This window comes from Sander lucioperca, chromosome 7 (assembly GCF_008315115.2).
Source record: "Sander lucioperca isolate FBNREF2018 chromosome 7, SLUC_FBN_1.2, whole genome shotgun sequence".
Lineage (NCBI taxonomy): Eukaryota > Metazoa > Chordata > Actinopteri > Perciformes > Percidae > Sander > Sander lucioperca.
Genome location: NC_050179.1, coordinates 7,274,576 through 7,418,754, shown reverse-complemented (window position 1 = coordinate 7,418,754; position 144,179 = coordinate 7,274,576). Strand labels below are relative to the sequence as shown.

The 144,179-nt window shown below is 40.8% G+C and overlaps 5 protein-coding genes and 1 long non-coding RNA gene across 18 annotated transcripts in view; 3 read left to right on the top strand and 3 right to left on the bottom strand.

Annotated features, from left to right (window-relative positions):
* Positions 1–1,973, top strand: part of LOC116038720 (PDZ domain-containing RING finger protein 4-like) — a 136,245-nt gene extending 134,272 nt beyond the window's left edge. For all 3 annotated transcript variants that reach the window (XM_036003456.1, XM_031283312.2, XM_031283313.2), the window contains one exon: positions 1–1,973. This exon is cut by the window's left edge and continues 893 nt beyond it. In XM_036003456.1, coding sequence (XP_035859349.1) covers positions 1–580 — 580 coding nt within the window. In that variant the 3' untranslated portion in view covers positions 581–1,973.
* A 36,434-nt stretch (positions 1,974–38,407) lies between these two features.
* On the top strand, positions 38,408–44,370 carry LOC116038667. The gene is made up of 3 exons (XR_004102149.1): positions 38,408–38,419; positions 41,961–41,962; positions 44,241–44,370. It is a non-coding gene; the product is annotated as an uncharacterized LOC116038667 (long non-coding RNA).
* A 27,879-nt stretch (positions 44,371–72,249) lies between these two features.
* LOC116038674 (glucoside xylosyltransferase 1-like) lies at positions 72,250–79,920 on the bottom strand. 3 transcript variants are annotated; one of them, XM_031283239.2, is made up of 8 exons: positions 79,511–79,920; positions 78,857–78,949; positions 77,923–78,106; positions 77,390–77,521; positions 77,045–77,236; positions 76,498–76,621; positions 76,125–76,297; positions 72,250–73,665 (listed from the first exon to the last, which is right to left on the bottom strand). In XM_031283239.2, exons 1-8 carry the CDS (start codon positions 79,726–79,728, stop codon positions 73,504–73,506), a joined length of 1,278 nt encoding a protein of 425 aa, XP_031139099.1. In that variant the 5' UTR covers positions 79,729–79,920; the 3' UTR covers positions 72,250–73,503. The 3 variants fall into 3 exon arrangements, with proteins under 3 accessions (XP_031139099.1, XP_031139098.1, XP_031139101.1); XM_031283238.2 differs by having other exon boundaries at positions 77,045–77,296; positions 79,511–79,912; XM_031283241.2 differs by lacking the exon at positions 78,857–78,949 and having other exon boundaries at positions 77,045–77,296; positions 79,511–79,908.
* Positions 79,921–80,804: 884 nt separating this feature from the next.
* On the bottom strand, positions 80,805–85,232 carry LOC116038477 (YY1-associated factor 2). Its single transcript, XM_031282924.2, has 4 exons — positions 85,002–85,232; positions 84,569–84,694; positions 81,904–82,056; positions 80,805–81,760 (listed from the first exon to the last, which is right to left on the bottom strand). The coding sequence occupies exons 1-4, from the start codon at positions 85,025–85,027 to the stop codon at positions 81,520–81,522; spliced, it is 546 nt and encodes a 181-aa protein (XP_031138784.1). The 5' UTR covers positions 85,028–85,232; the 3' UTR covers positions 80,805–81,519.
* Positions 85,216–106,180, top strand: LOC116038476 (periphilin-1-like). 7 transcript variants are annotated; one of them, XM_031282922.2, is made up of 12 exons: positions 86,229–86,394; positions 86,622–86,668; positions 86,968–87,016; positions 87,900–87,964; positions 89,359–89,432; positions 90,426–90,641; positions 91,377–91,438; positions 93,544–93,606; positions 94,130–94,302; positions 97,496–97,572; positions 98,427–98,564; positions 105,276–106,180. In XM_031282922.2, coding segments are annotated over exons 4-12 (999 nt in total). In that variant the 5' UTR covers positions 86,229–86,394; positions 86,622–86,668; positions 86,968–87,016; positions 87,900–87,963; the 3' UTR covers positions 105,471–106,180. The 7 variants fall into 7 exon arrangements, with proteins under 7 accessions (XP_035859063.1, XP_035859064.1, XP_031138782.1 ...); XM_036003170.1 differs by lacking the exons at positions 86,229–86,394; positions 86,622–86,668; positions 86,968–87,016 and adding an exon at positions 85,216–85,234 and having other exon boundaries at positions 87,904–87,964; XM_036003171.1 differs by lacking the exons at positions 86,229–86,394; positions 86,622–86,668; positions 86,968–87,016 and adding an exon at positions 85,383–85,402 and having other exon boundaries at positions 87,904–87,964.
* A 62-nt stretch (positions 106,181–106,242) lies between these two features.
* prickle1a (prickle homolog 1a) lies at positions 106,243–133,839 on the bottom strand. Of its 3 annotated transcripts, XM_036003348.1 has the most exons (9): positions 133,474–133,839; positions 132,871–133,093; positions 113,185–113,388; positions 111,223–111,336; positions 110,217–110,354; positions 109,247–109,450; positions 108,840–109,026; positions 107,873–108,739; positions 106,891–107,741 (listed from the first exon to the last, which is right to left on the bottom strand). In XM_036003348.1, exons 3-9 carry the CDS (start codon positions 113,371–113,373, stop codon positions 106,891–106,893), a joined length of 2,550 nt encoding a protein of 849 aa, XP_035859241.1. In that variant the 5' UTR covers positions 113,374–113,388; positions 132,871–133,093; positions 133,474–133,839. The 3 variants fall into 3 exon arrangements, with proteins under 3 accessions (XP_031139113.1, XP_035859241.1, XP_031139114.1); XM_031283253.2 differs by lacking the exon at positions 132,871–133,093 and having other exon boundaries at positions 106,243–107,741; positions 133,474–133,838; XM_031283254.2 differs by lacking the exons at positions 132,871–133,093; positions 133,474–133,839 and adding an exon at positions 119,944–120,196.
* Between the last annotated feature and the right edge of the window lie 10,340 nt (positions 133,840–144,179).

Here is a 144,179-nt window from a genome sequence, read left to right as displayed (position 1 = left end):
TGCCCGCCACTACCAGAGCTACATGCAGCTGATCCAGCAGCGCTCAGCTGTGGAGTATGCTCAGAGCCAGCTCAGCCTGCTCAGTGTCTGCAAAGAGCCTCAGAGGCCCAATAATGAGCCCAAGATGGAGTGGAAGGTCAAGATCCGCAGCGACGGCACGCGCTACATCACCAAGAGGCCTGTGAGAGACAAGATCCTGAGGGAGCGAGCCCTAAAGATTAAAGAGGAGCGTAGTGGGGGAATGACCACTGATGATGATGCAATGAGTGAAATGAAGATGGGGAGGTACTGGAGTAAAGAGGAAAGAAAGCAGCACTTGGTCAGAGCAAAAGAACAGAGGAAAAGACGAGAGTTCATGCAGCGTAGTCGGCTGGAAAGCTTGAAGGAGAACCCTCAGAGCAGCAGCGAGGGTCGCAAGGAAGTCAGCATTATAGAGCTCAGCCAGAAGAAGATGATGAAGAAACGCAACAAGAAGATCCTGGACAACTGGATGACCATCCAGGAGCTGATGACTCATGGTACTAAGGCCCCTGAGGGAGCCAAGGTGCACAACGCCTTCCTATCAGTCACTACTGTATAAAAGAAAAAACACACACATTCTACCCGATGCGGTATAATATACTTGCCTCGTTAAATGTGGCATTTTTATGAGGACAATAGGAATATTTTTCACACTTTGTAACCCAAAAAGCATTTTGTAAGAAATTTATCAGTGGTGTCATGGGATTATCTTCATGCTTTTCAGTATTGTTTTTCACATCACTCTGCAGGACAAACATTTTTCTATGAAATTATGACTATATAATTATTTTATTACTTCGCTCTAAACATTTTTATCTTTTCAATTCTATTTTCATATTTATGTTGTAACCATACAACTCAAAATGGTTGTATGAGCATCTTAAGACAAGTTAAGTGTTTTCTGTTGTGTAATTTCTATACAATTGCAACACACAATGAATCAGTGGGTTTCCAGCCTTTCACTTCCTTTTTAAATGCATCTTTCATAAACGTATCTACTTATCCTTTAAAGCTGAAATCAATAACTCACTCAATGTTGTTGTGAGGTAGTTGAAATTATGTTTTAGACTATTGGTGCTTAGACATGGACAAGAAGTCCAACTAGTCACAAAGTCTACCACACATCAGGAAATTATGATAGCTTAAAAATAAAGTTAAAGTAAGGTACAAATTTCAGCTTTAAAAGATGATGGCTTGAAAAAAGAGTTGAGATAAAATAAATTCTTCGCTTTAAATAGGAAATGATCTTACATTACAATCATAGTACTGTATAACTTGCTCCTAATAAAAGGTTGAGCGTAACTATGGCAAGAATGTGTTTCACTGCAAACTGCCATATCTCTGACGTTTTAGATCTCTAAAACATTAATTGTTAATATGAGCAAAAGTTTCAAGTCAACAACTCAAATAACTTTTGCTAATATCATTTTTATTATCAGCAATTTTATAAAAGCATCTTTTAAAAGTTCCAATACCTCATGTTACAGTGAAATACTTAAGAAGCTGCTACACTGACTGGTCAATTGAAAAACACCTTTGTGGACACAGGATTTATGTACTATATTGTACTTATGAGATTTTTTTGACATTAAGGACACAAACATCCCAAGAGTCAAGAATATTCTGACTCATTGCCAGTGCTGCAGCTTTGTTTGTATGTTTTTCAGCTTTTGATAAAATTTATTTTCTATTCAGTTTTATTTTTCCTTAATATTTTGAGGTTTTTATTCTACATATTCAACAACAGATGGACCTGCTCATAGCTTTTACATACTAGTATTTTTACGTCATCAACATACACCTTTACTCAGCATAGCCTTAACAGCAAAAATGGAATCAATGATACAAACCTCAATTCCAATGAAGTTGGGACATTGTGTAAAACGTAAATAAAAACAGAATACAATGATATGCAAATCCTTCTCAACCTATATTCAATTGAATCCACTACAAAGACAAGATATTTAATGTTCAAACAGATAAACTATAGGTTTTTTTTGCAAATATTCACTCATTTTGAATTTGATGCCTGCAACACGTTCCAAAAAAGCTGGGACAGGGGCATGTTTACTACTGTGTTACATCACCATTTCTTTTAACAACACTCAATACGCGTTTAGGAACTGAGGACGCTAATTGTTGAAGCTTTGTAGGTGGAATTCTTTCCCATTCTTGCTTGATGTACGACTTAAGTTGCTTAACAGTCTGGGGTCTCTGTATTTTGCACTTCATAATGCGCCACACATTTTCAATGGGAGACAGGTCTGGACTACAGGCAGGCCAGTCTGGTACCTGCACTCTTTTACCACAAAGCCACGCTGTTGTAACACGTACAGAATGTGGCTTAGCATTGTCTTGCTAAAATTAGCATGTACGTCCCTGAAAAAGACTTTGCTTGGATAGCAGCATATTTTGCTCCAAAACCTGTACCTTTCAGCATTAATGGTGCCTTCACAGATGTGCAAGTTACCCATGCAATGGGCACTAACACACCATATCATCACAGATGCTGGCTTTTGAACTTTGCGCTGATAACAATCTGGATGGCCCGGAGGACATGACGTCCATGATTTCCAAAAACAATTTAAAATGTGGACTCGTCAGATCACAGCACACGTTTCCACTTTGCAGTCAGTCCATCTCAGATGAGCTCGGGCCCAGAGAAGCCGTTGGCGTTTCTGGGTGTTGTTGATAATATGGCTTCCGCTTGGATATGGTAGATGGATATGGTAGAGTTTTAACTTGAATTTGTAGATGTAGCGAACAAACTGTTTTAACTGACAGTGGTTTTCCAAAGTGTTCCTGAGCCCACATGGTAATACCCTTTACATAATAATGTCAGTTTTTAATGCAGTGCTGCCTGAGGGATCGAAGGTCACGGGCATACAGAGCAGAGATTTCTCCAGATTCTCTAAATCTTTTGATGATATGATGGACTGTAGATTATGAAATCCCTAAATTCCTTGCAATTGTAAGTTGAGAAACATTTTTAAACTCTTGGACTATTTGCTCACGCAGTTGTTCACAAAGTGGTGAACCTCGCCCCATCCTTGCTTGTGAACGACTGAGCCTTTTGGGGATGCTCCTTTTATAACTAATCATGACCTGTTCACCTGTGGAATGTTCCAAACAGGTGTTTTTTGAGCATTCCTCAACTTTCCTAGTCTTTTCTTGCCCCTGTCTCAGCTTTTTTGGAACGTGTTATAGGCATCAAATTCAAAATTAGTGAATATTTGCAAATAAACAATAAAGTTTATCAGTTTGAACATTAAATATCTTGACTTTGTAGTGTATTCAATTGAATATAGGTTGAAAAGGATTTGCAAATCATTGTATTCTGTTTTTATTTACGTTTTACACAAAGTCCCAACTTCACTGGAATTGGGTTTTTTTGTACAGTACATTTGTGTGGCCAAACTGCAACAGAGAGGTATTATTCAGCCTTATTTATGCATAGTATAATTTGAGTTTATTGTAACTGGAAAATGTTTTGCGGCTAAATTAAACGTGTTAGGATGAGTGCCACTGAGCAGGACTCAGAACACAACATATTAGATCATTGAAACCCTAAGCTGGTGAAATGAATGGGTTGCCATTTATCAACAGACTTTATAATCCAGTTACATGTACAGTATACTCATTCCAAATGCCTCATTTTTAACTGAAATATTGTAAATTGGAAATTTTAAACCAATCCCTGTATTTGTTTTGAGTCAATGTCAATGGTCTAATTTCAAGTAATGCGTAGTTGGCACATTTGTAGCCAGGTAAAATGTGTGATAATGGTGATCTTTGCAAAATAAATGATAATAAATTATTGTTTTTTTGGTATCATATCACACTGGATCATGTTTTTTTTATTCAAACATTTATGGAAGAAGCTAAATCGCTGCTACTCTGCAGTGCTTACCGGGCGCTTCAACTGTATAGTAAAACATTCAGCTGGTAAATGATGAACCTTGACCATAAAAATGATACTAAACTCAGCAAGGTTCCAGCACACTACCTTTGTTATTTTTCTTAGTTGTTTCTTAGTCAGATGTTTGAAATTTGAACGTCCTTAAGTGGTTGATGTTAACACCGTAAAAGTGAGCAACAGCAACAAACTGTGCTGTTCTTTTAGTCTTTGGTGAAGATGCTGAGGCAGAGGGACAATGTATAAAGAAGAGATGTGGAGGGTGTCAGGGAATAGGGTCATATCAGGAAAGTTAACAGTGCAAACAGCAACAAAAACTCAAAAAAGTCAAAAAAAAAGTCACTCCGGGGTAAAGACCAGTCTGATGAAGTGAAACCGAATTTCTTGTTCACTGAACACACGTTCACCTCGGATATCTCCTTAGGAGTGGCTTTTTATCTCCCTTCTGTGAATATGTTAAGTGATTAAACAGAAGGAGATTTCAATTAAAATTACCTTTCACTCGGATGGCTTTCTGTTCATTAAAATGTACCAACTACTTAATCATTGCTATGGCCTTGTCATATGCAGGGGAGAGCTACTGGGACACTCTGGTCTTTGTATTATCTTAAATTGTCAGTGCGCTATAGCTGAAATCGGAGTGTCGCGGATACACTACTGCCTGAAGACTGTGCTGTACTTCTGTGTTTCCATTTAACTGAAAACTTGTTCCATTTTAAGAAACTGATAAAATATTAGTCTTCCTGATATCATACTTGTTTTCTTTTGAGTAGAAAATGTTCTTGGTTACATATAGGCAACTATGTTTTTGTTGCCAAGTATTCATTTTCACTGTTTGGTTTTCTTTTGTTATACTTTTAATATTTTCATATTTCCAAACACTTACTGTGTTCAAACTGGCCTGTAAATCCAACTCCTTACATTACAAAGCTGTTGTTAAGCTTCTGTATCACTATGAAAGCACTTCCTACTGACATACTCTACTTTATTTACATGCAATACTGTTCCAAAATGCCAGGGTATCACATTTAGGGTGAATCTCAGCTTGTACTCCATGCCAAAACCTTCTTTTTCCAAAATAGTCTGTGGTACTTAAAAGCGTCTCCATTTATACAGCGAAACCTAATATCCAAGTTGGTATTAAAATGTAGACTCCTGCCATCCCCCGAGCCTATTTGCTCTCCCCTCATTCGTTAATTCTCTCACTCTGTATAGACGGAGACCATTTAAATGCCAATCAAAAGCCACAGAAGAAAAAACGGTGCAAGATGAGTTTTAACAACCAATGCCAGAACCAGCCCAAGTGCTCGCTAGCTAATTAAGTTCATCCCTGCGCCCCTGAAAGACCCAGTCAGGTGTAATTAAAATCGAGCCTGTGACAGCCATGGCATTTGTCAGAGCTACCCAGCAGTTCAAATACCAGTAATGACAGAAATGTCAAACAGATAGCAGTGGCTCGTCTCCTTTTCAGCGCTCCACTCATAAACACACACAGAGCCAATGCCTCTGTTATGAATGTTTGCTGATAACCTTTAGGATTCCCTGAACAGCAAAAACTACAAATTCTCTACCATTATTTACCCAGGGAGGCCCATATTTATTGACATACAGATCCACTTGACACGTGATGGGGCAATCTACTTTATAGTGCCTTCTCTCCCATTTAATCTCAGAGGCTTGTAACAAACTAGTAATTGCCTCGGATCATGCGTCTTTCGATGTCACTTTAGAAATTGAAGGCAGCTTTGATCTTTGATATCATAACTGCTGTGTTGTGATAATTGGCCCTATCATGCCAGATGTAGCAGTGTGTATGCGAGTGATATGGACAGCTACTGCTGAGCCAGCTGTTCTGAATTTAAATGCCTTAATCAAGCAGAAGACAATAGCGAGTCTGTTGATAGAGGATTATGGGGCATGGAATCACCTAACACCTCTTCCCAAAGTCACTAGGCGTCATCCTCAAAGGAATGGGGGATTTCTCTACAAAATTTGATGGCAATCCATCCAATAGGTGAGATATATCAATCTGGACCAAAGTGAGGGACCAACCAACTAGGGCTCCGTTTTGAAGTGGTAGTAAAAACCGATCTGAGCGATCGGATCACAAGTGGACAGCTCTTAAGTACAGATGAAAACACTTTCAGGACACATTGAGAACACATTGAGATCCGATCACTCAGACCACATTCGGAGGTGGTCTAGCCACGTGTCCACATGTCCACATTCTTATAGCAATGAGAACGAGAATGTGTCCTGGGCCACATTAAGGACCGCCTACTCAACTGTGAGCGGAACTATGTACTCATTCAAAGTATTTATCATGTCACAGAAACCACTGAGAGTGAATCGTGTTTGGATGTTATTATCATACTGTGATGTGTTGCTGTTTTTGTTCCGGTGCTGCCTGCTTATTATGAAGCAGCAAACTCAGGAAATATTGGGTCTTCATCAGAGCATGTGAGCGGAGTGGAGCGGCAGCGAGCGGGGAGCGGGAGCGGGCGGGTCTTAGACAGAGCGCAGAGCGGCATTTTTAAAAGGACGGAGCGTCGCTCTATTTCCCGCTCCAATTTCGCTCCGCTCACACCACGAGTCTGAAGCATGCTCAGTCAAGCCTGACCCAGAATCCATCTGTCTTGCACTGTCATCAACAGACTATTTTCATTCAAAACTCGGCTCAATAATGGAGTAGATTTTTTCCTTTTTTGGAACGAGCGGGGGGCGATTTGAGTGGAGCGCGAAGCAAACTGCGTTGAGCGCTGAGCTATAATGAGCGGAGCGGCCTGATGTAGCTTTGAGCAGAGGGGTGAACAGTTCCGTGAGCGATGAGCTGAGATTCTCACCGCTCCACTCCGCTCATATGCTCTGGTCTTCATCAGCAGTAACTTAACTCGACTCAATGTAAAATAAAGCAGATATAATATGGAAACTAAACTTTGAACCACAGATTTAGTTAGAAGCTACTGTCTACGAATGTACTGAGAGCTGAACTCACAGAGACTTTTAAAAACGTCTCTCTCCTACACAGGTCCCTCCAGTCAGGAGACATCCTTAAACACAGTAAAAAAGCACAGCGGTGACATTTTTCTAAGATAGTCTCTTTAAATGTACTATGAACTTTGGAGATTCTGGGCTGCCGAAACATGGAAAGCCATGATGTGTGTTAATCACTTCAGACTACAGTAAGTTACCTCATTTGCAGTTTAAAAAAACATTCACTTATGCCTACCATGGTTGGTAGTCCAGAAAAACTCAAACACTTTGGGGGCCTCTGCACTTTCAGTTATGCTGAAAGTAAGACATTCTTTCAGATTCAATTCACTTTTCATTTCCAGCATCACAACGTGCAGAAAACCTTGTTTAAAGCCAAATGTTTACAGGCAGCTATGAATATAATATGAAAGTTACACAAAATAATAATTTTAAGAATTCATTTAAAATCCTCATCCTCATCTTCTGTTGTCTCACTATTTGCTTCATCACAGCTCTGTGTATTTAAACTCTCTGCTGGATATGTTTGTGTCCTTATTGGCAGAGATCTTTTATTGCTTCTGTGAACCATTTTGACTTTTTTTTCTTTCACACCCCTTGTTTTATGTGCTATTTGTTCTTTCATTTTCACCCCAACCAAATGCATTAGGGAACCTATTAAGCAAAAACGTGAATATTTCAGAGCATAATTAGAGCTCTTATTACAATTAATTATTCATAAAATGGGTGAACCAAACTGCAATACATACCGCAAAGGTCTCAAACATGTACTATTTGGATCACAATTAGAATATGGATAATACTCACTAAAACATATTGTATTACCGTTACCCATTAACACAGATATGCGAGTATATTATTCATAGACGCATATAGCAGATTTTAAGAGCTGGGTAATACCCGCTGGTGGAAACATAATCTCTGCAACATTCAACTCACACTATCTATCTATAAATTGCAGAACGTCTGTCTGTGTGTGTGTGTGTGTGTGTGTGTCTGTGTGTGTCTGTGTGTGTCTGTGTGTGTGTGTTATGCGCATATCTCTAGAACCGTTAGTCCGATGGATTTCAAACTTGACAGGTGTCTTGCTACGGTGCCAAGTTTGACATTGTTTGGATTAGAAATGCAAAAGATATCGTTAAATATATATCGGTAAGAGAAGCACACATTGGCTTTTGACGCTCTAGCCGCTGGCCACTCCCCATCTCACACTGCACAGCACGGCACCTCAGACGCACAAAAATTTGCAAAGTAGCACTACTTTGGACTGTCTTTGACTTTGAATAAACAAACGACAACTCCCGAATTTAAGGACGTTTCAGAATCCCACACATGCAAAGCACAACCAGCTACAGACAACAAGTGGCAGACAGAGCGTGATGCCACTTATAGGCAGGCTACCAGACGCTGTTTTTGAGTCACATCGTTGTCCGTGTTTGGGGGCATGTTTGGTGGGAAGGTAACCTGCACGTCACATGCAGACGCCACATGCAGAACGCTTTACAACAGCGGGGGGGTGTTACCGCCTTTGACTCTTTTCCTGCTTCCAACGTTAGCTACATGATTGCTGGATATACCAATCTTACTTTTCTTCACTTTCCTGGAGCACGGGCGGATAGCTGAAAGGAACATCACGACTGTTGTGTGGAATAAGGTTGGCGAAAAAAGGCGGTACGCTTTTCCGTGTCTATTTTTTCGCTAAGAGGAAACCCAATAAAAAGCCATTTGCCAACACTAAATATCAAACAAAAGCCAGACACTATATAGTATTAAGTTGCTGTGAGCTGTAGCCTACATTCACCACTTCTAACCAGAGGCAGAATATAAAGTAATCTCTGAGATTATTCCTTCACAGCGCTGTGCAAAAGAGCTGAACCGGGCAGACACAGCACTTTTCATCAGACTCACCCCGGGTTAATTAAGTATACTGCTAACTAATAACATTACCGTCGCCAAAATGCTCCTGCGAATCAAATCCCCTACTTCACCGGTAACTGTCAAGCCACTAAACCTGTATGGAAATGAACACCTCTGCTGAAATGTTAAATTCGTTAACAATCCGACACAAGACAACACCGTCTCTTTCTCTCTCTCTCTCTCGCTCTCGCTCTCGCTCTGCCTCTGCGCGTGCGCGCGCACACACACACACACACACACACACACACACACACACACACACACACACAGTCTGGTTCTGGTGGTTGATTAACGCAGATATGTGCTGATTAGCTCTCATAACGGGCCGGGTGGGTAGCGCACTGCCATGAATCCATGAGGCTAATGTCTGATTACTCCACACTGTCATTGTGATATTTTGTGTTTACATTCTGAATCTGCAACGTTCTCTGTCAGGTAAATCAGTATGTTAGTAGTAGTGTATACAGGGGAGTTGCATATGAAGTTGTTTGGGGTCCTTCTGTAAGTAATTTCGGGGTACAATTTGGTTTTGATGAATTCTACAAGCAGCAATACCACAGGCTAAGCAACTAGCTTAGCTAAGCTAAGCACATTTTCAACGGGCACTGCACTAATTACTCAAATTATACAACAGGTTTACTGCAGTGTATTCAAACAACCAAACAGCTTTAAACTACTTCACTAACTCATCTATTCAGTGATTTAAATCCTGTTAGGCTTTTACTTGGGATCAATGCAAGTCCTCAGGTCTTAAACAAAATTGATATATTTACTGCCCACTCAGTCCTACATAAAGTGGTGGTCATAAGTGTATGAACCCATGCTAAAGTTGACTAAAAAGAGGAATCTTTTGGAAATTGATCTTAATGTCTTAATTTAAAAAAAATGAGGAAACATCCAACCTTTAATTACACCAATTTTCTTTGTGAATGATTAATGTATCGTAAATAAATAAATGTTCTTCCTTAAAATACAGGGGGCATAAGTCAGTACACCCCTATGTTAAATTCCCATAGAGGCAGGCAGATTTCTATTTTTAAAGGCCAGTTATTTCATGGATCCAGAATACTATGCATCCTGATAAAGTTCCCTTGGCCTTTGGAATTAAAATAGGTCCACATCATCACATACCCTTCACCATACCTAGAGATTGGCATGGTTTTATTTCAGTTAGCCTAATAGCTGGTTTGATTTGCATTGAGAGATGATCTTATGGAAAGTACCCCATGCCAATCTCTAGGTATGGTGAAGGGTATGTGATGATGTGGACCTATTTTAATTCCAAAGGCCAAGGGAACTTTATCAGGATGCATAGTATCCTGGATCCATGAAATAACTGGCCTTTAAAAATAGAAATCTGCCTGCCTCTATGGGAATTTAACATAGGGGTGTACTGACTTATGCCCCCTGTATTTTAAGGAAGAACATTTATTTATTTACGATACATTATTCATTCACAAAGAAAATTGGCGCTAGCTTGTTTCAAGCTACAAACACATTTGATTAGCATGAAAACATGTCCCAGAGAACGATCGAGTGGGTACACATCTGTTATTAACCCCTAGGTTTAATTGTTCTTTAAAGGTTGCATTTTTCCTCATTTTTTTAATTAAGGCATTAAGATCATTTTTTTTATTCCTCTTTTTAGTCAACTTTAGCATGGGTTCATAAACTTATGAGCACCACTGTACAAAGTACCTATCCCAGTCCTTCAGACACTAGTATTTAGTCAGAACCCAAATTTAGATCCTCAAAATATTTCTTCAAAAATGATACATACAATTCTGCATGAATTACACCTCCCCAGTCTAAAGTGGTAAACTGACTCTCACCCTGGTGTTTTCTCTAACCTCCAAGTTGGAGGTTGATTGACCAGTGTGAGCAACGTTGCAAATGCTATGCTGTATACAAATGTAACATTTGCCCCTTTGCACATTCATCGTCTCTACGAATTCCATTAACATTCCTGTAAAGTTTCTGTTTTTCTTATTCATGAGCTGTGGGTCAGAGTCCGTCTCCAATAGAAATTACTAATGTGATTCTGAGTCTGTGATTGCATTGATGAGCTTGAGAATTAATAAATAATGTCTGGCAGTCACTTTTATTACACAATGTAAACATTGATCCCCCTCCCCCTTCCCATGATATTTCAGTGTCAGCACAGTTGCTGAAAAGAGGGTCCTTTCATTAGTCATGGTGAGCTCATCAGTTCCTGTTTCATATGCATGTGTATTTCACTATGTAGTCCTGTCATGAAGGAATTAACTGGACCTGTCTTCACATTGATTTAATTGGCTCCTAGTGTGCTTTCTAATGAAATTGTAGCTTGTAGAGTGTGAAGCGAACTGATGTCTGCACTTCTGCTATTATAAGAGTTCGCGGCAGGGTATTTTGCTTATTCAGTCACCTTCTGGGTAGCAGGACACCTACACTGTGAGTAATGAGATTTTTACCAGGAAGCCTTGCTGGTCAGAGCTCAGCTCTTCACCGCTTTCAGGCTTTGCCACAGGCAAGTCAAGCTGGGAATGATCCACAGTGCATCTGCAGAGAGCGAGCCAGTGAGTAATGACCTCACTATAATGTAGACAGCGCTTCTTTTGGATCATTGACATGTTGCAAATAAGTCAACTTACTTATAGTTGCATTGACTATCTTTGCAGTGAGAGGAAACTGTTTATAGATTTAAACCTCAATATCCCCCATTCACATAACATGACATCAGTAAACTGCATACTGCAGCATTTTTAACAACCCAACTGGTGGGTAATCATTTTTTAAAACAAAGGACAGGGCAATTTCACATCTACAGGGAGTGGTAGCTCTTCTCTACTGTAGCCCCACTTTGTGATTAAGGCTAAGATAGTTTTTACAGAGAAAATAAGTCATAACCAGTACAGCTTGATTTGAATGTTTTTGGGATTAAGAAAACATTTTATCTTTAGGAATGGCAAATATTGTCCAACATTACCTGCTACCTTTACAAATGTGTGTGTGAGTATAATTGTGCTACCTTTGAGTGAGTAAGTGATAAATAGCCTCATGATTTTCTAATGTGGAAATGGTAATGGCCCCATCTCATCTGGTGCTTTGTATGGAGATTGACTGGGAAAATTGCACACATTAAAGCATTAACAGAGCCTTTTCTCAATTAACCATCACAATTCTGCAACTTAAAACATTCCCTCTATTTTAGTACCTTACCTTTATCTTCCATGATTATGTGCATTTCCTAGTTTACCATTTTAAATCCTTTGAAGTATCATTGATGACTACTTGTGAAAAACCTGGTGTCGACTCCTGTAGGTGATAATCTGCATTGCCTTTGAAGGAAGCTGAACAAGGTGTGCTGCTGCCCAAAGGAGCAGGGGCGGATCTAGAAAAATATTTATGGGGTGGCGAGAGGGGGGCAGGGATTTTTGAGGGGTGGCAACATATGTCAAATGTATATATACTGAATTTAATCACAGTTATCACAGTTTGATGAACAATAGTATGTACACACTACAAAAGGGAACAGGCTGCCTTTTACGAACTCAGACAGACAAACTTAATCTCATGCAATCAATGTCCTGCATTTGAGGTTTCATGTGGAACAGCTCATATTAGGAATAAGTGACCATACAATGTGATCTCACTTAATAGGAGATAGAAGTATGATAGAAGTATTATCACAGGAAAGGCATTAAGGTAAGACACAGGTGATGAGTGGCAGATGTGTGAGAAGGGAAGCAAACAGTTTTGGACTGTGTCAGAGAGGCAGCATTGCAGTACAAGAAGAAACTATACAAAGAAAAACTTCCCCATGAAGATCTATGGACTGAGCTGTACTAAAGTGAGCAGAAATACACTGTGGAAAGAAATGGGTCACGGCACTCAAACAAGGTACTGGACATTGCTTTTATTGTTTACTCAGAACACACATCTCCCTATTTGTCCCTCAGTAACTTGAACAATTTTTTGTTTAAGTGATGAGAAATACAGTACAGTATACACAATATTCACAGCAGTTAAGGCAACATGAAAGGGACATTTCATGCATGTAAATATGAGCTGCTGTATCAAAAAAAAAATCAACAAAAAGGCAAAGGGTATGTTACATCAAAATCTCCACAAACCTGAAAAGAAGTCACATAAAAATACATTTTGCTCCCAGTCTGAAAAAGTACAAAACATTTTGTGAGTAGGTTCATACACGCCGTTTCTGGACAGTTTTATACTGTATATACAAAAGAAGAAACATTAAAAAAAACAATATTAACACTGCTTCATGTTCAGCAGGATTTACACCATTTACACCAGTGTCACATTTTAAACTTTGTTCCTCACAGTTAGATTTTAGTAAAGGTTCTCAGTTGCCAAAACAAAGATATAAACACAGAAATTTAAAGTACAGATTCTGTTGAGGTCATCATTTTAACAGCTTTGTAAAGGCTCATCAGTGAGCATAACATGAAGTTGTCATGCCTATAACAGCTGAATGCAGCGATTTCCATGTTGCTCAGCAAAACGCTTCACAAATTTATCTAGATCTAATGCCCTTGTGCGTTTTGATTCAATGCTGAGTACAGCCAAACTCGATAGTCTCTTTTCTGTCATAGTTGACCGCAAATAAGTCTTTATGAGCCTGAGAGATGAAAAACTTTGTTCACAGGATGCACTGCTCACAGGTAAAACAACTGCTATTTTACACAACCTGAACAACTCATAAAACACATCCTGGTATGGGTCCAAAAACTGAGTGAACTCCATTAGAGTGGTAGGACTCTCCTTTTTCCCCTTTTGTCTGTCTAATACTCTCCTTGTCTGATGTAACTCGTTTTTGAGATCCTGAATATTTGAATCATAAGCTTCAGCCAATAACAGAACAGCCTCCTCTCTCAAAAAAGTTGGACTTGACGGATTTAGTGCCTGGACACCCTGCATAATGTTACAATTTGTGTTAGAAAATCTTCTTCCTATTTCTCCAATCATGTTAGCCAGAACTGGATAGTACACAGAGACACAATAAGTGTGTTTGCTATCTGGAACTACATGCTGTCCCAAGGTGGAGTGGATGACAGTATCCTGAAGCACCTTAGCTGTCTGTCTTGGCCGCCCTGGTTTTCGCTGAGTTGTATCAATGTTACTTCGTTGACATAAATCAAGTGTTTCACTCCACATTTCCTCAAAAGAGGCTTGACTACGGTACTGGACCAGTGTCTCTTTAAGTGCTTCAATAAGTTCAACAGCCTTAGCATAGTCCACTGTTTTAGACTGGAACATGTCTGATAAAAAATGTGAGTCACTCAGGACCTTTCTGAACAGAACAAGAGATCCAGCAAAATTCAGATCAATTTGAGCCGATATCCCTCTTGCTTCTACAGCTCTTTGGGGATTGTTCTCAGATGCAATCTCTTCAAGCACCTGTACTATTGCAGGCAACCTGTCCATAACATTGCGACATGCTATGTGCCTACAGGCCCAACGTGTATCACTTAGCTGTTGCCGTTCCCTTGGTGCACCATCAAACATCTCCCGCTGCACTTCCAGCCATTTGTTATGTACATAAGACCCAGACATGAATACATACAGCCGTTCCAATAATGAGAAGAAGTTTCCTGCATCTGCCACACTTTTTACAGTGTCTACTATAACTAAGTTCAAGCAGTGTGCACTACAGTGAACATAGAAGGCATGTTTGTGTAACAGAGTTATTTAGTGATTCCACTTTCCAGGGTTTAATCGTCCAATACCAAGAGGTTGCATTGACATTCTGTATTGTGGTTGGTCAGTGGGCGTCCCCTCTGTAGATATATAGCCCTTGTATGTGATTTAGCGGTGCCAGTGCACGAGGAGTGTGCCCGTGGTAGGTTGGATCGCACCCAGTCATAAGCACATTTGAATTGTTTCTTTTAATAATATTTAATTTACATGCCATGCTGATATGATGATGTATAAATACTTCGGTAGAATGTAGCGACGGCTATGTATACTGTTTGAAATGCTTATCTCGTGCAATGTACAGAAAGTGCTCAGGTCATGCTAGTTAGCTTAGCCGGCTAGTTAGCGTAGCATGCTAGGTCGCTAATTGGCTTTTGTCCTTCTGTAATTAGAATGACGTGTGTATGCTGTATCCTACGTGGCTGACCAGGATATAATTCTTTGTTTACCAGGTACATATTGTATTTTTTTGTCTACATATTTGTTCAATTTAATGTCATGTTGTGATATTATATATGCCATTGTACGTGATTTAGCGGGGCCAGTGCACGAGGAGTGTGCCCGTGAATGACGTGTGTACGCTGTATCCTACGTGGCTGACCAGGATATAATTCTTTGTTTACCAGAATAAACCCGACAAGATTGAGAATCCAGTGTGAAGTCTTCAATTATTACACAACGCAGAGAACACATGGGTTATAATGGTGCCGTGACCGTGCTTCTGGAATCATCGCATCGCGGGAGGATTCGCCTGTTCCAGAAGTCGGCTGGTGTTGCGTAGTAGGGAGTGAGTGAGTCGGCTCACCAGAGCGCATTTATCTGCCTGTAGCGCAGTGCCACTTTTTGCCACATGGGGGCAATATTGTTTTATTTACCACTGGTTTAATGAGTGTTTTCTTACCTTGGTTGTTAAAATTGAGCTGTGCTAGAGCTCTTTTGGTAATCTCTTGCTTTTCTTGGAGAATTTTGAGGTTTCTAATATAAGAAAATACAAATATATATATATATATATATATATATACACACACAATACAAAGAAATAAAATAAAGGGCTAATGAGAAGAGACATTACCGTTTTCTTTTACATTTAATTTAACTTTTACATTTACATGTAATTTGGGTATCAAAAGTATGATGTGATCATATACATTTTTTTTTTGCAAAGACTGATGTCTTCTATTGGAAGAGTATAGTGTTTTTATACAAAAGGAAGTTATTGAAAGGGTGTTTTGTTTTATTCTGTTTTTGACTTGCAAATAATATAAAATTTTTCTTTGTGCCATATTATGGCAGGTTTAAATGGTTTTGGAAGGGGAAGAGGGACATTTTTGTGCACTCCAATACCGTCCACTGTTAAGGGTACAGCCAGATTTCTGTCTGATCCTATCACATCTACACCCATGCCGGATCTTGAGAATATGTCAGTTGGCAATGATACTTACTATGTCCCTCCACGTTCAGTGGGAGTTAGAGCGCCCAGCGCTGAGAATGAGGGGGCTTCTGTGAATCTGATAGCGGGCATAGCACAGCAGATTGGGATCGCCATTGGTGAGAGCATTACCTCTCATATAGGGTCCAAGTTGCACAGCGGAGTGGGGCCCGATGTTGCAGGGCATACAAACAGCTTAGGTGGGGCAGGCCCTTCTCTGGTGAACTTAGTGGTGAAGTCTGACATTAAAGAGCCAGTGTGCTTTAAGGGTGATGATTCAGATATGTGCACAGTTCATGAATGGGAGACGGTTCTCACAACATACTTTCGGAAAACGGGGACTCCAGTTACTGAGCAAGCTGAGGAAGTGATGAGCAGGCTCAGGGGGAGGGCACGGGAAGTAGTGAGGGTAGTGATTCGTAGTAACCCTTCACTCGATCTTTCTAATGGTCCAGCCCAGATACTTTACCAGCCCCTAGCGAATGCCCTTTTGAGTATTGGTTAAGACTGAACAGGGCAATGGAGATTGCAGAAGACTGTTTAAAGAGACAAAACAAGATGATTGATAATCCGTCTTGTGAGCTCACTGCCATGTTCATTAGACATTGCCCCGACCCCGAACTGTCTCTCATATTCAGGTGTAAAGCTTCACAGCTTTGGACAGCAGCTGAGGTTCATGAAAAGCTGGTTGAACATAAGAGGGTTCAGAGGTACTCACCTCATTCAAAGACAGCCCCTGCCATCACCTCGCTACGACAAGAGGTCAGTTCAACGGCTCATCCCACAGTGCCTGCTGGTATGCTTCACAATGAGGCCAGCCTAACCTCCAGTTCAAATCAGGCGACTCAGGGGTCCGCTGGGCAACTAGAGCACATCATCGCTAGGTTGGAGCGTCTTCTTGAGCAGAGACCGCAGCAGGCCCAGTTTCAGGGCAGGTCAAACCCTCTTTTCCAGAGAGGCCAAAGGAACAGGGCCAGGCCTTCATTGGTCTGTGAGGTGTGTGGGGATGTTGGCCATAATACCCGATTTCACTGTAGGGCTGACCATCTCTGCTTTCTGTGTTTTGCGCCTGATCACACAAGTGCAGTATGCCCTAAGTCAACAGCCGTAAAGCCAGCTGGCATGGTGCCCACAGAACCAGCCACCCCAAGTCAGGGAAACTAGAAGGCCAGCATTTGGAGGGGGTGAGTGTTGAGCCTTTTATTGATCCCCCAGTAATGAAGGACGATATTGAATCGGTTTACGAGAGTGTGTGTGAAGAGTTAAAATTAACGAGTCAAGTAATAATACAGAACACACAAAAACTGCACCCTCACGATGATCTCTTCTATGAAAAAGTATTACTTGGTGGCAAAGTTGAAGTGAAGGCTATGCTGGACAGCGGTTCTATGGCTTGTTCTTTAAGCTCCAAGATGTGGAACAGACTGTTGGAGGAGAGAGTGTTAAAAAGCCCTTCATTGACACCTTCAGATGTAATTTTGATTGGGTGCGGTGGGTCAAGGACGAAGCCTCTAGGAGTGTGTGAGCTGGAGATGGAGGTGTACGGCTGTCGTGTGGCCGTCCCCACACTCATCGTTGAAAACCAGGGGGATGACCTCATTGCTGGCAGTAACCTCTTGAGACATTTGATTCGCCAGTTGAAGATGTCTAATAACTTGTGCGATGAGATGTCCGCCTCTGAACCCAGTGAAGCTGAGAAGCACCAGCTTTTGAGTCTGATCGCTAACGTGGAGACGTGGGCTGGCAGTGATGTCCCTGACAAAGTTGGGACTGTAAGAATAAAAAGAGCTGTGACGCTGGAGCCTCAAAGTGAGCACTTGGTCTGGGGCAGGCTGCAGAGTGTGGGAAATCTCTCAGTTGGCAGTGCTGTCATTGTAGAGCCCACCACCGCAAGGTCAAGACACAGGTCAGTTCTGGTTGGAAAGACAGTGGCCCTGCTGCGCAGTGATGGATGGCTTCCCCTGAAGGTGATAAACCCCTTAGAGAAACATGTGATACTAAGACGTAATGCCAAGATAGCAGACGTATATCCCTGCATGGCATTGGAGGACTTTGACTGCTTTGATGTGAGTGACACCTCACAGCATTGTGTGCAGCAGCAGACACAGGAAGCAGCTGACATATTGACTGAAAGGCAGGTTGTGTCGAGCCTGACATCTGATGCTTCCACCATAGCTAACGGCTGTCCCAGAAATGGCGGATCCAACGGACCTGGAAGCAGTCCCAGCTCTGTCTTACGTGACTTAGGATTGGCAGACATAGATGTAGATTCATGTGATGTGTCTGCCTCCTGTAGAGAGAAACTTGTTCACCTGTTGACCCAGTACCAATCCATCTTCTCAAAGGATAAGTTGGACTGTGGAAAGGCTACAGGCTGCCTTCATAGAATTCGACTCAGTGACGAAAAGCCTTTTCGAATGCCATACCGACGCATTCCACCGAACCAGTATGAAAAGCTCAGGCTGGCTTTGGATGAAATGGAGGAACGGGAGATCATATGGAAGTCCAGCAGTGACTATGCTTCACCCTTAGTCCTTGTCTGGAAGAAGTCTGGCGACCTAAGACTCTGTAATGACTTCCGTTGGATAAACGCTCGCACCATCAAAGACGCGCATCCCCTTCCTCACCAGGCTGATGCTTTGGCAGCACTGGGTGGCAACGCCTACTTTTCTACCATGGACCTCACCTCCGGCTACTATAATGTCGAGGTTCACGAGGATGACAAAAAGTTTACAGCCTTTTCATCGCCGTTTGGACTGTACGAGTATAACCGCCTGCCACAGGGGCTCTGCAACAGTCCGGCGACATTTATGCGGATGATGCTCAATATCTTTGGGGATCAGAACTTCCTCAGCCTACTGTGCTACCTCGATGATGTCCTGGTGTTTGCACCCACTGAAGAACTGGCAATGGAACGCTTGCAGATGGTCTTTGAGCGCCTCAAGGTTCACAACCTAAAGCTCGCGCCGAAGAAATGCAAATTCCTGCAGCGATCGGTGAAGTTCCTTGGGCATGTTATTAGCGCTGATGGCATTGCTACGGACCCTGAGAAGGTGAGGACCATTACTGCTCTATCAGAAGAGGATCTCATGGAAGATGGTACAGCTACCCCATCGCAGCGGAAAATACGGTCTTTTCTGGGAATGGTGGTCTTTTATCAGCAATTCATCGAGGGCTGTTCCTCTATAGCCAAATCGCTGTTTGGGCTGACGACTGGGAACAAGTCCCCTCGTACGAAGAGGACAAAGCGCCGACCACTTCAGCGAACACTGACAGCTGCAGACTGGACTGGAGAGTGCAGCCAGGCTTTCCATCAGCTGAAGCAAGCCTTACTGGATCAGGTTGTTTTGGCTCATCCGAATTTCAGTGAACCCTTCCTGCTCTCAGTGGATGCGTCCTGTAATGGGCTTGGTGCAGTGTTATCTCAGGTGCCTACAGGGGGCTCTACAGCAAGGCCAATTGCTTTCGCCAGCAAGTCACTCACCTATGCACAGTCCAAATATCCGGCACATCGATTGGAGTTTTTTGCAATGAAATGGGCTGTCTGCGACAAGTTTCATCATTGGCTGAGAGGACACCAGTTCACAGTGTGGACTGACAATAACCCGCTGACCTACATTCTGTCCAAAGCAAAACTAGACGCGTGCGAACAAAGATGGGTCGCCAAACTTGCACCGTTTCAGTTTGATATTAACTATATTCCGGGTACCAAGAACATTGTCGCAGATGCCCTGAGCCGAGAACCCTTTGTCCGACCAAGTGCACTCCATCGTCTGACGAGGGTTGCATACAAAGAACTGCTGGGTGAAGCTGATGCTGTGCACACAGACAAGGTGCAAGATGTGTTCCGCTGGTCTAATCATCCATTTGACACAGCCTCTGATGTTGAGCCTGTTGTTGTTTGCCAGTGTGCATTTGTTTCCCAATCTGGTGCTCTGTCTGAACAGGAAGTGGCCGCCGTTCTTCAGTCACGCAAGCTGCTGGACACTGATGTGGGTTCCCATGCGATGCTGCTGCCACAACTCCCGCAGGAGGTGATGCCATCAGAACCAATTGGCGGGGAGGTGCTGTCTCATGATCAGCTGATGGATAAGCAGAGGAATGACCATGTATTGAGCAGAGTGATCTTCTATGTGGAGAGGGGAAGGAGACCCTCAAGGAGGGAGCGTGCTAAGGAGTCGGTTGAAATCCTCCGGTCGCTGAGATGTTGGGAGAAGCTGGTGATGAAGAGAGGTGTGCTGTATCGCATATCAAAGAACGCCATTACTAAGAAGAAGACTTACCTGTATGTGGTTCCTGCTTCGCTGCAAGCAAAGGTCTTGGATGGAGTCCATGATGGGGCAGGTCATCAGGGCCAACAGCGGACTTTGTACCTGACCAGGCAACGTTTTTTCTGGCATGGCCTGGAAAAAGATGTTAAGGAATATGTGAAATGTTGCAGGCGATGTGTGCTGAGCAAGACTCCTGAGCCAGTGGCCAGAGCACCGTTAGAGAACATCATCACGACTGAGCCACTTGAGCTTGTTAGTATAGACTTCTGGTCTGCTGAAGATTCTGCAAACAAGTCATTGGATGTGCTTGTCGTCACCGATCACTTCACTAAAATGGCACATGCCTTTTTGTGTTCAAACCAGTCTGCCAAGTCTGTGGCTCATCAATTGTGGAATAACTATTTCTGTGTTTATGGCTTTCCAAGACGCATTCACTCAGATAGGGGGGGCACATTTTGAGAGTACTCTGATAGCTGAACTCTTGAGTCTTGCTGGTGTCGATAAGTCCCATACTACGCCCTACCATCCTATGGGCAATGGATGCTGTGAGAGAATGAATAGAACCTTGGGCAACATGATTCGGGCTCTACCCCCGAAAGCCAAACACAGATGGCCACAGGCGCTTAAGTCCCTTACCTTTGCATATAACTGCACCATCCACGAGACCACAGGTTATGCACCGTTTCTACTGATGTTTGGGAGAATACCAAGACTGCCCATCGACATGGTCTTCAGCACGGTTCTGGATAACCCTGAGGTCATGAACTATGACCAGTACGTCCAACACTTAAGGAGAGATTTAAAAGAGGCCATGGCAATAGCACAGACTGCAGCTATCAAGCAGTTAAAGAGACATGCTGACTTGTATGATCGTAAAGTTCGAGGAGCACCTGTGGAAGTTGGTGACCGTGTCTTGCTGGCCAACAAAGGAGAGCGGGGTAAGCGAAAAGTTGCTGACCGCTGGGAGAATGCTGTTTACCTGGTGGTTGGGATGAATGCTGACAGCCACACATACAAGATTCAGCATAGCAACACTGGCCAACAGAAAACAGTACACAGGAACTTGATAACGCCAGTCAACTTCCTACCCCTTCATGATGCTGCCTCTGAAGACAGGATGTCTGACATATCTGAATCTGATGATTTGAGTGATGGCCGTGATGCTCAAGTAAAAACAGATACTTCATCAAGAGGAGCTGAGTACAGGACGAGGGTCTGGGTCTCAGCATTGCTGTCTGAGGGGACCAGCGACATGGGTCTGGATGATGATGGACAGTCCTCCAATGCACAGGATGTGGAGCATGAGGGGCCAGTTGAAATGCCACCCCTCCCCAATGACCCAACACCGCCTGATAATCAGGATGAGGAGTTGCCTGCTCCTACTCTTGGGGCATCGCCATCCCGAGAGTCAACTCAGTCGGAGGTTCTCCAGATCATGGGTGTTGACAATGTAGTGCCCGAGAATAATAACAGACCTGTCATTAACCGCGCACGCACGCCCATCCTCACAAGGCGACGTGCGACTGTTTCACTCTCAGTTGGAGGCTCATTGAGTCGTGTCAGGTCAAGAGCAGGCCGGTTATTTAAGCCTGTATCGAGACTAGTTGAGATGATGAATCAAATGGTAGTTTAGACCAGGTATTGCTTAATTAAGAGTAGGGGTCTATCTGTAAGTTTCCTTTTTCTTATGGGCTAATATAATTCCTTTTTTTTTCTTGTCTTCTTTATGGTACTATGATGATACCTAGTATGGAGGAATGTCCCTCTGAAAGTTTTATTTGCTACACCAAGTGTGACGGTTTTGAGTCACAGGGTGTTGATGAGAGACTGGCAAGAAATGGGTCTCCATGTGTTTTTGTTTGTAATTTGAGGTGATTGGCAGCCACAATGTGTACTTAACATGTAACAGGCATGTTTTACCTATGAAGGGTGAGGGGTTTGGCCGGCCTCTTTCTCTTTTAATTCTTGTGAGGAATAGTCTTTTGACTGGATTGCTTGTGGTTGCTCTATGGCAGGGTCTGCACCCTCAGAACTGTTTTCTTTTTTTTTACTCATTGTAGCCCACATGTGCCTCAGAGTTTTGGGTACCTGGTGTGTGTTCAACTTACTGGTCAGTTTGTTTTAGGGATGTTGTACTTTTTTTTTTTTTTTTTTCTCTCCATTTATTTAGTGTGGACAAGTGGAATTCAGCAGGGGGGAATGTAACAGAGTTATTTAGTGATTCCACTTTCCAGGGTTTAATCGTCGCAAGAGGTTGCATTGACATTCTGTATTGTGGTTGGTCAGTGGGCGTCCCCTCTGTAGATATATAGCCCTTGTATGTGATTTAGCGGTGCCAGTGCACGAGGAGTGTGCCCGTGGTAGGTTGGATCGCACCCAGTCATAAGCACATTTGAATTGTTTCTTTTAATAATATTTAATTTACATGCCATGCTGATATGATGATGTATAAATACTTCGGTAGAATGTAGCGACGGCTATGTATACTGTTTGAAATGCTTATCTCGTGCAATGTACAGAAAGTGCTCAGGTCATGCTAGTTAGCTTAGCCGGCTAGTTAGCGTAGCATGCTAGGTCGCTAATTGGCTTTTGTCCTTCTGTAATTAGAATGACGTGTGTACGCTGTATCCTACGTGGCTGACCAGGATATAATTCTTTGTTTACCAGGTACATATTGTATTTTTTTGTCTACATATTTGTTCAATTTAATGTCATGTTGTGATATTATATATGCCATTGTACGTGATTTAGCGGGGCCAGTGCACGAGGAGTGTGCCCGTGAATGACGTGTGTACGCTGTATCCTACGTGGCTGACCAGGATATAATTCTTGGTTTACCAGAATAAACCCGACAAGATTGAGAATCCAGTGTGAAGTCTTCAATTATTACACAACGCAGAGAACACATGGGTTACATTTGGCTACTTCTTTTATTTTAGCTTGAACACCTGCATGTGCCCCGCGCATCACTGCTGCGCCATCGTAGCCCTGGCCTACAAGGTTGTTCTTGTACTCCAGCCCATGCTTCTCAAGGAAGAATATAATCTTGTCACTTAAGGCGGCAGCATCCAGGTGTTCTGCCACTTCAAACTCCAGAAAGCTTTCATGAACCACACCGTTGTAAAAATATCTCAGAACAAATTACATTTGCTCTTTTTTCTTAACATCTTTAGTTTCATCAACAATAACTGAAAACTGCTTGCTCGTTTTAACTTCCTGGATGATTTCTTCTTTGACCATTGCAGCCAAGCACTCAAGTATTTCATTCTGTATTGTTTTACTCGTGTATTTTGCATTTTTAGCTTGTTGTTCAAGTCTTTTTTTAATGATGGGATTATGGTTACCCAGCAGGTCTAACAGACACCTTTTTTTTCTGAGTCGAGAGACTCCCTGTGACCCCGCTGTGCTATGTTTTCTATGGCTGTTAGAACTAAAATTTCAGCTAATGTTTTAATGTAGTATTGATTTTCAGCCACCTGCTTCTTTTTTTGCTCATCCATTAGTCCAAACATTGAGGTATTTTTATCCATAATTTTCTTGTTCTCTGTCCATGCGAACATTGCATTTACATGGCCTTCAGATCTGGCATGAGAACAGAAACCACTGTCTTTCATTGTAGCCTTTTTCCAGTTACGATAACCCTCGAATGAGGTGAAAACAGTCCTTGGAGCATCGGGGAGGGAAAAATGCCTACAAGCAAAACAGTAAGCTGCATTTTTGAATTGGGAGTATTCTAACCAGGGATGAGATTTGTACCAGTCGCCGCGGAAGCTTCTCCTGGCTCCTCCCTGGAGGGTCTTAGGGAAACTCTCGCGCATTGGCTGCACTGGCACCTCACACCTGGACTTGGATACGTCTAGAAGATGGAGGTGATGAAAGATTCATACTGAATTCGGCAGTCGGCGGGGACGAGGCAGCCGGCAGCTGCCTTCAACCTCCTACCTAACAGTCGGCTCTATCGCCTAGTTTTTATTATACTAATAAAGTGTTTTTAAAACCAAAGATATATTTTTACGTGTAAGTAAGTATTAGCCTCACGCTAATTTATCAAGACTAGGCCTACCGGCTAAACTAACGCTAGCTTCATGGCAACCTCTACACCTGGCGAGTCCCCACTCCCCCTCAGGATTTCCTCGTTGTTTAATAATACAAACAAAGAAATTGCTGACCTCAGGGAAGATGTTCGTCGGCTTTCCGAGGACTTAAAAACCAAAGATGCTTTGCTAACCGCCTGCTTGGACGTGGCTCATAATCAGTCGCTCCGGATCTCATCTCTCTCGGCGGCCTTCCAGGATACCGCGCCATGGGACCCAGCTGCCTGCCCACGCCCATCGTCCTGCTCGACACCGGTTATCAAGCCACCCTGGACTGAGGTGATTTGCGGCCGAAAGAGAGCCTCGGGTAGGGCTCCATCGCCTCCTGCCCTCAGCCTCTCCAACCGCTTCAATGCCTTGTCGGAGTCGGAGCCGGTGGCGGCCAATGCGGCTCACCGGGCTCGCCCCGCTTCAAAGCAGACTGACCAGCCGTCGTCACGGAAGACGATTGCTACCGCGCGGCGAAAGCTTCTAAGGGATGCGGTAGTCAGACGGTCTGGTGGCCTACACTGCCTGGATCGGCCAAATGACAACGTTCCTCAAAAACAACCCCCACAACCGAACGGTAAGCAATCTTCCTCTTCTTTTCCCTGTCCATCTGAAACCGACACTGACTGTTTTGCTCCCGTCACCGGCTATCCACACCCCCCCACTCCTCGTCCGCTCTTCCCCCTAACCACAGTAATTATTGGGGACTCCATCACTAGAGACCTACGGTTTCATAATGCTGTCACACACTGTTTTCCCGGAGCCAAAGTTGCAGACATCCTGGCTAAAGTTATGGACCTGATACCTTCATTTCCGACCTCTATCAAACGCATCGTGGTCCATTGTGGACATAACGACATGTCCACTCGGATTCAGGAGTGTGAGCGCACAAGGCGAGACTTTACCACTCTCATTGAGGCTTTAAAAAGCACTGGGAAGTCGGTTTTTATTTCGGGCCCACTTCCATCTCTAGGTCGCGGATCATGCCTCTTTAGTAGACTACTCTCCCTTAACACCTGGCTCCAGCTCACATGCAGCATTCACAAGATAGGTTTTATTGACAACTTCAATCTGTTTTGGGAACGTGGCTCCCTGTTCAGCAGGGATGGGATTCATCCCAATACACGCGGAAGCCAGATGCTACGTGGAAATTTGCACCACGCCCTGCATACCCAGACCTCTGATTGACTGTTTACATCCCATAAACACTCCCACAAGCACACTGACCAGAAACACTCTCCCAAAGTCAATAATCAGAGATACAGCGCTACACGCCCCTCTGTGCTCCCTTCAGAGCAATCACCCATTCATAATCCCATAACCACCGTGTCTGTCCCCCGACTGAGACCGTTTAAACCAAACACTAACAAAAGAGGTGCTATACTAAACAACCTAATTGGAATTAAAACAACCACTGCAACGATAGAACAGAATAGGAAAATCAAATGTGGACTATTAAATATTAGATCTCTGTCATCGAAAGCATTATTGGTAAACGAATTGATATCAGATAACCACATTGATTTATTCTGCCTCACCGAAACCTGGCTGGGCCATGACGAATATGTTAGTTTAAACGAAGCCACTCCTCCCAGTCATAATAATACCCAAATTCCACGAGGCTCAGGCCGAGGAGGGGGAGTTGCAGCCATATTTGACTCGAGCCTGTTAATTAATCCTAAACCTAAACTAAATTATAACTCGTTTGAAAGCCTTGTTCTTAATCTTCAACACCCAACATGGAAAACAGTACAGCCAATTATATTCGTTGTTGTTTACCGAGCACCAGGTCCATAGTTTTTATCTGAATTCTCAGAGTTTTTATCATGCGTAGTCCTTCAATCAGACAAAGTACTTATTGTAGGTGATTTTAATATCCATGTGGACGTTGACAGCAATAGCCTTAGTACTGCTTTCAATTCACTGCTAGATTCTTTTGGTTTCAGTCAGAGGGTGCATAAGGCCACGCACTGTTTTAACCACACCCTCGACCTTGTGCTAGAATATGGCATCAAAATTGACGATTTAATAGTATTTCCGCAGAATCCTTTATTATCAGACCATTTTTTAATAACTTTCGAATTCCTACTACCAGACTATACGAAATTAAATAAAAGTTTCTACACCAGATGCTTATCCGACAGTGCTATAGCTAAATTTAAGGAAGATATTCCAACAGCACTTAACTCAATGTCATGCCTTAATATAACAGAGGACCGTTATGTTAACTTTAGTCCCTCCCAACTTGATAACTTTGTAGACGCTGCTACGGACTGCCTACGGACTACTTTAGACTTGGTTGCTCCTATCAAAAAGAAGATGATGAAGGAAAGGAAACTAGCACCTTGGTATAACTCCCAAACTCGCAAATTAAAACAAATCTCACGAAAACTTGAAAGTAAATGGCGTTCCACCAAACTGGAAGAATCTCGTGTGGATTGGCAAGATAGTCTAAAAAATTATAGGAGGGCCCTCAGACATGCCAGATCAGACTATTACTCAATACTAATAGAAGAAAATAAGAACAACCCAAGGTTTCTTTTCAGCACTGTAGCCAGGCTGACAAAGAGTCATAGCTCTGTTGAGCCATCTATTCCTATAGCTCTGAGCAGTGATGACTTCATGACCTTTTTTAATGATAAAATTATAACAATTAGAGAAAAAATTCAACACCTTCTGCCCACAGCTTCTAACGGCTCACCATTGGGCGCAGGAGGGCTAGAGAGAACGATAAGACCTGATACTTTAGACGGCTTTTATCCTTTAGACCTCCAACAATTAATGTTAAGGGTCTCTTCAGCTAAGCCAACTACCTGTCTCTTAGACCCCATTCCAACGAGGCTACTTAAAGAAGCACTACCCGTGGTCAATACCACATTACTAGATACAATCAATATGTCCTTATTAACGGGTCACGTACCGCAGTCTTTTAAAGTAGCTGTGATAAAACCTATTCTGAAAAAACCCACCCTCGACCCTGAGGTCTTAGCCAACTATAGACCTATATCTAACCTCCCGTTTCTCTCCAAAATCCTTGAGAAGGTAGTCGCTAATCAATTGTGTGACTTTCTGCATAGAAATAGTCTATTTGAAGACTTTCAGTCAGGATTTAGAAAGCATCATAGCACAGAGACGGCACTGGTGAAAATCACTAACGACCTTCTAACTGCTGCTGACAAAGGACTTGTCTCCATACTTGTCTTATTAGATCTTAGTGCTGCATTCGATACTATTGACCATACCATCCTCTTACAGAGACTGGAACATTTAGTTGGCATTAAAGGAATCGCACTAAGCTGGTTTAAGTCCTATTTTTCTGACCGATCCCAATTTGTTAATATTAACGATAAACCATCCAAATACGCTAAAGTTAGCCATGGCGTTCCTCAAGGCTCAGTGCTTGGACCAATTCTATTCTCTTTATATATGCTTCCTCTAGGCAATATTATTAGGAAACACTCAATTAACTTTCACTGTTACGCAGACGACACCCAATTATATCTGTCAATCAAGCCAGACGAAAGCGGTCAGTTAGCTAAACTTCAAGCGTGCATTAAAGATGTATAGTTAATATATAAGTTATTGTGCTGGGACCCAAGCACCACCGAACTTCATTATCTAAAGATATAGCTACCCTAGATGGTATTGCCCTGGCCTCCAGCACTACTGTCAGAAATCTAGGAATCATTTTTGACCAGGATCTATCCTTTAACGCCCACTTAAAACAAACCTCAAGAACAGCCTTTTTCCATCTTCGTAACATTGCCAAAATCAGGAACATCCTCTCGCAAAACGATGCTGAAAAACTAGTCCATGCATTCGTTACTTCCCAGCTGGACTACTGTAATTCTTTACTATCAGGCTGCTCAAATAAGTCCCTCAAGACCCTCCAGCTGATCCAGAATGCTGCAGCACGTGTTCTGACAAGAACTAACAAAAGAGATCATATTTCTCCTGTATTAGCTTCTCTGCATTGGCTTCCTGTAAAATCCAGGATTGAATTTAAAGTCCTTCTCCTGACCTACAAAGCACTAAATGGTCAAGCACCATCATACATAGAAGAGCTCTTAGTACCTTATTGTCCCACTAGAACACTGCGCTCCCAGAACTCAGAGCTACTTGTGGTTCCTAGAGTCTCTAAAAGTAGAATCGGAGCCAGAGCCTTCAGCTACCAGGCTCCTCTCCTGTGGAACCAGCTCCCAACTTGGGTTCGGGGGGCTGACACCATCGCCACATTTAAGAATAAACTGAAAACCATCATCTTTGATAAAGCTTATAGTTAGGGAGTGAGGAGTTGCAGCATAGTAGAGTAGAGTAGAGGGAGGCAGGAAGTACAAGCCCGTTCCGGCAGGGGAGAGTACGAGCCCGGTCCAGGGCCCCTCTCTTTAGCCTGCCTCTCTTAGTTATGCTATTATAACTCTAGACTGCTGTGGGAAGCTCCTTCCAAGGACACAATGAGCCGCTCCCTCTTCTCTCTTTTCACTTGTCTCCTTTTGTGTGCATCGTAGTCCCAGAAATGCCTGTTACTAACCTAGCTCTGGGGAGTTTTCTCCCCGGAGTCCCTTTGCTTCTTCTTCACCCAGAACATCGCCTTGGAATTGGGTGGCACCTACACCGGGGTCCTGGGTGCTGCTGACGCTATGGACTTACTACACCCTGCTACGCTCTGCGATTCCCCGCAGTGTCCGACTGCGTCCTGCCGCGTCCACCCAGGCTGCTGTGCCACACCACACCCCGTAACGCCCTGCCGTGCCCTACTATGACATGAACTACTACGACTACCATTGTGATCACTGTTTCACTATCTTCACTATGACTATTATTGCCACCCATTCATCACTCCCCCAACTGGTGCCGTCAGACACCGCCTACCAAGAGTCTGGGTCTGTCCGAGGTTTCTTCCTAACAAAAAAAGGGAGTTTTTCCTTGCCACTGTCGCAATAGCTACTGCTAAAGCTTGCTCTTGAGGCAACCACTGTAATAGTTGGGGCTTCGTACACTACAGAGTTTGGTCTAGACCTACTCTATCTGTAAAGTGTCTCAAGATAACTCTTGTTATGATTTGATACTATAAATAAAATTGAATTTATTATACAACAATATTACAACTAGTACAAATATAATCAATTAGGAACTGTCATTGATTAGTTATAACCATCATACTGTGTTAACACACACTAACATTTTAGCCTGGGAGAGTATTTTTAGGTTCATTTGTTTATTTATTTTTTTACAACAATAGCACTAAAATACATTCTACACAAAATATAATAACTCATCTCCCCATCTCATCACACTTTAACACTGACAACTTCCCCTAATTATTCATATTTAAGCAAACATGATTTTTTATATTTATTTGAAATCTAAGCAATGTCTCTAAAATATTATAGCAAAATGTCCGTCTTTGTCATTTGTTGTTCTTATTCATATGTAACTTAGTATATATATGCAGCAACAATTTCCATACCATGTGGACCAGCTCGACTGGAGCTCGTTGGTGATGGCCCAGGCACTCTTTCACTCTTTTCCCTTTCACTGTCTGAGCCCTGCACGCTATCTCCCTCCTCATCTTGGTGGTGTTCTCCCACCTCCTCCTGTCCCTGGTCGCCTTGGCCTTGTATTCTCTCTCTGTCACCTTTCTGTTGCCCTTTTCTCTCCACCTCGTCTCCGTCTTCTCTCTCTCCTTCCACCTCTTTTCTCTCTCCTTCCACCTCATCTTCGTCTTCTCTCTCTCCTTCCACCTCTTCTCTCTCTCCTTCCACCTCTTTTCTCTCTCCTTCCACCTCATCTTCTCCGTTTTTTCTCTTTGGTGAGAAAAAACTATCTATGCTACCTTTCCTCTTCATTTCTGTAAGATTCAAAGTAATTTTACAATGTTTTCCTTGACAGACGTTGAATCAATATTAGCTTTTGTAGCCTACTTTACACAGAACAAACGTCAGACCTAAGTAACATTATATGTATAGTTAGCGAAATAACGTTCTTCAACCTGATTTTTATCATCTCAAAATCAGCATCGCAACTATGCTAGCACTGTGCTTTCGTTATAATTTAATTTCTTGATAGATAGTGAATCCGTTTTTACCTCTTTCCTCCTGTGTCTCCTCGCGACTCCTGGCTCCCTCGCTTCGCGCCACTCAGTTTTCCAAACAAAACAGGCTCTTGCCGCTCTGGCGTCATCTCGTGCTGCAGTCGGACATTGGAGCTTCGCGCTCGTAAATTGTCAAATTGGCCATAACTTTTAATTCGTTGCTGCCAACTGGGGTGGCAGCAGGGGTGGCAAGGCTTTCTTTTAGGGAGGCATTTGCCACCCTATGCCACCCCGGTAGATCCGCCCCTGCAAAGGAGGTTGGTGAACAACAGAGGGATTAAGTGAAGGCAAAAGGGAGGCTGATGCAGTTGACTGCACAACAGTGAGTCTTTCTCACAGTGACTGACCTTGAGGCTGGAGTGCACCATTATACTTTATTACAGTAGGTTATAGAAGTCTGTGCAGGCTTAATGATTCATGGCTACTGATTTCACAGTGCTTTGCAGACCATTTGACAGTGCTGATAATGTAAAAAAAAAAAAAAAAAAAAACTACAACGGAGGAGCCACTGAGGATAACTGCTTTTGTTTCAAATGGCCTTTGGTGTCAAAAAGTAAAGTTAGATGTAACTTGAGCTAGTCAGCTGAGTAACACCACCACCGTACACACACACACACACACACACACACACACACACACACACACACACATACACATACACGAATACACACACACACACACACACACACACACACACACACGGTCAGAATCCAACATCACAGCATGCTAATACCTGTATCGCTACCTTCTCTTGTCTTTACTTTCTCCTCTCCATTTGTGGGGAAAAGGTTGCTACTATTAAAAGACCCCCCAGACACATTTAAGAGGTCACATTTTGAGGGAATTTGGAGCTACACATACATCACAGGTTGGCTTTTGCTAAAATACTGCTATAAGTTTTAATATCAACCCTTGCAGTCTCACTAATAATAGTGCAGATTCAAAAAGTGGAGCAATACTCATTGGGAGCAACACACACCACAAAATGTACCAATGCTCCCAATGGCAAATAGGCTATACATCACTGTCACCTAGATGCTCTGTTTTTTGAATATCATATCTGCATGGCACACTGGTTGTTAGGATTTGTCTCCTGTGGATTGCTTTATTGTTGCAGGGTGGCTACAGTATGGACTCCAAGATGTGAGCTAGATGTGTGATAATTCTGTTTATCTGTTAAACTAGGTTAAGGAGACACGAGCCATACATAGTTATATGATGTTGCAAAGAAAAATTTGTCACTATCGGTGAGAGACTCCAAGTGTTGTTTGCGCATGAACAACATGCTTTTGGGGATTTCAATTTGGATTTTTTTTTTTTTTTTTTATGCAAAATGTAAAACTCACATATTCTGCTGCAGTGGTTCTGCTTTTACATAGAATTATCTAGGATACCCTTGAGCTCAAAACTCCTCAGGTGTGCCCTCTGCTCTTTGGGCACCTGGGGATATGAGCACAGAGAGAACAAAGACATCCATCGTATGTAAAGATATGAGCATCACTGTTGTGTTGCAGGGCAATCAATTAAAATAGCTTGTGGAGGGCTGCATTAGTCATGTTTAATAGCCTGGTTGACACCAGACCCTTCTCAGTTGTAACTGAGAGTGGGTCTGGGAAAGGTTCATTGACAGTTCATTTCCAAAGGGGCGTCACCAACAGACGCCGCTCAAATGCCTCTGGGCGCATTGGATAGTCCAACCAATCAGACCAACGATCCGGGTGACGCTGCGCTTCGCTAGCAGTCATGTTGAATGTAAACAAAAAGCTGCTCGCCGTCGCTGCGCTATCGTCGTCGCGTAAAGCCCGCCTCAACGGTTGTGATTGGTGTAAAGCCCGCCTCAGCGGTTATGATTGGTGCCTCGATTTTGGGGACATTGGAAAGGGTTTGAATGGGCTCTTCGCCAGACTGACTTGCAGAGCAAATCTCAAATTTGCTGGAAGTTCGTCAGGGTTTACCCAGGCTACATGTTTAAAGGAGATCGGTGTACACTAGAGGTGTGACAAGATCTTGTCCCACAAGATCTCACGATATTAAAATGTGACAATATAGCCTCGTTCGAGATGAACTGTGCCTCACCTGTAAAGTGGACTAGAGCAGGCGGCAGCAGCCGGGGGCGGTGACTTTATAAATCTTTCTCCCTCCCCTTTGTAGAATTTTTTTTTTTTAACTTCAAATATAGGCTAGCTAAGTAATAATTATAATTTAATATAAATTCCCATAGTGACACAACCACTAAGCTTTATGCAAATTATTGCGTAATGACTGACACAAATATGCAAAAAACAAATCATCATCTTCCATGGTGGTGTTCGGCTTAAATATTACATGTTCTATCAAGGGTTGCCTTTTTATTTGGTTTGAACGTGTGGTCAGATAACACACACATTTTAGGCAGTCGAGCTGTTAGTGACATCATTTCAAAAATGCTTATCGAACATTTAATAAAATGAACACAAGATTGGGCAAAAAAACAGCTACACTTTCTCTTCCTGATCAGTTGGAGATGTTTCCTATCCTGCTTTTATAAATGTACTCATATATATGAGGGCTAGAGTTCAAACCTACTGCAAGGGTTATCTACGGAAGCATATTACATTCACCATATAAAAAAAATGTAGACACCTTATCTCGTAATATTGAGAAAATAACTCATAATTTTGAGAAAAGATCTCGTAATTATGAGATCATTTTAAACACCTGGAAGGCGGCATATCTAGTTGTCAGTAGGCCACGGCTCAGTGATCAACTGTACCACCGAGAGGTAACATTAAATTCGTCGACAAACTGATAACAATCCTATCTATAGTACTTAAAGACAGTGGTTAAATTGGGCCGGGGCTCTCCGGGGCTTAGCCCCGGCACATGAGTGTCTACGTCAGTAGGATTAACAAATAAAATGCCTTCTCCTAAAGCTAAAAACCTAGTTCGCAGCAATAAAAGCCCGGTGCTCGGAAGCTCCAATGGCCGCCACGAGTTCATGTCGTTGACCAAGCCGTTGAACCGGTCCTCGACGTCGCCTCTCCTCCAGCAGCAGGGCTCCGAGCCGGCCATGGCTCGCCTCCGAGCATTGGAGAGCCCCACTCAGCGCCGGGGGTGTGTGTGTGTGTGTGTGTGTGTGTGTGTGTGTGTGTGTGTGTGTGTGTGTGTGTGTATATGTGTGTGTGTGTGTGTGTGTGTGTGTGTGTGTGTGTGTGTGTGTGTGCTGTTACTACTGTCATATACTGCACTGTCTCTTCATGTGGCACATTATGTTTGGCACATTGTATGGGTCACTTCTTATATCATAACAAGGTAATACAATGTGTAATCAAGTGATGACTGAGTAACAGTAATGTAAATGCTAAATGCCCTAATACCTGTTGATACTACAACAATGCAAAGTATAGGCTCTTAACCTTGCAGTTTTGCACATATCAGGTAAGACTCGATTTCTCCATTTCTTTGCACAAAACTCTCCAGAAGGTGCCATTTAATGGTTTAATTTTGAAATTTTTTTCCCAGGGAGGCATACCCCCGGACCCCCCTAGGGAGAGCCCAGCCCACATAACAAATCCCAATTTAACCCCTGCTTAAATACATTAGCATCTCCCGATGTCTCAAACCTAAACCAAAATAGAAACGGATTAAACTAAACAAGTGAGACGTAGGCCTATTTGCTTCCATGGTATCAGCTAGCCTGAAAGCTTCACACAAGAGAGCTGTTTTCTGTTGTTGTGAAAATGCATTCATCTCATAATTATGAGATCTTTTCTCGAAATTACGAGATAGGAACTCATAATTACGAGATCTGTGGAACTCATAATTACGAGATCTCTTCTCAAAATTACGAGATAGGATCTCATAATTACGAGATCTTTTCTCAAAATGATGAGTTATTTTCTCAAGATTACGAACGTACTGGATACTAATAACTGTTGTTTTAAGCAAAATACAACAATTTTGTTATTTTATTTTTTCATTCAACATTGGCATAACATGCTGCTGCTCAGACAAAAGACAAGTGGGTGTGCCATCGCAGGCTTTATGGTACAGATTGGCTTTGCTCGCTGTTCAACATCCTATTATTTGATAAAATAGGCATAATGTATTGTAGCGTGCAAATGAATAGTAGCCCTCTCTAATATTCTCTCCTTTTCTATTGCAAAGTCCTCTCCCTCTCACATGCTCATCTCATATTATTATAAAAAAAGGTTTTGTAGGCATGTTGTAAATTAGATTACATTCAACAGTGGAAGCTGAATAGCTTGGCTAATATTTCTTTTGATGATCAGAAACACACAGTGACCTGACAGTCATTCATGTATGGTCATATTGTTGGACTAATGCATTGCATTAATTCAACCAATGATCCACGGGGCTCAACATTTCTTTCAAATATGAACATCCTGTTTAATTTCCTATCCTTGGAGGTTTTTCATGAGAATCAGAAAACTGCACACAAAGAATATAGATCTACAATTAAAAGAATGTAGGTTATGCAGGGTGTCTTAAAAAGGTGCTACACTGGTTTTCCATATTTTATGTTATAAATACAGGTTCACGTTTTTATAAATGTTAATTTCCAAAGATGTACCATAACAGGTGCATAATTGGCCATCATCAGAGCAGAAGCATCATTTTGATCCATCATAGTAATCAGATAATATAGTAATATGAGAGTTTAGGGTGTAAACAGAGGTTAAATTGGGATTTGTTATGTGGGGTGGGGTTCAGGGTTGCTAGCTACCAAAGGCAACCTGCAACCGCAAACTATCTTGCGATAAAGGATGGTATCATTTTGTAAAAGCGAAAAATTGTTTAAGCAGAATATCAGAGCAATTTCCATTCTGTTATTAAACCTGTCTGTTTCAGAGGTTGCTTCTTTTTTCTACTTTTTTCTTTGCTGTGCTATGTTTGAGTTGTCTTGTTAAAATGTATATTACACTATTTGTAATACCATTCATTTTCTTATAATATCCAACAAGTTTGTTTCCAAATGTTCCATTATTTTTAATGGATGATGCAGGGGCCACCCTGTGCGCTGTCCATCCAATGCCATATTTACAACCAAATTAAAAATATTTGTTGTTCATCTACACATAACTAATTTTTATCTCACTTTTTAGGTTTAAACATTAAAAAATATAGGTCCCAAGTCTCAAAACTCCTGCTATTGGTCTTGCTAAGTAACATCTTCAGGAAGGGATTCACAAGGCTGAGCAAAGAATTTAGAAAATCCTCACAAGTTTTGAAACCGGTAGAGAAAGAGACATTTTACTGATAGTTCTCAATGCTTGCTGTATTCTGCTACATGATTTTAAAACCAGCAGAGATAACGTTGCAAAGTGTGCTTGCCCTTTCTCTCTCCCTCATACGGCTGTCTCTCTTTCCCCCGCCCTCTGTCACAGACACACAGACAGGTTGTGTTCTCACTGTCAGTCTGTCTGGCTTTGGTCACATTTCCTCTCCAGTCCTCTGTCCTTTCCCCTGCAGCTGTCCCTAAGACGCAGGGTACCAGCTTCACCATGGCTAAGGTTCTCTAATCTCTCAAATTTTGTTATTCTATAATGATATTACCGTTACTACTTATGATGTAATTTATTTGTTTTTGCCTCTCAAGCACAATGTTTTTCTTAAAATTGTTACTTATTCCTTAATCTCTTGTCTTCTTCCTTTGTACCAACCTTTCTGTACTGTAGGTGCTATTACACATGTAATGGTACCCCTTATCTATGACACAATGTTACAAAAAAATCACAATGTAAGTAATGGGCTGTAAACATAAATATCTCAAATACACACTAGAATTTACCGACAGCCATTACAGTGAAACCTTGTAATGTGAAAATCTGAAGTAAAACTACGTAGATAAGCACATATCAGGCAATTCCCAAAGTGGGGAGTGAATGTAATGAGAGCGATATGGTGATAAACAGGTGTGATAAGGCCTATTAAACATACATAAAGTAAGGCATTATTCAGCTTCTACAGCCTCTACAGACGTACACTGGTGGACAACTGACATCCACCTGTGTCTTTTAAAAGAATGATGGACATTATTACATCTCATGCCCCATCCATCTAATGTTCGCTATTAATCTCCTTCAGGCCTTGAAACTATAGTGACCTGGCATACACTAGAAAGGTCAAATTGGAAATGTGTACACTTAATGCAAATTTTGTGATTATGAGGTTATGAGATTCTTAATCTCAGACAGAAAGGTTAACCAATGTTAAGAAGCTGGATTTTCCCTATTGTTGATTGTGAAGTCAGTGGTGATGGTGAGGATTTAAGCTATCAAACAACACGTCATTGGAGCTTCTTGTATGGTGCAATAATACTTCAAACTCTGCCATGAATTCTATCTCTGTGCGGATGAAACAATTCTTGCAAAGCTGTATGACCTTCGACTACACCAAGATGGAACCTGACATAACAACCCGTTACCAGCTATTTACATTTGGCCTCACGCTCAAATACCAGGGATGCTATGCAACCATAATGGCTTACATTCCACAATGCCCTGTCATAGGGAATTGCCACATCTGAAAAAGAGGCAATTATTTTTCTGTGGTGACAGTTCAGCCATTTATGCAGTACAATATGTCAAACGCACATCCTGCCCCCTAAGGTGGGGAAAACAAACATGTTACCCTGCACTAGCATGACACCTTTGGGGCATTGCTTAAACAAATGCATTGTCTGTTTCAGAGAAAAGATAAAACCGGTCTATGAGATGTCTATCAGCAGAGACTTCCCCACCTTTGTGGGTGAAGTAGCAAAGGCAGTGGAAGCTGATTTGTCAGTCAGAAATCAAAATCAACACTCAGAGCTAAATGAGGGGGGACAAAACATGCAAATTATATTCACCTGTCAATCCGTATCTGTTTGATCCTGTTTCACTGTCAGTCTACATCAACATCCCTTACCACATTATTTAAAGACTACAAAAAGGGCATTCCAACTCTTTTCAGATGTGTTAGTCTGCCTACAGCCAGCTGTAATTGGTAAGGAAAGATTTGCTTCTCTTTTTTGAAAGGATGCAACAAAATGTGCAATTAATTGCCTTCAAACCATTTTCTGAATTGTGATAGCTTATTATAAACTTAGTAATATAATGTATCTTTGTCAGCATACAAATCATTCCTGACCTCCAGTTGCCCCCTCCCATGTCTTCCTGGCTCATCTTTTGGCAAACCTGGTGATGTGATTCACAAAACCATAGGTTTAGGCAGTGAGGTTTACAAAAACTCTTTTCAACGATACTCTTTGTATCCTACATGAATTATTTAAGTACAGTCACAATCTCCCTCACTATATAGTGAAAATGGCAACTGGCACATACTTTTAACACACAGGTACCCCAGTTTTGCCAGTCAACCACGTTGTGAGTAGCGAGATCCCTTCTTGCTTTCTTTGATGGAAGGCCATAAAATATTAAATTCACAAGAGCTGTCTGGGGCGTGTCGTTATTTGACGTGGGCTGTCAGCCTTCTAATAATCTACCTGGGTTTTGTCTCATTTGTGTGTGCCCATCGAGGTGCCTGTAATCTCCTTCATTATTAATCTCACAGAGCAGAAATGTCACGCCGGCAGCCTTGGTGCACACTCGGCATCATTTAGTTCTTGTTTACCAGCCTTCCTCTTTTGCCCCAGTGAAGCCGCCCGCAACCGCCACAGCAGCATGCTTTCCCCTAAAGAATAGGCTTTTCATTCTGTCAGGAGACAGAGAATTTGCATTGAGATCTATAGTCTTCTCCCTGCCGCACGCCCCTCTTATCATTCCCCTAATGAATCACAACAGCTATTGTGCCTTGCATCTGTGTGTTTGTGTGTGTGAGCGTGTATGTGTGACGATATCTTCAGAGCCCCTTGAGGAAATTTTCTAAGCTGATTTTACCCTCTTGTTGCATGTTCTACTTCCTGATTAATGTGACATCACAGGGTTGTGTACCTGGGCGGGACCCCCAGTTGGAGTGAATACAGATGGAGCTTGGCTGTTTGTCTGTGGTTTTTGTGTGATTTATCTGGGTACTACAGATATAGGCTGAGAAAAACTGAAGCAGAAGTTTACTGAAAGAGATATAAGGTTTAAAGTGCCCATATTATGAAAAAATAATATCTGGTGCTTCCACACACATACAAACTTGGAAAAAAAACATCGATGCTGTTGTGAGTGAGATACGGGTTTCTGAATGTGTCCTGCCTTCAGTCTCCAGGTGAGCTGTTCAAAATCTGCACGGCTTTCTACTTAACTAGCCGAGACGAGGGGCCTAGGGGGCTAACCGTTAGCTCGTTCTCAATGGCAAAACACTGCTATAACACACACAAATTCACCCTAATCTACAAAATAAATTGTATAGAACTACTTACATGTCCCTGTTCTGCAGGTATTCCACACAAGGTTGGAAGTGCGCCCTCATTTAGAAGAAGTCTCCCGGCTAATCCTGCCTTGTACAGGCTGAAGTTGCAGAAACCCGTAGCTAGCTCATGTAATCCTTACCTAGCTACTGCGCATGTGCGACTGACAACAAAGATGTTACAGAAGTTGCGAGGTCTAACTCTGTAGCTAAAACAGAGACCTGACACAGGGTGAAAAGAGGAGCTGCAGCAATGTGCAGTACAACAAAAATATGGTGTTTTTTGAAAATTAAACCATGTAAACCTATTCTGATACAATCTCAAATTACAATTATGAACCTGAAAATGGCCACTTTAAACAATAAATGTCATGTGGGCTGCTGGAATTGAGCTTTAAATTGATAGTGAATTCAATCAAGAATCAAGCTCCTTCACCTTGCCCTCCATTAAAAATAAAATATTATTTTATTTCCACAAATGTTGATGATAAACAAGTTTTCTCCCGTGTCAGTCCCGTCTATTGTCGGTCGTATTTTACGCTGGACTAATCAATATTAAAGTACAATATGTAACTTTCTGCCGCTAGGAGTCTCTCAACCAAAACAATGGATGGTAAACACGGACTTTTGATGATGTTGGGAAGTTGCGTGGAATTATGGGAGTTTCACCACCTTCGCTGGTTAGAATGCATCTATTCACGGACATGCATCTATTCACGGACAAGTTTACCCATTCAAGTTTATTCACGCTACACTAACATTAGCCAGCAGCTAAAACACAAAATATTTCACATATCTGTCAGCTTTTGGATGGTTTCAACACCGGGGCGGACGGGGTTTGTTGTGCTACTCAACGAGGCTGAGAGACGGGTGTGGGTGGGGATTGCCGGGGGGATCTCCGCGACGGCGAGGACGTTCGATGCCTGTTGTGCAGCAGCAGAACATCTCCCAGCTGTCCGGAATGATCTCCCCTTCACTTTTCTGTAATCTTATCGTTTTGGTGCTTGACCCACCTTTTGTCGGGTTGATTTAGCTTACCGTAAAGACAGCTAAACGTGAAGGGGGGAGAAATTCGGCAGGGAGGAGATTTTCGGCACGGACACTGGTAGCGCTAACAGAGACGTAGCTAGCTAGCTAACGTTTGAATGAACTAGCTAGTTATATGTCCTGGGGCAGTTGTCAGCTCTCATCCCGACTGAGTCTCTCTGCGCCTGGGGAGTGAGGCAGACAGACTGGGGTGTGCTAGCTAGCTGGCTAAATTAGCAATAGATTAATCGTCTATCTATACAGCTAACGTTAACGTTACTAGTGAACTCATTCGTGGGTTAGCCCAGTGCTGTTAACCACGGTCAAAACAATCATACTAAAAATAATTTTATGAGCATGTTGAACAATGTTGTAAGTAACCCTATAATGTTATCCACCAAGCATGAGCATTACGTTAGCTACTTGTCAACCAGCACATACATTGTAGTAACGTTAAGCTGGATTGATATTGATATGTATCAATAAATAAGATCTCTGCTGTATTACTGTGTTGCAAAGTGGCATGTAATCAAGCACAAAATGATGCTGCGTGGCAAAAAAAGCAGTATTACGGTTATGAGTATTTTTTCTGTGACATTGTATGATTTACAATTACTCCTGAACATATCATCTGGTTACCGTGTTTTGACGGAAGTTACGAGTAGCTAGATGGTGAAAGGTTATATGACGCTACTGACAGGCGACTAAATGGAACGTGACGTGTCTGAGAATAAAATAACAGATTTCTCTGAGTTTGACATTTGGTGGAAACATTTGGGATAGTGTAAGAACTAATAAAAATATATAACATAGGTATGGTCGTTTTTAGACATGTTAATGCAGAAAAGTTACATATTGTATCTTTAACAATGGCTCAAATGACTATATTTATGCCAAAGGGGTGAAGAAGCCAAAAAATTGTCACGCGACCCTGAAGTGCTCCTAAACGCTCACAAAGTTTAGGCATATTTCAGCTCCTTGTTTTGGTTTATCTGCCCGTAACTGTACTGTTTTGATTCACTCACAACACACAACTATTTTCAATGGCATCTTTTTTTAGTGAAAAAGCACTAACCCCCCACAGTGCGCTACCTGACCAGCCTGATATTTTTCTCAGGAGATGGTGGAGACGAAACCAGAGCTACAAGGAGAGCATTGATATGAATATTGGACTTACATTTTGTCAGGATGTGTAAATAGGTAATTGTTTGCTAACACGTTTGGCACATTAACTTTATAAGGTGACAATAGTTCAATGTTTTGTTCACAGCTACATCCCACAAGTGGTTGAGAATTATAAAACAGTGAATACACTATGATAATGAACCATTTCAGTAGGCTAACTGAACTTTGTATTAGTTAACCAAAACCAAATATCTAAAATAAAGCTGCAGCTATCGATTATTTTAGTAATCGAGTATTCTACCGATTATTCCATTGATTAATCGGTTAAGAAATACTTTTGCTTTATAGTAAATATACAAAAGAGAGGTTTCCTTTTCACAAAAAGCAACATTTTGTATTGCTTAAATTGTACACAATTACAGGGATAGACGCTAATATTTTTAAGCACTGGCCACATGGGCCAACAAGCCCCTGGCCCATATGTAAATCTTTTTCGCCCCCCTTCCCCTTCATGCCTCTGGCTCTTTACACGGGATATGCAAATGAGCTGTTCACTAAGTCCAGATAAATGTGACTGTACAAAGCTTACAGCAGGGCTATTAAACTATACTGTTCAGGGGGACATATTTTCTAATACTGAGTGAAGTTTAGAAAGACTGAAGAATGCAGATATCATCAGCATCATCTGCATGGTCCGATGATGGCATTGACGTGCATAATAATTAGTCATGTGCAGGTGCCGCTGGTAGAGAGAGGGGCTGGTTTGTCTCCGCCAGCAGCTACATTTACAATTTGTCCAAATTTCAAGATTCGTGGCAAACTAACATAAACAGTTAGACTACAAACCGAAAGGCTTCTGTTTTAGCTTGTTTGTAAGTTTTTGTTTTTTTGCAGCTTGAAATGATCTCAGACTTCCTGTCGTTTTTTCCTCCTGTCTCTTATCTAAGCCCTTCACTATTTTCGCTCTCTTTCTTCATTTGTAATCCGCACCTTCAATCAGGTGTCCACAGCCCGATAGTAATAATCATCCTTGCGGAAACACAGTGAGCGGTAGGCCTACAACGTTAAACGAAGCTTTGAGGCAAAGAATTTGGCATCAATGATTTTTTATAATCAAATTACTCGTGGAATTGTTTCAGCCCTAATCTAAAACCACATTATTTTTATTTCTTTGCTCAGTGGAAGTGTATAAGAGCAATAGCCCCTGCAAACTGCAATGTATTAATGTATGTAGCTCATCAAGACTTTTTCTCACAGCCTATATATTTTCAGGATACCAGCAACAGTTTCAAAGACATATCTATTTATTTATCATTTCTATGTGCAAAAACCATCAACAACAGAAACGATTCACTCTTAACATGCTTCTCAACAGCCAGAACCAGAAACATTAGCTCTTATTGACTACAGTTACCTCATTACATCATTTGTCAACATTTGGCTGCTGAAGAAATGCCTCATGCTGCCCATCAACATCCAATTACATGCTAGCTGTAGCTGTATGTTTTGCCTATATCGGCCATTGGATTAAAGTACGGCAACACAGCTGGTGGAGGTATGAACCCAGATTCAGGATTAAGACAGCAAGGCTGTCTGGAGGTCCTGGAGGGGCTGAAATCAGAGGTTGAGCATGTCTCTGAGAGTGTACATATGTGTACCACAGAGGCCTTGGCAGTTCAGTGGGCCTGTATATTAGCACTTACCAGCTGTTCTTTCTTATGCCAACTCCTCTTTTGTTTGCTGAAAGGCTCATTGGCAGCTGCATGTGGGATGGGGAACTGCACCTGTCTGAATTATACATGGGGCCTCAGCAGCTCCACAAACATCACAACAGATGGAGAATGCTGAAGAGGGTGGCCCATGTGGACCACCTCTTTTTATATTTTATTTATTTTGCTGATATTCAATAATCTCACCCAGATTATGTTGTTTTAATAGAATGACTACAGTACTGGAGCTCAAAAATGTGATGTCACTCTTGCTCCAAAAAGTACGCTCTTCTCATCCCGTAACCCTGGAACATTATGATATGAACACAAAAAGTGAGGAGAAAAAAAAGTTTTCCCAACAAATTTGTATGATAATAAAATAGCAGGGTTCAAAGTACAGTGAAAAGAGGGCAAAAGGAGGTTTTTTTCCTGTATCATATCAAGATGAGCCTAAGTATAGCTGGTATCTTTTAGCTCATTTTTTGTCATAATGTGTCATAATAAGAAGTCAGAAACATATTCTTCTTGTGTCTACACAGCTACATGCTGTCGCTTACTGCCTGTACTGTACATCCACACACTGTGGTTCCTGTTTATGCTGCTTACTTCCATATATAGCTGTTTGTAGCTGTGTTCATTTCTCTCTCTACCACCAGACTTCTCCTGTCTCTTTTTTTATTAACCATACTATCGCAGCATCTCTTCTGCACAATGTATATTCCATATCTCAATGATGTGTGACTGCAGGCTCTGCTCTGAAAATCTTTGGGGAATTCAGTCACAGTCTTCACTGAATCTTTGAATGCTGCTTGGCTTAATATTGGGAGCAATACAGAGAACATAACCTGTACCACCAAATGAAACTGGATTAGTATTCATACTTAATGATTTCATTTTGTGTGTTCCTGACTGACAGTTTCTTTTAATTTGGTTTAGCATTGTAAATTCAGAAAAATATGCTGATCAGAATTGAAATTTAAGCCACCAAAATTGGTAATTTGTTGAAACAAATTAGCACATGCCCACAATTTAATAAAATGTTTTTGAAGCATAGTCTTGATTTACACAGCATGTTTCAAAATGATTTCAACCACTTGCCAATAGTTGATTTTTCCTCATTGCATTAATTCATTGTGTTTATAATTAGACTACTAGTTTGTTGAATAAATGCATAATTAATAATACTTTTTAAAAGGTATAATGGCTCAGGGTTTGTTAATCAAGCGTTACTAAGGTTAAAAGCTCAGGGGAGGAGTTATTAAGACATTGCCTGCTGACAAGGCTTGTGGTGTAAAGTGCTACTGTCAGTACAAAATAGTACACAAGGATAATCAGCACTCCCATCAATATGCAGATTTGAGTGATGTTACAGACTTTGAACACACCTCTCCAACACCACAACTCAGAGAGATTATACTGTCTTATTTTCACACGGAATACACGCAACTTGCAAGTTTTATCTGTGGGTGTGCAAATTGATGCTTAGTTTGCACAAAATGGTTCATAAAGTGTGTAAACCTTAATGAGAATTACCAGAGGAGCTTTTATGTAATTCATTTGTGATTTGTAACCTGCAGTTGCAATAATAGTAAATGCTCGCTCCACTCTGTTGTCATTAGTCAACCAAATTCAAACAAGCCACTGGGCGGGCTGTGCTTGCTCAGGCAGCACCCATGGGCAGCACATATGACAAACTGGGCTGGCATTCTCAATCAGTGACTAATGACTAATTGAGGAAGTTCAAACAGTAATTTGAGCAAGGCATTTCAGGCAGTTGAGTTTCTAGTTATCTATTACTACATCACAGGCATGTTTTCACAAAATAACAGGCAAACGTATATCTATGTCTCTATTACTGAATTCCTTTTCAGATGTTGAAAGGAGTATTCTTTTAAGTCTATTTACAGCATATTTTGCTGCTCTTCCACGTGCACCCCATAGCTCAATAAGAACATCTATACAAATTTGAGCTTCTTTTATTTTCTTCTTTCTTTTACAGATACATATGCCTTGCATGGATAATTGACGATAAACTTCTCGTAGATACTTTACTTCTCATGTTATTCAATCTCAGTGAGAATGATACAGAGAAACTATGGTGTGGATACGTCTAATTACAACACTATTATCCCATTAGAAGCCTCTGAACTGGGTTTGTTGACTGGATGAAAGAGAAATATTACGGCCCTTGTGAGTAGGTCTGCCACTATTTTAACTGACTGCAAGACAGCCGAACAATACCCCTTACACAAGGAATAAGCGAGGGAATGATGAAATGCTGCAAATAATGAATGTACTGAAATTGTCTGGAATAATGAGCCTTTTGATGGGGGGATGCGCGATCATTTGTTGTCAGCCGAGGCCCTCAGACGGAGGTACTATTCGAAGATATCATCATTTCATTCAACCTGTCTATTCCTATTCATATTCAAAAGACCCCGGCGGCGGGAGCGAAGGGAACACGTGTATGAAGTAGAATATGCAGGAGCGCCATTGTCTGTAAGAAGCAAATCTTTTTGAAATGCATTATCTGTCAAATTACTCCGATATCAGAATGTAATGAGACAGACAGGCAGTGCAATAAAAATCAGACAATAACCTAGTCACATCTGACATCTAGGTAGGTGTGCTTAAATAATGGTAATATAAAGGATTTGATAATCTGAGACCTGCACAACAACAAAGTCTCTCTGCTTCGATATCAGTGTGCATCAGAAGAGCCATGCATCAGATAAAATGAGCAGAGCCTATTAACTGAGTGGTAATCTTTTGAAAGGTAGCACTGATGATTCCTCTGTGACTCTCACAGATGGTCTGCTCCTCTCCATCCCTGGGAAGCCTACAGAAATACGAGCAGTTAATGAAAATGAATGGCCAGGTCTATGCTACTTGATTGCCAAAGCTGCTTTCATCAATACATCTAATAAAGGAGTCACACCTCCTAGTGGAACAGAATGGACCTGTGATGTAGAACAAATGAAATAGTTTTTATCTCATCTGCAGCGCTATAGTCTACTTCTGTTTTCAGTGAAGCAGTTTATCTAGACCAGAGAAGCATGATGGGTCACATGGGACTGAAGTAATGCAGCTCAATAGGGATTACAGAGTGGGTTGAATCATATAGTTTGAAAATTTCACAATTTCAATATTTGACATTTTCTGCCTCACCACATTTCATCTCTTAACTGCAGTAAAACCATGGCAATTGTGTATAAATTGTGGTTTTAATTAATATACAGTAGCAGACATTAATAAATATATTATTACGTTATGTTAATTCAATTTAATCTATGTGTCTAATTACCCCACAGGCAAAACATTTCAATCAAGTCATTGGATCTGCTGAACATTTGCGTGAGTGTTCACAACTGGAGGCTCTGCCAGCAGAGAAGCCTGCTTCCATGGCCTTCTACAGAGATCTTACTTAGGGTGAAACATAGAGGTTGGATTAGCTCTTTCCATGGTAAGCTCATTCACATACTTTAGTATGGAAGCACAATCTAAATGCAAATTGCTAGCTGATTTAGTTGTACCTCTGTCCTTGGGCATTATGAGGTGAACTTAATAGGTTAAAGGTTGTTTTATTGCTGAGAACAGTAATTGGAGTCCTATCTGTTGTTCTGATATGTCAGCCATGTCAGAAGCGAGCATCTCAAGGACCATGGACTCCTTCTTATGTGGTCTAAGTGATCATTGAGTGAGTTCCATGTTTTGCACAATGCTTGCCGATAGCCCTTAGTATTTTTGGGCAGAATATATTAGGACTTTTTCACCATAACAAAATCAGAATCAGCTTTATTGGCCAGGTTTGCGTAAACAAACAAGGAATTTGACTCCGGTAATCTTTGTTTCCAAAGTACAACACTCACTTAACATATTAAGAATAAAAACAGAAATGACGGTAAGAATATAAAAAATACTGTTAGTGTACAGTATAACAATACAATAGAATTTACAATTTTACAAAAAATATACTAAAGAGAAGGAAGGAATAGTGCAATATCAGTCAATAGTCTGAGATTTTAGGATTTAAATATGAGTACAGTGCAAGGCAGATTAGTACAATAGTAATATATTAATAACAATATTGTAATTGTAGGAATTGAAATAGACATGAGGTAGATGAGCAGAACAGTGGTGATTGACTTTGTTCAGTGTAAGGCTGGGGACTATTTCTGAGTGTTCAACAGAGTGACTGCTTGGGGAAAGAAACTGTCTTTGTATCGGCTGGTTTTGGCGAACAGTGCCCTGTATCTATACCAGAGGGAAGGAGGGTGAACAGTTTGTGACCAGGATGTGAGGGGTCTGCAGAGATTTTTGCTGCCCTTTTCCAGGTCCTGGATGGAAAAGTCATTAAATGCCCACACTATGGACAGCCTTGTCAGTGTATGCCATTTAGTGGGCATTGTTTGGATATATGACATATACTGTTAGGGACATATAATTGTAGTGTGACTGGCCTCAAATGGACACAAATCCTTAACTCCAGCTGTACTAATGCCATGCTCTGCCCATAAGGATATACAGTGCCTTATTACGTTAAACACACAATTGTCAAACTGTCTGAAAACAGGAATTTCCAGGATTCAGTAATCAGATATAATAGGTAATAGTAGTGACCAAGATACCATAATTATTCCTGCATTCAGTAAAAATATGAATTACTGAAAATTTGTCCATCTTGTTTTTTAAATTCCGATGCCTCATAATAGTGAAATCAAAAATGACATTTTTGTTTAAGAACATGGAATGGTGTACAATGATTAAAAGGTAGGTTGATTTAAAAAAATAAAAAAAATAATGTTTGTTTATGAATTAGAAATAATTATTAATCATCAGTTCACTGAAACTCAAAAATTGCCCATGGTTTATCCATTAAGTTGATTATATCTCGAACAATTTTTTTATTATTGTTCTAAACAGGAGACTTACATATTGGGCACAGGTCCACTCAGTTGCCAGTTTATTAGGTACACCTTGCAAAAATGAATGCAGTGAAATACAACAGTTCTGCTGATTCAACTCCATGGTCAGTTTAAAGGATTTAATTTGTGGTGCTGTTGAACGGTTATACAGGAAGGTATTTCTGTTGTTTAGCAAATCCTCTTTATGTAGTGGACAAAATAATGGAAACACCTTGCATACCACAATACAATTCAGCAGCTTCACAAACTACACCCTCCAAAATGACCATATAGTTAAATCAACACCTTTTTAAAATAGTTTCAGCAAAACCTGAACATTATAACCTTCATGAAGGTAGGACTTATTGCAGGACTGTTGTATTAGACTGCATTAGTTTTAGCTAGGTGTACTTAATAAACTGGCACAGAGTGCACATGTGTATATCTGTCTAACATCTCTATATGCCGCCTTTGAAATCCGAAACTAATTAAATCAGTAATGTCTGAGATCTCACCACAAACCAACAAAAATCCAGAATCAGCAACAAGTCTTTGGTGATCAGAGGACAAAAGGATTTGTCAGTGACAAAAAAAAAAATCACCTGTCGCTTTCTGCACGTGCTTCACTCTAAATTGTATTTATTTAGGGGACTTGGAAATGCTGCTTTTGGGAGTTGCTGAGGACAGAAAATATTATGTTACACCTGGATGAAAGACACCGACGACTTACTGTTGAGATGAATTGCTATGTGAAGTGGGTTAAGCCTGCTCATTTGTTTAAAGGACTTAGCGTCAAAGGGAAACACCCACAATCTGTTTGTTAATACTGGATATTCATGTTTGCCCATCTGTCTGTCCATAATCCACAGCTTTGTTTCATTTTCTGGTAAAATGGCTCTATAAAATCAGATTCCATGTCTCATCTGAGCATGTCTGCTCTTGGTTAAGGTACTTGTCATGACTCATTCAAGTTAATTACCTTTCTAATCAATATGAGGCTTTAACCTTTTGTGACCTCTATGTTGTTGTGATTCCATTTAAGTTCAACTCTGGGGAATATAAACCTATCTAAGGAAGAGGGTAATTACTGTTCTCAATATGGAGAAAATTGATTTCCTCTACCACTGTAGTAACCAAGTGTTTTGTCTAATTAATTCACAACAGGCAAAAGGCTAAAAATCAACAATTGTATGAAGTCCATCTGCTGAAGAAAAATGTATCAAATAAAACGTTTTTCACATTCTCATTTGTCACCATGTGAGAAACAGACACAATGACACAAAAAGCTCAGCTATGTTCACAATCTTCATAGTTTAATCTAAATTATGTCAGTTAATCTTAAAAAAAGGAAGAGCTTGATTGCTTGTCTTCTGAGTTTTGCAATTTTTAATCATGACAAAAACCCATGGGTAAATTAATACTAATCCTACAGATCAAATAAAGTTAATTTAAATGGCTCAGGTATTCAAAACATCAGTTCAACAGCATCTCAACTCAAGCTCTCTGGCTGAGTTTAGAAAGCTTGGTGATTGGTTCTCTGATTAATTCCTCTTCCCCAATTGCCCCATTCCTCAGAATATTTTTTGTCCTGTCACCATGACAAATTGTGGCTCATGTAAACCACAGGGGACAGACCTAGAGCCAGTTAAATTAACTCAAACTAAAGTGCTCAGTGGACTGGGTCACAAGCCAGTCAAGTTAGAGGTCACCTATCATAGAAACATGACTTACACAGATTTTCTCTAAGCTTATAAAAATATATATCCCATGTTACCACAAAGCTTATATTCTGATACAGGTAAAGATCAGTACGGAATACTGAACACTAACAACATTCACATATCTAAAAGTTTATGTTCACATCATAAATTTATATTTGATACATGCATAGTGCATGTATCAAATACATGACTTCACACACTCTTGTCTATGTTTGACATACAAAGGATAGCATCCAGCAGACCTTCTGCACAGGCAATTTCACAAATACTACACAGTCAACAGGTGACTGAATAACCAATAATGAAAAATTAGAACACATTTAAAATTATTCAGGGCAGGCTCTGTCTCTGCAACTGTGACTGTCTGTGTAGACAGTAACTTATGCCAGCTGTGGAGGTCTGGTAATGCGAGACTACTTATGCCACAACACAATAGGTTCAGTGGCTTGGTTTCAATTCACAAGACAACATCAACAAGAGTGCAGCAAGAACAGCACACAGACAACCAGCCAGCAAAGAGGGTGTATCTGACACCGGGGTGAAGTCAGTTTAATGTTTGACATTCATCGGTTTTCGCGGATGTTACCTTAAAAAGGTCCCTGTCAATGCCTCGATTTCCCCCAGTTTCAGGGTATGTTGGAGAGCTTATTTAGGCAGACATTTCACAGTTTTAGTTAACTCCAAATCACATAAAAGATGATGCAGTTCAGAGTGCAAATAACTGAATATCTGTCTAATGTGCCCGTCACTATAGACGTAGTTACATAAGTAAAATTGCAGCACCACTTATTTTAATCTTCAATAACTTTTTTGTTTTTCAAAATAGAAATCTCAAACAACTTTCATTACAGAGAGTTGCAGCCATTAAACATTTCACACTTGTGAGTTAGTAGAAAGAAACTTTTAAAAATAGAAAAATACAGCAAATAATGGTTTATGCACATTTCAAGATTGTAATTTTAATAGGTTTCTCATTTCTCAATATATTGACATCAAATCATCTCTAATATGTGTCAGACATCCTCTCACAACTTTCACAGCTATTAGTTTGTAAAAAAAAAAAAAAAAAAAAAAACGTATCATTTTCATCATCAGTGAGCTATTGTGTAAAAAAAATGCATTTTTAAAGCATGTCCATGGCCAGCTATAAGGTTACTGATGTCCAGACATCAGTAATTATTTCCTTAAAGGGGTGATAGAATGCAAAACCGATTTTACCTTGTCATAGTTGAATAACGACAGTTCGGTGAGTAAATAGGACATACATAGAAGCTCAAAATCCCATTGATACCCCTATCCTCAGCAAATCTCACATTTTGAAACTGCCGCTGAAAACGGGCGAATCTCAACAAAGCTGGATGCTGAAGTCAGGATCCCAAAACCTAGTCTTTGTCACACCCCAACATTTGCATAGGCTACACCACTGACCTGAGGTCAGCTTAGTCTTCTGAATCTAGCTAGGTCATGCAGATCTCCAGAGGTCCGCTATTTAATTACTAAATTCACTTCGGAGACTTTTTAATGCGAGAAATCAACTATGTAGAGGTCAAATATGGGCCGTTTTACGGAAATTGATGGCTAATTGCAAATTTTGTTCGACTGTGTGTCGCAGTTCAGCAGGAGCTCAGCAGGCTACGTGACAGCGGCCGGTGCTGCCTCGCCGCTCGGCGTGTCCTACTTCAGTGGATCCCAACCTGGGGTCCGGGGACCCCTAAGGGGGGCGGCAAAGATCACAGGGGGGGCGCAAGTCTTTATCTGGTTTGAGGTTGAGGTAAAAAAAAAAATATTTGCACGTTAAACAAATTATGATAATACACTAGAATGACTAGAAAACGTTTTTCCTGCCGCCACGGCATCACTATTTTATGAACGAAACATGGTGGAGAAACGTAAAAGTGCTGATAACTCCTCTGTATCAAAAAAGAAAGTAAGGGAAAGTTACCTCAACTTTGGTTTCGGAGGGGGGGCTCAGTTTTCTTAGACACAAGTAGGGGGGGCGCCAAGGAAAAAAGGTTGGGAACCACTGTCCTACTTCATAGACTCGCTGTGAGCTAGCTGGATCTCCGTCACGAAGGGAAGCCCGCGGAGCTCCACGGAGCTCCAGTAGTCGAGAAACGGTGACTTTCACTGGGTGAGGTTGCCGTTTTCTCGTAAAACTGTGTGGAGCTCCTAAAGTCCGACACGTCTTACCAAATTTGCAATTAGCCATCAATTTTCATAAAACGGCCCATATTTGAGCTTTATATAGTTGATTTATCGCATAAAAATGTATCAGAAGTGAATTTAATAACAAAATAGCCCGACAAACAACATATAACTTTGCAGTGTCTGAAATAGGAGACCTGCTGTCTCGTCTCCAATGTGTTTCTATGGGGTTCGCTCAAACCAATCAGCGCACAGCTCATCTAAATATTCATGAGCATACCATATTTGGAGGAAAAGCTCTTGTTCCAAATAGAGCCATATTCACAGGGTAGTTAAGGGCCTAATAAAATAGTATTTGGGCAATTTTCAGCCCAACCAATGTTACATACCCTATTGAGAGACCTTAAAGAACAGTGTGAAAAACCCTATATAATCATTCTATCATCCCTTTAAAAGCCCACTGTTTCTGCATCTGAATGATGTGAAACCTCTTGGAACTGATAGTTTTGTGTGGCAGGGAATATTAGGACCCAAACGCAGAGAGCAGGCAGGCAGGCAGAAGGTTTGAACTCGAGGATTTATTGAAACAAAAACACAAAAATAAACCAAGGGAGTCCTGAGGCCTGTACTACGAATCAAGATCAACATGTCCTGGATTTCTTTCAGTTCCCCGGCTTCACCTAACCTAACAACCGCGGTCCCGCATAACCTGTATCACGACGCTGGTTATCAACTAGTTCAGTCAACCCAGGGTTTTCCAATCTAGAGACGCGCGCGTTCACATAAAAGAGGCGGTGTTTGCGCACCACGACCAATCGCAAACATCTACCAGAGCTGCATATTTTACATAACAAGAGCAAACTATAATTCTACATAAATATGAAAAACACAGACACGGTTTTACAGGCAAAACGCAGGAAGGAAAGCTGGCAAAAAAGCCGACGCTGTTATGCGTAAATCATAACGTTTAGCTTATCAATATCAGTTCCAGTGGTGTAGTCTACGTGATAGTAAGCTCCAGGATTTCCATATACTCACTTAAAAATGCCCAATGACACGTAACAACATACTTTCCATTATATGTTTGATATAGTTTGAATTGTCATCTGTGCTTTATTCTTCACACAGCCTCAATGGAGGTATTTCACCATAAATTGGTGCATAAAAGTGTATCGGAATGCAGGAAAAGAAGTCGATGCGTAAAACTTCCCTGGGGGAAGGACACCCAGACCCCCCACTATGATATGCCCCCCTCCTCCCCCAAAGGCAGATTCTAGCCAATATACAGTACACCCACTACAATACATTAGACTAAACTGGTCACTTCCCCATCAGTCAGGCACAAGATCTGACCATAATTACACTTTTGCTTTCCATAAACTGTCGTTGCTTTAGGCTTTTGTGGTACGCGATCGTGAGAGAAAATTTAAAAAAAAAAAAACATAAAAACATAATTTAAACCGATGTGCGTATTGGCAACACACGGCTGAAGAAGCCGACAAATAGCCTATATGTAATTCCCTCCGCTTCAAATCTATATCTTTCGTAAAGATACCCATCAGGGAATGTTAACGGGGTTGTCGGTCTCTAAATGTTTTAACTTTTATGAGCGCACCTCTCTCACCGAGCTCCAGCTGATCTTCGAACGGTGACGCCGTTATCAGTGGAGTATTGATTGGTCAGTAGGCGGTGCTTTAACACCGGTTGATCTCTAATCTCCAACTTAACCTGCTCCCGACCAGGTTAGGCGTTCAGCACAAGTTACCACAGCGATTGAACCTGTTAACAACTAATCCACCTTCGTAGTACAGAAAACCCTGGGTTGAACCTGAAGTTAGCTCGTTAATGCCAAATCTCGCTTCGTAGTACAGGTCTCTGAGGCTTCAGCAGGAAAAAAACAATTGCAGAAAGGAGTAAAAGGGAATCAAAAAAAGAGAAGTACAAAAAACCAGGAACTACAGAATAGACACGGGGAAAGCACACGAACACACACAATCTAACTGGGCAAGGACACAAAACGATCTGACACAAGACAAAGGGAACACAGGGACTAAATACAAGAGGTAATGAGCAAATAAGGGACAGGTGATACAACAGGTGAAACACATTAGGGCGGGGCAGGACAATCAGACAAGGCGGGAAAACACAGGAAGTAAAACTAAACACGACAAGACAGAAAACAGACTATCAAAATAAAACAGGAAACAGAAATATACACAATGCACAGAATTCTGCAGTCAAAACAGGATAAACCGAAACATAAACAATCCTCAGAATAATACAAACTCAATCAACAGGGAAATACAGAAAACATAAACATAATAATCATCAAAAATAGGGAAACAGAAACACTCAACACCACAACAGATAGTTATGAATGAGCTATTTGTGGTATAGTTTCAATGTGTTTATCTGTAGAATAGCCTATTGACTTATAATTGATATATGGAAGACCCTGGGTGTGATTCTGTTCTTTGTTTTATTTGCTATTATTGTACTACCTTTGCTATATTTTCATAATAATTGCATGATGATTATGATTTTTAATGCAAACCCTACATTTAAAATGATCTTCAAGTATAGATATGTCAAAAAAGTGGTAAAGAGTCATATTAAAGCATGTCGAAAAAAGTGGTAAAGAGTCATATTAAAGCATGTCGAAAAAAGTGATGGAAAAAGTCATAGTATAGTTTATTGAAAAAGTGGATAAAAAAGTAATATGGATAAAGCTGAATGGATCACCTAAAGAAGCAAAAGCCATCATGGTAAGGGAGTTGAAAGACAAGACAAAGATTTATATGGGCAAAAGGAGTCAACGTGGAATCTTTTAGATGAGGAAATTAAAATGTGTAACACGCTACAAAGATTTATAAAAAAAAAAATCTAAAAAAAGAAGATGCTTATCAACTAGAAAATGCATTTCCTGCAGAAAAGGCTTGTGAATGCTAAAAAGCTGATTGCTGGCATAATTGCGTAAGAAGAAGGTGAAAATGGGGAATGGTTTTAATTAGTATGAATTACATTGAAATGTTGAATAATACCAATAATGTATTAAACAAAAGCGGAATATTTTAAGGTAAGAAAATTCATAGTATAGGTGTGTCAAAAAAAACTGATAAAAAAGTCATAGTATCCAACAGTCCAAACGAGAGAACACAGAATACATAAAGAATAAGTGGGAAAAAGATGCAAATGTAACGATTCCTGTGGAAAGTTGGGAGAAAACATGCCAGCTACAGTGGATCTCAACAGGGTCAAATACGTGGCGAGAGTTTGGTTGGAAGAATGTTGTGAGATTTTTTGTCATGCCAACACAAAAACGACATCAGGGTTTAGGGGACGCCTGTTGGAGATCCTGCGGTTCTACAGAAGCCAACCACTTCCACTTTTTCTGGAATTGTAAGGTCATACACACCTACTGGAAATAGATACATACACATATAAACAATATATTTGGCACCAAGATCCCTTTTCAGTGGGAAACGGTATATCTGGCTGATATAGATTTTGGCAATTGGAAAACTAATGACAAAAAATTACTTTGTATACTACTGACAGCAAGCAAAAAAACAATAACAAAAAAATGGTTAAGGGCAGAACCACCCACCATCGAGGAATGGATTGATATTATTTATGGGATATACATTATGGAAAAATTGTCATTTTCTCTTAAAGTGCAAACAGAAAAGTTCTATCGGATCTGGACTAAATGGACGGAGTATGCAAAACCTGTCCGACAGGACTTCATATAACTGCATCTGTATTGAAGGATAACATAATCCCTTTATTTAACTCAGCCTTTAAGGTCACTTATTTCTAGAGCACAAACCTATCCACCAAAGTGTCAAGTTATCCCCAGCTTTCATCTTCTTTGCGTATATTTGTTGTGTATATAATGAGTCTGTCACTAAGATAGTCTGTAAGCTCCCTAGTTCAGCTTTGTTCTGTGTACTCAAAAAATGGAAAATGGGAAAAGCAAAAGAAGTGATGTTGTTGTTGTATGCAACTGTACTTGTATTGTTTTGCTTTTTCAAATAAAGAAAGAATTAAAAAAAAAAAAAAAAAAGTCATAGTATAGTTTATTGAAAAAGGGGATAAAAAAGTCATAGTGTAGTATGTCGAAAAAATTCATAGTATAGTATGTCGTAAAAAGTCATAAAAGTCATAGTATATTGAAAAAATGTGATAAAGTCATAGCACAGTTTGTTGAAAAAAGTCATATGGGTTAGATATGGGATATATCGACCTGGGTCAGAGTGTGCAGTGACTACTGGCTGGTTGTCTGTTGGCAGCTGTGCTAACCACTAAGCCAGCGTGCCACCAAATAATTCATAGCAGAAGTAGCAGTGCTTCGCCTTTCTGAGAATATAGTTCCCAGTTTGTATACGGTTAGAAGACGGCTGTGTCTCATATGACCCTGTGACTATACAAATCACAACATGTAAATAGGAACATGTTGGCGTTATTTTGTCACTTATTCGGAGCAGTAGGCTAGTTGGAACTGGTAACCTCCAGGATCTGTGCTAGGCTAAGATAGCGCTGGGGGCGTCAGACAGTGTTACAACACGCATGGAGATGAGAAGGCTATGTATCGACTTGTCTAACTCTGGGGGTTACGGTGAATAAGCTAAAGTCCCAATAAGTCGCCGTGTTCCTTTAAAGGTCAAGTGAAGTATGTCGAAAAAAAACATCATGAAAAGAGCCAGCCTGGACTGGGTTTCAAACCTGGGTCAAAGCCTGCAGTGATTACTGGCTGGTTGCCTGTTGGCAGCTGTGCCAACCACTAAGCCAGTGTGCCCCAAATATTTCATTTATTAAACAGTAATAGCATGGTATGCCTAAAAAAGCCATTGACTCCCGTTTGACTGCCGTCTGACTCCCGCTTGACTCCTGTCTGACTCCAAAACAATGTAAATAATGTATAAAGTAAAAAATAGGATGGTTCCAGACTGTATCAAGAAGCTGTTCTGGATTAGAGAGAGCAAGTATGAGCTAAGAGGAATGTGCATGTTCATGTGTGAATGGGAATATATTTTGTTTTGTTCAGCAGCCCACCTGACTCCCGCTTGACTCCCGCCTGACTCCCGTCTGACTCCCGCCTGACAGCTGTTGCTTGAAAAAACATAACCAAAGAATCATAAGATTGATACGATTCTGAGGGAACTAAGAACAAAATATGAATAAAATAGAATGTAAAAAGGGTAGGTGTAATAAGCAAATGCTTCAACCTACACCTTTTCAGTCAGTATTGATTAGAAACGAGTTAAGATGACACTTTTTTTTTTTTTTTTTTTTTTTTTTTTTACCATTTATGTATGTGATTTGTATCTATGTAATCGAAATAAACTAAAGTTAACTAAAGGAGGAAAAAAAACACTCCTGCTTGACTCCTGCCTGACTCCCGCCTGACTCCCGCTTGACTACTGTCTGACTCCAACTTGACTCCCGCTTGACTACTGCTTGACTCCCGCCTGACATCTTCTGTATCCAGAAGTTTCGGATTAGAGAGAGCAAGTATGAACTAAGAAGAATGTGCACGTTCCTAAAGATAAATATTAGAACAAATGTAAAACAAAGATGTAAATCAGCAAAAGAAGTAAACGTGGAATATTTTAGATGAGGAAATGAAAATGTGTAACACGCTACAAAGATTTAAAAAAAAATACTAAAAAGAGAAGATGCTAAACAAATGTAAAAGTGAGTATGTGAATGGGAATGTATTTTGTTTTGTTTATTTTGTTTTGTTTCATATCTTCTGCACGTAATATGGCAGGAGTAGTGTAGGAAATATGAGGACAGTAGCTGTCCAAAAAGGGCCTGTTTCTGTTCTCCTCCTGACATTTCTGGTAGGAGAGGCAGTGCGACCGTTACTGGACAAGTAATTAAAGATTGAAAGTGATGGTATTAACTCTTAACGGCATCGTCATTTTTGGTGATTTTGAATAAATGAAAACTGTGAAACGTCTGTCTAAATTAGCTCTCCAACATACCCTCAAACTGGGGGGAAATCGAGACACTGACACAGAGCTATTGAAGGTAACCTCCGTGCGACCTCCGCTGCTCAGAGCTCCGTGCACTGGCGCCACAGAGGGAAGCCAAACACCATTCATCTAAACACACACTGCCCACACAACGATGACACAGAGCTGGTTTAAAATCGGTATTCATGTGTTTGTCTGCCAATTTGTGTTAGCCCTTTGATGGATGTGTGGCCTGTCCAAGGTTTTTCTCCACCCAATGCATATGGGGATATGGGTAATTTAAAATATACATATGGTCTATTTCTCTTATTGCCACAGACCCCATGAAAAGAGCAAAACCAGCAATGGATTGGTCCTTTCAACAAGTATTGTCTGTGTAGCCAAAACCTGATATAGCCCATTCTTTTGTGCAGTAGAGCTGTACAAAAACTATTAAAAACAGATCAACGAGCCACACTGTTACACTGGATGCTATTGTCTTTTATTACCAGGATCATGGGTGCTGTAGTTTATTTTGAGTCAATCCGACATACACCATCCTGATGCTGCACTTTATTATTGCCTTAGTTACAATTGTATTTGCATATTTGAATGTGCATGTAAATGTGGCCAATGATTTTACACAGTTATTAAACAACTATCTTTACTGCATTCTACATCTGATGACTTGCACTGTGACCCCATTGACGCACCAAAAAAGATTTGCTGTGCTACCAAAGCTACTGCTGTTCCACAATAATAGAGAATTTCTATTCAACCGCTATGCATGTTGTTGTCATAGACTGCAAGAGTGGCCAGAAGGAAAACAGAGAGAGATAGTGTTTATTTGTATTCACTGTATAATGGAGGAGTATGTGGGAAAAACAGGAGATGCAGCCTCCGATGGGAGGATGTCTTCTGGGACTCCAACACCTGAATAATAATGACACAGACTGACAATTGAGAAGAGAGGAGTGGTTTCTGTAAACCAAGCCTATCACAACAGAGCCAAAACAATGGTATTTTAAGTAAAAGGGATTATAGCTTTTGGTCATTGTGGGAAGATTGGTAAATTCCCAGAAGGCAACATGGGTAGAATAGAGGACTTATAATTTGTGGATCTTCTTTTCCTCCACACAAAATTGCACAAAGTGACAGGACAGAGGGGCACAGCTGAAGGTATATAGTCAAGTCAATGCAGATATGCTAAAGCGTGATTTATACTTCTGCGTAAAATCTACGTTGTGGCTACGTACGTAAGTACGTGGAGACACAGACCTACGCCGGACCCTACGCCGTTGCCTGACATGCACCTCTCGAAAAATGTAACTACACGTCGCGGCGCACGTCGGGGCTTGGTAGCGTTGCATTTCCCCCTATTCATTTCCTGGTTCTCCTTCTCCATAAACAACATGAAATCAAGGAGAGGGATAACTTTTCCTGCTACAGATTTTCCACCGTGGTCAGAAAACACAGGGGAGACACTTTGTTTCTCTCACTATGAATTTAGAGTCGCTACTCGCTCCGAAGATAATCACTGTCACTCTCTCACTTCTCCGTCTCTCTACCACACACTCCCCACACACACACATGCCGGGCCGACGCACACACCAACGCACAAGTATAAACAACAGGCCACTTACGTAGGCTACGGCGAAAGCCCCGTGTGGAGCCTCCGCAGGACCATAAATCACACTTAAGAGTTTCAGTTCACATTTTCAGTAATTCTAACCATGAAATCTATATTAAACTCAATTTGCTCACGATTTTATCTCCTCTCTTTATGTAAAAATGTGTTCTCAAGCAAGTCATTCGCAATTTCATGAATAATGCAAGTGCAAGAAATCAAATTGCAACGAAAACCAGAAATATGTTACACAAGGTTTAACATAATAATAAAGCCTCCACTGTTGATTATCATCCAACTCTGTCTATTGCTGGCTTCACCTCAGCTGTGTTTTTCTCTGCATTTCACACCTTAGTCTTAGCTGATGGAAAGAACAATCATATTATGTCAGTTGAATGATTGCTCTTAACTTGTAAAGAGTAGCATTACTGCTATCACTTGGAGTCAGGGAAATATTACGAAGTGCTGTGGAAGATTAAATGGGACAACACTCTTTGTGAACAAGCCATATAAATGCCATACCATATAATTATGAACAGGATAAGACATCTCACCAAAATATTAATTGAATTAGGAATTTCAATAGAACCCTGAATAGCTTGTGATGAATGTGTGAGGATTTAGACCTGTATCTGTTGCTGAACAGGGCACATGCTGAGTTTAATTGGATCGAAAGCATGATTATGTTAAGTAGCTAGTCCTGCTGAGTTGTACTATTTCCTATCTTCTTGCATTTACACATTTTTCTAATGAAATTAAAGGAAAGTGCAGTGGCATGAAAGGTTGTTTAAAGTGTTAGCATGAAGCCAAATGATGCTTTTATGGCTTCTTTTTTTATGATTTTATGACTGCTCTGGTACTCAAAAGTGATGTTCATTAGAAAGCAGAGCAGGAAAGACTAGCAGAAAGCATTAGAGAAAACGCTGCTATATTATAATGCAATCAGAGAGAGTGCCATCATTTCATAATGCAAGACAAGCCCGTCAAGCCTGACACCTGGAAGGTGATGTGTATCTTTAATCTGAATTTAAATTAATTTGCATTTCATTTATAAAGGCCCAGTCAGGTTTCCTCTTCTAATTAGAACCAGAGATTGAGAACTATTTTTCACCTGCATGCTTGATCATATCCATTAATGGCTTGTTATGCGAATGATCATGTTGCCAAACAAGGATCTTTTGCAGGTTCTCAAACAATATTTACAAGCCAAGTTGATCAGTTGTTTCCTCCTCTTCCCAATGCTAACAGCACCTCATGCTCATAACACTGAATGTAGCTAAATGTTTGTGTGCCCTCTAATCAGCTTTACACAAACAAACCACCACATAATGGTATCACTACAACAGCTGTAACAAACACACTGAAAACATGCCTTGCTAAATCTCCTACTGTGCAAAAGAAATAAAAAGCTGTGAAGCACATTCCACCTGTTTAAGCAGTTTTGTTTTTTTGTCTTTTGTTTTTTAGAAATTATTAAAAGGATGTCTATTTTCTTATTTTTCTATTATCTTATGGGCTGCTCTTTCACTTTCCCAAACCTTTATTTATGATCTACAGAAAATATTTAAAACATGTATTGAACATTTCTAATAATGATAGATTTTTGTTTGTATTTATTGATTTGTTTGCTAGGGTGCTGGCTTGGTGGAATAACCACTCAACTTTAGAATAAAGTTAGATTATGTGCTGAGTGAATGAAGCTGCTTTTTGGTCCTGTGGCTCTTTAGCCATTTAGCCTGGCGCGTATGAGTTATTCTAACAGTATATGAGTTGGTATTTAAACACCTTAATATATATTGTCAGTCACAATAATGGTGAGAAGGATTATTATATTAGCATTTGTGTGTTGGTGAGATAATCATTTGAGATGCCTAGTGGATTATCCTCCGATGTCACACGGAAGACCCCGGTGATCTGCAAACAGGATTAGAACTTAATCTTATTAAATTGTCATTAACCTGGTAATAAAGTTGCAACCCTTCTGCCAAATAAATCCAATCTTTATTAGAAATGTCAAATATTACCTGCATTCTGCATACATTTCTTCATGGACTATGTATTGCTTCATCCCATATGTCTAGAATCCCCTGCTCCTTCCACCACCACACCTGCCTCCCCACCTCCACCCTCTCAGTCACTCTCTTATTTCTCTCTCCTGTCCCCTGTGGAGCTTTCACATTTCACCACAGGTATGAACAGCTCCACCTGCAGCCTTGATTCCATCCCATTAGCTTTCATTAAGACATACCATCCATCGCTCTGCTCATCACTACAATCATCAATTCCTCTCTCAGTTCCGGATCAGTCCCCACAACACTCAAGCTTGCATCAGTCACCCCCATCCTCAAGAAACCTGGTCTAAACCCGGACACCATGTCCAACTTACGACCCATATCCAACCTCCCCTTCCTATCAAAAATCCTGGAACGTGTTGTCGCTGCTCAAATTAAAACCCACCTCTCCTCCAATAACCTGTTTGAACCATTTCAATCTGGATTCCGCTCACAGCACTGAAACAGCCCTCCGCAAAGTCACCAATGACCTCCTCCTCTCCTCTGACTCTGGCCACCTCACCATTCTTATCATGCTCGACTTTACTGCAGCCTTCAACACCATCAACCACTCCATCCTCCTGTCCCGACTGGAAACCTACTGCAACATCAGTGGCACCGCATTCTCCTGGCTCCGTTCCTATCTCACCAACAGACTGTTCATACACATCAACAACTGCACCTCCTCCGTTGCTCAAGGCGTCCCCCAAGGTTCGGTGCTTGGTCCTCTCCTTTTCATCGTTTACATTCTTCCACTCGGAAATATCATACGCAAACATGGTCTTCACTTCGACTGCTACGCCGATGATGTCCAGATCTACATTCCTACCAAATCCATCACCACAGCAACATCCTCCACCCTGACCAACTGCCTCACCGATATTCAAACCTGGATGCAAACCAACTTCCTCCAACTCAACTAGAATAAATCCGACTTGATGCTCATCAGCACGAAATCCCTCACAAAGAACACCCATAACTTCGGTCTCACTGTCAACAACCCCACCCTGTCTCCATCCCCACACATCCGTAACCTGGGAGTCATCTTCAACAGCAACCTCACTTTTGAAAACCACATCAACCAAATTACCAGAACTGTCTTTTTTCAAGTCAAAAACATTGCCCGTCTCCGCCCAGCACTCACCTTCTCTGCTGCCGAAACTTTGATTCACGCCTTCATCACTTCTAGAATTGACTACTGCAACAGCACCCTCTATGGTTCACCTGCAAAAGCCTTAAATAAACTCCAATACATCCAAAACTCTGCTGCCCGTCTCCTCACCCACACCCGTTCCCATGATCACATCACTCCCGTCCTTCAGATCCTCCACTGGCTCCCTGTTTCCCAACGCATCCAGTTTAAAGTCCTCTTCCTCACCCACAAAGCCCCCCATAACCAGACTCCTTCCTACCTCACAGACCTGCTCCACCGCCACAATCCCCTCCGCAAACCTCCTCTCCCCACCACTCAGGACCAAGCACTGTACCTGGGCTGACAGAGCTTTCACCATTGCAGCCCCCTCCCTATGGAACTCCCTACCCATACACATCTGTGACTGTACTGACCTGGACACATTCAAAACACTAATCAAAGCACACCTCTTTAGATTAGCTTTCCATATACAACAGTCTTACATTTCTCACCGGTTTTATTGTTTTTAATTGCTTTTAATATGCTTGTTTTATGTGTTGGTTTTATTGCTTATCTGTTTTTAATGCGCTATATGTGCTGGTTATATTGTAAAGTGTCTTTGAGTACCATGTAAAGCACTACATAAATACAATTTATTATTATTATTATTATTATTATTATTATTATTATTATTATTATATTCAATTGTAAAGGGTGTTACGGTAATCAAATTATAAAAACTCAGAGCACCAAGTGTAAATGTTTCACTCAATGTAACAATTTAGAAATGACTCCACATCACAGCCCTTCAATTGATTTCTCTTGAATAGGTAGAATATTGAGTGAACGGAACATTAAATGGCTGTAGGGTAAAGGTAAAAGGGAATCTGTGCATGCAGAAGGGAGATAATGAAATAGAGTGAAGTCAGACCCTTAAGGTTGATTCCGGTGACTCGCTCTAGGTTCCCCTTTAATTGAAATCTGGTTATTCTCTAGTCATGATGGAGTAAGTAAAATACATTTTCCTGACACAGTAATGACTGCTCCATTTTTAAAGCTCCATTTTTCTGTAATGGCTGCTTTTCTGTAAAACTAATGTTTTACTTTAAACAATATTGTTGATGTGATGTTTTATGGACATAAAGCAGTTTATTATTAAATGGCAATTTACTGAGGGAGCCAGTTGAATTCAGTTACTCTGGCTATAATAATACTGGTGGCTTTGGGAGAAAATATGTTGCGCAGAACAAGATGGTGGACTAACAAATTCATATATCATACTCATGAGTCCTTTTGGTGAAGCAAGTTGGCACTGAGTTGTAACAGACAACACAGGATCAGAACACAACAGCAGCTGCTGTAAAAACTCACGATCCAAGTGAAAAGTCTTCTTGGAAGAGGTTAGGAATTGTCTTTCAATTCGAGATAGTTCACTTTACAAAATAACATCAGAAATAGGTTTTCTTTTTTTCTGATTTATTTATTTTTTGGCATTTCAGGCCTTTATTTTTGACAGGGCAGCTTAGACATGAAAGGGGAGAAAGAGGGGGAACGACATGCAGCAAAGTGGCCGCTGTGTCGAGGACCAAGCATCCGTACATGGGCGCACGCTCCACCAGGCGAGCCACCCAGGCGCCCAGAAAGAGGTTTTCTTGAGAAATATTCCATTACATTCTCTTCATGTAACCTACACTCACCTACTATCAGTCATATCACTAGAATTAGGCTTTCCATTGCCCCAAGCATGCATAAATAATGATAATGACTTACAGGAGCTTTGATGAGGAACCATCTCTGGGTTTTGGTGGTCAAAGTGCCCTTCAAAAATAATAACGGGGTCTGAAAAATGGCTTTCTTGTAGCAATTTGTACTATATTCCTTATTTGAAACCATACAGCTCATTATGCAGTTTGCAGCTTGGTAACCCTAAATTGCATCGTTGCTGTAATGTGTCTGGTTAATCTATTTCAATGTTACAAATGCCTTAGAGTGCAAGAAATAGAATGCTAAATTAGTTTGGGATTAGGTATTTATAATAGGTTTCACATGAGGGGCATGTCTATGTTTTTTTTTTTTTCAGAAAACCCAGCTCATTTAACACTTTCATCACAGCCAACAGTTCATGAGGTGGAGAGAGATTTGTGGTAAATTGTGTAGTTTGTGGGACCGCCCATTTAGCCCTTGGGATTTACTTTGAATGTACTTTCAACTCCAAATGAGAGATACTTCTCCGGTCTAAAACCAAGCTTGGAAATTCACCCATTAAAAAGTCTGTTTGCACTGACTCATTTGACCATGAATGTTTTTCAAGGTATACAAGGATTGTCCTTTTCCGTGTTAGAGATAAATGTTGTGGCAAATCCATCATGTGTCGACGGCTGTCAGACTCTGGGAAAAACAATTAAAGTTTCCAAGCATGGGTCAAGCTGCTCCAATAGTCAATGAAGCAACCTCTGTGTGTGGGCCCAGGGACGGTACATTCATTAGGAAATGCCAGCGAAGGAGGGATGCATGTGGAAGACAATTAAATGACCCACAGTATACAAGATTGAAGACTCAGGGGACTAAAAAGATGAAGGGAAAGACAACTGATGTGAAAAACAAGAGAACAGAACAAAGTTTGCTAAGTTCACTGTAATTATTTAACAATAGAAACAACTTGGGTCAAAACAGGAAATGACAGATGCCTAAATTGAAGTCACTGTAGTAAGAGAAAGTCACATAGGCTACAAGAGGTCCAGGAGAACTTCAGCAAACAAACCAAAAATGTGAGCCAAAGCTAGCCCCAGATCTTTGGCATGCCTCCTAAAAGTCAACAGTCACACACACACACACACACACACACACACACACACACACACACACACACACACACACAGACATAACCATATATTCATTTGCATGCAAACAGACAACACACACATTCCTGGCATTTGGCCAAGTCACAGACACTTTATTGCCACTGATGCTGCTGTCATGCCGGTGCATGAAAGTGGATGCCCGTAATAGTCCGTGCAATCAATCAGTTACCATGAATCACATGCTTGGCCCATTAATGCTGCTTGTCAGTGGTGTCTACAATGCAATCAAGAAAGTGCGGAGTATTGAATCATGGGGCATATTGTTCACTAACAATACTTGGCATGGCATTGATTTTAACCAATAGTCCTTTAGCCATCAGGCACCGGGATGTGGCTCATTGATGAGACACTATATCAGGGGAAAAAAGGTCAGTGGAAGTGATTGATACCCTCTTTTATGAATGGCAATACAGATGGTATTACTTGTGCATTTTAAATGCTCAATCTCAATGACATTTGCTGCAACTGGGCCGTAAAAAGCCAATATAAGTGTGAGACTGAGTAATAACATCCTTATTTTTTCATGTTTGAATGTTATGCATCTATAAAACATGCCATGCTATCTTGTATGTGATAGCAGCGGAGGCAAGAGCCCTTGGGGTCAATGTGGATGATCTTTGAGCTGTTGTTTATGGTTGTTGAGTGAGAGAAGAGCTGCCACCCATGGGTAGACAGAGAGTATAGATTATTTGTTGAAACATTGATCCACACAATGTAGCTGTAAGGCAGTGTGTCATTAATCTAGTTTACCTTCCTAATCTTTGACGAATAGATTCAAATAATTTGCTAAAATGTTGTTTGCAAATTTAGAAAAGTAGATCCAGGAATAACTTCTTTTTTTTATTTACACATTTTATATTACATTTACATTTACAATTACATTTTATTAGCTTATTTTTTAGCAAACTTTGACACAGATTTGCACTGTTGACAAACAGCAAGCCGTCCTGACTGTGCTGGGGGAGAGCCGAAAAGCTAGAAATTGGAGTACAAATGGCAAAAATACATGTTTTGAATAAACAGTGTGAACTAAACGACCCTGCTAACTTATGCAGTCATTAGCTATCCAACTACATTAGTTCACCAAATATACCTACACCACCAAGCCTCTAGTTTCTAAGATAGATCAACTTTAAAAAAAAATTTTTTTTATTAATTTTTCATTGCAATTACAATGTTTGTGTTTTTTTGTCACACACTCAGACACACTGCATACATGTTCATTTAGCTTCATTGCATTTAAAACAAAGGTCAGGTATATTACTGTTGTATTTATTCAATTTAACAGGAGTTGTGTATGTCGGCATCAGCCAATTATATTGGAGTAGCTGTAAATTAGAGTTAGCCGTTTTTTTCTGAGATGCGTCACAAGTTTTATTCTAGTCGTTTTCTGAAATGTCCTCTTTTAAGTCTGCCCTCCATGTCTCAAGTCTGGCTATCAATGTTTCTTTAGAGCCAGATGCAAGCCAGTTATATATTGATGAAATCAATCCCCTCTTATTGCACTTGTTTGTTATAATGTCTTCTAAGGATGTGCAGGAATCCAAAGAGAGTCCAATATGTTCATATGTCCTTTTACCTCATATTATACATTAACCATATTAAGAACTACTGGATGAGCAGTATGTGTTCTTAAGTACTTAAGTACTGGCTGAATACAGGTACAAATGCAATGGTATCTTTTTCATCTCCAGGAGAAAAATAGAACATTATAGTTCTCAATTGTGTTACTAAATAGTACCAATAAAGATTGGAACATTTCAGCCCCCCAGTATCAAATGGAAGATATAGCAGAGATAAATGGATGCGAGGACATTTCTTATTCCGTTTAAATTTCCTGAGGACTGCTGTGAGTTTCTTAAACATTCCTGCAGGTGAGCCGAGAGGGATATTTTGAAATAAATACATGAATTTGGCAATATGTTCATTTTTAATATATTTAATATCATGGATATCGGTAAGGGCATCCACCTTTCTAGATTTATGTACTGAGTTCATTATTACTTCATAGTTTGTTGGTGCTATAGTTTCTAAATGTAGTGTGATTTTGATGCCCAAATATGTAAAATTAGATAAGAGCTTGAAAGTAAATAAGTATTGGTTTATATACACTCACCTTGAAGATTATTAGGAACACCTGTTCAATTTTTCATTAATGCAATTATCTAATCAACCAATCACTTGGAAGCTGCTTCAATGCATTTAGGGGGGTGGTCCAGGTCTAGACAATCTCCTGAACTCCAAACTGAATGTCAGAATGGGAAAGAAAGGTGATCTAAGCAACTTTGAGCGTGGCATGGTTGTTGGTGCCAGACGGGCTGGTTTGAGTATTTCACAATCTGCTCAGTTACTGGGATTTTCATGCACAACCATTTCTAGGGTTTACAAAGAATGGTCTGAAAAAGGAAAAACTTCCAGTATGTGGCAGTCCGGTGGGCGAAAACGCCTTGTTGATGCTAGAGGTCAGAGGAGAATGGGCCGACTAATTCCAGCTGATAGAAGATCAACTTTGACTCAAATAACCACTCGTTACAACCGAGGTATGCAGCCAAGCATTTGGGAAGCCACAACACACACAATCTTAAGGCAGATGGGCTACACCAGCGGAAGACCCCACCGGGTACCACTCATCTCCACTAAAAATAGGAAAATGAGGCTACAATTTGCACAAGCTCACCAAAATTGGACCTTTCAAGACTGGAAAAATGTTGCCTGGTCTGATGAGTCTCGATTTCTGTTGAGACATTCAGATGGTAGAGTCAGAATTTGGCATAAACAGAATGAGAACATGGGTCCGTCATGCCTTGTTACCACTGGGCAGGCTGGTGGTGGTGTAATGGTGTGGGGGATGTTTTCTTGGCACACTTTAGGCCCCTTAGTACCAATTGGGCATCGTTTAAATGCCACAGCCTACCTGAGCATTGTTTCTGACCATGTCCATCCCTTTATGACCACCATGTACCCATCCTCTGATGGCTACTTCCAGCAGGATAATGCAAAGCTCAAATCATTTCATATTGGTTTCTTGAACATGACAATGAGTTCACCGTACTAAAATGGCCCCCACAGTCACCAGATATCAACCCAATAGAACATCTTTGGGATGTGGTGGAACGGGAGCTTCGTGCCCTGGATGTGCATCCCACAAGTCTCCATCAACTGCAAGATGCTATCCTATCAATATGGGCCAACATTTCTAGAGAATGCTTCCAACACCTTGTTGAATCAATGCCACGAAGAATTAAGGCAGTTCTGAAGGCGAAAGTGGGTCAAACACGCCATTAGTAGGGTGTTCCTTATCTTCAAGGTGAGTGTATTTATACATTATGAAATCCTTGCCTTACCTTTCTTTATAAATCCATTTTGGTCATCCCCCACAATTCTTGGAAGCACACCCTCTAGCCTCAGCAGTGCTGGCAAATGTATTATTGATCAAAATATGTACTAGTCAAATGATATCCTTTGTAGCAGGAAAGGTAGAGAACAGAGAGATAGATGCACAAGGGGAAAACGGAAAACAGCAAGGGATTTTCTACCTGGTCCATTGAACTGTGTTAAACGTCTTACTTTTCTATCATCCCTGTCCTGGTTTGACACTTTGTTCAGTTTATCAAACTGACAAGACACATGACTTACTATCTTGACTAACTGGAGTCTCACCCTAACTCAGGACTTTTGTCTTGCAAAATGATTCTTTAAAAGTACACTTGATGATTAAAACTACTGTGTTGTCACGTATTGAATAATATGAAAGCCTCAAGAGCCCTTTTATGTAATCATCATGTCTTCCTTGCAGCCCTTAAAATATATCAAGCTGTACAGTATGCATGAAGCCTTCCTTAAACTCTGAAACACAGTGTCATGGGTGAGTCATGACCCAACACAGGCTTTCAAGCCTCTTTTAGCTCAATGTTTTGCTTTTAATGCATGCACAGTGAAGCTTTGGCGAAAGCTCAAATAACACATATCTTTTCTCTCATGTTTTGCCTTTATTACTAAATTTCTGCTTTTTCTTCCCACTCTAATCTTCTCTGTCACGTCTGCTTTCCCACACTGCCAAATTCTGACATCACCTTATCTGACCAATAATATCTTTGCCTACTTTGCCAATCAGTCCTTGGATGCTATCCTATAGCTATCCTCAAATTCTGTCTTTCAGACTTACTTTTGCACAATCCAACACCCCCAACTCACCAAAATGAGCTCCAGGATGTTCCACAAGATTCAAATGAGATGTTCACACTTCTTATATGTGGTTTCACTTCTCCACCACCACAAGCCTGAAGACTCGTGTTCTATCTTCGACCTTCATGGGCCTGCTCTTCATTAAGATGCTCCAAAAGGAGGCTAATAGTCAAAGTCGTTCTCAGTTGCTTATCCATCCATCCATCCATCTTCGTCCGCTTATCCGGGGTTGGGTCGCGGGGGGAGCAGCTCCAGCAGTGGACCCCAAACTTCCCTTTCCCGAGCCACATTAACCAGCTCCGACTGGGGGATCCCGAGGCGTTCCCAGGCCAGGTTGGAGATATAATCCCTCCACCTAGTCCTGGGTCTTCCCCGAGGCCTCCTCCCAGCTGGACGTGCCTGGAACTCCTCTCTAGGGAGGCGCCCAAGGGGCATCCTTACCAGATACCCAAACCTCCTCAACTGGCTACTTTCGACGCAAAGGAGCAGCGGCTCTACTCGGAGCTCCTCACGCCCATTTCGGCCGCTTGTACCCTGGATCTCGTTCTTTCGGTCATGACCATAGGTGAGGGTAGAAACAAAAAACATCGGTTTCCTTCCATTGCTTATATCAATAAATATTGTTATATGCTTCAAATTTATTTCACCTTATTAAACTGTATGGGGGCTTTTGAGCAACTTTTATCAATCCCAGTAGGCAGCGTTTTCCACTAATATGGCTCTGATGAACCTGTTCTACCCTACTTGTAATCTTTCTCAGGAGTTGGTTAAGAACAAAATAGAGCCCAAAACAACATTCGTCGATGGCACGAAATCAGTAAAGTCAGTTTAGTATTTCCAGAAGGAAATTATACTATACAGATTTTGTGTTTTAGGTTAATTCCTTTTTTTTTTTTGCATTTTTTTTAAATCGGAAAACATTTTCCTAGCATGAACGCATTTTATACCTCTTTGTTGTGTTATGTCTAAGTACACCGCATTCCTAATGTCACTATATTTACATTTCAGTTATGGCAAGTTAATTACAGGGATGGGAGCAGAACAAATATGCTTAAGGCCCAGTAACTCTCAGGGACCCTAAAAGTTTTGGTTAAGGAATGTGATGGAATCATAAATACCATCTTTCTCTCTTGTTTTAAAGGGTCACGAAGATGCCAGAGTAAAAGCCAGAGGGAAGTCAGGGGACACAGTCACACAACTCAACCTTGAAACGGTTATAATCAGAGTGAGTGCACATCATTTTTATACCTGGTCCCAGATGTAATGCACTCTGCGATCTGAAAAACAGATCCTGTCATCTTAAAAACTCTGTATGTCCTCTGCACATAACTGTTGATGATGTAACTCCACACTCTCCTCATGTAAAAGGGATGTTGATGACTTTGCATTGCCTAATATTGCATAATTCTTTCTTTGTGACCCTTTTTACTGTGTTGGTCCATTTGCCTCCGACTGTATCAATTTATGCCTGGGCTTTAAATCGTTATCGAACATTACGGAGGCCAAGTGGTGCAAGCAATAACATGAATAATCCATTGGCAGTTCCTGTTAGACCGAAAGAGAATGAGACCTCAATCACCATTATACTTAGGAGGAGTGAAACCAGGCAGTACCAGCATTTGTCTTTCCCCCTAAAAACTGAATATGCTTTGCATATTGAAGTTGTAAACATCAATCTTACTAAGGATTGTGCTTGAAGGTATTCAATAATATAATTGAGCATTTCTCTGCAAATGTATTTTTGGTAGGGCTTTTTTGTATCCCCACAGCAAACCAAAATATACATTCCTTAACCCCTTAAAGACACTATTGTGAGAGTAGAAAAAGTAGTACTAAAAGCTTCTATCACAGAGCTTCTCTATTAAAAATATGAACCAGAGCCAACGTATGACTTTCCTTATAGTCATATAACTGTTGCTCATTAGCTTACAATACAATACAACCCTGAATTGTCTAATATGCAAATATTTTAGAACTACTGCTAGGTTTCTACTGGCTTCACATAAATCAAGCTTTAGATCACGGGTGGCCAACCAGTTCAGCATAAAAAGCCACAAAAAAACCTGCACCATAGCAAAAAGCCACACAACACATGCACGTCCACACTACAACAGCAACAGTGACTTCCAGATCTGATGACAGTCATAATACATAGCAGTTTTCATAGTTTTTTTTCCTCACTTAGATTGACTCAGTGGGAAATCTGACAGTCTTTGTTATCCACAATCCTTTTCAGGTCTTGCTAGAACTCGGTTGTGGCCACTCGAAGCGACTCTTTCACTCGTTTGTCACTAAAGGGGCTTTCAAACAATCTGATTCAGCAGTGAAAGGGTTAATGAGGAAGGTGATCTGTGGCAGCTTTTTTTTCCTCGGGTTGTAGAATTTGTCCTCAAAACTGCTGCTGCATTATTTTTTATTTTAAAATAATTGGCAAATGTATTGGCAAGTGCATTCCATTTTTTTTTCTACTTATCTGAAATGTTTCAAAAAGTAAAAAATAAAAAAATAAATCCACCAATAACACAGCCCCCAGCCACACAGTAAGAGCCTCAAAGGAGCAGGCAAAGAGCCGCATATGGCTCAAGAGCCACAGGTTCGCCACCCCTGCTTTAGATGTAAGTTGTAAAACGTCTTTCTAAGAATACAGAAAATGTTTTCCCCACTCACTGCACATTTTGTAATTTCTTAGGAAGAAAAATTGATATATCTAACAGCTTCTTAGAATAGAGACCATTTTAAATTGATCATGCAGAACAATTGCCTATTCCAGGCACGTCTGTCAATCTGCCTGTGAAATGAAGAGCCAGAGGCTACTGACCCAGACACATCAGCTCCTTTTCAGCCATCTAACAACACTTTCTGAAGTCTTCCCATTCATTTCATATTTTTAGCTTGCTGCTGCCTTCTAGAACATGGCTCGTGCTCCGTCTTTGTGTGGAGCGAGTGGGCAACAAGTACAGTTTATGCAAAGTGGTTATCATGACTGGTGCAAAGGCTTAATAAGAATACAAAATAGGAAACAGTGAATTGAGCATTGAGGAATTTCAGTCAAATAATTTAATAACACCATAATTAATTTGCCTTATTACAAACACTTGTTGTAATTCCTTCCTTTTTTTGTGCAATATTCTTAGGTGTAATATGCAGCCAAAAAATACTGTATATTTACTCTTAAAGCAACACAAGGTAATTCCAAACCATATTACATACTTTAGAGCAGTGTCCAATTTAAAATGCTAAGACTTTTTCCAATTCAACTTTATCACAAGCATACGTATTTTAGAGATGCTACATACTGCTTTACAGACACCATTGGAAATGCTTTTTGATAAAATATTTACTTCATTTTCATTTGATATATACTTCAATGTCTATTCTGGCTTTTGAGTAATACATTCAAATGACAGATATGATTCTGTGTTGTTACAATCCCCCATTTTCTGATATCAATAGTGCAAATGTTTTGCTAAACCTGTCTGGCAGCTGATTTCATGACACTAGCTGGCTTGGTTGAAAACGAACCGATCTCTAGGACATTGTTCCAGTTATAGGAAAACATGCTCATATTGGTAAAGTTACTGAAATGACTTAAATGCTATTACAATGTACAGTAAACAATTCTTTGACAAACTCCCATACTAGAATATATGAAACCATAGCATCATGTTAACGTTTTAAGGTAGACATCAAAAGTGCATCTTTTCACAGATGTCCAACAATAATAAATAATGATCATATTCTATATGTTTTAAGTATTCTTAATGAGCATTTCTTGTTTAAAAAGATGTGACAAACACATACCTAAAAAATGAAGATAACCCTTTTCCATGATATACTGCACTGACAAAAACTCTAGTACAAAACCTGTATGCAAAATTATAACCTCTAATAAAATAATCTTGATAAGAGTACATATTTAAGTACCCTGCTGCATTCATCTTCCCCCAAAGTCCTTAGACAATTGTACAAAGTGACTGTAGGTTCTTTCTAAAGTGCATTTTCCCCCATATGGCGAGAAAGCATACGTATGTGACCTGATTGTGTGTTCATTGGACCGATATGTACCAACATTGGCTTCACTTAAGAATAGAAAATATAACCTGTTCAACAGATTACCCTTCCCCATTTCCATTCTTGATATGCAGTTTGTAAACCGATAATGGTTCAGAGCTGACCTGAGTCTGTTTGTCATCCAGCTCATTGTCTTCACAGGAGTGTCTTACATTTAAGTCTTTACTTCCAGAGAGAAATTAAGACACTAATCATGATATCAGGGACATAAGAGTGTTGTCCTGCTCATCTTCTCTGTGCGGCATCTTGTTGAACAGACATGATGCTCTGTTTTAACTTCTTCGTGAACAGGTGACTGGCTCTTCCACAGTAGGTATTTCTGGTGGCCTGTAGCGACGCTTCTAGCGGCTGAAGCAGTGAGGTCTCCATGTCCTCACCAAATGTGTACTGTAATGAAGAAAAAAGTGTGCAGGTATTATAATTTTGATTTCAGAATGAAGAGCAGATTTTATTACAGCTTTTTACATATGGTTATGTGTCTTTAATTTAGCCCTTCTCCTAATCCTGACATCACTCAAGAAAGACTCAATCAAGCAGAGGTATGCGTTTTTATGCCTGTTGCCTGCTGTGACAGCCATGATCGTACAACAACAACAACTAACAAGAATTAAGTGCCACATTTATCATTGTCACTTCAAGACAATGCCATTCTGCATTTGATTAATAACTGTCAATTCAAAGTGTGTTTGGATGATGAATATCGGTTACCACAACTATACAAGAATGGGCTCAGTAGGGCGTAACAGCATTGGTGAATTCTAACAGCTGCAGCATTCGAGATATGCTTCATTATTGGATGCTTTTGTGTCACCAAGTGAACACCAGAGATAAAAACGTCCAGCTCTTGTTTTTGTATAGAGGTACACCATTCATTACTGCTTCAGTAAATAAGAGGAAATCACTATTTTATAGCATCTCATTTGACTCCAGTTTGGCCAAGCATTAGGTAACTCAAAGCACACTTTCTTTATTATCTTTCATATACTGCAGCAGGCAATAAAACACCATTAACAGCTTCCTATCGATTTTAATGTGGATGCTGGTGCGTTGTCCACACAGCCATCATGATGTCTCAAACTAGCATCAGCACTAAAAATTTTACAACTCTTCTGTGGGCATGGCTGCGTAATGGTAGTGCCCTTTATTACAAGCTCCTCTGCTGCCTGGGAGAGCCTCCCTTGGGAGCGGAGCTGACTAAGGAGCTCTTGGTGGGATGGAAATGAGAGTTTCCTCCAGAATTGCCTGCTCCAGGCTTTAGGATGCTGTCCTCAAAGGACTGAGTGGGAACAAAGTGGGAGGGGGCCTGAGGAGCTGGAGCAACAGGAAGCACTGATAAAAGCTTCAACAAAATATAGCAAGCTTATGACAACAAAGAATGAAATGCTCTTCAGTAAGACCAGGCTATTTTCTAATGAGCTAATTTTACAACAAAGCCCTGTATCTTACTTTTATCTACCTAATACAGGACACATGTTATGATGATGACTAATGACAAACCACAGGACTTCTCCGCCTCCTAAAATCAGAAGTCTGGTATGTTGTGTCTGGGATGCTGTATGCGCGTTTGTGCTGTCGGAGAGACTGAGACTGAGTGCCCCATAATGAAGCCCGCTCGTTTACTTAATGGCTGAGAACATTGCCCGCACTGATAGTGGCCAGGCTGAGCCCTGTGGAGGTAATGGATGGAGACCAGCTAATGAAGCTTCCCTTACTCCCCTGATTGCTGCCTGCATGTTGACCGGTGCGCTGAAATCAACAAGAGCAGATCGAAGGCGAGCCGCCAGCACAGCAGTGAGAGAGCTTTCCGGCTGGCTTGCTCGCTCACTGATGACGGATGTGTAGTGGACTTTTAAAGCTATGAAAGCTGAAAACACATAAATAACGCATAGTAAATTTGACAGATGTCATTCTTTTTGTATTCAAAGTTCTGTGTTCATTTTGAAATGCCAGTAATGCATTAGCAGTGCTCTGTAGGGCATCATACCAACGTAAGGATGCTACAATTTTGAAAATGTTGAGTTTACAGAATGTGTAAAGAGACAGCCAGAACTCATCAGCTGTTCCAAGTGAAACAGGCCTCATACAAACCCAAGGGGAGAATATTCAAAGGATGAGGATGGTGATTATATATTTTTTCTTATTATCAACAACAAAACAACAATGAATTGCTCCCACTAACAGATATTGTCTGTGTCCCAGTTCTGATATAGCTTATACCTGTGTGCCCTTGACAACTTAAACTGTTGTCCAAAAACTTTTAAAAGCACATCAATGAGCAACACAGTTTCACTGGCTGACATGTTTCTTCACTTATTAACTCTACTTCTTCACTTGATTTTAGTCTTTTAGTTGAAAACATTTAAAGCAACCATTCCAGTGGTCAAAGCAGGGTGGGGCTGATTTGTCTGGTTTGGGAGAGCCAAGACAGGATGACTGAAATGTTTAACAGGCTATTGATTAGGCACTGGTGGAAGGAAGCATCTATGAGAGAAAAGCAATGGCCTGGAGTGCCTATTGATAATGTAAAGACAAGAAAATGGTTCTCCAAATAGTCTGGTCTACCTACACAACTGCCCTCTGAAGAAACAGAGGCACCAGAAAGAAAGTCAATAAAAATGATTGCTCCTTAGTAGAATAAACAAAGCCTTTTAAAACTTTACTTCTCCATACATTAAGTTATCCAGTTCGCTGTGTCTGGAACTCTTAACAACATTTTTGGATGAATAAATATACTCAATTCAGGAATATTTTACAAGACATGGTGATTGTTAACAAATATTGTTTTTCTATTTCACTGTAGGGGCTCAGAGAAACCACAGACTTCTAGTTAGAGAGGCTGTCTCTACCTTTTGGATGGCCTCGTAGACAGCTCGAAATGCAGGCTGCTTGTCATCATGGTAAACTCCCCTGTTACCGTGGAGAATGAAGACACCTTCCTGATCAGCCTGTTGACAGTTACTGCCATAGATACAGTGGTCTGGACGGTAGTTCCACTGGCAGGGGAACACATATAGGCTTTCTGTAACACAGCAAGAGACATGATTGGATCGATTAGGATTGTCAATAACTGGGTTACAAACCCTCAAATGTTTGTTTATTTGATGGTAAATGTCCAAAACAACAAACGTCTATAGTGAAGCCTCGTTTGTGTCCTGAACTAGCGCAACATTCAAGACTAATAATAATAATAAATAATGATGTATATGTGATAGCACAAACCTGGGTTATAGTGAAATATGATATTAAGAAGGTCCTGGTCACCCCAGGTGATATTGAGTTTATACTTCTGGAGAAGGGGCATCAGAATTTCCTCCCACTTCAGTGCAACTATTGTCATGTCATTCTAGAAGATAAAAATACAGCAATCAAGAGAGCATTTATATCATTTTGCATCAGGAAATCATAACTCTGCAATTCTGGAAAAATGATTCCTTTTGTCAACACTTCAACTCAAATAAACTGTTTTTTTTAGAAATTACAAGAGTGACCTCAGCTGGTCAATCTTGGTGCTACAGCTACTAATAATAATTTCATAATAATACTAATTTCAGATCTGGACATAATACAACTTACATTTTAGATGTTTCACATCTGCTTAGCACTTCTTGCCTTCATAGGTGAGCACTTAACCTTAGTTTTAATGTCACAATGGCCATCATGCTACACTGGTAATATATTAAATTGGCAACGATACATAGCAACAGCAGAAAGAAGTTATCATGCATCAAAAAACTTGCAAGAAAAAGATATTCTACCTGCACATTACCTTAAAGGATTTCTCCCTGAGGCGCGTCATGTTCATGAGCATGACCCCTGAGTTGATTCCTGTCTTGCCATAGTAAGGATGGCGGGCAAAACGGTTGTACCAGCCGATGCGTGGCTCCTCGTGCTCTGGAGCCATGGCAGCTAAGTGGCTCGATTTGAACTGAGAAAGAAGGGCCCAGATGTCCTCTACTGGCTGCAAAAAAATGATATCTGTGTCCACATAGAGCAAAGAATCCACCTCCTTTAGAATCAGCTGGAAAACCGACCACAATAAAAACATATGAGTACAATTTGCAAATGTGTAATTGTTAGAAGTTATACACATGAAGGATGACTTTAGACATACTGGCAGGAAGAGCCTCTGAGAGGCACACGGTTTGAAGAGCTTCTTCCACTCCTTCACATTCTCCTTGGGGAAAGTGATGGGGTAGATGGTGAAGTTAAACTTGGTCTGAACAGTCCTGGGCCAGGAGTCCAGCTTTAAGAAAAGATAAGCACAAAGAAACATTGTACCTAAACAATATCCACACATTGTAAGATTTTAACTTAAGATGTTCTTTCAAAAATGATGCATCTCAGCCTTTGGGCCCAAAAAAATGACAACTGTGTAAAAAGAAGGCTTTACTGTAAAAACATCCATACATTCAGAATGGCAGACTCTTTTTCAAACATGCCATGAGTTTGCTTGCACAATTTGTGCAATCATTGCAAGAATGCTTTCTTAATGTGATTCTGTATACGCTAGTTTACAATGGCATCAGCCATCGTTGACACAGATTTAATCATAACTGGGCCATTGCTTTAAGAAACTGTACAACCAGAAAATGAATACACAACTACAGTACATAAAAGTTCTGGTGTTGTTGGGAAGAAACTTACAGCATTTCTGAAGCGGTCATGTAGATCATCCTCAGCAAAGATGTAAAAGTGCAGAGGCTTTTTGCTGAGGAGAACAGCAGACTTCAACATGGTAAGAGTCTCCTCTAGCCTGGGGCCACAGGCCACCACAGCAAGGTGACTTCTTTCATCACGATGTTCCTTGACTGCAGAGCCTGACCTCTCTCTAAGAGCCAAGACAAAGTGAAAATGAATCAGTAATTAACCCCGGTTGTTATTGTTACAACAGCACGGACACACAAGTGCAGGAGAGAACAAAGTAATGAAGATATCAGCAGGCTCAGCTGACTGGTGCTTAGCCCTGTAGGGTTGGAACTGGTATTAGGTTTAATGAAAGGACCACTTTAACAGTTTTCAATCATATCTCTGTATACATGTCATAGTATGGCATGTTACATACACAGTTATAATTGATAACATTATTTTAATTTTGTACAAGGCTCTAGTTATCCCCCAAATCTGCATCTGATGTTATTAAACTGTAACAAGACAAATTCAAGAAAGCCCCAAGACCTCAATTATCATTCTCTCTGCAAAAACTTAGACTAGACTAAAGATACTACTCCACCTATGACTGCATTGTGTAGAGTAGAGATGATAAAAAAGTACAATAGACATTTCAGGTTAAAATGTAAAAGTATTTGTACTCCAAATTACTACAGCCTCTAGGTATTCATGATGATTACAATGACTTTACACTAACGACTTAAAGTGTTGTCACTAAGTTGTCAACATGTTTGATTTCTGAGAACTGCTTGTACTATGACTTCAAAAACTCAAGAGTAGTTTCAAGGTATGAGTGCAGGAACAGGCTGAGCATTTACTCTTAACTATGAACCTAGGAAGTAGGTGAACGTTGACAGTTATAAATAACAGTAGTATCTATTTATAGAGATGCACACAAAATCAGTCATACCTAAGAGATGATTCCAATAAGCAGTTCACTCCACAAACATCAGCAGGTAGTCTCCAATATGGATTCCAGTAAGAAACTGACAGTGATTTACACCTGACAGAATAAAAACATGATCTTTTGCATCCTCAACGTTAAATCTCTTCGACATCAGGCATGTTTTGGGGTTAGTAGTTTAACAGGTGGCCGTCCTATAAATCCAGCCAAAAGCTAACGAGGCACAGAATTAGCTAGCTAGCTAGCTAGCGAGTAGTAACGTTAATGGTAAATCAATTATCTAGCTAGCTAGCTGACAGGTGGTAGCTTTTAGAATTATACAAGAAAGTCATTAGTAATTGTTAACACATAAAGTTATATACCGTGGGTGTAAAACAGCACAATGAATACGCTGGCTATATTTTCAATTAAATTATCAGCCTGGTAACGTTAACTAGCTAGCTAAATTAACCGGGTCATACGTTAACGTTACGTGCCGTTGACGTCAGCTTTAGCAACTCAATTAACGGTAGCGTTTCAACTACAACATTAACGTTATCATTTTAGTCCAATTTAACAGTCACGCTAGCTTCAGAGCAACTGCAAATGTATGTAACGCTAACCACTAGCCAAGTTACTAATGTGCTCGTAATTAAATGAAATTAACGCTAACCAAACTACCTGTCAAGCTCTTCTACGCGGTCTTGAAGGCCTGTCAGTCCAGGCCTTTTCCTGAGAAGGTGCCCATAACCATGACTGCGCCTGTCGGGTATCCCCTGTTCTTCCAGGTTCCAGTCGTCTCTGTCCTCTAAGGTGGAAGCGAGTTGATTGAACACATACAACAGTGAAAAGAAGGTGAAGACCATGCACAGGAGAAATGCTTTAAGATAGCATCGCATTTTGCGTTTCAAGTTTTATTCGCTAACGGAACATTTTTGTTGATCTCAGCTACCATCTGATGATGTGCTACCAGCTAACAATCTATCTCATAAATCAAGTCAGAAGCTAGAGTCAAATAGCACAGTTGGTGTTTACAGTTTTCCGCCCCACCCACATCGGTTAACGTTACACGTGTTTCGTTTGATCAACCATTTCTCCAACCAGTTACAGTGTGTGTACAGTAGACAGCCAGGTAACGTTAGCTAACAAAAATTCAAAGCTTGGTGCATAATTACATCTATTATTCAGATTGTGTCACACAGGATGGGAACACAGGGTCAAACATTCTGGTAGATGGTTGAGAAAGTAACTCATGTACCCCAAATCCCATCTGTACATGGTAAATTAGTTAAAAATGAGGATTGTGGAAGTGGTGTAAATACAACCAGACCCCTGCCTGAATTATCAGCAATGTATACTTTTAAGTATCAAATGTAAAATTGATGGAAGTGTAAACTTTACACATCCATCAATTTTTTCTTTACACTGTGAAGTCAAAATCGGTTTAATTTTGTAGTAGCTGTTCTTTAACCTGCAACAATGCATCTTTTTATAATTGAGCACATATTTAGTTTGTAGTGAATGAAAAGTACAAAGTTTCCCTCTGAAATGCTGTGAGGTATAAGTATAAAGTAGCAGTTGGAAATACTCAAGTACCTCAAGCTTATACTTACAGTATGTACAGTATGTGAGTAAATGTAATACTTCCCATCATTGCTTTTAGGGCCTTCCTTTCAAGACACAACTACAACAAGTGTAAGGAAAACAGTGCAGTGAAGTGTGTAACTCATTGATTGACCTGAACTGGCAACATAAGTTAAATACCAAGTCAATTGCCTTTTCATGTCTTGCCTTCATGGAACATAGCAGTCATGATATGAAAAAGGTTGTTAACACATTCAAAAATACAATATATTAGCTGTGGAGATGCAATAGAAAATAATTGAGGAAAATAGTTTTGTTCCAGTAAAGCAACTTTTAAGAAATCCATGTGTTTTACAAACTGTTCCGGTTTGTATTGAAAAATGAAAAAATATCCAAGTATCTACAACTTATTTTATTTAACATTATTTTACAATATAAACCATTCTATAGATAAAATCATGCTCAACTCTACCAACTGAATGAGAAGCATACTTAGAATAATTATTCAATATTTTTTCTTAAATGTTACAGTTAAAAAATGATTGCATCCAATGGCATAAAACGAGAGCTGGATAAGGCTATTAACCAACAGTGTTATGGTTTACTGATAATGGCAAAGTGGAAATAATGCTAAAAAAATGTTATGAACATAGGATGCCATTAAGTGCAAATAATGATAACAAAATTCAAGGATAAACTACAATTCTGAGATGACTTCTTCCTATTTTCTTTCATAATGCATCATTTATTCGGTGCAGCAAAAACCAGCTCAGTGTGATGCTGATGTAACACTGAGGTGTTAAAACACAAGTAACCACAACACGTGGCACAGTTCCACTGACATTCAGGATTTAATGCTACGATTCCTTTTTCAGTTCATCATGACAGATCTTGCTGCAACAGTTCTTGGAGTTGAGCATACAGCATACGTCCTGACTCCTGAATTCTTTATCATTATGGGAAGGCAGTGAAAAATACAGTCCCAAACGAAGTGAATGCTATCATATTGGCATGTATAGTATTATTAATGCATGTTGAAGTTTAATCTCTAGTCGAGGCTGTTGAGAGTGCAGAAGAATGGGTTGTGCTGACTGGGAGTGTGAAGGTTAGTGAGTCTCTCCATTAACCGGCGAGCCTTCCCCGCGGGGCGAAGAGCATCTGGAGACCCCTCGTTCAGTGTTATCAGAGCTTGAGCCACTTTGGCTGTGTTGGTCTGCTGAGGCAGCACTTGTTGAAGTGGACGTGGGTTTGGCTTTCTCCTTAAAGTCTGTGATTATTACAGTCAAGTCTCCAACTGTGACCTCTAGATGCTGGGCGCTGCTCCTGTCTATGTTTTTTAACCTGGGCCTGGTGAGGAGACAAACCGAGACAAACAAACAGATTTGAAAACTGCTTGGCTGATACTAAATATTTCAGTGGTGGCAAAGATCAAAGACCACTGAATATGAATAGCTATTCTGCTATTTCCTTTGAAAACATTAATTCATTACCTCATCTTTTTATAGCTTTTCTTTTTTAGTGTTAGTTCTTTATCACTCTTGTCTTTCTCTGATTTTTCTTTCTTCTCCTTTTTGGGGAGTGTGGGTGGTGCAAACTGCTGATTTGCTTGCTGTGCAACCAGCTGAGAAACAGGCCGTGGTTTTCTGAAAGAGACAAAAAAAAGTTATTAGCCTTATAGCTACATTTATATTACTGTAAGTAGGGTGAGCATGTGGTTTGCACTGCTGAACTGTGTAACTATTCAATATTACCAGGTGGAGCAGGCGGCTTCAACAATTACTTGAATTGGAAAATCCTGGCTGAATGTTAACTCTCCAAAGCTCCCTAAAACTCTAATAAAAAGTTAAAGGATAGGTTTCAGAATTGTTCAAGGCCATCTTAAAATAGTAATCAGCTTCCCATATGTGCACTGAAACAGGTTTTGCTTGCTGTAATCATTCCTCCTGGCCGTGAAGCAATCTATTCCGAAAGCCAATTCCAATGTAAGTGATGGAGAACAAAATCCACAGTCCCTTTTTTTGTGTAAAATTACATTCTAAAGTTTATCTGAAGTTAAGATGAGGCTGCAGCAGTCTGGGTTTATAAAATGAAGTGGGTATCTTCTAAAGTTAGTCTATTAAGTATGAAATGTCCTCTTCCTGTTTCTCCAAACAGTGTTTGCTTGATGAGCTGTAGTGGAGGTATAGTTAATATAAAGAGGGAATTTCACACTAAAAGCAACACTAACTTTGGACAGGAGAAATTATTATAGCAAACAAATCAAATCAATGTCCATATGTGCACCTGACTACTGTTTTAAGACCAACTTGAACATTTGTAAACATATCCTTTGAAGACATGCAAAAATGTACTCTGCATTCTGCCACCATGGCACTATATTTAACAAGAGCACTGATGAGCTTGGCAATTTAGGCCCAGCTTTAACAATCTGATTGGTTTAAGAAATAGGCACCAGCAAGATCACTTTCTTCAACAAAAGTTTGTTGTTTTTTTAATGCATGCATGTCATAGTCCAGAAAAAAATGGATGGTATTGGTATGGTTGTGTTACAAAAACTGTAGGCTGGTGCAAGTCGATTGTTACAATCTTTATGGAAAGACCAACATATCACATCACAGCACTGACGCATTTCTCTCTTTTTCTTCTCTTACTTTCATCATTTAAACTTTCAAATTTTCCTAATTTCAATTTTTACTTGTTACTTTCTCATTTTGTTTTAGGAGCATTGGTGAAAAGTTTCACAATGACTTCCCTTCATTTTTGGTCAGATATGCTATCGGCCTCACTGGCACTGAAGACTATGCTAACTCAAGACTGGCAGACTGGGATACATAAAAAGTGATCAGGTCTGCACTAGATCTTTTGAGATATTAATAACACCACTGTGCGGTTAAAACTGACCAGAAATTAATAAAGAGGATTTTCCCCAGGAGATGCCTTCGCAGACCTAACTCTTTGCCACCTGCTGCCTGTGAGTTACCTTTTTCCTCTTTTTATACACCTTTCCTGGATAGGCTGTGATGTAGTCATAATTTATTTTATAATTATGATACCTGGTATGATCTATCCTGATGGGGTTACTCTCATCTAGTCTATATACACAACGTTTCACTTCCGGGATTGCTCCAGTGCCGCCGGAAATTCCGCCTGATGTCCCTCATTTAGGCCAGATATACGTTGCCTTGGGCTTTCTTTGTGTTGGCATTCTAAACTCCGGTGGCTTTATGAGGACTATCGGTTAACTGCTCCTCAGATCTCTGCAGGGTAAATCCAAAATCCACAGCTAGCTAGACTATCTGTCCAATCTGAGTTTTCTGTTGCGCGACTAAAACAACCTTACACGTTCCACCAAAACAAGTTCCTTCCCGAGGCTATTTTGCAGAGGCGCCGTTGCTCCGTACGGAGCTCAGCACCACCCAAGACGATTGTGATTAAAGTGTTTAAAGCAATGCCAATAAACCAGAGCACATTTTTCTCCCATCCCGGAATGCTGTGTGGACTCGCCAGACCTTTCTCCGCAGAACTGTGGAGGAAGGTCTGGCAAAGCGAGACTACTCTCGTCACTCAGTTGCCAGTTCATTAGATCCCCTAGCTAAAACTGATGTAGTCTTAATACCTGCCCTGCAATAAACCCTACCTTTATCATGTTAAGTTTTTAAAAAGGTGTTGACTCAACTCTATGGTAACTTTGGAGGCTGTGGATTGTGATTGTTAATAGTTGTAGTTTTTACCCAGATATTTTCTATTCAGTCAAGTGTTGAGCTGTATTTACTGCATTTACCCCCACATTGAGTTATTAATTTTTTAAGTTTTCAAAAGCTTCTCCCCAGTATCAGGGATTTACTCTAGTGGGGAAATGCTTATTTCGGTTTCCCTTAAAACTCCCAGAATTTCCCAACACAAGGATGACCTCATGGTACTGTAACGTATGGCCCTGACTACTCTCAAAAATCCAAGTTCAATCAACAACTATCTAAAACCTTTTCAACAAAAACTGAACATTAAACCCGTCATGAATATAAGATTTATTGCAGGGCTGTTGTTGATAGATGTACCTTAAAAACCTACAACCGAGTATACTTTTTTTTAATCGTACAATTAAAATAGTTCTGCAGTGCTTTGTTCCTTAAAAATAACAGCTGCAGTTATTCTTACCGAGTTGACGTCCCCTTCCTGACATCACACATCGTGCACTTGAACGCCTCAGCGGTGTTCCTGAACGTGCAGACGCTACAGTCCCAGTACCCATCGTCGGCGGAGGGCTTCGATTGCCGCTTTGGCCTTCAGACAAAAACAAAACAAAACCACTGTGATAACGCCACAATTTAAATGAGCGCAATGATTTCAAAGAAACCCTGTTAGGTGAAGATTACCAGAACAGGAAATACACTGCTCTAAAGTTCTTTTCTGCTCAGAAGTCAGTCTTTGAGGAAAAGGGAGCTTTCAGCTCACACAGGCAGTTGCCCCATATTAAACCAGCAGCCAGCCGCCATGAACACCAGTAAAACAGCTCCATCCATTGACCGAGCTTTCTGTTCTCAAACGGCCCGATAAAGTCTTCTTTCATAGAAACTAGCGACAGTTTTACCTTGTAGGGCTTTTCTTGTCTCCCATTTTACGAAACTTCGACTCACTGGAGTTAAAAAGGATCTATGTTACAGGTGAAAAACGTATTTAGCTGCTACTCAGCTGTCGTGGAAACTCCTGTCGAAGGGCGGTCACGTGACACGGCTCACCCAATCACCTTTAATGTAATCACAACAGAGGCAGAAATAAATGTGATACATTGATGAAAGGCGCTTTGTACATTTTTACAACATGGTAAGAGGAAGGTGTACGCACGCTTTAATGAGGAATTGGGAAGTGGAAAAGTATACTTAACGGTTTATAAATCTGCGCTTCAATACATTGACATATTAGGGATTTGTGGGCTGTTTTTTGTTTGTTTGAAGAGTTAATATAGTTTTACTTGCATACTACAATTTCGAGGTAGGTGTGGCTACTTTACCTGTTTGTATTTCCATTTTTTAAGATAAAGTTAACCTCATTGGTTCCACACATGGAAACTGAACAGTCACAGCAGCAAAAAGAACAAGAGATGCATATGTGACCTTAAAAACGAATAACACTATCTTAATTATGACCATCTACGATGTGAAGCTTGAAAAACAAAAAATAAAACCGTGCATAAAGCGAATTTTGTGCGATTATTTGTGTATCTGTTGATACACAAATAATCGCACAAAATGTGAGGAAACAATGAAGTTGCAGTCAATAACTAAAAACAAAAAATGTATCTGAATGATAATGGTGTACATCTGTACTTTATACCTCTGCTCCTAATTTATTTATTTGACAGCCACTTGTAGATACATTTAACAGCTAAGACGTTATATAGCGAACCTATGATGACTTTAGAAACTATACTATATTGTTATTGATCAAATTCCCCTAACTCAGTATATGCATTTAGTCAGACTTAGCTTCACAATGGCAAGCTACAACATTAAAACAGTGCTTACAATACAACATGAATTATATAATACTACCAATGTAAAAATCTAACACTGAAAAGGGAAATTTTGCTTTCTAATGAGTACTTTTACTTTTGATACTTCAATTTCAATACTTTTACCTGTAATTGAGTATTTTTACATTACGGTATTGGTACTTTCACTGAAGTAAACCATCTTCCACTACAAGCCAACATGAGTGAATTTGGACATTCCCATCATCCGCCTCTAGATGGTGGCAGCGCATTGGTTTCCGGAAGTAAGTTCAGCGAAGAAGAGCAGACAGGAAACTGGTTGTACCTACTGTAGTACAGTCTATGGTAGCGGTGCCTGTTTTGGTTTCCCTCGCACATGAACATGAAGAGGAACGTCTGACTGATGTGTAACTTGGATTTAAGTTAGTGTCCTTTAGAGTTACGATAATATGTAAGACTCACTCAGTGACCAGGACTATTCAATCATTTTTTGGTGAGTGAGTTGTTTACGACTTCTTCCTCTGTTGTGATGCTAATAATCTAGCTTTGCTAACAACAGTGCTAGTACCGTGGAGTTTTCTCATCCAGTCATAATAACATAGCTACAATTTAGCAAAACGCTCCCATTCACTCATTGCCATTTGACAGCAGTGTCTCTATTATGTCAAGTCCCATTGCTCTTATTCATGAGGACTGTTCACATTCCCCACCGGTCTTTAGATACTTGGATCATTTGGATATATTCAGTTAAAAGAAGAAGGAGAGGAGTAGGGCTGCTCCCTCTTAGTCGATTAGTCGACTAATCCGTCGTTTTGGTCTTAGTCAACTTAGATTTCTTTAGTCGATTAGTCATGTTTTATGTTTTTTTCATGCTGAATGACTTATTTCCAAGAAACGTACGAGCACATCTCTGGTAAACACAAGAATTAAAGTGGTGCTTTTGCATGAATCTTTGCAGAGAAACTCAGATTTACAGATCTGTCGATTAAATCAACTAATCGATTAGTCGATACAATTGAATGAGTGTTAGTCGACTAAGAATTTCTTTAATCGAGCACAGCCCTAGAGAGGAGTAGCAATGCCCTCTGCAGAAGCCACCGTTTATGAAAAGAAAGCAGACTGTTAACAAGGATGGGTATGGTCAGCGACCCATTAGAAGTGTATATAAACTCATTATTTTAAAATCAATCAATATTTAATAGAGTGGCTTAATTAAACATTTGCGTTGTTTTGGCATACCAAAAACTTATGGCAGACTGGCCGGGTTGGATTAGTGGGTAGAGCAGGCGCACGTATACTTGGAGGAGGTTTATGCCTTGATGCAGAATCCGACCTGTGACGATTTCCTGCATGTCTTCCCCCCCTCTCTCTCTCTCTCCCCTTTCTCACCTAGCTGTCCTGTCGAATAAAGGCAGAAAAGCCCCAAAAATAATCTTAAAACAAAAAAAAATGACGGCAGAGTTATTGGTGGGGAATCATATAAATAGAATGAGGTTTATTTCTATGGTTAGAAATGATGTTGAACTGAGGTCAGAGTGTGTGCGCGTTAGGGGTGTGAATCTTCACTGGTCTCACGATTCAATTACGATTGTCCTGCCAACGATTCGATCCGATTCAATATCACGATGCATCACTATGCGTCACCTCCTTAATATTATTATTTATTGCTACACATGGTTTTCATCAACAAATTCAAGCAGTCAGATATATATGAACTCCCCTTTTTATTGTATCTGCTCTTAGCAGACAAAAGGCAAAAACAAAAAAAGCAGCAACTACAAAATCAACACGTAACATCGATAGGCAATAATCGATTATGGCCTGTCACTGCAGAATCGTCCACGTCCGCATCAATACGAAGCTTCATTTCAACACCCCTAGTGTGCATGCGTGTGTTAGAAGGCTCTATTTTCTTTGTGTTTGGGTATATGTCCAAAATAGTCTGTGGTAAATATGCCTATGCTGAGTCAGATAAACAAGGCTTTACCCCTTTCCTTTATAGGTTCTTCATTCTCTACTGAGACATTGAGGATACCAGCCAGGAAACCAAAATCATTCCAACAGTAAGTTAAAACAACAGCATTTTGGATGTTATATAAGATTAGCAATGCAATTTGTAGTCTTTCACACATACTTCAATCTCTAACTGGACTTTTTTGGCTGTACACCTTTTTTAAGCATGCTAAAATTTTGACTAACAGCATGCTTACATTTTTAACAACTTTTTTCAGCATGCTTACATTTTGACTGCATATGCTCAGCAAGTCCGTATAAAACATTGTGGTGCTTTGCTCTTTGCACAATTTCCAATGTCTTAAAGTTGTAGTCTGTAAGATTTGAGTTAGGTTGGTTCTAGTGGCAGCTATGGCAGTAAGATGTAATAGCAGGCGCGCAACTGGGACTTCCAGATTTCCTTTAAAAAATGAACAGTGTCGACTGAATGACGTCGGTAGATTTCAGCTCTCACCTGCATGATGCCTTCACACACATGCTCGAGTCCACACAGGTAGCAGTTTAGTCTAAGATGAGCTAAGAGCTAATACATTCATAAAAATGTGAGCCGTGTGGGGACATGTGCAGCCGTGGAGATGATAGAGCTGGGAATGCAGCGGCTAACTTACATGCTTAACACGGTCAACAGTACTAACACCAGCCAGGGTAAAGTTAGTGCACTTATGTTCTAACCAATGTGACACAAACACCCTACAAGCCACTGAGGCAGAATGTGACATAAATGTCAGCTGATGAAGTGGAGGTCGAGGAAGAGCAGGCAGCAGGCACAGCTTTCCCCTTATTCACCTCACCTGGAGAGAAAAGGGCCGAACATTCCCTCGACCCGAGTGGGGCGCCTTAGCTACATTGCTAACATTATTAGCTGACACAACATGGCTAACGGTGAACAGCTAAACCAACCTGAGCATCAAAAAGTGCAGGGAAGAAAAACTTGAGCCCATACAAAATTTACTCCCTTTATTGATAAAATAAGGGGGTTGTTGTTGGTGGTGCTACCTTCTCCCGAACGCAATGTTATGGGCCAGCCTGAGCCCGAAGTTCCCAATTTACAATGGGAGTAGCAGCATAACCGGCAACTGTCAAGCTCCACCTGGGCAGACTGGGAGAGACCAACCACTGCTGACTGATGTAAAAACTGTGCCTGTAACTAACTGTGCACACACATTTGAATTTAGGGTGGGAAAGTCACCACAGACACTCAGATCCTATTACTTGACAAAGCAGCAAATACAGGCACTTTCATCAGTGGGTCATATGCTCAATCACCATTGTTTTAACTCACTTTTTCATAGATAGGAACCTAACAGACAATTAACTAGATTGAAATCAGGAGACCTGTTTTCACAATTGGCTTTTAGTCTGGAAAACATCCAGTGTCATACAGTAGCTGTAATTTGAGCTCATAGTCTGACCAACACACAAACACACTCCTTTTTCATTGTAGTGGCATATCGACGTGGTCGAAAATCAATTAGAGAGGAATACGAAGAGCGCTTCTCAGCAATGGATTCAAGAGAGGTAAGGGAATATGTTAATGTTCATGGTCAAAATGTATTAGTTGGACTTAGTGGGAAAAACTGGTTTGTTAACAATCTTTGGTATCATGATGCTGTTTCTTATGTTGCAGTCTTGTGATTAGCTTTTTATGACCATGGTATTTATAAAATTATTGAGTGTTCATTCACTTTTTATTTTTTAGTCACTCCTTAGATACTATGCAAACAACCCAGAGCGTTTTTTTCTCCTATCCTACAATTTATCTGTGGTGTAGCCAGACCTTATTCCACAGCACTGTTGAGATAGGTCTGGCAATGCGACATAACGGCAAATTTATTTTCTGTAGCTGTTGACGTAAAGTAGCCATAAAATGTAAACGTTTTGTTTACCATCAAGTACGTTTCTTCATTTTCTCCCCACGTTCCAACTCTCCCTCCATGTTTGCCAGCTAGCTGAAATTATGTTTGAATAGAGTTTCAATCTGATATGTTTGAATGACGCCGGGCAAGTGTAGATTTAATATTTCATGGCTCTCTAATGATGAGACAATTTGTATCGGTCGTTAGAGAGCCTTGAAATATTATGTAGTATGTAGGTTACATACTTGTTGCCCCAGTGTTTTTCAGACGTGCATCCAGAAATAAGTTTATAATCAAATGCATTAAAAATATGAACATAACCAACTGTTTGAGATTGATAAAGGTTGCTGTTTATTTTTATACAATAATTAACATTTAAAGTAAGAGTAGAGTTTGGGCTATATGCTGTGAATGGTCATTCAAATTTTATTATGGGTCCTTGAAAATTCATGGAAAGGTTTTGATATTTTACCTATGAATATGTGTGGGAAGGCTGATCATAACATACTTTTGGACATTGCAATGTCAATTGTCATCATAGGAATAGGTAATTGTATGATTTTAAAATGGGGATACTTCCAAGCATTCTGTCTACAAATGTAATTTGTGTAAAGAGTAGCTATATTATGTAAAATGTAATATTGTGTTATTTCAGGTGAAGGTCCATCGAGTTGTCAATATTGTTGAAAAGAGGAGCCCCATGCCTCGGCCACTTGTGGAATTTGACAGAGGTTTTAGTGATGACCAGTGGTATGGTGGTCCTCGAAATTACCCCGATGCAAGAGAATGTCCCGGCGAAGGCAGTTACCCACCCAGTGATCGCCAGTACTTTGATGGCAATTTTCGCAGAAATGCATCACCCCCACGAAATGTAAGACAAGCTTGGCATGGCTAATTTATAAACTAACATCTGTTTTGTGTTACAGGTTGGAAAACAAGTGTAAAAAGTTAGAGGATCATAGCCATAGTGAAGTGTCTGTTTAAGTGTTATTGTTTTTTTAATCATTTTTAGCTGATTAAATAGAAACATTAAGAAATGGCATACCAATGTGTATGACTCCACTCGAAGTATGTCAGAAAGTTACCAACAGAATGGCAAGTTGCATTACTTTAATTGGGTTCTTGTAGGCCTTTTTGTAGTTACCAACAACATCATCAATCATCAATTTGCAGAATTTTCCAATTAAAAGTTCCCCGTGGAGTTTTTCTTGTAAACAAAGTTATGTTGACATTCAGTATTACTCACCGAAATATAGTGTTTATCCTTGAGGTCTAACAAATGTGTTGATTGCATTTACATCGTCATAAAACACTTTGTACATTGTTTACATCCATGTCTACAAGGAAACTTCTTTGCTGTCTTTGCTGGCACTGCAGCATATATTTTGTGCACTTCTGCCACTTGTTGATCAGTGGAAGTGTAAAACCACTGGCAGGAATGTGTACCACGTCACTCACGTGCAAAAATGCATTTGCATCCTCATGGACATACACAAAATAAACAAAAACAAGGATCCACTCATAGATAACACCTCCATAAGCTTCTAGAGGTCAACATCTCCACAGGGAACCTTTATGATTGTTGTAATTGTGATTTTGTTTTCAGGAGGGCCCGCACTCCCAACAGTCTTATGGCAGAGATGATTTGAGGCATCAGTTAGGTTCAAGGTAATTAATATTGATTCTTCTACTAATTGACTGTTTGTTTGTCACATCCTGGTTATGTCAGATTGTCAATTGCTTCACTGAATTAGTTGTGTAATGCACCATACTGCCCACAGGGTGGAGGCAGAGTTCTGTCTTTTTAAAAGGTGAATATTATTAGCTTGATAGCTATTAAATGACCAACATGGTGTGATTTTCTTTTATGTAATATCATTGAGAAAATAGGGGTCTTGAGTGTAGAATCATCTTTTTAAATTATTTACTCTTACAATCCACCTAACAGTAAATAATATAACATCTATTATTACAAAGTGTTGCTTTGGCAAATGCCTTGCTAGAAAAGTATAGCTTTGGAAAATGTAGGAAGCATAATTCAATTATCTGTGACCACACTGCTCTTGAGATAATCAGAAGAGCTTAACCCCACACAGAGCAGCTAAGTCCAGCAGCTATAACTCCTACATCAACTCTTCTCGCCCCGGCCACTTCAACATACCAACAGTTTACGGGCCCAGGCGCCCCTTTCCAGGAGTCATACCAGGCTAGAGAGGGGGACAAAGGGCACTAGTGTCTACTCACTCAGCCAAACAACCCCACCCCCACCCCTTACCCCACCCTGAGAGGAAAACTAGCTGGACCACTCCCTCTTCAGTCCAACACCCACACACTTCTCAGATATTCTGAGCAGCGTGTGTCTTGTGTCTCTTTTGGTCCTTTCTGCATTCAATTTAAATTAAGATTAAATTTATATGAGATATATTCAAGTTCCGAATTACACTAAAATTTTTCTGTTTAATGTTTTTTTTTTTTTTTTTTTTTTTTCACAGAATAGGACTGAGGATTTGAACCTCCATCACTTACATTGGAAGCACATTATGAATAGATATTTTGATAGCCAGTATGAACAGGAGGAATTACAACAACCAAAATATGTGACTTTAAACGTGACTATTGTTTTAAGACAGACTTGAAGAACTGTCACAAACCTAAACCATTCTTTAGTGGCACTCGTGTAATAATGCTCCATTGTTTCATCAGAACAGTATAATAGCAGTGTTTTTGGCAAAAGGAATACAAATGCAAATACTATCATCAGGTGTTTGTTTTGTCTCTTGGGACCCACAGTTATGTTTAGGCTTCATGAATTGATTGTCAGTATGAAGAGTATACTTCATACAGTATATCTCTGCTTCTGCAATAAGGTATGGCCTTTTCAATATCTGTAATTTCTGAGTGAAGGTCTGTCTGATAAATGCTTAATTTACTCTCCAAAGAGTTTTTGGGTTTTCCAAAATAAAGAACAAAACTTGTTTTTCTTTATTCGTAGCCTTTTGATGTTAGTTTTGTACTGCATGGATGGCAATTCAGTGTTTGGCAGAATGCAGGCTGGGTCTTGGCTACTTCAAACAGACCATGAGTCGTAAAAGTTTGAAGTCTTGTTAGACCTGCTCTTTGTTTGAGATGTGGCTTGAGTTCAGGCAGAGGCCATGACAACCAGGTGCCTTTGGCTCATGTATACCTCTGGACCTAAAGGTTGTTGTTTGGACACAAGCTTTGAGCCTGGAAAATCATAAAAGATGTAGGTGCACTGAACACTGACTTCTCAGTTCTTGTGCTAGGCCTATCACACGTTAGACAAATGCATTTTACATTGCATGGTTGAATAACAAGTTTGGTGACATTGCTTTGTGACTTCAGCTCCATATTTAGGCTTAAGCATGGCTCTACCTACAATTGCAGACAAATAGGAGTAAAGGAAGACCAAAATTGGTCCAGCTGTCTGCCAACAGTTACATGTGCCAAAGTGGAAGATTGCCTCAATTCCACAAATTGATCAGTGCCCCACTGAGACTGAATTTAAGTCTTTGTGGTTTTGTCTTCTATTTATTCTGTTTCCATTACCCATCTTAAGGCGTTCACTGACAAACACTTTTTCTTTTTAAACCAGTAATGATGAAAATGGATCATTTTGAATTCACACTTAACATACTCTTGATTTTATCATATTTTCCCTGGACCTTTCTTTACCAAACAGTTATTGCCAGGTTGCAGAGTAGCTTTGCCAGTGATTGATTTTTCTGAATCTGTATTTATTTTATGTTTTTAAGGAACAGTGGCAGAGGTAGTCCCTATTTCCGCAGCAGAGGTCGAGGGTCAGGCCCTCCTTTAAGGTCAGTGCCAGACAGAAAAGCCGAGTCACTGCCCCGCATGGTTTTCTAGTATAAATGTATCAACACAATTATTAAAGGGCATTGAATTATTATTATCATTATGATTGTAATAATTGACATTCAAACACACTATATCTCACTCAATGTACACATTTAAAAAAAAAAAAAAAAAACAGATTTATTAACAACCTGTCACTGCGAAAGGTCTTTTTTCTTTTGAAAATCTCACTCATTAGGAAAGTCTAAAAAGTTATGAAAGCTAAGCTTTTTTTCAGGTGAAGCTCCCTCAGAAGAATTAATGCCAAACATCTCTGCAGATATTCAATAATTACATTTTAAGAAAGTAATATAAATTCCCACGGCCAGTATTATATCCCTTATTTTAAGTACAGGACACTTATAAAAATTGTATTCCTTCCTCAAGCTGCCATATCAACACACAAATGGATACATACATGTATAGACATTGTCATCTAAAGCACTCCAGACTCCTGAATTTGTTGATTGTTGCTTATTTTCGTAGAGAAGACCACGGTGACTACAGGAGCTCTCTATCTGTAGTAAAACGGGATCGCTCTCCCGGAAGAAGGGACGCCCAGCCACTTGTACCTGCCCGCTCTGGATCAAACACCAGCAACAGGAGCTTCTCCCCCGACAGGGAGAAAGGCTTCAGCTACCAGCAGACGCAGCAAAGGCGTAAGTATTAAGTACTCTTAAGTACTGTAGCTAAAGTTTACAGATTTGAAAAAGCCTCAGTTATGATCTAACTTTCAAAAGGAATGAAAGGAAGTGCTACCAGACTAACAGGAAGAGTTGTAGCAATGCTTTATTAATCATGTATGGCACTGACCTATTTTATGGAAATAGATTTATTTGTTGAGTCTATTAGCTTTCTCACGAAGCATGTTTGTGTCATACATGTATCCACACTTCTTATGAATATCAATAATGAAACTGTGGCATAATAGCAGCGGCAGAGAAAACACTCTCATCCTCTGTCTTACACCTTTGTTTTTAAACTTTTTGCAAGAAACTAGCAGTGACGGACTTAGCTGTCTGACCTGCTGCCCGAGTGGATTGCATGACATCCAATAACACTGCACCACTCTGAACTACCTGGCACTCTGTGATTGGCCATAGCCTGCAAAACCTGAAGGAGCACATATAATGGGAGTGCAACAGTGGATTTGTGAATTTACCCATATCTAGTACAATGTTTGTCCCTGCAGCTGTTATACCCTCTGTAATGACAACAAAAGAGGCAATTTTCCCATTTCACAGGGGCATACATATAATTATAATAACTAAAGGTATTAAGCCATTCCAGGTGAAGCATCTGTTTTCAGAGGTGGTGTGTAATGTGAAAGGTCAGGGTGTGCTGAAACACGTTAAGATGTTAATTACACTAACACCACACTTTTTCGAGGCGGGGGAAAAGGATACCCTTGGTTTATTGGGGTGGTTTGGCTTTGGATTCAGAACCTGACCTTTTCTTCAGTGAGAAAGCCGCTCATGCACTGGCTTAACGATGCCTTCAAAATCAGAGTCTGTCAATTTACTTGCTTTCTTTTGTGACTTCTACAGGCTTTAGAACTTTAAGTTAATTTATTTCAAGTAGCGCTGTCAAACGATTAAAATATTTAATCACGATTAATCACATTAATGTCATAGATTTCTTTATGTCCAATTATTTTTTCTCATTTTAATGCTCTTGTCATCATGGAAAAGTGGATCGGCTGGACGTGCTGCGATGATAGCTCAGTTCACAACGACAAAACACACAGATCACTTTGGTCTTGTCTATGGAACCATTTGGCAACTTTTTAAAAGTAAACTTTCCATTAAGAATCGTATTGACATCCATTTCGGCGTCTCGCGCTCACCATCCACTCAAAACACAACGTTAGCCTACTACTCTTTGGCCGGCTCGCAAGCCCAAACAGAGTGTGCAGCGTGCCTGTTTTTGTTTCCGGTCTAGCTAGATCCGGTGTGGTGTTGTAGTTTTTCTAACATTACTAGTTGTTGCAAGAGCATGTGAAAAAAAACTACAAAGTTTGCTATGCCAAAAAGAACGTTAATCTCGCGATAAAAAAATTGACGCCGATTTCAAGTCAAGTCTTGGCAATCTTGAGCTCATAAACATGTATGGATTCACATTTTACAAAAATCTTGTTTAAAGTGATCTGACATAAGCAATATTATTAGTCTTAGACAAAGCAGTGTGGACAGTAATTTCTTCAGGGCTTTGATTTTTAAGACACAAACATATTAATGCGTTGAAAGCTTAGCTCCATGTCGTGCCACTCTTTGAAGATGCAATAAAACTGTGAGAAAACAGTTGTACCTCCCAGCTCCACTGCCATCTGGGATAACAATTAGACCAGCACAGCAAAGTACACACAAAGAGTTTTAGTTTTAGTGATTGGGTATGTATGCTAAGCTTTGTCATGCACACAGAAGCTGTGTGCAATGTCTTTTTACAAAATCTTGGTCAATGATGACTATGGGCCCACCACCTGCAAGGCTTGGTGTAATGTTCTGGTGAACTGGCAGTAAGGGAGCAGTTAAAGGCCTTCGGGACCTTGGTGGATTGAACTCCATTCACAAAAACTGTCTGTTACAATGTGGAATATCACCTAGAGAGGGTTTCAAACTAGATACAGTCGGGCCTATGGAACCAAACACGTGGATGTGTGCTGGATCACACCTTTTCCCAAGACATTTAGCATTTAGAATCACCTCCCCCCACATATTTCCGACATCATAATTAGGGTGGCTATGTCCAACAATTTTTGTATACATGTGTCCACTGTTATCCCCATTTGAACAATTTGAACATCAAGCCCCTCTGTGCTAGGATTGGGTTAAAATAATCAATTCTCCAATTTGTTTGAGTGATCTGATATCGATTAATAAAATCTAGGAATCGATCTTTTAATATATGCCTTTTCACCATGGATGTATAAGTAAAACATAAGGGTTGCTTCTTGCTTGTATAATTTACAGCATTAGTTCTCTGGGATTCTGTTTTATATCCAAGGAAAATTGGTATTATAACTGAAATTTTCCCAACCTAATTGATATTGAATCGAATCGGAAATGTAATCAAATCGGGACCTTGTGAATCAGAATCGATTCGGGAAATTATTGATGATACCCAGCCCTACTCTGTACCATGGCAGGCCTTTTTGCCTCTTCAAGTGTCGCTATTTGCCTTTACACATAATCAAACAAAATGTTGTATTAACTCATTTGTTTTATGTATGTCTGTATGGTCCAAACTACAGTATCTGAGTATCCAGCCTTTTTGGAGTCTTTGTGGGTCCCCGAGAGAGCGCCACCTGGGGTCTGCATAGTCCCCGCTGAGACTTAAATTAAGATGGAAGTTTTACCTTGGCTCACTCTTAATCATTGTGGGTGATTCCTTCAGTAAAAACAAACAACATATTTGTTTTTTTTCCAGACACATTGGAGCCAGTAGAGGACAATATTTCAATTTAGGCACAGCTGAACTCCACCACTATTGTGTGGGAGGATCCAACCGGGGAGTATTAAAAAAACAGTGATATATATACTTTTCAGCTGCCTCATAAGGCCTTGGCTTCACGATTGTGCACAATGACAAGAGTAATTGTTTGATGTCTTACAGTAGAAAGTAATTATTCCCCTGTCACAGACCACCAGGATGCTCCCCCAGGGTTTATTTTAATACAGAGCAAAATAAGATAAAAGACTGCTGTGATCACCCACATGTATTCTTTAAATAAACCTCTTTTTATAGTTGTTTCCCCTTAGTCAGACCTTTTTATTTACAATAGTTATCTGAGGAGAATATCTGCATGTTTTCTTCCTGTTCTTTCCATTAGTAGTAATGATACTTTCTCCATAGATAAGACCAGTGTGCTGATGAGCCACACTCCCAGCAGCTCCGTGGAGGAGTCTCTTCACAGCTCTGGATCTTCAAAGGTAAAAGCAGCATTTGATGGCAATCGCCATCTGCTCTTACAAGAAACATGTTGCAGTGGGTAAAAAAAAAAGAATAATAATCAGAATCTACTGAATTTGTACCGTTGCACCTAATGTAACACCTTGAAGCAATCTCAATTATGTGAGCTGCGCAGAGGTGTGTATATATACTGCAATTACCTACAATTATAGTATCATCTTTACATTTCATAAGCATAGCAACACCTTTGGTAGAACATATTTACTCCCCAGCAAGACAAATTGAATTTGTTGCATAATTCTTGTGGTCACACCACCACAGGTTTATGATATTGACATAATCGTTTTTATTGTAATTAACATAGCTCATCTATTAAACACTTTTCCAGTCTTAGTGTCTTTTTAATCCATCAACTTTATTGCAGTGACAAAGTAACTTTTACATATAACTGTACAGTATATAGTTACGGTATATAAATATACAGAACATGTGTAGGTAATGGGCCAAAAACAGGCAAAAACACCAGTATGATACTGTAAAGACTAAAATTACATAAAAAAGAATGTTCTTTGATTCCTGGACATTTAGGTCAAGTTTCCTGAAACTGTAAGTATAACTGACTGATCTATTTGTGTCAGTGGGCCTTTACTTTGATCTTTGGCTGTAAGGATCCTTTAATCAGAGAGATGTGCTGTATGTGGTACCTCTTTTCTGTTTACTGTTGACATGCGGCATGCATAATGAGACATGTACCAAAACAAGAACTTAACACCCGTAAGAGAGCAGGGTTGTCTCTATTATTTGAAACACTTTGAAATCAGAACCAGCTTCTAAACCTGGTGACCTCAGTTCTAACCCTTGACCTTTGGCCCGGCAGGAAAAAAGTCCTGCATTTGTAGCGGAGACGGAGGAGGTGGTTGCTGCCAGCATGGAGCCAAAGCTGACACCAGAGGAAGACCTCAAGGCTCGCCGGTTGGAGGCCATTAAGGCTAAGGCTCTTGAAATTGAGAAGGTAGTAAGATTTTCTCCATAAAACAACCTAACTTTTGTGGATTCTCCATATTATAACTTGTCTCACACTGTACCGCTGGGACATTGTAACCCCAAAACTGAGGCTCTGAATGGATTCACCTTACTGTGTGGTTGCCCTATGTTACATGTGTGGGCTTTACCCTGATCTCAAGGTGCATCACGTATCCAGAAAACCCTTTTACGCTGGCTTTACGATTTGGCTGAGAGTCAAAGGGTTGTTGTAAAAATTGTACATGTATAAATGTGCCTTGGCATGCTACACTTAATAATCAACAAACTGAGAACCATTTTTTAGTGGAGAGAAGGCGGATAAGTCAGCAGAAAAGTCCTTAGCACCTCAGGTTGTGATGCCTTTTGTGGCCAGCTATTTGGAGTTGAACTTTTTTCCCTCCCCTTCATCGCTCTGCACTACAGTACCACTTATCTGTTCCCGTTAAAGCAGGGCAGGAATTGCCCTGCAGGATGCAGGCGGCCCACCCACAGTGTGGTACGTCTCTTGGCATTAGCACACATATGCTTACCCTGCCATTTCCAAATGCTTCTACAGACGTGGTGAGAGGCAGAAACCTCTACCGTGTCTTTACTGTAACATCTGCCCCAGGCTCAGTTAAACACACACCGATCCATCACTGCTGTGTATTGCCAAACTGAGCAGATCAGGTAGTGGGCAGAGCTGGATCTCGTAACTCCTGATTTGAAGGAACGGCTCCAATCCACAGCAGTTAGTGTAAAACAAGTGTGTCACATACACCAAAATGAAGTACTCCATCATTTTCTTGTCTTTCCTAAATGGGCTATTTGTCTGATAAGCAAGGTCTTAACCCTTGTGTTGACTTCGGGTCACATTGACCCGTTTTAAATTTTTGTTTTATATCAGAAAATATGGGATGTAGAAATAAGTGCTGAAAACGTGTAGAAGAAAAATTGAAAAATTTAAAACGTTGGAAAAAGCAAAAACAAACTGAAAAAAAGGCGTCGAAAAAATAAGTGTTTTTTTTCAAGGTTGAAGGGAAGACAACACAAGGGTTAATACTTTGTATACAGCCCTGTTAGCATGGGGCCGGATCATTCGGAAATTGATTCGTCACAACAGCATAACTTATAATTGTTTTTTAGCCAAGAGCTTGTTGTAATGCATACTTTCTGTGGGTGTTTCAGGGTTCTAAATGACATTAGAAAATCAAACAAATCCATTTGACACTGTAAACATCCCTGCATGTGACACTGCTTGTCATGGGATTTTAAAATATTAAATGATTTTGTTACAAGTGTAATGACCAGCATGCAGTTGTTTTGTAAACTTTGTGAAGCAACAAGATGAACAATGGAGCAGTTTATCATATGTTTGGGACTGATGACAGAAAATATGAGCATGTAAAATAACAACAAATAGAACAGATATGGTCAAAACTTAGCTGCCTGGGAGTAATTTTCAGAGAAGTCCATTCATCATCCCAATCAGCGCAAATGAAACATATCCATTTCAACTATTAGCCCCTCCATCGAGAGGTCCGGTTTGCAACTTGAGTGATTAAAATGGCTCTTTTAATATCCCCTAATGTGTACCAGCTCTCAAGTCATTACCCCACTTCCCTTATTATGCAGGACCCCTGCCTGCATCAATGCTCATTTAAACAGAGCCTCACTAAATGTCCATGTGAGTGCCTTTTGTATAATCACACTCAAACCCCCAACCTCCACCCAGTACCCCAGCACACTCCTGTCATGTTCACAATTTGGACCTCCACAAACATCCGATTTGGGCAGAAGCCCACTTTTTAAGGCTTCTCCTTAGGGCCCCTAGTGTTGCTGTTTCTCTTGGGGCTCCAGCCCATCCTGTGTGGCCCCTTAGTATCAGACTTAAAGATCAGCTCATGGCTCCCACACGGACGGGCGGGCTCTCTGCAACCTTTTCTCACAACATACGGAGCATACTCAGGTCAAAAGCACCCTTCCTGTTTGTTCAAGTAACATGGGAGCAGTTTTTACAAAAAATAGCAGGCTGATTAAAGTCACTCCGCGATTGTTCAGTGCTGTAATACATGTAGAGCTGGGCAATATGTCGATATTATTAGGGCTGCAACTAATGATTATTTTAATAATCGATTCATCTGTCGATTATTTTTTCGATTAATCGATGAATCGGATAAAAAAACAAAAAAGCATTAATTTACATCAACTCAATACATACTTACATACTTGTTGTTTTAGTTAATAGTTGTGTAAAGGTAAGTAACCCAAAGAGTAGATACAGACAACACACACACACACACACACACACACACACACACACACACACACACACACACAAAGCTTATTCATTAAATTATTACCATCATTGTATTAATTGCAAGTTAAGTTCATTTGTACACCACATTTAAACACAGCTTGTGGTATAAAATAACTTTAAAATGAAATTAAAAAGTACAACACACACAAATATATTTGTGAACAATAACTGATATGGGACCAAACACAGAATATATATATATATATATATATATATATATATATGTGTGTGTGTATATATATATATATGTGTATATATATATATATACTTCACTTCAAAACGGAACAAAAGTAGGATTGTGTAGTGACTTTACCCTGCTGTTGAACTCCCTTCCTCCTCATCAAGGACTCCAACATGTTTACGTTTTAGGTGCTGAATCATCACCGTGGTGCCCCCGTGCCATGCCATGTCGCTTTTGCTTATCTTGCAATTAACACGTTTTCGATTTATTTAGCGTGAAATGTTCCCACACGTTGGATGACTTAGGTCGTACTGATTTCTCTGCCTCCGCCATGTGTTTCAGAACGTTACGGGTCTCTCCGGTCTCTCTCCGTATTTCCTCTACTCCGCTCTGCTCTTTTTTCGTTTATTTCGCTCCGCACCGCTCCGCACCACTCCGCACGGCGCTCAACTCAATTGCTTTTATCTCTGCGACTGAGTGGCGTGTCGCGCGACACAACGAATCGATAATGAAATTCGTTGCCAACTTTTTTAATAATCGAATTTTATCGATTCGTTGTTGCAGCCCTAGATATTATATCGATATCGTGATATGAGACTAGATATCGTCTTAGATTTTGAATATCGTAATATGACATAAGTGTTTTTAAAGGCTGCATTACAGTAAAGTGATGTCATTTTCTGAACTTACCAGACTGTTGTAACTGTTCTGTTATTTGCCTTTACCCACTTAGTCATTATATCCACATTACTGATGATTATTTATCAAAAATCTCATTGTGTAAATATTTTGTGAAAGCACCAATAGTCAACACTACAATATCGTTGGGGTATCGATATCGAGGTATTTGGTCAAAAATATCGTGATATTTGATTTTCTCCATATCGCCCAGCCCTAAATACATGTGGAGTATTGCTCTTCATCTCACACACATCTACATGTGAAGTAATGCGCATATAAATGTACGCATATGATAGACCACAGTCTCCAGTACCAATAAGGGAAATTTCTTAATTTGAGTTCATAGTTCATTATAAGGCCACTTTTTCCAGTCCTTTCCTCAAGGCTTTCAAGTGTGTAAAACTGTGTATACAGGATATAATGAAGTGAAAATGTAATCACTGTCAACAAAGGTTGTAGCTTGGGAAAAGCTTAGGAAGGTTTTGTTTTGAAAGATGGCAAACATAATCAACCCTAAGTGATTAGAGGGGTACTGGTTTGTGGGACATACACCACATGTTAGTGTCTCATTTAGTCCATGTTTCCTCTCAGATCTTTAAACCTGGAACCAATCTTTGCCTCTCCTGAATAATGCTCACTTAGTGAAGATGTTTAACAAAGGAGAACTCTGCACTCAAGAGGCAATGGTGTGGAAATCCACCTGTGTAATGTTAAATGAAGAGCATATGAAAAGGTTAAAAAATAGCCTGGAAAGAGACTCATACAGCATGTAGACAGATGGAAACCTGTGTTGTTGATCGAAGGAAACCTGTGTTGTTGAATGAAGTTGACCCTGAGCTTAGCTGGCCACACGTGTCGTGAGTCTCTCACTTCCTTGCGGTCGGGGCTAAAGACTATCATTATGTGGGGCCGCGAATTCGCTTGACATGATCTGCAGACATTAAATCATCAGCATGAGTCCAAACATCTCCCACAGTCTGGGATATTTCTGTCGGAGTTTACTCGACGTGCCTTCCTCTGTTTGTGTACAATGCATGTTGTAATACAGTGATAATAACCTGTATTGCTATAATATTCATAGTCATAATAGTTATTTTACCCTATCATAACATTTGATACATTTTTCCCTGTAACAGGAGCAAACATGGTTTGAATTGTATGTACTGTACCACAGAATGTGGGTTAGGGATGCGGGAATGAACAGATAGGTGTGCATCAGTTATCTGAACATGCTGTAGCTAGTTCAGCAGGGGAATTATCAAGGGAGAGAGAGAAATTAAATTTTTAAAAAGCCATGAAGGAGAATTGAAGTGAGCTAATCATTGTAATTAGCAGGTAGAGAAAGAAAATGTAAACCCTTCATTTTCTCCCACCAAGTTTTGTGTGTGTAATTTTATAATTTCACATAACCTTATTTAGCCTACTTTAGTCCTAGTCTGAATCACACAATTCACAATGAATTGAACACCTGGGATGTTTGTCTCCCTGGCAATATGTATGCTCGATAGCCTCTCTTTTAGACTTTCTTTTGCTTGAAAACACAGTGTGCGTTTCCCCTGTGGCACATTGTTTCCATCCTTATTGTTCCAAACTGAATGTCATATTATTTTTGTTTCTTTGACCTTTTCTGTGTGTTCAAAGCACCACCTAGCCAAGCTCCCTGCCAGGTTTTAATGGAAAATCATCTTGATACACACTGACAAATTTCTTTAAATAATTGTATATTAACAGTCATACCTTGGGTTTTCTTTCTTTTCTCTATCGGTTGTGACAGTCATATACTTCAGTAAATTATAGATTACAGAAGATTTTCTTGCTTAAAACCGTCATGAAATTCTCATCAAGTACAGTTAAGTCATGTGACAGTGATATAATTTACAAAAGCTTTCGTGATCGCTATACATATTGATGGATACATGATCATGAGTTAGCGTAGATACACATTATGTAATGTGTATCTAGGCAAAGACACAGCAGTTGTGGTTCTAAATTTCCCCATAACTGACAGAACCCTGGAATATAGCCGCTTAACCGGTTAACCTCACATTCTGCTCAAGACTGGACTCTGATTTAAGTTGACAGGCAGCATTTTTCTTTTCAAAGTTAACAAAGCTGATGGGTTGTGTTTTATTGCATTTAACAGACAGTTGATGTTTAATGAGATACTGTCATCTAATTTTGTTCTGCAAAAGCCTACATTCCTGAAATGGTTCTGCGGTCTGAACATGACACAGATATACAGTTCCTACAGGAAGCTGCAACCATTCAAATCATTACTTCAAAGAAGTAGGTCATATCTCCTGACACTTCAGTAGAATTGATGCAGAGTTTTCCATCTGATGAAGTGATAACCTACAGCTGATTAAAGAATACAAAGCATGGTCTTTAGATATATAGATTTTATAGAATAGATTTATAGGGGATGATGTTTTGGGGCTTAAATATGTCCTCTGTGACCACATATATTAGCCTGTTTTTGTAAGTAGACGTGTATATAATCTTTACTGGTAATTTTATTGAATTTCTTACTTGTAGTGGCCAAGAGAGTGGCTGTTTGAAGATATGAGAAGCCCTCTGTCTGCCCCAGTGACTCTAATTTGAGGGGAGAGGTGATCTGGGCTGCATTAACTCATCCTTGGAGGACCCCGATGTCCCAGACTGTTCTTTGGCAGGCTGGTGTAGCCCTAAACATCTAGGGTGGCTTCAGTGCCGGGCCTCACATTTAGCCTTTTTTCTCCAGGTGATAAAGATGTTGTGAGCTTGCACCTGGGACTCTAATAAAGGATTTAACAGCCATTTTGGGTCAGCAGTAAAATCTGAGAGGGATGTGAGAGCTTGTTACAATGTGGTGTGAAAGAATGCTACAGCACATTAACATACTCTGACACCTCATGTCTTTTTTGTTATGGGTGGACATGCACTTAAATAGGCTCACATGCACACATTCACACAGCTGTTTCACGGAAAACACCAATTTACCAGAACTGGGTTCATTAAGTTCACAGCTTGGCGTTGATACAAAAGCTGGTCTGTAGTATTCAAAGAGCTGTTAGATAGAGATGCTTACTTATTTGTGAGGTCAGTTGAAATTTCCTTTTGTATAATATTAAATCTGTATGCAATAGGTATTCTATGTGCATAACATACCAACATAATGAGGTGCTCAGTGTTGTACCTTGGCCAAAGACTCAGAATACCAGAGCCACTTTCCGATTTGATGTTCAGCCTTTGAAGTAAAGGCACAGTAATAGTTAAAGGCACTATCTTGGTTCCAGCCTAAAACTCAAGGCAACCACACCACCAAGATGAAAAACACTGGACGGCTTCGCTCTCAGGTTGAGTTTTTTTTTTAAAGCTTCAAGTAAATTCAATATATGAATAACCCTTTAATTTATATTGACCTGGAAACATTCAGAGTGCCTCAAGAACAGACCAATTTATAACGGTCCTACAAAAAAGGTGGACTACAACTATACACTATATACTTCATTGTATCATTATGAATATTGACATTCTTGACGTGATTGTTTTATGTTCAGCATTACAGGCAGGACTGTGAGACATTCCGCACAGTGGTGAAGATGTTGGTGACCAAAGAACCCAGTTTGGACAATCTTCTCCAGGCTCCACTGGATGAGAACCTGCTGGAGATCAAACAGCGCTGCCTAGATTCCCTCAGGCACTTTGTGAAGGAGCTGGACGAGGTATTAGAGCAGCCGGACACCTCGGCGTAAGCCACAGGTCATAAAACAATAAAATGAGTTTTTTGTGTGTTTTAATTATGTTCTTTAATCAAATAATAGTAACTGAATAATTTTAATATTCATATGTATTATTAAGTAAAGACAGGATATCTGGCAGTGGCACTTTTCCACTTGTTGAAACATAATAGGATTTAAGACTCAATGCTCGATTAAATAATTATTCCAATGGATACAGTGAAATACCTATAGTATTATAAGTAAAATCAAAGGGCACAAGACACAGTGTCTAACCTCAGCAGTCTTTTTACCATGACCAATGTCAAATTATTACGTTCAGTCCATTACTGATGATAGATTTTAAATGGATATAAATGAAATATTTGCTTGGTCTTATTGTTGAATTATTCTGTAAGAACACTAGCAGAAAAAATGGCATAGTCAAATAATTAAACTTTCCTATCACAACCAAGTCTTTAGTGATATTAATTATGTATAATGTATTGCGTTTCCAGCATCTGTATTTCTTGCAGATGAGGCTGCGAGAGCAACTGATGCTAACTGTAACAAGTATTCGCGAACCAGTATCGAAGGGTCCAACTCTATATGCTGTTTTACAGTGCAGCGCTTTTTAAATATAGAAGTAGGTCATGATTTTGTTGTCTTCTTTTGAGTTGTAATTAAACAGCTTATTATATTTTAGATTTTTGGTTAAACTTTTGTAAATAAAAGCTTGGATTAAGTGATGTCTCCTCTCACTTCTTATATCTATTATGTACTTCTGTGCAGGAAAGAACAACTCAAATCATGATATATAGTTATTTTTATTACAATTATCATCTATCTTAGCCTTATATTCCAGTTTGTACATTTATACAGATTACAATGATTTGCTTACAATACAGTGACCCATGAATACACCACTCAACCAGGCTTTTTAATACACACAGTGTTTCTCTTATGTTAGAGCTGCACAAGCCTGGAAGAAAAACATTTGAAGACCTTGGGTCAGAGTCAACTTGTCAATTTCAGACCCCCTTATGGAAAAATGTCTCTGTACCAACTGCCAATAGTTAAATGTTACTGCCATTTTGATACAAAGCAATGTCATGTCATGAACTCAAGGGTATAAAAATAGCCATTTAGTTTTTTTTAATTCTACAATATATACAGTAATATCTTCACTGTTAAATAAACACACTTTAGATGGTGGTTTATAAATATGTATTACTCTAAAATACTTACTAGTTACTTACTGGCATTGTTTTCAATGCTATGCACACACCTATGAAGACGAATAGGGACTTGTGTCTTACACAAACACCTGGGTAAATTTAGTGCTGTGAAGCATTTAACTGCAAGCAGGATGTTACTGCATTTTAAACCGTGGACATGAGGCAGAGGTGAGTGGCAGAGCATTACCTAAAGCTAAGGATAAGAGAGTAATAAAAGTCTATGAAATTATACAGTTTTTCCCCTTGTGCCCTTTCTTCTTTTTGGACCTAGTCCGTAGGCCATAAGGAGGAGAGGACATGGCTGCCACAGGGCGGGGCAAGTCATCAGTGTAGTAGTGTCTATGGGGCCTGGGTTGAGGGATGGGCTGACCCAGGAAAAAGCCTTCTTCCTCAGAATCAGAGGAGGAAGAAGAGCATGTGGAGCACCAGTCATCATCATCCCCATACAGCTCCAAGAACCTCCCCATGGCTTGGCCCTGTAGCCCATAGTCTGACATGGCAGCAGGACTGGGGTGGCCATTGAAGGCTTGGTGCCCCTTGGGGCCGAGGGCGTTCCCTCTATGGTCCACTTTGTAGCACATTTGGGCTCTCTCCTTGGGCAGAAGGTTAAGAGCGTTGTCAGAGCGAGACTTACGACTGCGACGCCTCCTGTGGTGATGATGGTGGCGACCAGAGGAAAGTTCCTGGCCCTGCTCCTCAAAGTGGTACACTCTCCGGCGAGTCCGTTCACTCATAGGTGGTTGGCGCACTGGGAGATCGCAATTGCCATTGTCCACCACGTCATCAGAGAACTTCACTTGCTGCGGCCTAGATTGTGAACGTGTTCTCCTGAGGGCAGGGATATAAGGTTTGGGTCTGTCCTGTGGGAGAGGCGCCTCCTCCTCTTCTGGAACATTTTCCTCCTGCTCAGATACAAGGCTCTTCAGGGAATTTGCACTTCTGTGTAGCATAGAGGAGTTGAGGGTTCCCATATTACTAGTTTTCTCACAGTCTTCGGTCTCCAGTTCATGGAAGCCTTGCAGGGAATATACCAAAGGTCTATCTTTACTATCACCATCTACTGAGGCCCCTGGAGAGGAGAGAGAAAAATGATATAAAATATTTGCACATGGACTCAAGACTCTGTTTTATAAAACAAGCATTGCCATCCCATAAAATATAATTTTCTAGGATCTGACGCATCATGTCACGTCTACTCACCGGTAATATTGGAGAGTGCCAGTGAGTCCATAGAGTCTCGGACACTCTGATCTGTCTTCTTGAACTCGTCCGTGATGCACTCCAAAGAGTCATTATACCATTGTGGCTCCTCTCCCTGGAAGCCTCCTCCAGCCCCGTGATCCAGCTCCAACTCCTGGATCTTTCTGCTGCTCGCCGGACCTGGGTGGCTACCATAGGCTGAGTCCCCTAGCCCATCTTGTGACTGGGCCCAGTACATGTCAGCCTGGTACTTCTTACTGGCCAGGTTACCCCTTCCTCCACCACCACTGCCGGCTTTTGATGACTCCTGCTTCGACTTGGCATCCTTTTCAGTTATCCAGAAATCTGTGGGTCTGGAGTCATTGGCTTGCTGAAAGACCCCATGTTCTCCAAACTTTAATAGTAGCTGAGTCATGTAGTCTTCATGCTCAGCCCACTCCTCCTCTTGGTCCTCAGGTGCCTCAGTCTCCTCACCATGTCCCCTCCAGAAATGCTCATCAGATAAGTTCATGTGGGCAAGCTTGTTGGTCAGGGTGTCGTCAGTGTTTCCACTGAAGCCAGGGAACTTATAGTTGACAGAGGGTGAGAAGAGGAGTGACTGTCGGCATTGATCGGCTGAGCGACTGCTCTTGCCCATGCGCACACTGCGGCGGGATTCACGTGAGCGTGCTGACTGGAAGGCAGAGTCGGAGGAGTCAGAGGCATGCACGTCTTCCCCGAGACTGCAGGCCTTGGAGCAGTAAATGCGGCCCTGGTGTGGCAGGAAGGGGCAGCCCAGCAGAGAGCTCTTACACTGGGCACAGCTGAAGCAGCTTTCAGTGGCATGCCAGTGGATCCCATCATAGGTCATCTGAGCATGATCAACACCTGGAAAATGGGAAATGTTGAGGTGGTTAGCAATACTACTCTAAAGTCTAGACAATAATGACAGGTGCTGTATTTTAACTCTAGAAAATCCTCATCTTACCGATGTGTTCGCCACAGGCCTCACAGTACTCTGCATAGAGAGACTCAAAGCAGCCACAACAGTAGGGTCTGCCGTCCTTCATGATATAGCGCTGCCCCCCCAGGATTGTTCCACATTCAAAGCAGGCAAAATGCTTCATGTGCCAATGGCGCCCCTCTGCTTCTGTGCACTCATCAGCAAAGATAATCTGTAGACAGACGTACACTTCATGAGACAAAACTGCCACCTTTTGCCTTCTTAGCTGTCATCAGTCTATATATTCATGTGGATTTATTCAAGACAGTGGAGATATAAATTAAATGTTATTACTATCCCAGAGTAATTCTGAAAGGCCATAAACTTCAAACTCTGGATGTTTTTCCTTCACCACATTGTTTTCTCTCAGAATTTCAGGCTCGTGGTTTTACCTCATCACAGGCTGAGCAGCGTGGTTTGAGGAGCTCAGCATGGTGCCTTCCACAGTGGATCTTTCCATCATGGTAGAAGTAGATCAAATCCACCAGCATTTCGCTGCATGTGGAGCAGGCAAAACATGCAGGGTGCCAGCACAGCCCAGGGCCTGCCCTCGAGGAGAACACTGCCATTTCTCCACCATTGATGTTTTCACCACACTGCAATATGCAGACATGTTCAAATGGTTGATTATAACATCCTGTAATGACTGTAGTTCCAAAATGTTCTGTGATAAGACCATCTGAATCCTGCATAGGTGATTACATCTATCACACAACTGCATGGATATAGCTGTAACACAAAGCCTAGCTCATAGAAACTAGAGCATCATATTGAGGAGGTAAATATGTGGCCTATGTGTGTGTGTGTGTGCCAGTCCATCAGGTTGTCCTAACTGCAGTCCCAGAGTGGCAGATTTGTTTATCTTTCCTGACCTGTCTTCCTGAGCAGGTCATCAAATCAACTACAGTGACTTTGAATTATGAAAACAAGAGAAAGCATGGATTTCTAGTGGAGAGCTACATTAATGGGAGTATGTTTTGACAAGGTTTATGGGCACCCTGTGGCTGCTCAATGATCATTGTAAATTCTAAGTGAAAGACTTAGACACTCCAAACCACTCAGCAGTGAGGTCAGCATGGCTGCGAGTCCAGCTTGTGTTTAGGGAGCTCTTGCATAGCACGTCTGACACTAAGATCTTTATTTCAGCTTTCCCTCTCAGGCTTTAGATAAAATTGGATTCAAATACCAAATGCATGTACAGAGGACAGGCAGCAAATATTTTTCAATACTATAGCTGAAAAGGGCTTTGAGTTTAATAACAATATGGGCTAGATCCTTGACTTCAAAACAATGTTATACCACAAACACTCTCCCAGTCCTCTGCACAGTTGTAAATGATAGATGCAAGACAAGGAAACTTACATGCTCACAAATGCTGTTCAGAACATTGCGGGGCAGCAGTTTCACTGTACCCCTCCCCAGTGCTTCCTTCTTCCTCTGGACACTGAACATAAGTAGCTCCTTCTTCTCTTCCTCACTGAGGGACTGGCAGTAACGCACCTGGAAAAGGGTAGTGATAAGTTATGGGTACGAAGGCCATTTTTACAATCACATACTTTTACATCAATTAGTGGGATTCCTTTTTTTAGGTCAAATACTGAAAGAAACAAATCTGCTGAAAAGGTCACGGTTCAAGTGACCTTTTCATATTACACCCCTTGAAGGACACAATTGCAAGACTGTCGGCCACTAATAAAGGTTATAAACTTAGCCGAGTATGAAAGAGGGCAGAGTGCATACCAAAGCATGCTGAACAAAGGCAACTCTTGAACCCAGCTTGCCCTCCCTACACCCCCTGCATATCTTCACCCACAGTTCCCTGATTGAGAACATCATTTTTACTACATGTCTTTTTGATGTTTCCCAAAGCCTTAACAAGAGGGAAAGCAGACGTTTACATAAACAAAAACTGTATTTAGAGTGAAATTAAGAGGACGAGCAACAAAGGAAGAAAGGCAGCCAAGTTGAACTGTGGTGCCACCGCGGTGGTGGCATCACATAAAGCCTCTTTCAACCAGCATCCCTCTCTCCCGACGAGCAGTCCTCGTAAAAACCACTGCTATGACAAAAATCCTGCTGGTGGGGGCTCCCGGCAAACATCATAAAATCATCAAGTCAAAAGTCACATTGTGCCCACACTACATGTCTACAAGATTGTGGAACAAAAATCCCCCAGTGTGATGTCAACGTGAATGCCAAGGGCATAGAGATGGTGAGGCTGTTAACACTGGGTTTTGTGGGAGACAGATACGGCTACTAAAGAAAAATGGAGTGTAAATCCTCTCTGCAGCCGTGGCACAAATTAGAGGACCTGGGTTAAATTTTATGATACTTGGCATTAACGCACATGCAAATAAAATATTCTCACCTCATTATCATGCGGTGGAAGTTGGTAGAGGAGCTGCTTGATTCTAAACTTCTCTCCAGGACTGTTCACATAGGGGATCTTATCCTCAGGCAGACAGGAGAAATATAACTGGACCTGGAGAAATCATGGCATGGAGTAAGGAGATTAGACATAGAAACACCATCTGACACAAAGCCAATTCAGAAAGCCTCAAGATTATGTACTTGTTTTTTGTTGACAGTGCTGAAAAACATTTAGAAAAATCCAAATGTATCACTGATAATGAGGCAAAAAACATTTTAAGGTTCAATAAATCCCCACACAAGAAAAGTGAAGCCTCTTCCAAAAGATATATTCAAGAATGTGTGGTCATCAATCTGAACATATATCTTTTTTACACCCAAATCTTCAGCTATATATTATTGTTATGATCTTGGATAGAACGGCCCATATTTATGAACACAAGTTATTTTCCAAGGAACCAGAGAACGACACATTAATTTGTGACACATTCTGGGACAAGTCTGTGTAAAATCTATGGAAGACTGACTTTGTGGAATCAAAGTGTTTGCTTGAGTTTTTCCTAACCCACAAATCAGCTTTATTTCAAAAGCACCACACATAGCACTGATGCCCTTTGATGATGGCACTGGAGAAATCATTTTCTTCATAAATCTGCATTAAACAAGTCAAAACAGGTCAACAGGTCAAACCAGTTTAAAGGTTTTATTTCTCCAGTCATATGCTTGTCTCTATAGGGACAGGACAAAGCAGCCTGTTGCTGTGGCACTTTGACCCTTGGGGCTGACCACTGAAAACTAAACTTTATGAGGGAGGAGCTTTTACAGCCAGCCAGATAAAGAGGTGGGATGTGCTTGTCTTGTGTGTTGGGGGGGCTTCCTGCAGCTTTGGCCGTCTAGAGGGGGGGTAACAGCAATTTACCCTGACAATCAGCCTAATGTTTGCCCCCCACCATAAATTATGCATTTCCATGCTGCTATTACCCCTTATCCAGCTCCCTAGGGGCAGCTATCACCCAGGCCTTATGTGTGTCTTCACTGTAATGATGACCCATAATACATGGCCCATTCAGGGCAATGGCTGCAGTAAAGGCTTTACAGTTGACCCATGCATTTCTAAAACAAAAGGCCCTGCATGTTTAAGATTTAAGGTTCTCTGTCGCTGCGAACCCATCCCTTCATGCCCATCTCTCCCTCATTGCTTCCATGTGTGTTGTTTAAGTGAAGCGATGGAGAGAGATGGAAAGGAGGAGAGAAACAGAAGGAAAAGAGAGAAATGAGGAGAAGAGGGGGAAAAATGCAGCCAATTTGGGAAAAGTGCCGCATCACGCTGGCTGCCCTGTGGACACAACTAACAGCCCTGCCTATGTTTGTGGAGGAGAAGGCTTGTTAAAAGACGGCCCCTTGATTCCTGATCCTGCCAGCAGCAGTCAGCTCGACCCACCAAGTCCTCCTCTTAACAGATCTCTGATAATCACAAGCAGACTTTGCCATACCATAGTTAGTAAATAAAAGTACACACATCCTGCCTGTAAGTGGCTGCATGGTAGAGCCTGACATGTCTGCCTCAAACAAAGGGACCAAGAAAAAGTTTTATGAAATATGTCTTCTGTCCAATAAGTGCCATTATCCAGACACTCTAGTTGGTGTGTTATTCCGTAGTGTACCGAATAGCATTTATCTGGGCCAGGCAAATGGGCTAGAAGGGAATAAAAATTAGGTCAGAGCTGTTTTTACTCTCTATCTGGAGGATAAACCATATTTCACTGTGGTAAAGATTTGTGAACCAATGAAATAGGTACCAGAATAAAAGAGAACAATATTGTTCAATACGTTTTCTTTGTAGTACAAGAAGGCCAAATCCTAACTAAGCAGGCTTTTTTAAGCTTAGCTCAGAACGCCTTTATGTATTTCATGATTAATGTCAATAATATTAGTCCATTGTAAGCAATATTTTGCTCACCTGTTCAGGCCTAAGGCCAGGTGGTACCCAGGCGTACTCCTCCAGCGCGCAGCCTGAGTCATCGTCGGAGGTGGAGCTGCGTTGGAAGCCTGAGGTCATCTTACTGACTTTGTGCTCCATCATCAATTCTCGCTTGCGCGCCCCACCCTGGAAGCCAGCTGCCGACAATGCCGCACTCGCCAGACTCATCAGACTCTCTTTTTACTAGACAGACAAAGCAAAAAGAAATGGAAGGTTGGGGTGGAGGAAAAAAATGGAAATTGGGGTGAGGATAGGAAGAGGAGGGAGGATTGAAGTAGACAAGAAAAATAAATGTTGGTTAACAAGCCATTACATCAACCAATCCCCACATAATGCTATTCTCACTCCATCTAATCCAGTTCTCTCATTTCAATCCCACTTTACTAAATGTTAACCACTGCCTGAATCACACCATCACTGTCTCTTTCATGAGGCCAGCATCCCTCCTCAAAAGCCCATTATGGTATCTGAGCAAGCTTTTCTTGGTTCACTTCTGGTGATGAGTCTACTTCATAAAGACACTCACAAAGAGAAATATACCCTTTCACTGCTATTGTGGTGGCAGTTAAACATGTAACCTCCTCGCTTGGCTTTTGAGGATAAGAGACCATTAGGAAATTCCCAAAGGTTCATGAGGTGATGTCTGATCTCATTATAGAATATATATAGTGACAATAACAAGCAGTTACCTATTCATAAATACACAGTGAATTCAAAGCTGCTTATATGTATGCCCAGCTTTGGGCAATGTTGCACAGACCTCATATTCCTTCCTATGCTTTGATTCAGTTTTCCATCAACTTAAAAGCAAGAACAACACCAGACACTGGCTGTTACATTTTTAGGTTTCACCTTATCTGATGAGCTTGGGTCTGAATGAGTCATCATTCAGCCTGTTGAGGTGCTACGTCATACTTTGTCCCAATAGGGGCCACCACATTAGCCTGGTCCTACCAGACTCTGGTACATTTCATTTGTACAGAGAGCCTGGCCTCTCTCCATTGACAAGTGTTAACTTCCTTGAAGGCAGGTACTCTGTTGAAGTTTAAAACTATTGGATCTGCCCAGAGCCACTCTGGATCTGCCATAACCAATCGCTAAGGTTTGGTCGTGACGTATGTCATGCGCATGTGCAACAAGAGGGGAGACCGACAACAACTATCTGCTTATATTTAGCATTAGCATCGCTAGTGTTAGCCTTAGCCAACTCCTTCACCACTAACGGAGCGAGCTGGAAAATCAAACTTTTCCCGAACCCCGTGGGGAGGAGGGCCACAACATCATGGCCACCAACACAACTCGGGCTTTAACTTCTGGATATTCGGCAGCATTGCTGCCACAACGGACCGAATGGCTTCGCTCGCATCTTTCTAGTGCACGTCCTCAACGTCATCGTTCTCAGCCACACCCTCTGTTCGCTGATTGGACCTACAAATATTTGACCGGAGAAAACCCAAGGGGGTAAGCTTCTCCCAAGGGGGTAAGCTTCGCTTCAGACCTCGAATCTCCTATGGCGCCATTTTGATGCTACAAAGCGATCACCCAACGTTAGCATTCCATTGACTGCCATTCATTTTGACGTCACTTTGACAGCGGATAACTTTACATCTGAAGCGTTTAAAGACTTTATTTGTCCATTGTTTATTTCTAAAGAAACACGACAATGTATAAAAAAGTGCTTCTAAAGGCCTTCACTGGTCTCCGTCCAGAGCAACGGGATCTGTTGGTCCATTCTTATATACAGTCTATGGCTTCTCCTCGGACCGCGAACCTCCTATGGCGCCATTTTGATGCTAATAAGCCATCACCTCCCGTTAGCATTCCATTGACTGCCATTCATTTTGGCGCCACTTTGACAGCGAATAACTTTACATCTGAAGCGTTTAAAGACTCTATTTGTCCATTGTTTATTTCTAAAGAAACACGACAATGTATAAAAGGCTCCATTACCTTGTACCTCACGTTATGGCTCCGTAGCAGACGTTTTTGTAAAAATAGGCTAACGATTGTGTCATAACCATGGGACTTACTGTCGCATAGTAGAGGAATTACCGTATAGTACAGGAGAAGCGCGCAGGCAGTTTCGACTTACATTAGCTGTTTAAGTGTAATTACTAATGTTAACTAGCATTTTAGTTAGCAATAATTAGCCTGTGCCTATGTTATCTCCTTACATATACCTACGCTCTCCGTCTCTGCAATATTCGGAATGATTGAGATTTCTCTTGGCACAGCTACCAGAAGACTTCCAACTTTCAGACACGTTGCTCACGGCACATTTACGTCGTCTCTCTCAGTTGGAGGCTGCGCAGTAACGCTCAGCCATCACCGGAAAAGTGCTTCTAACGGCCTTCACTGGTCTCTGTCCAGAGCAGCGGGGTCTGTTGGTCCATTTTATATATGTCAATGAGAAAACCTAAGATTACGTAGTACTGAAAGGAAATGAAAATTGAGCGGAAGTAAGTAGGAGGGCGGAGCCAGGCTACCACCACATGGGTTCTGATGTTGGCTTGATCAGTTGAGCCTGAGGTCTGTATAAACACAGGCCTGGCCTTAAGAAAGGGCCACCATATGGGGAATGTCCACAAGCCTAGTCTCTCCCTTCATCTCCCCTTTTTCTTTGGACTGTTTGTTTTCCAACCTGCTGCAGTGAGTGTCTGATTATCCTTTCATCTTTTAGATAGACAGAACAATGCCAGACAGGTGAAGTAGTACAGAGAGATGGATAGAGGAAGACATGGATGGATGGGGTCAACAGATACTCGGTTGGACACTGACAATGCAACAGAGGGAGAGAAATAGAGCAGGGAGATCAAAGACTGGCACAGTGTTGATCTATGTGTGTGGTGGCCATAGTCACTAATGCTTTTCTTTACATCCGCACCAGACATGACTGTACTGCAACAAAGATAGTAACAATATAAACCAGTGCATAGTTGGATTAAATACAAAAAAAAGTTATTGAATTATTAGTTATCTTTTTTGTCGAATCAACCGATAATGTCCGTTAAATAGCAATGTCATCCTTAATTGCTAACATGCCACAATGCTACTGGTCATACCAGACCAGGTAAGGAAACTTAACATGTTCCAGCAAGTAATGAACACCTGTTAGTTACTAACCAAATCACTTCTAGAAGCCTACTTTATTCCCTGTGCTGCTGTTAGCTTTGCAGGACCAAGCAGACATGGAGCTGATGAATGTGTGTCCAGTTGTGGTCATCTCTCACAGGCCAAGGGCTCTAGCTGAGATCAAATGGGAGCCCAGCCAGCATCCAGCACCCCCCCCAAGCCTCTACCCCCTATGGCCGGCAAGGGCACCGAGGGCCGCACAGAGACAGCTGACAAAACCAGACACACTCAAAGCCTTTGAACACCGGCATGACAGTAAAGGGGCCTGAAAATCTGCGCTCTCTCGTGGAATGATATATATGCCTGGCTGCCCCTGGGTGTGTGCAGCTCCTATGCACACATGAAGAGGGAATGCACACATTTATGCTGGAGCCAACACTGATGCAGGCGTGTGGACATATAGACACAGGCTACTATAGAGGCGAAGTTAGTCCACACAAACACACTCAGCAACATAAACCTGTCAGCTATATGCACATGTACCCTACTTCTTGTTTAGTGACAACTCTTTCTGAGATAGTGGCAAACCAGACCCTCCTGTGGATGATTAACTGCTGCACACACAGCATGCCAGTTGAGGTGGCTACTGGCTATTCCTATCAACCCATCTTCCTCAAGAACAAGTCAGCCCTATGGCTTCGCCGCCATCGACGGGCATGGCCTCCTCTAGCCTGCCCAAAGACTATCAGAGTTAAGCGTGATAGATAGTGGTGGCAGTGGATTCATGTGCTTTTTTTGGGAATTCGTGCCTGCATTACACCACAAAGTGTCAAGTCAGGCGGATTTGCTTATGACATGTCCCATTAAAACAGCTCTGATGTCCTACACAATGGCGGCTTTGTGAAGGAATCCACTGAAGACTTGTTCCATCAGAGCCTGTTTATCTCCCTTTAAGTCTTTTTTTGTCTTGAAGATGTGTTGGGTTATCTCCTTATACATGACAGTTAAAGCCCTCAAACCCAGATAACCTGTCTTCAGATGATGGGGGGGGGCGAGAAAGAAGACACTCTCTTGTTCTATTCACATCTATTGACTTGCAAATGAGACCAAAATAACCTGCAAAAATGTGGCCTTGTTTGAGAGTGTCTTGGGTTTCACATGGGAGATAGCTAACTATAGGCAGGTTCAGTCAGGAGCCCAGAGATTCACATTTTATCAGGCATAGACTCACTCGTGCGCTACATTTGTTAGAAAGATGTTTGCTTTCACATGCTGGCCAAGTCACCGCAAGGATTTCTCTTACATAGCCAAACCTGACTCACAGGAATGTCAGGCTTGAACTTAAGCCAGGCGCGCTAAGAGAAATAAAGGATGTACACAGTTTGATGTGAGGCAAAGCGCCTTACAACCACATCTGCTTGCATGCTAATTTTTCCGTTAGATGTCATGCAGTTCATTTCCTCCCAACTTTGCCCAGAATGCTTCCTTAACTTTTTGAATGACGGAAGCACTGAGCCAAATAACTTAACCATGCTTATACTGACTTGCCAACTCACTGATTCATCACTTGTTCTGGCTTTTTAAGTTTTTCTCCCAACAAGGGACCCATAGTTTGTGAGCTTAAATTTCTCCCCCTTCTTATTGCTCTGCTCCCCCTGCCCTCCTCCCACACTAGCCAGACCCCTGCAGTCCTGAATGTTTAACAGCCCCTCGCTCCTTTGTAAAGGTGCTTGTTAACATGGCTTTGGGAGCTGCAGGCCTGCATATCTGACTGATCTGCCCACAGAGGGCCAGAAGGTGGTGGGGTTGCTGTCAGACTGAGGCTAAAATGGGGTGACTGACATGTATGAAAATGTTAATGTGTCATGTTCGACAAAAGAGATGAAATGTAAGTTGAGGCAGGGGAAAGAGGGGAGTTGGAACACATGGTTGCTTTGAATGGTTTTCAGTGAATGAAGATTTTAAAACATCCCACAAGATACTTTGAATGAATGAAGTTGCCTGTGTTCTAGAAAAAAGGTGCACAATGACTCTGATAGTCTTGTTGCACATAAAGCTTGTATTCCAACAAGCTCTATATAACAGCAGGTCAATGAACAAGTGGGTGCAAACTTGATTCATTAAGGAACAAAAATAACCACAGATTTGTATTCACCCTTAAAAAAAAAAGCACTGCAAAGACTCTGCATAATGTGTTAACTACAGTGTAATGCTATTTATCACTTTGTGGGATACAAACCTCTCACAGGACCTCATACTGTGACTGACCAATAAATATAGCCGTCAGTGACATTTTTTGACAGTTTTCAGCAACACTTTAACCAGAGTGCCCCCAAAATCCAGACACTGGAGCATTGGATTAACAGCCCTTGGGAGAGTGCACAGGGAAAATAAGCAGCTTCTGGTCTGAATTACTGTCTATATTCCTCTAGGAAGTGGATGATGGACATGCACACAACCCAACACAGTGCCCTCTGTCAGTTGGACTGGCCCAACATGTTTAACTTGGCTCCTGCAGGATAGGCTCTACTTCAAGAGAAAAACAAGAATTTCTGTTCAAAATCCTTGCTTACTTGAGCTTGAACTGAGACAAATCAGTTTTTATGTCAGAAGAGATAAGTCTTAACTTGCAGCATTTTATTGCTCCCTGCTGTCCCTGTATACACAAATATCTATAAATGATAGTCTGTCAACTGTTGGCACCTAATATGTTGTATCCCTTGTAAAAAATAATTCAGAGTGATCTAACAAACTAACATTATCATCGTCCAACGTTTAGGCCAGATCAGATTAGTTAGACAATTAGATCTGTTTGTGAATCAGCAGCTTCACACGTATAGCTAAGTAAATCAGCATTTTAGATTAAACTTGTAATTGAATGATCTAATTTACCAATTAACCGTCATAAAATCAAGAACTGAAAAACAACACAGGGGATGTTCATTAATGACATTTCTGCCTGCAGAAGATTTGAATCCAATCAGATTGAAAATGCAATTGTGGAAAAGCTGCTGGAAAGTCTGAGTGCACCTAACAGGAGACCCAGAGAGGAGCTCAGTTTATGCAGTGTTGAGGTGCTACATGGCTGGTTTGGTCAGCTTATTGAGGCCTTTCATGGCCGGGGCAGTGTTTTTTCAAGACCAAATGGATGGGAGTGACATCCCCACAGAGCTCAACACTATGGGGACCACCTGCATGCACTGGCCAGACTGAACTAAGACTCAACACACATGTGCTGCTGTCACATAGCAGACATCAAACACATTTACATCCCAGTGAATTCAGTTTGCAGTATACGGGACCTAAAATCAACTTAAATTTGAACATTGGCACCCTTTACACCATCTGAATGGAAAAAAAGTCTATACATGTAATGTGCTGTATGCCTTGTGAATCATGCAAAACACAGATTAATAATTAAACCACCCTCCCATTAAACTAAATAATCCAAGAGACTTTGTGTACATGTCTTCACTTTACAAATCGCCATCAGGGTCAAATAAGCTTGGTTCTAGTAGACAGATCAGGATTAGGTATGGTATAATACTCTAACATCTCTACTTACTCAAGTATTTTTTCTTTCAGCCTCACTACAAACAAAACCCATTCCTCAAAAAAACAAAAACAAACAGATAACATATTCAGTCATTTCCCTGCTGGTCTTACCTCAGTGTAGGCCAACTCTCCTGAGGCGAGCAGAAAAAATGATCTTATAATCACAATATCCAGTCCTAGATTATTCTTCAGCCTCCATATCTATATGCAAGATCCTCAGAGCTCTAATTCCAGGACAGAAGCAGTCAGCCTTCGTTACCAGAGCTGTCAGCAAAGCAACAGCCCATATCAAAGGTGGGACTGTAAAAAGTCAGTGAGATGTCTGAGTGCGTGGGAGAGTGTGTCTGAGAGGGGTGTGTGCGTGTGCGTGTACATGAAGGAGCTCAACCAGATGGTCATCCCACCCTTTTCTCTCTCACCCACCACTCCTCCTCCTCCCTCCCTCCCCTGACCCAACCCCCCCTAACCTCAGCCCGGCCCCTTAACCTCAGAACAGCCAGTCACGGCAGGGTATGGAGGAGCGAGGCGTCTCTCCTCCGCTGACCCTCCCCTCTTACTTCAAACATATGCTTCCAAATGAGAACCACCGTTAGAGCTCCACGCAGCTCACAGGAACGGTGCTTTTAAGTAGCACATCAGTGATGGCAGAGCTCGTTTTACCACGCTGACCGCCTCATCTCCACAACAGCTTTCACATGACATTCTTCGTTCTCCTTCCCTATCAACAGCTCAAAGATGTGGGGAAGGTGGTGAACATAAGAGTCAGGACTTGGTTTATCTGGTGGTTTGTTTCTCTTCTCTCGCGCGCTAAAATGTCACTAAGTTACAGAGAGCTGTTTGCTAACTACAGCTTTATGATTACGAGTGATTGTTGGATCGGGTGAACAAAACATGCTTTATTTATCCCACTATGAAAAATTGCTTCCTACCGTCTACAACAACCTGGCTCAGCCTCACATAAGCCTTCCCTCTAACTGAACATGATGTCAGCAAGTCTAAATTATCAGTCCAGTTCTCAGGCCTTTAAGATAAATCACAGAAGGCCTATACAAAAAAATTATTTGAACCACAAAGCTGTTAATATCTGTGCAAGGGTTAAAAATGTCCCACATTGTTCAGCTCAATGCAAAATGGATAATGTGTAATGGGAATCCCAATGGAGTCACCTGAGTTCACCAAAATGCTACAGACACTAGATATTCAGTTCACAGCCTAAACGAATAGTTCATTAATTGATTAGCTGATTGACAGAAAATAAATCTACAACAATTTTGAATTTTTTTCTGCTGCCTTTCTTTGTCTTTTTTATGATAGTATACTGAATTTCTTTGTGTTTAAGACTGTTGCTCAGACAAAACAAGTTATTTGAATACGCCAACTTGAGCTCTGGAAACTTGTATTAGGCATTTTTAGTTGCAAATATAATGCAGTTGTATGTATCTTCATATCCCAAACATGAATAACCAGGCATAATATTCAACATCTATTCAAACAAATCTTAGAAAAATCATCAAAAGAGATCGAAGATGCAAGCTTTCTGTTTGCCTTTATCATGTACTGGCAGGACAGAAGCTTTATATAGAATTATAAGCATGTTCTATAAAACCCAAATGTACATATCCGCCTGGCGCCAATCCAGGGAAACTCCCTGGGACGCAGTTGACCTCTGCCTCTCCTTCACCTCTGCAGGAATGTCAGAACGTGATTCTCTTCCTGTTGTCTCAGAAAACAAAAGTGACCAGTTCAGGTCAAACTCTGGACAGTTGCACTTTTTGCATCCTTTTGTGGTTGTTTTGGTTGCAATGTCAGTGTTACTTTCTCCCAAAAGGACATGTTTTATAGAGGGCATAATTGTGTCTAAGAGAACTAAAATGTTTTTTCCATCCTTTTCAACACAAGGGTAAACATACTTTAAGACTGTAAAACAAAGCAATAGAACATTTTACTAGGAAGCAAGAAACCTATTAAACCGGTAGAATTGTTTTCTTTATTAACATTTTAGAAGCTGTTTGATTTTATGGCGATGACGTCAGGATGTAACACATGCGGCCAGCATTTACACTGTGGGGTTTTTAAGTGGGGGCTGATAATACAGGGTTCACACAGTTCAATACTAGTATGTAGCAGAAGCAGTGAAATTGTTTGAAAAATTTATGTTCACATAGTATTAAAATGGAACAAGCACTACGGAATATTTGATTTACATGCACGATTCTGCCAATTATTTAATTATTTAAGACAAATACACAGTATATTTTCAAAGCTAGTTTGCTGCAAAGTTCACAGTCTCCTTTAATCAGATCACAGCTCATGGCTGATATGTTAAACTTAGGACAGCAGAACATCATTGTGTATATGCTAACTGGTCAGAAAACCTAGTAATCATAAATTTAAAAAAAAAGTAAAAAAAAAAAAAAAGAAAACCTAGTAATCAAAATATCAGCCAAAAAAAAGAAGAGCAAAAACATGGCCACTCATTCCTGGTTTAGCACACCTTTCATGACTGACAGCATGTGACTTTGCTCGCCCACACACCTCACATTCACACCATTATGTGTTGAAATATCACTGCATGGGTGGTTAAATGCTAATTAAAAAAAATAAAACAGCTTAGACAGTATTGAAGAACTGATGAACGTTTTATCCAAACCAGAAAAAACACAATTTAATAAATTGATAATTGATATTTTGGGGCTTATATACTAATATTTGGGTGTCTGCGTGGTGCATGTACCATTGGTGTGTGGACAAAGCCATTGTAGCAGCCAAGGCCAGGGAGGAGAGGCAACCTTTCACAGCAAACCTCAGGCCTTTGTGCTGGTCCAAATGACTCTGAAGCCTGCTCCATTAGCAATTCTTAGAGGGGAGGGACAACACAGCATCCTGTCACTGGGGGGTGCATTCATAAAATGCAAAGTTAAGATGGTAAACTAATCTGGACAAAAAGTTGCAGAGCCTATATATAACAGAATTGTGCCCGAATTACTTATAATGTAGAAATGAATCACCTGTTTTGTAATCCACATTTAAAGGTAAGGGAAACGGTTCTTCTCATTTCAAAGTTGCAGAAGAAAGTTAAATAACAGGTTAAGTGCAAAGAAGCCATCACAGATATCTTTGAAGTTCAAATGTGGGGACATCTTATAGTGGAATTTTGTAAAAGAGAACAAGTGGCCTTTGACAATGAACTAATGCGAGGACGACTATTTAAAGGCATCTGTGGATTATCTTTATGTCTCCTAAATCAGAATAACAACATCCTCAGTCTCATTCAGAGATCGCACAATTCTATAGTTAGAGGTAGCTGACTGCACAGTTCAAGGTTTGCCTCAGATGGTTGAATAATATAAAGTTGGACAAGTCATGCATCCCTGACCTTTGACCCTAGAAGCACCAGATGACCCATAAATCTATGGCCCCGGGGCTTTACGGCCCATTCCCCTGTCATAGCCACAACGACCTGAACAGCACCTCACACCTGGTCTGTACCTTCTCACCGCTATAAAAAGAGGAAAAAAACGCCCCATGCAGCGAGGCAGCAGAGGTGAGCAGCATGCCCTGACAATGACAGGTACAGAGTTGATGGTCATCAAAACCAATGCCCAACAATAAAGCTGCATTCTTCTCTGGTCAAAACACGTCCTCGAAGAAGGGGACCCATAAAACAAAGCATCTAGTCAAAGCCGAACGCTGTATCTTACAGTAAGCATGTAATCCCCATGTGAAACATTGTGTAAAGATGCACACTAGCATGGATTAAATTCTTAAGTAACCTGTTTAAAAAATATAAATTTAAGGACCAAGAAATGCCATAAATTAGGGTACCAAAGGAGGCAAAGGGAAGGTCAGTCTCTAACTCACCGTCATTGATGACCATTGTTAAGAACAGCTCTCACTGGTATGTGAGCTACCTTATAAAAAGTAGGCATTGTCAAGGTTTAAATGACTTGCCAATGGGTATTAGCAGGACACAGGCCCAAGAAAAGCCTCAGTTATAAAGGCCAATAAAAGCCTATCACTCTACTGTAACAACAATCCTTTTTACGCCCCGAAAGAGGGAGGAAAAGGTCAACTGGTGGAGCAGTCAGCGCATTGATATTGACTTAGCTAGATTGGCACTGACAAACTCAGGTCAGACAGTGGGCTGGTTAACCCTATAACCCTCACATAACCCCTTTTACTGTTTCACTCTGACACATTGGAGGCAGCTGAGGGCAAAACTTAGATCTAAGCTTAGTTTCTGACAGGAGACATTTGTAAAATATTAAGGAGAAATATATTCTCACTTGACCTCACTAAAGATCATGTGTTTCTCAAGGGCGCTGAATAGTAAAAATCTAAATGAAAAAAGGACAGGATTCAAGGTTTATTGGACTGAATTACTTCTGAACTTTTCAACTCTAAAATCTAATTTCTTCCCAAACAGCAACAAAAAAAGGTCACGTTCCTTAAATCCTGAGTCCATAACCAAGCTGTCTGTGTCTGATTATTAAATTACAGTATGTAATGCTTTTGTATAAAACCAATAACATGGTACTTGTTAAGTAGATGATGTCAGTTTGAATAGCTCTGATGTAATGGAGGCAATCTATGAACATATTACTTATGTACCTATTCATTTCTGCTTTAATTAATTTGCTGTAACCCTGTTGTGTCATGTATGATGTAATGTGACATGAATGTCCAGTTTCCATAGAGTAACCTGTAATACATGACATAACACATCTCTGCTGAACAAAGCCATGTGTCAGCACACTGGTTGTTTCTTCCCTTTATCAAAAGTACACCACTGTCTGCTTTGCCAAACATCGCAGCGATGTACGATTGGGACGGCTCATATTTCACCCTCAATTTGACACCCTCTCACCTAGTTGTAAAAGCCGAACTTCATTGGGAACAATGGGAAGTGGAGCGACAGAGCTCCTGGGGCTGTTAAAGGGAGGAAGCCCCTTTATTTGAGGACACTATAACTCAACAAAAGCCTGTGGCTGTCTACACACAGAGCAGGCCGAGGATGAATGGGCTGCTCTTACACTACTCACTTGCACTGACAAAAGCACTGGATCAGCAAAGGGCAACGCCTGTCATGTGTGGTCTCCATGGACAAACTGAGAATATAGATATACAATTACAAAACAGCCCTATAAACACCTTAAACCAATGAGTTCAACCAACAGGTGTCTGTTGTCACTATCATGTTTTATTTCTTCATTGAAACTTTAAAATTCAGTCAGGTTTTCCATGCCTTCAGTTCCATGCTATGTGATCACTCCTGTTGAAACAGCACCCTGTCAATGTCCGGGTTCAACCTTTTACGACTTCACTACATTTTTAGCTTATGACCTCACACAGAAACTCTAGCACACCACTTAAACCTCACACCTCACACATCTGGGCTTTTCTCCTCAACTTTCCTCACAGTTCAACAGTATATCCTTCTAGGCAAGAAAAGTATTTCCTGTGTTTCCAGCCCTGGGCTCAAACGGACACATGAATGAGACCGCCGTAACAAAACAGGCAATACTCGGGCATGAGTGCACGAGCAAGTCGCTGTAGAAGGAGAGGATGCTGGGTTTTTTTTTAAAGGAAGAGAAAGTTGGTAATTTCCACACGTGGAAGCATTTTCCTGAGCCGCACGGCTTCAAAAGGCAAACCATGGAATCCAACAATACTCTGAAACAGTTAAGAGCTGCTCAGTCAGGATCCCACTAATGATTAACATTCCTGGAGAAACACTCTGTTACAGTCTTTTTAGAGCATTCTAATTAAACACATGCTCCAGTGCCACAGCACAGAGGGAACTCTGACCACTGAGAGCGGGGATGCTTCTTTCTAGCTCTGCTTAATTGGACACAATTTAAGTCATTTAGGTGGTAGTAAAACAGCGGAAAGAGCAGAGGAGAGGCCCAATGATCTCCCCTGTAAGGCTCTCTGTTGCTCTGATGTTGACCCTTTCACCTCCTCATGTGACTCACATTGAAATGTACAGGAAAAAAATTCTAAATCTCCTCTCTTGTTTGACTTTGAGAATTTATCGAGGCTGGTCTTATATGTGTGTCTTTCAGAAAAGGACAACAAGGTTCCATGTTTGGAGGTCCTACATCTTGGGAGGCCCACTTTTATATGTGCATCTGTTTGCCACATTGAGTTGCTTTTCTCTGTGTTCTTTGTGGCTTCGACATATATTTTTTGACACTTGTGATATATTGTCTATAACGAATTGCTGAGACATGATCTTTTTGCACGGGATACCAGAATGATAGCATGTATTGGGAAACAAGTTGAGTAACTAAATGGTAACAATTTGACTTCTTCCACTGTTTAAGCAGTATGGTGACTTACGTAGATTGTTCCAAGACCGAGAATGGTCGGATGATTGAAACATTTGTCTTGTCACCTTTTTGCCCATGTTGTATTATGTAAGGTTCCTTTAAGAAAGTATAAACCATAGGGCATCCTGGTGGCTTAAAGGAGCAGTGTGTAGGATTTAGGGGGATCAATTGGCAGAATATAATATTTAATTAAGTATATTATATTAAGTATATTATAGTATATTATATGTAATTATAATTACGTTTTCATTAGTGTATAGCATCTGAACAATGAATCGTCATATCTACATAGGGAGCAAGTCCTCTTCCATGGCACCTGACATTTTGCACTGCAATTTTTCTACAGTAGCCCAGAACAGACAGACCAAACACAAAAGATTATCTAAAGATGGTCTTTAGAGTTTACCCGCTACCTAAAGGACACCGTAGGTTACTACATGCTTGGAAAGGGAGCGATAAGGGAAGGGGTATACGGTTTGTTGCAATCTGCAACCTCACCGCTAGATGCCACTAAATCCTACAAACTGGTCCTTTAAATGTTTAAAGCGCTGACCATGTAATCGCAACCTGACTTGACTCTTACCGGGGATCTTGCATGTTATTGCATACAATTTCTCACATTTCTCACCCCTCATTTCCTTTCCGCTCTCTTCTATCTACTTCTTTTATTCTTATGTAAGATAACAAGGCCAGGAATTGCTGTGACATTAACAACTTGAGTTGATGGCCTGCCATGACTGAATGAATAATACTGCTGGCAAAACACACTGAATTGTATAATAATATTTACAAAGGAACTATATTTAATGTGAATCGATACCATCATACCAGATCCAAGAGCACACAAGCTTGCCTGTGGACAAAAGAATACATGAGTAAGCTGAGTGTGCATTTTATGTGTGTGTGTGTGTGTGTGTGTGTGTGTGTGTGTGTGTATGTGTGTGTGTGTGTATTCAAGTAAGAGCCAATCTGAATCCCTCAGGAGGCCTCACTCAGTTTAGCAGATATACAGGCCAGACATGGGGTCATTAGTGCCTGGGATCTGTGTGTGAGTGTGTATGCATGTCTGTGTGTGTGTGTGTGTGTGTGTGTGTGTGTGTGTGTGTGTGTGTGTTGGCACAATATATGTGTGCAATGGAAAAAAGGGCACAACTGGCTGCCTTATCACCCCCCAATTAAAGATACCAGTCCCGCAGAGCAAAGCTTATTCTTAGTAACCTCACATGTAATACGCCTGTTTCTGTCAGCATCAGTGTGTTATTTTTGGAGCTGCTAATACTGAGGTCACTAATGACACCAAACCATTTTTAGCATCATGGGCCAGCATAAAGGAACATGTGACAGAGTGAGCATACACGCTGTGTGTGTTTTAAAAAATAACAACCCTTTCCACATAATCCGAGATGCCTTTTCTTCAAGTTTTTATTCCTTTCCAACATCATAAAACATTCTCCCTGAATGGTCAAGTGTGTGTGTGTGTGTGTTTGGACCGAATGCACACCCACACAGATGTACACATCTGGTGAGCCACTGCTCTTGTTTTCTTTGGGAGCCCAGCCCCGAACAGGAAGACAGTGTGAGCATAGCAAACAAAAGCCTGGCTCTTTGAACCGGCCTCTCACCAGGAGCTGCCGTCAGGTTGTTGTGGCCAAACGAACTGTTTCTGTGTCAGCTCAGTGGGCCCATTGTGGGCCTCAGGCTGCTGCTCTGCAAGACATGTCCTCAGTTGGCCTTTGTCAATATTGACCCATCTGTATGTCATCCTACAACCTCGGCCTTTACTGTGATGTATTTCCAACTGATACTAATACATTCCCTCTGTGTAAAGAGATGAATTAGATTATAAAGTAGTAAATGCTAATCAGGACTCCTGCAATAGTAAACTTAATAATAGCAGTGAAAACATGCAGTAAATATGAGAGAGTGGAGGTGGTAGAAAACTTTGACAGTCCCTTGACCTCAATGTCGCAAACCAATTTAGGTCACAAATGCATTTAAAAATTGCATTTGAATATGATTTTTGATAAATAATAATAACAGAAAAGTAATGCTCTTTATAAATGCCTGATAGGAAGTCATTCAAAATTAGACTTCCCATTTTAATTTTGGTTGCAATGTAAAATTAGGAAAATATATTTATGTTCTGGCCTTGCACACCTTGAATGTTTGCTGTTTGACACTTGTTTTTACTTAATTTATAAATGCCAGCATTAGCTGATTTTGAGGCAAAACTAATGGACTGGAGGACTGCATTCTTATATCTTATATCTGGCCTCCCTTCTTTGCATGATATTACTTTCGCTGTATCCCAACCATTGTAAAGACAAGCGCATTAAAGTATGCATAATATAGATGGACTTGCAGTAGGTCAAACATTGTTTTGAGCAATTAGTAAGCCTGATCGTGCCAGCAGTTGTTATACATTTCCTGTCCGCTTCACTTCAGAACCTGTTCTCGATATCCAACCCTGTCAAGGTGCAACACTTCTGGAGCTAAACTAATTTAATGCTTGAGATGAAATGGGAAGGGGGTCTCATGTTTCACTATGAATGTAAAGCATGTGCTGTGGTACATACAGTATCTGGTGATATACAGAGCACTTGCTATTCTTGGATGTAAGATCCCATTAAGGAATTATCTTTGAATTAGCCCACATGAAAAACTCCTCCATTAAAAAGAAAAGGAAGAAGAAGCAGCAGTTTAAATCTTTTCCAGAGAGAGCCGGAAGGGAATAAGGTATTGATGTATTGCTTTGTGATCTTTTTAATCTTCTTAAGATGTATTTTAGGAGTTATTCAAATTGGTTCTTACGATTAAATCCAGCATTGTGTGTTTGTGAATATGGCCAATCTCTTGTGTGCATACATTTCTCTCCAAACCTAAATAATGGCATCATAAAATATGACAGGATTAAAGTTTTAATGAGGAAATGTTCTGAGAGGAATATTCTGGCAGACATCCAGCAACTGTCCCCACTGTCTGAAACTGTAAACTCTAACCTTTCCCAAAAATCTCCAAATACCTTTGTTGTCAGTCCAAAAACCTCTTGCCCTGCAGAGTCCATTTTTAAACCCTGATGACCTTTTCTATATCATCCACGCTTACTGACTTCACCCCTGTGACAATGCCAACAGGAAAGGAGGAACAAGAGCCACAAGAAGAGGAAGGGTGTGTGTGTGTGTGTTTTGCATATTTCCAGCAGTGGGTCCGGAAAGCTTTAACTGAATCCCCTGTTGTGTGCTGGGGAAATGAGCTGGGCTTTTTAATGACTATCTCAGGGTAATATGTTTTCTTTTGCTTCTAACCCTTGATGCTGTGATTGCTTGGATGGATCCCTATAGATGTGGAGGTCAGAGGAGAAAACACACCCTCCTGCAGTCGGCCATGTCTGTGTCAGATGAACTTTCCAAAACTCCATCTGACATTTGGCATCCTTACATCTGTTGTTCCCCCTTATTAAGGACAGACATGTCGATAATAACCATCTTTGTAGCGCTGCACCATAGTTATCATGCAGTATCCAGAGCTGAGCATCATGCCTATACATGGTGGTGGTGATAATAAAATACGTGTGTCAAATATGACTTTCATCATAGTGGTGGTCTGATGGTTAGTCCCGCAATTATGCCATGTGGTTACCAGAGATCTGCTGGAGCATTAAACTCCAGTGTGAGAGCCAAACCCATTTTCCTCTAACATCATCCTGCATCTCCTAATAAACAGAGTTGTGCCTGGAAGCGCTAAATCACTAGCTACCTTTAATCACTTTAGAATAATGCTTAGCATGTGGATCCAATGTGTGCCACTGCTGCAGGCGCTGAGTCTCATATATGATGCCGTTTGAAAGTTACAGGAGGGAGAATTTTACAGCACGGCACAGACAGCAGCATCCACAGTGGTTATCCTAATCTCTACAACAGCAGTGTAACAGTGCCCTAAATGTGACCATCCAGGCCACCGTCCATTCAGCCGAGACCAGTGACCACAGATTCAGGGACCACCAGCGTTTAAACAAGCCATATTTCATACAGCCTCCTGCCAACCTACCACAAACAGTTTACAGTGTCAATGCGCTCTGCTCTCTGGAGTTTGTCTATGGCAACCTGACTCTATGCCACATCTCCCCATCCAGAGGCTTGAAAGACTGGCGTCCTCTGACAGCTCCTCACAACACACAGCCCTGTCCCAGTCTGCTTTTAGTCCTGCTGTAGTGAGCTGGACCACGTCTGGGGATAAAAGGCTGCCAGAGTGTTTGGCTTGCAGGCGATTTACATGGACGCAAAGGTGATTCATTCTAGCTTTGCACAAACAAACCTCTGTGTACATTTCACTGGTACTGGGCTTTTAAATCAACAGTGGGAAACATATACAAATGGGAACTGGGACTTACATTCTGCTCATTCACACTCAGCTGGGTGTCTGTCTGTAGGTGTCAGAGAGTGTATGCGCGTGGCAGCCATACACACATATAGGTGACCACTTTGTCTCTGTCCATCTGCTTCTTTCGGACACACGCACGCACACATGCACGCACGCACAAACACACGCACACACACACACACACACACACACACACACACACACGCCACAACATGCCCCACTGTTTATGTGAGACTGGCTTCATGTCTGCGATTTGTCTCCACCTCCACCACTCTTGCTGTGCACTAATGCGAAGGCACACAAGTGTACTAATGTTTTAGCTAGGTCCTATAGTCGAAATGTACATTATGAGGTGCTCATACAAAAAACAGGCCTTTTCTGCTGCAGAGTCCTACATCCTCTATGCACTTTGGTACTCAAATAAACTATCAACATATTCCACATTTATTAAGCGAGCACTCATAAACATCCAGTTGGCAGAGGAGGATCAGGAATGGTTTCTTTATGCTCTGTCCAAGAAAATGTATAAGGCCAGCTATTTTATTTCCTTGCGTTCTTGTGTTCACACACAAATTTATAACAATATGATTTTAAAGTCTTTTGATTCTATTAATGGTACCTTTGATTCAATTTGGGGCTTTGGAAATGAAATGTGAACAAGTGCAGTGTGACATGTGGAGCTGCTCCAAAAACACCACGTGTAAATCATTTCGTCTATAAATAACTTAATATTCACAGAGAATTCTCACCTCCAGCAGATCATTGAAAGTAAGACCTAGGCTCACGTCTCCCCTAAAACAATCCTTTCCTGCTAGATCATCTACGTATCTGCAGCTGTGAAGCATGAGACCCAGATTTGAGCAGATATACACTATGTTGATACATCCAATAACAGTTTAGAATATGTATGACAACACAGAACTTTTATTTCTGCATTAGAAGCTGGGTCTCAGATATAGGCCATCATTTTGTATGTCAGTACTTACAATGGCTTGTGTTGAACAGCTGTCTTTAGCTTACACAAAACCTCAAAAGTGTTTTTGTTTACTCTTATTTCGATAAATATGTGAAGTAGTTCAGGTTGTAAAGGCAATACTACTGATGAGTTTCTGTGACTCCTTGGCAGTGAAGGCGTCAACCTTTATTCTAGCCACTAGGTGACACCACCCCCTTGGTTCTGTGCTCTGTCCTCTCTGTACCTCTGTCCACAACACTCACACTCACTCAGAGTATTTCTTTCTGTATCCTCTTCCTTTACTGGCCAGGGAAAAATAAATACCTCTGATAGGATGGTTAAAAGTGCTTCAATCATGGATGGAAGTGACCACGTTTCAAAACACCTTCTGGTGCAATTACAGCAACAATTTTGACCTGGTGGATTACACTTTGAAATGGAATTGCTGACATTGTGCAGAACCTGCAGTTCCTCCTTTTTACTCTCAACGTGCTCCAAGGTATAATTTAATATATTTTAATCCATTTTACTTGTGTAGTCCTACAATACCTCAAATCAAATCACTTCCACAAGCTATCCCCGTGTCCAAATAAAGACCATGGCATTTCCTGAGTCTGTCCTCTCACCTAGCTGTCAGGCTTCAGAATTGTTCTGGGATCAGCAGTGATCTGTTTTTGTCAGCTGTGGTCATAGTGGCAGATTTTAGGCCAGTCTGACTTTGTTTTTTTGTGCTTGGTCTGAGCCAAGTGGGTCTGTCATTCTGTCAGACCCCAAGAGGGCATGCACGGGACTTAATGGTTTAAAGTGATGTTTACCGTGTTCCTATGAGAGCAAAATATTTTCTTAGACTGCCTTGGTTAAATATAACAGTAACTGCTCTCCTGTGCCTTGTAGGTTTAGCACTGTCTGTCACAGCTGAGAATGGAAATGTTTGAAACTTGAGGGTGTGTCATTGTTCTCCAAAGAAAACTTTATGGCATGTTTAGCTCTGCGCAAGGTCCACAAGGAGTGATGAATTCACTCAAGCAGCATGCAGGGTTCTTTTTATTTAAAGAGCTGACTGCACTGCAAACATGCCCTCCTAATAAATCCTCTATGCTCATGCTCAGTTAAATTTTTCTTTAGATTTTTATCAAGAAACAATGCAGAAAAGTGCAGATCACACACATCAGGGGGATAAAACCTGACACAAGAAATGTCTCTAGAAGTTGATTTCTAGTTCAAACAAGTTGCTAGATGTATTCACTTACTTTAATAAAAAAATGTCAGTTCTGAATCTAGATTAAAAGGCTCGTCAGAATGGGTATTTTTTTTTGCAGCTAGTGCAATTTTTTGGTCAAGCCATTCCTTATGCATCATGGTTGGACTTACAGAAAATGAGAGTGACTTCTCATACTGTAGCCTATGTGGCCAGGGTTCTTGACCACATTCTCCCTCACTCAACAGCACTCTTGACAGCTATGGAGCCTTGCAGTGGCGTACAAGCGGCGGTCACGAAGTGCCGAGCAGTCGTCACCAAAGTGACAGGCGACAGCTGAGTCCATACATCTGGAGGCCCGGGGGACTCCACATTTCCACCCGTCTCTGACCCAAGCTTTTTCAGCGTCAGAGAAATGAGGTTAACATGCAGGGAAAGTGAAATGGTGCTGCGTAAAAGCACAAAGGATTGTAAAATGAAAGCCAGTGTGATGACTTTTGGGGGCTGACACAATTAGCCTCTATATAGCATCAGTTGCAACTGATGGAAGTTTTGCTGTTTTATCTAGGCTACTATATATTGTTGAAAGCGCTTTGTTTTATTTATCAAAACCACAACTATGAGGTTGACATTTTCTTCACCACTACGTAATACTTGAAAATAAAGTGACTACAAACAAATCAAAATACAGATTGGTGCAACGTAGTGAAATTATTTTAAAAGCGGCACAGACTTCTGAAATAAAGTCAAAAAATGACTACTCACAAAATACTCACCCCCAAAGCGTTTAGCCGCAGTGAACCGAGTATCCAGAACCAATATTCCTGAAGTGAGAAAAACGATTCACGCTGCGTCTCATTGGCATAAGATGAAAAGTCCAGAGAGGGTGCACCACTGTGCCGCAAAGCTGAACACAGAGCTGTGCAAAGCGATAAGCTTAAACTCCAGATACTGGCTGCATTGGAGAGGAGCGCTGAAGGAGCCTGGTCTGACTTCACCCGCTGTCACCACATCTCAGTCATTACAGCGGCGCACGGTGCGCTATGGTGTTCCTCTCGACGGTCACAGTGGAATGACATTAGCGTTGCTCCCTGCCTATTGGCTTAAACAAGCAGCCCCCACCAATCCTGGTGAGACGGACCAGTCTGGAGCTCAGTGGACAAATGCTCCTGTGAGTTTAACTCCTGCTGCTACAGCGGGGAGTTCCAGAAGTGTTTGCGTAATTTAAGTGCTTTAAAACTACTAAGTGAGTTAATCTTCTTCTGTTGCCTTTACCTAAAGGCTGCCCTTACCTTTATATGAACTTTTGCCTTTATCAATGCTATATATAAACCAATAAAACTTTGTGAACTTTAAAATGTAATGTTTCTCTGTTTTAAATATTAACAACTCCACTAATTCATGTTCAAAAAAAGACTTCATGTGCAAAAACTTTGTTACCAGGTATAGAAATATGATCTTTTTTTGCAAACCTATTTGTCCCTAATGCCGCCAATATGAAATGTTACATTGTTTTACAATGTGCTTTATGTTCTTCCACACAGACTGTGTAACACTACTCCTATTTACAGTGTGCCATGAAAGGTAAGCTTATATGCTTATACTGAAAAGAGGCTATGGCCTAGCTGTCTATTGAGTTAGACAAAATGTTCTGGGGTGATCAAAGAAATGAAGAGAAAGGCCACCGCCCATAAATCAGTGCATGAGCACAATGCAATTGTAAAGATTCAGGTTTGTGGCGCATTCAAAGTCACGCAAAAGGTTGTTTTCTGTAGATTTCATTTTGCTTGCAGAATCAGCCCACTGTTTTCATTCATTTTATGGCACCATTGCAGTCATGTGTGCTAACCACATGTCAGGTTGTCAGAACATGACAACTTAAATACAACTAAGATAAGATTTTTGACTTGTGGACCTTTAGAGAGTTCTCTGACCTCCTGTGACCCAGATAAGGCCTTTCCATGACATCAAGAGTGACACTGTGCCCCCAAACAACTCAACCAAATCTGGATCTTTTGTCGTTTCTGAAATCAAGATCTGAAGGTGTCTTTGGAATTCTGCCGTCTCTAAAACATGACTGCTGAAACATGAAACATAAATGTGACAAATGCATCCATTTAATTGCGTGCCCTTTGACTTTCATGGCTCTCTCTCTCACTGGAGCAGACGCTACATCTCTGACTGACCTCGGTTACGACCCAGTGACCGTCACATAGATCTGAGTGCGTGAATGCATCTTAAGTGAAAACAGCTTTAGCAAGCTCAAACCTGTCAGTCATTCTCTACACAGCCCTGGCATTCAGCAATGGAACATATTGTCGAGTCCAGATGGATATAAGCTACTATTTGTTATTGCACTTCACTGCAACCGCTCACTGTGCATCTTCTTTATCAGAGCTGCAGATATGAAGATGATTTATAGAATTGAAGCTAACCTGAATGAGGTATCACATGAGTGGTACCTCATTTAACCAATCACATCACACAGGACGGGTAATCGGTCACAAAGAACTAAGAGAACTAATAATAATAATAATAATAATAATAATAACAATAATAATACATTTATTTTATATAGCGCTTTAAAAGGTACTCAAAGGCACTTTTCAAAGTAAAAACAAAGAAAAACAATAACAAGATCGTATACATCTTAATGTATAAAAACAAGACCTACATTAATCTAACCATAAAATATTTTTCTTTTTTGTCTTTGTCATTTTAGCATCAGAGCTAATAGTTTTTTATGTACTTATATATATATATATATAGATATAGATATATATATATATATAGATATAGATATATTTCACCTAAATTCATTTATTTCAAAACTACACTGATAAGTCTAACTAGGATAGAATATGCCAAAAATATCCCTGCTAGCATTATCTTGAACATAAGTTACAGCACAACATCTGAAAGGAGGACAGTTCTAAAATTAGTTGTGTATGTCAGGTTTCTGTTAACACAGCACTGAAGCAAATAGATATCATTTCAAGCCACTGATTATTTTGTGAAGCCATTTTGCCTTAAACCAGAATGTTCAACTGGCTCGACCTGAATGTTAAACCTCTCTCGATCACTTATCTTGTCTCTTTTCAGAGCTTATCTCCAGCTTATCTAATGGGATATTTATGGTGGCGTTGGAAAAAAACAACTGACCAGCATCACTTACATGACTTACATGACCCATAAAGATGCTTGGCATACTTTCCAGCATATCTCTCGTTAATATGTGGCATGTGACTTTACCCCCATGATTTTTAATAACATAGAACTTGATTCTGATTGCTGTGTGTCAAATGTAATCCTGTTGAATTGCTGAGCATAAGTGCCTCACTTGGTCAACAAACCAATATATGTTTTTCCCTGTCACAGCTGTTTTGTATTTGTCGTGCTGTGTGACAGAGCACCAGTGAATGTGTTGGTTAAATTGCTGAACCCTCTAACAAGATTTAGGAGCTTAAGGCACTGAAACCCCTGAAACAGTAGCTCACCAACAAATCTGCTTTAATTACAGAAGATGATGATTTTCTTCTTTATAAGTGCTATTTACTGTTTGCATGTAGATCCATGTAAGGGTGCAATGACTTGACAATTTTCTTTGTCTTTCTTTGCACTCTTCTGTCTCTGCCTGCAGAACATTTGTCCTTCAATTGAAGCTCTTCATATTAATTATTGAAAGAAAATCCCTAATGTGAACCGATGTGTTTTTCAGCTGTACAGAAACAGTAATGGAGCATTTTTCAAAGTCAGACCACTGACTTGGAGACCCTGTTTTACAAGCTTGTGGGAATTCTGCATTCAGCTTAGGTAATTCCCATCTGCATCTATATTTTACACTCAGGAAGAGTAATTGCATCCAGTTAAGTGGTAAACAGTGGCATACATTCAAGAACACAAGTTTCAGTTAGTGATATTTGGCCTAAAATTACAATAATTAGGCTGTCTAAGAGATACAAGTCTCTATTTAACACCTCAAGCCACCAACAGTAATGCAGTTATAACCTTGGTTGCCAAGTTGAGTTAGTGTGGTCCTAATCAAGTGGCTTGCTCTGCCTTCCATGTTTGCTCTACTTTTTATGTGTGGCTGTATGTTTGCTTGAGCCCAGGGTGAGTGAATATGAAGCTGCGTGTGTAAACTAATTTTGCTGAAACAGTTTGATGCAAGTTATGACTTCCTCTAACCTGCTGGGGTATTAGCATAGTGGAATATATTATATTAAGAGATAGGGATGGAAATGTGTCTACCCCAGAAACATATTCCATACACATATTTCATTCCAATCAAGAAAGATATGAGGTAATTGCTTGTTGCTGGAATAAATCCACATTGAGTCACATTCAAACAATTTGGGAGGGGATTATTTTTTTCTCAAAGAGATCTTGTTTCTTTGAGTTTAGAAAGGAAATCTCCAGTCCAAACAGGAAAACAAACAAACAAGTGACTGGGACAGAGGCTGGAAGGCAAACCAAGGCGGGACCAGTCGACAGAGCAGCTGGACCTCTTGACCAGTCACCTGGCTGCTGTCCATACTCAAACACTGGTGACCAATTAGGGACCACTGGTCACCCCAGAGCCCAAAAGGCCCAGCTTTACTCAGTCTGTTGACCGGTTTGTTGTTGGACAGCTTGTCACAGATTGACAAATGGGATCACATTACTAAAACAAACAAGTTAATGCATGAGCTGGAGATAAAGCGCACCAGTCAGACCCTGATTGGTTTCCACTGTTTCTGTAGAATCCTATAGAGAATGGCAGTAATAGACTCCATAGTCTAAATGAGCTGCTAGAAGAACAATAGGCTGTTGGCATTCTGTTTGGCTTGCTGATGAAGCACTCTGTAAATACCAGACAATTATAATTGATATGTTACACTTTAGCCTGTGTTGCCTCTAATTGGCTCTTGCTCAAGTTCTCCTAAAATAACTACAAACACTCACTGAAACAAGAGAAGGCTTGTTGAATTATTTAACCATTTGGTAGATGCTTTAATTTGGCCAGAGCACATGCATAATCTGTCCCCTGGGCAAACAGCTAACCTGACTAACCTGGCCAAGAAATAGTCTGGCACATAACCTTCTGGAAACCTGAAAACTCTAGTTTTTTGTACGGATTAAAGAAACACAATTTAACACATAAGTTAGTGAGCTTTGAAGTGTTGGTAGTTGTATTTTGTTACCTTTATACAGTGCAGGCTAGCTGTTTCCCCTGGCTCCAGCCATGAGAGTGGAATCAATTGTCTCATCTTGAAAAGAAAGTAAATAAGTGTATTTCCCAAAATGCCAAACTATTCATTAGTTCATTCAGTTATGTTCTGCCTATTGAGGTTACACAACAACACATGAAATGTTATTTCACTTTGGGTTGGAGAGGCACCTTTCAGCAGTTATTCAAAGTTAATGTATTTTCCTGCTATTGTATCCGCCATCTGCAATCATACCTCTACTTTTCTCCCCAACAATCATTTCAATAGAGGTTCCACTCTTTGATTTAGATGTATCCCGAAGGAGGTTTATATATGCAATAATCCTGCTCACTGAAATGTATATTGTTTAACAGAGTAATATTTTCACCTTAAAATAAGGCTTGGGATGACCAAATTATTATGATAAAATAACTGTTCTACTGGTTTTGCATACAAAACTAGGCACCTTTACAGATGTTTATATGTCATACAACCATCCAAACCCTATTAAAGGCTGCCCAGAGGTGGTGCTTCTGCAAAATATGACTTTGATCTTTGGCCAATTTGTGGGGCCTTATTTTATGTGATTTCAGCAGGGAATGTGCACGTGGAGAGTCTGAGTGATTGCACTAGCTGACGTACACAATGCTCTCCCAGTCTGAGGCAAGCTGATTGAGGAAGGTTTGTGGGCCTCCAGGCAGGAAGACCAGGGAGCTGGGTGAAAGACAAACACTGAGAGGGTTTGACCAAGCCATGCCCCCAAACAGATCTGAATTTAACGTATTATCATCCCTTCTCTACCAGTTCAGTTTGCATCTTTGTTCGTGTGGGCCAGCTTCCCTGCTAAATTTTTCACACCCCTCTAGATGTTATGGCTCAAACATAAATTGTCATAGGATCAGACCCTGATGTCAGCTGAGTTCCGTTGCTTTTTTTTTTCCAACTGTGTGTCCGCCCTCAGCCTTTCATTCTTATCCCAGATACTGCAATGCTTCTGCTATTAATTCCCCAGCTGTGGATTGAAGCTCCTTTAGGCATGCTGCATTCCCCAGGCCGTCCTTCTGTCGCCTGTGAGATACCGCAGAGCACACAACCTGCACTACTATTAAGATTCCTTATGTTACCCAGATAAGGGACATAAGAGGACCTCTGCTTTCCCTCTGCCTCTACTTTCTTCTTGTCTCTATAATGTCTTCCTTCCTTCCTCTTTCCCCGTCTTCACTAAGGACTCTTGATGCTCCTGTATTTGCTCAATCTCTCCCTCCCTGTCTGAGTTTTCAGACCTCATCCAATCATAACTAGCACACTGGCTCCAGTGTTTGGTTTCTGAATCACTGTTGGTGGCTCTTTGACACTCTGCTTTTCTGGAACTCCAGACTGCAACCAACACCTCCTGAGGGATATCTCTCCCAGCAGTTATCCCCTTTTTAAAAGAACTTGGGAAGACTGACATTATACTCCAGGCAGTTTTTCATGTATAGATATACCCAGAGTGTGTGATTGCATGATTGCAACTCCAGGAGAGAAACTGATGAAGAAATTGACACCTTTATACACTTAACACAAGCTTGAGAATTGCTGTGGTTGAGAGATGTCGCCTGGAAGCTATTGGTATAATTTCTTACCCCGCATATATAATCCCTTTTCAGCATTATCCTGTCTTTACTTGGCGATGAGAACCATTTGCAAAGGTCCGACCCAGTGGATAGTGTACTGTACATTTTCAACTGCAATCCTGTGCCGCTTTCAGCGGCACTAGGCTGTAATTTAATGTGTGCCTGTGGAATTCAACATCAGGTCATATTGCTTCAGTAAAGTACCATCAACAGCTCTGTTCCGCCACAAAAAATACATTAACAAAATGAGGTCAGCCGCACTTCTGGGCGACTCTTTAAGTACCACACATTAGTTTTTACAGACTTGTTTGAAGCTGAAAAAGGCCAGATAACAAGATTTACAGCCCTGGTTCTAGTATCAGCACTAGCAGACATAGGTTTCTGCATTTTACTTCAACTTGTGACACCGTGATCGTGGAATTTGCTCTGATGAAACGTGTCTTTCCATGCAAGGCTTTTTCATGTTCTTGTAGATCAGTTATCCTAAGGATCATCAACCTGGGGCTGCGCCAGCACAACTCTGTCTGCACCTCTGCAGGACTGACAGGCTGATGGGGGAATGTTTTTTTGGAGGGTGGGGGTTTACTTGGAAAGGTAGTCTGAGGGTAGCAGCCTCTCAGAGGAATCGGCCCCATTCCCTAAATTCCTTGCTCGACAACCTGCTTTGGAGGTACATGTTTCAAATGGAGATGCTTGTTTGTCCAGCAACAGCTTTTCTGCAACTCTGGAAAAGTCAGGGCCCCTGTGCTGCACCCCTTTCCACAATCACTTAAACTCTCCTTTCTCCCTCTCGTCATCCCTCCTTCCCTCCTTCCAACCCTCTGTCCCGTGGAAATGCGCCATTGACAGATCTTTATCAGCAGCCCCATCCCTGCTCGGGCTCGCCGCTTGCCTTTGTTTTATTTCACCGACCAAGCGCTGAGCCAGGATGAGGGATTTGTGTGCGCTTCCCTCTGCAGCTCTGCAGCCCTAATGTGAAACTGGTGTATTTGTGGTCGTGACAATCCTTTTCCACTCTATGCATGTTGCTCTGGATGATAATAACATGGGTCTGTGCCTGGGGGACAATGCAGTGTGGTCAGGGTCAGCCGCAGATGGTTGTGCCTGTGGAGGATATAAACAGCGGAAATGTCAAAACATCCCTCGGACAAGTAAAAGGAGAGGGAGCAAAATACTGAAAAAGTGAAAAACAGAAAGGGGGTATAAAGTATGCCAATGAACAAAAGTTAAATAGAGATTGAAACAGCCATTACAAAGACTCTAAATATAGACAACATGTAGAAGACATGTGGAACTGACCGTTTGTCCTTGTTGGTGTGATTATATGGTAATGGTGAATGGAAAGTATGTTGAGCAGTATATAAAACACAAGGCTGTGGGCAGGAGGTGTCGCCTTTCATCCCCCTGGGCTGGGGACAAACTGAGGCTGGGGTTGGATGAGTCTCCAGAGAGGACCAATTCCACACAGACACTCCAAAACTACACTACATTACCCAGAAATCATGGCCACCCAGGCTTCTAAAAGGTAGAAAGGACAGTGAAAACTAAGTGTTTCAGTTTCTCTGCTCTTTCAATTGGCAGCAATATGACACCATATGTGAAGCCAACTGCTTGTGATTTTTTTCTAGTCCTTTTCACATCATGCTGTTTGTTAATATCTCTTCATTCATTTCACTCAGTTTCTCCTGTGTGTAAATTGTTAATAATATTATCTGAACACCAAAATAGGCCCAAATAAGTCACCTAAAGGACAGTTGTGTTTTTTACAATCTCTCAAGAGACTCATCACAGGATGTCACTTGTCATGAAAACGTATACACGGGTTGTTTTACGCATTTGAACAAACAAAATGTTAGGACTATTACTTCTGTTCCCAGAAGGAGAGGACCGAGGTACAACACATATAGTATTGGATATCACGCCCCCGCGTGGCATGAGTGAAGACACCTCTATTCACGCCTATAAGGCAGATGATCAGTCATCCTTCAGTTCAATGGCCGCTCTTCACCGAGCCCAGCTGCTAGTGGGGCAACCTAGTGTTGTACCTCGTTCCTCTCCTTCAGGGAACAGAAGTTATAGTCATAACATTTTGTTCCCTTTCAGTCGATTCACTCGGTACAACACATATAGTATTGGACATGTATTCACGCCCCACAGAGCAGCCACCAAAACAGAGTCAAACCTACAGCACTCTAGTGCATTGCAGGCCGGCAGAAAGAACAGAGTGAGCCACCGAAGGGGCAGTCACATCCTAACGATAGAACCAAACAAAAGTGTGCGGTGATGACCAGCTGGCTGCAGCACAGATGTTATTTACAGATTCCCCTTTAAACAAAGCCCATGATGTTGCTATATCCCTGGTTGAATGTGCCCTCACACCGTGAGGCAACGGACGACCGTTGTACGCTAGGGAGATGGCCTCCACAATCCAGTGAGAAAGCCGCTGTTTAGACCAGGCTCTAGCCCTGGCTGGATTAGCAAAACAGAAAAACACCCGGCTCACACAAACGCACACCCTGTGTGCGGTCTATGTAGGTGCGTAGTACACGCTGACTGCACCTACATAGACTGCACCTACATAGACCGCACCCAGGGTGCATGCAACCTCCTCTGCTCCTCGGATGAAAATTGAGGAAGACAGAAGCTCAAAAGTTCAAAGAACATAGAGCAAATACGCCGCATTCGGTCGTAACGTAACTTTGGAACCATCCAAAGTGAACTGGGTACAAGAGGGATGCACAAATAAAGCTTGAAGGTCGCCTACGCACTTTGCATAGGTCAAATTGTAATTTCCCCACTGGGGATCAATACAAATTAAAAATTAAAAATTAAAAATTAAAAATTAAAAATTAAAAATTAAAAATTAAAAATTAAAAATTAAAAAATTAAAAATTAAAAATTAAAAATGTAAGCAATATGACACCATATGTAAAAATTAAAAATTAAAAATTAAAAAATTACAATTTTTAAACGTAACCACAGGCCTCAGCCGTCGGACTCCCTTTAAGAAACGCATAACGAGAGGGTGGGCGCCTGGTGTCACTGCCTCTGCACGGATGAATCACCTCCCCTGCTGGTTGGGAGAGGAGGTCCCTGTTGAGAGGAAGCTGTCAGGGCCTCGCCGCCAGCATACTGATTATTTCGGTGTACCACGACTTCGCTGGCCACCGAGGGGCCACCAGGATCAGGGACAGGCCCTGCTGGCTCCAGAACCAACAGTATCATTTCCACCGGGGGAAATGCATGCGTGTTGGGCCATGGATGCGCTAGGCTCACTTTGGTCCGTTATGGAAAAGAATAGAGGACAGTGGGTATTTGCTCCAGAAGCAAAGAGGTCCACTTCCGCCTGGCCAAAACGTTTCCATATTTGAGCCACCACCACTGGGTGCAATCTCCGCTCTCTCACAAGCGGTCCCCCCCTGGGTGAAGGTCTGCCGACAGGTTCAGGCAGCATGGGATATGAGTGGCTCTGAAAGACAGAAAATGCACACTGCACCATAGAGAGCGAGACCGTTTTAACAGGGGAAGTGAACGGGTCCCTCCCTGGAAACCACCGTCGTATTGTCCGTCCTGTTTTAAACATGCTGGCCTGTCAGAAGCCAAAAATGTTGCTCCAGGTGGTTGATATGGAGTTTGCTTTGTATTGGTTTCCAGACCCCTCTTACTGCTGCACCATTGCACAGAGCCCCCCACCCCCTCAGAGAGGCATCTGTAGACACCAACTTGCAAAAAGACACCCTCCCTATAGGGGAGCCCTGGTGTAGTAGACCGGGCTCCCTCCAAGGAAGGAGAGCCGACATGCAAGATGGAGCTATCGTCAGACATGTATAAAGTACTACAGGCCCATACTTGAGTACGAGTACAAGTGCTCTATCAAAAAGTGACTTGAGTAGAAGTTGAAGTGCTCTTTAAGCACCACACGTAAGTAGAAGTACTAAAGTATTCAACATTTTTTGTACTTAAGTATTGCAAGTAGTTTATTTTAAGTACTGAAAGTAAAAGTACAAGTATTGCGTTATGTAGTTATTAAAGAAAGCAGTCAAAAGTTTGAATATCATATTGTTTATATTATGTGAAATGTTTAGCCAAGGTTGTAGCCAAAGGAATTAACAAATATTAATTAAATATTATATTAAAAATAACAAATATTAACAAATACTGAAATAAAATGTACAATTATCACACTGTGCAAGTAAAATGAACATCCTCACCAGCACAGTAACGATTAAAGCCCCAAAAAACGTATAACACACTAGCTAGTAAGATGTGTGATGAACAGGAAAGTTAGCAAGCTACCAAAATACAGATAAACTAGCAGCTTCACATCCCAGGGTAAAACGGTTAACATTCAGTACTCATGGCAGACTGAAACAACTCAGTAATAGCTTAACAATAGCTAAATAGAAAGAGTACAAACTTACATCGTCTCTGACTTCTGAACAGGCGACCGTAATAAAAAGAAACATGAAGCGATCTTAGGGATTTCTTACGTAACTAACGTAGCCGTAACGACACACACTGTAACCTACACAGTCTCCGTAGCGTGAGGAATTCACAACAGTAACGAGTAACGATGCAGCACATAAAAAATGTATCACCGTAAAAGTATTAAACTCATCGAAAAAATGTACTCAAGTAAAAGTGGAAGTAGGAGAACAAAATAATACTCCAGTAGAG

Bases quoted from the DNA above. Each gene is read 5' to 3' on its own strand.
- LOC116038477 (XM_031282924.2), bottom strand. From the start codon at position 85,027: ATGGGAGACAAGAAAAGCCCTACAAG. The intron at 84,695-85,001 runs GTAAAACTGTCG...TTTTGTCTGAAG, and splicing joins GACAAGAAAAGCCCTACAAG to GCCAAAGCGGCAATCGAAGC. The intron at 81,761-81,903 runs GTAATGAATTAA...TCTCCTCACCAG, and splicing joins AAAAGCTATAAAAAGATGAG to GCCCAGGTTAAAAAACATAG.
- prickle1a (XM_036003348.1), bottom strand. From the start codon at position 113,373: ATGAGTCTGGCGAGTGCGGCATTGTCGGCAGCTGGCTTCCAGGGTGGG. The intron at 111,337-113,184 runs GTGAGCAAAATA...TGATTTCTCCAG, and splicing joins CTGGCCTTAGGCCTGAACAG to GTCCAGTTATATTTCTCCTG. The intron at 108,740-108,839 runs GTAAGATGAGGA...CCCATTTTCCAG, and splicing joins GGCCTGTGGCGAACACATCG to GTGTTGATCATGCTCAGATG.
- LOC116038674 (XM_031283238.2), bottom strand. From the start codon at position 79,728: ATGCGATGCTATCTTAAAGCATTTCTCCTGTGCATGGTCTTCACCTTC. The intron at 78,107-78,856 runs GTATGACTGATT...CTTGGCTCTTAG, and splicing joins TTATTGGAATCATCTCTTAG to AGAGAGGTCAGGCTCTGCAG. The intron at 77,297-77,389 runs GTATGTCTAAAG...TCGGTTTTCCAG, and splicing joins CTCAGAGGCTCTTCCTGCCA to CTGATTCTAAAGGAGGTGGA.
- LOC116038476 (XM_036003170.1), top strand. The intron at 91,439-93,543 runs GTAATTAATATT...TATGTTTTTAAG, and splicing joins AGGCATCAGTTAGGTTCAAG to GAACAGTGGCAGAGGTAGTC. The intron at 98,565-105,275 runs GTAGTAAGATTT...TTTTATGTTCAG, and splicing joins AGGCTCTTGAAATTGAGAAG to CATTACAGGCAGGACTGTGA.